At 37.5% G+C, this 121,896-nt stretch overlaps 1 protein-coding gene across 1 annotated transcript; it reads left to right on the forward strand.

Annotated features, from left to right (window-relative positions):
* The first annotated feature begins 58,072 nt into the window (after positions 1 to 58,072).
* LOC150076852 (mitochondrial basic amino acids transporter-like) lies at positions 58,073 to 121,093 on the forward strand. Its single transcript, XM_090386748.1, has 4 exons — positions 58,073 to 58,411; positions 70,541 to 70,584; positions 113,485 to 113,568; positions 119,789 to 121,093. The coding sequence occupies exons 1-4, from the start codon at positions 58,378 to 58,380 to the stop codon at positions 120,575 to 120,577; spliced, it is 951 nt and encodes a 316-aa protein (XP_090242874.1). The 5' UTR covers positions 58,073 to 58,377; the 3' UTR covers positions 120,578 to 121,093.
* Positions 121,094 to 121,896: the final 803 nt, after the last annotated feature.

Below are 121,896 nucleotides of genomic sequence, written 5' to 3' on the forward strand. Positions count from 1 at the left end.
AAAAAAAGAAAAAGAAACAATTTCATTTTGCAAGAAAATTGTTTGATGATGGCGAGTAGAAATGAGCTGGAAGGAAGTTGGAGCACGGAAATGTATCGCTTGCCAAAACACAATTAGGGAAAGGATAAATCAACAAGACGAAAAGTTGTTTGAAGGTTAAGGCATTGAAAAAAAAATGACAATTCTAAAAGAATTGATGATAATGAAATGGCAGAACCAATGAATCAGGCTATGTTTCATGTAATGAGTTATGGGATTATTTCCAAGAAAATAAACACAAAAAGAGAAAATTAAAACAGAAACAACATTTGCAGCCAGAAAAATCTTTTCGTAGAATCTCTTCATAAAATAACTTAAAAAAAGCGCTTATATTGCTTAAAATATAAGCTACTTTAATAATATTTACTTCAATTGAATTTCCGAAAATATATTGCCCTTCCAGATTAAAAGGACATCATTTATCCCTTACCCGGCAGCATCCACCCCTATTTGTAACAATCACAGTCGTGAGGTATCTAATAGGTGCCCAACTTTTTATTTTATTTTATTTTCTTGTTTTTTTGTAATGTTTCTGGAATTTTCTCCATGTAAGTTTCTGAAATTCTGGAATCCCTCCTATCACGCCTTACCTCAACGTGGCACAGGGATGCGGGTCCACGTTACCTCACCTGCTTCCCACTATTGTTGCAAATTGGATGGTCGTGGAATGAACTCCGAAGAGTTCATTCCACATCACCCCACAAGTGTTCAAGTGGATTGAGATCTGATTACCGGAGATGCTGTCCTAGTTGGGCGACTAGCCATGAAGGGATACGTCTAAGCGACATAGCAACTGAGCTGTAACTGCGTCTGTTCTTCGGTTGGTTTGCTGTTTTCTGTAAAGAACCCTTGAATTTTAGGGATAAAAAACCATGTAACCCTTACTTGAGACTGACTAACTCAGCTCATAAAAATTCCTTGCGTCATCTGTGGCATTCAAATCAAGGAGACCAAAACACTCTCACAACACCATTACATCGACACCATCAACCTACACTGTTAACCCTTGGAAGGATGGGACTTGTGCTAATTTCGTTATAAATTGGTCCTCCCATCAGCGTGAAACAGCAGATACACCGGTATTCTTCAGACCAGTCAATGTTTTTCCAGTGTTTTTCTGAAATGCCTCTCTAATTATCACTGTTGTACTGAGTTATTTCGCTGACTAATAGAATTCTTGTTCCAGTAATCTGACTGGTTAAATCAACAAATGCTGACGTAACAGAAAAATTAGAACCATGGCATCACTCGTATACTGGATATAGAATTTAAAAAAGTTAAGTACAGTGTGTACAGGAGGGACATATATCACTGAAGAACGGAAGAAGGAGGGTTTTTTAATTACATCTCTTCTAATCACATCAATTCAAATAGAGCATAGCTAACAGAAAAGACACGTGAAGATGCAATGGATTCGGTCGAATAGAACTGATGTGAAAGCAAAAATGAGATCGAGGTGTGCTTCTGAAAGTGAGTAACAAATATGACAAAATTTACTTAAACAATTCAAGTGAGAAAGGCGATACGTATGTACAGGGTGATTATAAAATAACTTCTGGTGTTTGAAGTACTTGTTGGAGGGTTATTCTGGATTTGCAGTGAGACAACTAAAGTCACGTATACGACGTCTGTAAATAATACTGTATATATTCTATAGTTGATTTGCCTATTTGTTAGATGAAAAACCTGAGTTTCCGTGGGCGGTGGCCGTCAAACGCGAGACCTTGGCCTGAGACCGATTAAAGGTAACGATAATCATAAATTGTACAGTGTCCGTACAGTATCAGTGCCATCTCAGTGCCCTCCGTGCTCGATCAGACATGAGTATTTACACATTGCTGTACAGTGTCCGAACTGTATGAGTATCGACCATGCTCTCCAACATGCGTCAATCAGCTGTGATACGGATGTCTTTTGCGTTTTGATTAAAAATTACGACATTTTCAACAGCATTCTTGTACATACGACATACAAGAAAGCTTGTGTAAGGATGGTGGTGGAAAAATGAATTTTGGAAAAAACAATAATTCTTCCTAAGTTCTATTGTACATTTATAACAAGTAGCACAGTTGTTAGAATCGCTGTCCTCCCACACCGCGCGGACGGTCTTTTCCTTCAGATCGTTTCCACACCGAGTGAAAAAGACCTGAGTTCGAGTCCCGTCGATAAAGTGGGAAATTTTTATAGGCCTTTTTCAAAGCTTCTACCATGAAGTTTACCTGAGTGCTACACTCCTCTATACTGACCCCTACATTCATTTAACATAATTAAGTATGTTACTCGTAAATGTCATGTCTCTCGTTCTCTTTTACTCGAAATTATTCGCATTTTCATAAGTTTTAATTTAAAGTGATTTAAAAATTCGTATTGATAAATACAGTTCAAATGTTGAAAAATATCAAATACGGAAAAAAGGTGAAATGGAGTAAATAATGGACATATTTGATAGTAAAAGATTCGATCTATTCAGATAAATAGCCACTTTTTATGGCGCTTTTCTAATAAAAACGTGTAAAATGTACGCATAACGTATATCAAGTGTTTAGATGTAATCATAACCATATTTAGTTCAAAATCAAATAACTATAATAATTTTTATTTTATTTTGGAAAAGGTTAACCACAATGAAAAACACACTACGAATTACGCTGCTTCGTTTAAGCCAACGGTCCTTGATTGATCGCCTACGTCAAATGTAGGCGATAAATCAAGGAGACAAATTCTAACAAGTTTAAGAATCACGTGTGCTGGCTGTCCAGGAATTGAAATGGCTGATTAAAAACAGAAATTCTAAGGAAAAAAAAACTTAGAATAAATTAGAATTCTACAGGGTTATCTGGATTGCTATTTATTTAAGCTGATTTCATTATAAAGGTCTTGAGTAGCTATCCATTGATATAATATTCTTTCAAGAAATTACCGAAAAGTTCGGAATCGTGGGGTCGAAGTGGTATGTATGTCTCTCCCGAATATCCAAAAACAACCACAAACGAATGATTTCAAGCATATTAATTACAGAATCAGTAATTTCTAGCATAGAATACGCATGGTTTCCATTGTGTCCCAGGCATTCAAATCATTCGTAACATATAATTTTAGGAAAGGAAGTTGCATTAATGTGGTGTATAGTCAAAAATATAGGATTTCTCACTCAATGATGCGAATATGAAACACATGCACTATCTTAAGCATGTGACTATGGTAAACCCAGGATATTGTTCAGACTTCTTCTTAAGCTACATTTGTCGAAACAAAATAATAACTTTTTCAAGATTTGGCTTGAAAAAATCCAGGAGAAAGAGAGAGTCCAAGCAATGGAGCTCGACTTTTACAAATTTTCAATCAACTTGTCCACTAGTTCTTTATAATTTTCACTCTTATTATTGCTATCAATTATATTATCGATTTACCCTCAGAAGTTGAGAGTCAATCGCTAATCTTTTAAATAACTGAATGGAATTAAATGGAAACATGTGATCAAGAGCATTCATGCTTCGCAATTTTGATCTGTTAGAGAGTAGGCTGGTGTGACTTCCGTTGCGTGATAGAAGATTGGAAATGATATTCCAGATATCTGGTGAGAAGATGGTTCTGCACAGCAGTTGAGCTAGGTTGAAAAGGTTCCTGAAAATTATATATTCCATGGTTGTTATAATGTTACCAAGAAAGCCACTCACTACAAGGCGAAACTACCCTGGCATTTTGCTCGGAATCAGCCATTTTTTATTCCAGTTGTTGTGAAACCAACATCTGCTTAACTTATTGATCAATATATATGCCACCTTTCACTTTTTTGTCAGGTAATTTTGGAAACACAGATTGTACATATGCTTGAAGGTCATTGATCACATTGAGGATCTAATGCTTTAACAAATTGTTTCTCCAGTAACAGCTTGATATGGGGTGGTAGAAGCAAGACTGTTCCTTTAAACCAAGGGATTGCTTACTATATTTGGTGCGCTAGATTAAAACTCAATTCTTGTAGACCATTTTCTTCTCCCGTAATGCTGATTCACAGCCCTGCTGCCCCAGGTGTAGAGAAAGCAAGGAAACTTAGAACCACATTGCAAACTCTGAAGGAATCCGCCACTTTGAAATTTCCACATTCATCACATTATACTTATTCTTTTCAAACAGCTGCTTCACATTTCAGTAGTCTTCTTTAATACGAACAAAGATTAGGGAAATGTGGCGCCTACTTCAATAACTTTCTAAAGTGTAATCTCGATAATCCTGTTCACCAAATTCATTATCGAGTTCTGAAGACTCATCTGTAGAAGGTAAACTGAGAATTGACAGGTCTTCTTATGTGTAGCATCGAAGCAATAGAGGATTATATGTGTGAAACACTACAAATTTTCGACCCTCAGACTTCTGAAACTTGGACACAGTATATCTACTATACAAAAGTAGTTGTCATGATTTGGACTCTATCTCTACATTTCAGATATAGCAAAGGCAGACACTTCACCAATCCGAAATCATCCCTCTTATGTTCATCTGCAACTACCCATAACTTGTTTTTTTTTTTTTTTTTTTTTGTTAGTTGTTGGCGCAGCAGCTTCTGTGGCCATAATGCACCTCCCAAGGTTTTCGCACTACTCTGATCCAAACCCGAAGCGGGATTCGAACCCGCGACCTGTGGGTTGTCAGTCAGGCACCATACCCACCCGGCTAGCCCGGTCGGCATAACTTGTCTTGATTACTCATAGGCATTTCAAATCAGGCTTCACATGAACTGCGCCGACACCGGGCTAGCCGGGTGGGTAAAGTGCCTGCCCGGCAGCCCAAAGTCGCGGGTTCGAAATCTGCCTCGGGCTTGAATCAGAGCAAATGCAAAAACTTTGGGACGTGCATCATGGCCACAGAAGCCGATGCGCCAACAACAACAAAAAAAAAAAAAAAACATGAACTGCAGAATTTGGTGTCACCAAAGATGTCATGCTTCACTTGCTTCGGACCTACAAACTGGTTGAGAGTTAATACTTCTACGCAAAGTTAATATTAATACAGTAATGGTATGCACTTATGTAATACATATAAATGTCGTAAAGCACATAACGCCTTCAATTTCTGCCAAAATATTGATACTAGAGAAAAACCAAATTTTGTGTTACTGAAAACACAGGAGAGAACAGAAGGTAGAAGGAATATATGAAGCGAACACTAGTGAGATATGAAGGCTTGTATAACCACGATCGGTCACGGTTCCAGCAAGATAGATATAAAGGCGGCTATGGTTCCGGAATGATGGACAACACTCCTCAATGCTTAAAAATGCCTGAATGAGATTTTTTAAATCTGTGGATTTGGAGAAGTTCATTTGCCTTAAAGTAAAAAAAAAGTAAAGTGCAGCCATTATCAACCCACTGCAGGATGGAAGCCTCCTCAACAATTCATGTTGAGGGAAACGGACCATAATCTGCCACGCTGGTCCAGTGCGGGTTGGCAGATCGACCGTATTCAGCAGTCAGGGGCTTGAATCCCGGTCTACTCAAAGAGCGTGTGCTACTGTACTCCCGCTCCTGACCACTCGGCTACGGAGACCCATCTGCCTTATACAACCACAATATATGATGTCTATAATTTGGGTGAATTCTCTGGTCAGTTTGCTTGTTTGCTGAACAAAAAAAAAAAAAACCATCCTACCTCGCCTGTGACCGACTAACGCAACCAATGCGTTAAAAAAATCCTATTAAAGTTCCTTACGTCATAAACAGAATTCGAATGCAGACCTTGCATACCTTTTTCCATAAGGTATACAAGGACTGTGATTATAACCGCTATGCTACCAACAGGGGCTTTCCACTTGCGACAAATTCAAAAAAGAAATGAAATTATCATTTTAATGGCACCATAGCATATATTCATGTTACGAGTATATACTACAAATATTCGCAGTACAGTATTGCGAACTGCAAATAACGCAAGGGAGGGGGGAGGAATCGACTCCCTCTGCCTGAGAGGAGCCAACTTGCGACTGATTCAAGACCGTCTTCAATATATAGCTCTCAAACGTACCACACGGATTGATCATTTTAAATTTCGCGTCGAGATGGTTATCTGCTTCTAATAATTAATATAATATAATAATTAATTTTCAGTTACTCGTATGGATGTAGTGTTGTTGGTTTTTTTTTTTTTTTTTTTTAAAGTGGGAAATGTAGAAACACAGATAACGTTTATTCTCACATCTCAAACAAATTATTTACAAAGAGCTATTGTGCATAACGTTCACTTTATAAACAATAATACTTTTTGGAATCTGTAAAAATCAGAAAAAAACACGGGAGAAATAGATATAAACTTATAATATAGATAAAATTAATGTTTCTTAAACGATATTACTTATTTATTTTTTTATTTTTTACTTTTCTGATTTGACATACCGCATAACAAGTATTTGGTTGGTTGTTGTAGGGTTTTAGACGCATCAGCAACTTAAGACTACTTTGCGAAGTATATAATATGTCTATAAATTGCATGTTCTATGGTCGATTTACTCTCTGCTTGACGAAAAATCCCAATTTTCTGGATAAGAAAAACATGCTGCCCTCGCCTTAGACCAACTAACTGAACCGTGGCGTGAAAATGGCCCATAAAAATTCCTCGCGTGGTTGATGGGATTCGAAATCAGGTCTTTTCTACGAGCTGTGGGGAGGATGATGATTATAAAGTATGTACGGACAAGAGCCTCAATACTTTATAGTCTATACTACTGTATACCGTCAAGCATTTCTCATATTGTGGAGTTATACTTCATAAATGGGTTGTCACTATTGCAACACCAGGGTACCAGCCCACCCACCGATGAGAGACCAAGAAGCCTGGAAATGGTGCAGTCTGAGTAGTGGTATCCGCCGAGAATAAGCAACATTAATCTTCTCCACTGGTAAAGCGTTACTTATTCGAGGTAGTGCAATACCATGGCAACTCGTTGTGAAGGTATTCACAATATGAGATATAATTAAAACGATGCCGGTTTAACTACTTGTAACTGTACTAACCAATACGTTAGGATGATGACTATACCTACTGTGCTACCCACGAGGACTAGTTGCCGATCGGGCTAGCCGGGTGGGTAAAGTGCATGCCTGGCAACCCAAAGGTTGCGGGCTCGAATCCCGCCTCGGGTTTGGATCAAAGTACTGCAAAAACCTTGGGAGGTGCATTATGGCCACAGAAGCCGATGCGCCAACAACTAACTAACTAAAGAAAAAAAAAAAAAAAAAAAAAAAAAGAGGACAACTAGTTAATATTATGCACCTTTGTTATCCATTATACCACCGTTCTGGTGTTTCTGAGCGTTTATTTATTTTATTTTTAAACGTGTTTTTGTAATAGTTGATTTTTTGAAACACATTTTAATCAAAAACATTAAAAAACGTTAAATTTTTTTCAAAATGCTAGCCAGAAAATTAAAAAACACATCCACTGAAAAAGTTACAATGCCAAACGAGCCAATACTATGTGATCAAGTTAGAATATGGTTGACAATTACTGCGCCCAAGGAGGCGATCTGAAACTTCTATCAGAAGTGTACTAGAGTCACTCCACTCTTCCAAATACCCACTGCTTTTCTCTGTACTAGCCTGAATGACACTTCCTGTGCAGGAACATCACATCCTGAGTGATGAAAGGCACTACAATGCCTTCAAGACATTTGCCCAGGATCTCTTCGAGAGACGAAAAACCTTCCCGCTCAACTAAGACATAATTCTGACGTCGAATGTCCCTCCAGTAGGAACTGAGGTATACTTACGACCAAACCAATCCCGGAAACAAAACTGATAGTACAACATGGACGCGACCTGTGTGCCAGGAACGATGTCTTCACCGGATACAATACTTACGAGATCTTGGCTCTGCACCGACCTTGACAACCTGCAGCTCTGCTGCCAGCGCCATCTGGCGATTTGTATCACGCTCCCTTGCGTGATACCTGTAACCCCTCACCCCTGGCGGGGGGGAGGAGAGGAGATCTGGCTCCTCTCCCCTCCCCTCTCCCCCACCGCTTCTTCTGGTGAGGCATGGGACTGCCTCACTGACTGATTGGGGTCGCCTTCCCTAACGTCCCCATACTTCGGTCTTTTCCCCTCAATCTTCAGTCTAGCTCCCCACTCTATCTATATGCAAGCGAATGCCGCACACGTCTAAATTTAAACATGCCAAATTAACCGCGATATTCAGTTTTTGACTTTTTCAACTTCTGCGTTTTTTTTTTTTTTTTAGGTCCCTGCCGCTGAAATATATTAGGAAATTAGGTGGCAGAACCTGCCAGAGTAAATAACTATAATAATGGTGTACCTGGTCTGCCTCCACGGGGCGGAGTGGGGCAACGTTGGGTCCCATTAGGGGCCCAGCGGCTAAATGACCAGAGGAACAATGGTACACGACACTACACATATACAAAATCCATACATCTTTTAACCTCTGACATTGACAGTGTTCTGTTTCACACCCACAAAGTATACTATGCGGAGATGAGGGAAACCCCTGGTGCCGTTTGACACTAAACACACTCTACACGCTACTACACCTCCCGTGCAAATATTTTGACCGTTGAGTTTCCATTACAACTGGTTCATCAATTTCTTCCATTCCGCCAATCTCGCTAGAGTTTTTCGAGATAATTTCCATATTATTTTTTCATGAAGTGGCATCAGTCCATAACCGCGTCCTTGCTGCCGATAACTGCTTTCATTTATTAGATGTTGAGGTAAATCGTGTGACAAATGCCACATCATGATCACATTGCACTTCAGTGACTGATGGTTCTGTAAAAAAAAAAAAACAAGGGGGGGGGAATCTAATAGAATACTGCGCTTCAAATTACAGTCCCTGGATAACCATCTCTTCTCGTCAATTCCATGAGCAGAGACTAAATGCTGTGGAATTTTAATTAATCACACACGCTTTAATTTTTTATATATTATTACTTTTTTTAAATACCACGGCTTCTAGTAATATCAGTACAACTCAGTATCAATGATCAGCTTTTAGTAAGCTAGTAAACATTTCTGAAAATGGTATTTCTAACCAAATTAATTTCTGTATTAAAATGTATTTTCATAAATCTATAAACTATTCTGTGTTAACTGAATCTTAATTTTCTATCCCATTTTAAAAAAATCGTTAATTAAATTCATTACATAGTTTCACTTTACAACAGTAACATAATATACATAGAAGTACAGTAATCACTTACTGGTGTTGCCAAATGAAATAATGGACATTTAACAACGATATAAAAAATTTCTGTAGTTCTCTAATAAATTTTTACAAATCACATATGACTAGAAAATCCATAATTTAAAACGACAATTACCCGAACATAATATTTACCGTTTCACAACATTATTTTAATCTATGTTTTAACAAACGATTTCACTAATAAGCCTACTTTGTAAACATCGGAAGTACACTAAACCTCCTGGTGGCTGAATTTCATATAAGTTCGAGTAGATTATGTTACTATGATTGTAATATTAATTGTTTATCATAATTAAGTGTAATTATGATAAACCAAATATATTTTATTAAATTGTTTATATATTATTTATATTATCGTTTAATTTTATTTCATTTAAAATACAGTGCCATAAAAATAAAATAAATAAGTACAGAATGCTACTTTAAAATAATGACATGCAAATAAAAATTTAAAAAAATCATACTGATTATTATAACTCAAAAAAGCATGGCTTCTAATGTTTTTTTGAATACTTAGTCTAAAAAAAAAAAAAAACTAATTCATTGTTTGCTAAAATTCCCTCCAGGCTTACAGTTATAAATTTGAATATAAATTAGAAAAGAGCTACCAGTTGTACTGTCTTCTAGCTTTCGACTATTTTCCCAACGGTTAGTAAAGGTGGATCAGAGATGACGCCAACGGGTGATAATTGAAATGCATAAATCAGTAAAAATGGAATGAACTAGTCATGTTTAACCTCGTGCTGTATAGGACAATAAGGAGATGAAAGCTAAAAACGTAAAAAAAAAAAAAAAAAAAAAAATGCAGTGGTGCTGGGTTAAAAAAAATCCTCGAAGCAACTCAGTGTCCACAGATAGACAAGCGATACCTATGAATTATTTTATGTTAATCATTCCAATCAGTGCTGTTTATTTAATTTTCGGCACGTTCTTCAGAGCATTCCTATAAAATATAATAGGGTCTGCTTTCAAAACAGACAACGTTAGATTTTAAAGGAGTACTTTCAAGTCAATAAGATATAAAAAAAATAATAATAAATAAAACTCAAAGCATTATTTAGTACGGTTAGGAAGTTGAAAAGTATGTTGACGAGCAGAGCCGGCTCTATGTTTGTAGGCCCAAGCGCATAATAAGGGCGCGGGGTTATCAGGAATATTTGCCTTATAGGAAAATTTATAGATATTGAGCGGTTAGTCTCGGACAAAAAGGTCAAATGGGTACCATGTAAATCACGTTTATTTCTCGGACAAAGAAGTCAAACTGGTATCATGTAAATCGCGTTTATTATCCTCAACAAAAGTTCTTGAGACATCAAATGGTATATCCAGATTTACACAAATTTCCAAATTTTATGAGTGACATTTATTTTTGTCACTCATAGTAAATTTTGAAAGATACGGGCTCACGATCCAGTGCGCAGAAAATGACGGAAGAATTCAGGCAAAGAAAGACCCATTTCCAACCAAATTATGCGGTGGGAGGAGTTCAAGTAGGAAAAAAAAGTGTAAAGTGTATTCGTGTCTAGCGGCACCGGAGGTTTCCCCCAACTCCGCGTTGCTTTCATTGTAGGTGTAACAGTTCACTGTAAAGGCCAGAGATTTAAAAGTGTATGGCTATTGTATGAGTGTAGTGTTGTTCTTCTGGCCATTTAATAAATAAATATATAAATTTTCTGTTTATACTCCGGCACGACAACCAAGTCAGTAGAGTTCACAATACAATCATCAATACAAATATTTATCGTATTTAGTAGTCACGGGCTTGAACCCCGGTCCATTCAAGGAACGCGTGCTATGCACTCTCGCTCCTGACCACTGGGCTACGTCAGCCGCTAGACCCCTGCTGGGGCCCAACGTTGTCCACACTTAGCCTCGTGGAGGCAGACCAGGTACTCAGTAGTTGATATTTTACTCTGGCAGGCCTTGCCACCCTGTTTCCTGAGATTTCAGTGGCTAGGGCCTTAAAAAAAAAAAAAAATTTTTTTTTTTTTTTTTTTTTCAGGTTATGAAGAAAAACTAATCGCAGCTACAAAACTGATACCACTTTGGCTAATTGTCAAACTATAACGTTTGGCAACCTACCGCTGTCGACCATTCTGTGTCGAAGAGTGGCAATCCCTTGCCAGCAGTCAATCGAATAGAATAAATTTTAAACTTAAACCAAAATTACTTACTTCATTTCAAAAATTCTACTCTGCTATTCTATTAATCATATCAGTTCTATTCCACTTACTCATAAATGAACAATATTAAGGGAAAATTTTAGTTCGTTCAGTAATTATGAGGAAGTACAGAAATAACACTTCCTCGAGCTTTTTTTTTTTTTTAAAGGCCTTTTACCGGGAAAAAGGACTTTTAAATACAAGTTTTCCAGGAAAATAAGAAAGTCAGAAAGACTAAATAGAGAGAAACGCCGCAACATCCTCATCATTCTTGATCTGCTACAGGAAACAGCAAATTATAAGAGAGAACCCCAAACGTTTGACCTCATTTCAATAACCTGACGTCAACACGATCGTAACAAAAGAATATCAATGATCAATTGGCTAATATCAAGTTGCTAATGTTTAAATGAAACTTAAGCCCCTTATGTACAGATGAACATAATTTTCTGCGTTGAATCTTTATGAAGTGTGTTTTTTTTTAGTTTTTTTTTTTCAAGCGCTGAATCCAGCCCTGTCTTTACTATGTGTGCGTGCAAATCTCTCCTATCAAATAAGCCCTGCCCTGTACAGGAATACACATGCCGTCGAATCAACGCCAAAGTAAGCTCCGCTCTGTACCTGTTAGTAAACTATACTGCTCGACAAAATTAACAGAACATATAGAACAGAACAAATAGCAAAACGTGGTGTTACTCGTGCAGCTTGCTATGAAGCGGGACAAAATTTGGTATGGTGGTGTACCATAGACTAAAGATGAAATGAGGAGACAGCGAGAAACTTCGGACAGGTATAAGAGGCATTTATAGGTGTTATATAAGAATTACCAAAAACGTCACATTACAGAAGTCGATACAAGATGCTCGAAAATAAGGTCACATGACATCAGTACGGCGTATGATCCCCTTCAACGGTTAAACAGATCTCACAGCGGTGAACCACGTTCGACATGAAGGTGTCAGATTCTGTGGCAAGAAATCTCATTTTTCCAGTCACCGAGGATTTGGCTGTTGGCATGCAATGCGATGCATAAGGGCGTCTCACACATGTTCGATCGGATTTAAGTCTGCTGATCGTGCTGGCCACAGCAGTCGTTGGATATCTTCAGTTTCAAGATATTTCTTTAACACTTGGACTCTATGTGCAGTGGCGTTGTCATGCATAAAAAGAAAATCTGGGCCAACTGCACCTCTAAAAATTCACATATAGCATTCGAGAATCTGTTCTCAGTACTTCTATCAAAAATATGAAGAGGGGTGCGGCCATTGATCATTATTCCGACCCACACGAGACACCGCCTCCACCGTGTTCCTTTCTCTGATGTTGGAGGGATGATACCGCATTAATCGTTGTCTCCAGATGAAATAAATTAAAATATGTCGCTTTTTTGTTATAATTCTTATGTTATATAACCAAAATCCACATTACATTTAAAATAAGTCAGTTTCCCTTATCCTGGACTTTGAAATATGGAAAATCCTAGTTCTACCGTAAAAAATTAATTCACTACGTTGATCCCTTTCAAACGCCCGTTTATTTGCAGTATACGAAAAATTACCCATAACAAAGAACAAACAAGAAGAAGCAGAACTAGCATATTGTTGCACTGGCAGTGGATGTAATTAAAAACCCTAAAAACAAAGGAAGAGATCTCCTCTTCTCCTTATTCTCTTCAAGCAAGCACACTGTCCCGTGAACTGACTACACGCAACCATCATCATGCTGTGTCTCCGACTGCCTGAAATGTTATTGTCAAGGTCAGCATTTCATTATCATTTTTATTATTATACTGTCAGAATTTCTTCTTTTTATAATGATCAAAACCGTTGCGCAATTCTATTGCTATTACGTGAAGACATTCTAAAGGAATTAACCACTTGAAAAACAAGTAATCAAAACAATTAGATAAAATTTCAAAACGAGAAATTAAAAGAAACAAATTTCTGTGTATAGGTTCGCCGGTTGAACATGCTAACAACAGGACAACTTACTATGTTTAGACTACAGGCGGGTTTGTAGGCTGATTGCTCGGAATCACAAACTTGGGCTAAATACTACAGACGACCTTCATATCAAGATAAGAAGTGTCCACTCCATTGTTCATGATCTTGATTAAAATCGCTGCTAAGTGGATTCCAAGATTAGTTCCTTCGCTCTTCTAAAGGAGCAAAAGAACATGCTATGCAATCTGTATTAATAATGCAATTGTTATTCTTGTTATACAATGTGTATTCAAAGTCCAGAGGATATTGCATTATGCTCAAGAATGTTTTTATAGCCTTCTTTTCTTAAAATTCCTTCAATTCTGACGATATCACCCACTCCAGAAAAACACAAAGAAACTACTATCGTGCTTGGCAGTAGGCACTAAACAATGTAGCACTATTTTTTCTTCAGTTCATCGTATCATCATAAACTCTACGCTTGGATCCAACAATTTCAGATTTGGTTTCATCTGTCCACAGTACGTTTTTCCACTCTTCAATTGTCCAATGCTGATAGCTATTAGCCCAAGCCAACCGTTTCTTTTGATTTTTCGCTTTTAATAAGGTGTTCGGACAGTTATACGACCATGAAGTCCTGCTTGTTTAAGACAAAGTTTAACAGTGGATGTAAACAGGGAGTTTCTCTGTGCCCATTGAACTCAGCTCGGATTTCAGTTGCAGTAAGTCGTGGATTGCATTTAGAAATCAATGTTATGGTCTTTTCTTGAGCTTCCGATGTTACGTGTGGTCGTCCTGATCGTGGTTTGTCCTTTAAACTGCCAGTCTCTTGGAAACGTGGAATGGTAGTTTGTACTCCTTTAAATGAAAGTTTTTTTGCCAATACTTCTCATGGAACAACTTTATTTATAGATTTATAACGGCACTTCTGTTTCAACACTCAGTTCCTTATTTCTTGCCATGTTTATCACAAAACATACAAAACTTACGCCAAACTCTTTCTGAATGACGGGTGTTCGATTTTACTCCTCAATATATATTACTGCAAAACAAACACTCTTGAATCACCTAAAATTTTCTATAATATTGAAACAAAACTGCCACTTTCTAGAATATTCGAGCAATATCTACAACGTGCAGTAATCTTCTACAATGTTCTACCACATTTATGAGTCTTTTACACCTTTCCTGAATATTCTAGAAATTAAATAATATTTATATTATTCAATTTTTATTTTTATTTTTATACATAATATAAAATATTTTAATAAAAAAATTTGAAAATTAGGGAAAATGAAAAGTGATTCCATACTTTTAGGCGGGAGTGTAGTTACAAATATATGCATTATTAAGCAAGGGCCTATTTTTTTTTTTTTTTTTTTTTTTGTTGTTTTATTATCAGAAACCAAAGAATAGTATTAGTACACTGAGTGGACAGAAATCGTAGGATACCCACCTAGTAACGGGTAGACCCACCTTTCGCCCAGATAAGAGCAGTCACACGGCGATGCATTGAGTTCACTAGTTCACGAAAGCGTTCCACAGGTATTTCTACCCATGCTTGCTGCACCACTGTCTATAATTCCGTCGCGTTCCTGAGTGGAAGATCCCAACCTCGAATTGACCGTTCCACAGCATCCCAAAGATGCTCCACAGGCTTCATGTCCGGTAAACGGGTAGGCCATACGATGGTAGTAAATTCTGCGGAATGTTCTTCGAACCATGGCTCTGTGAAGAGGCGCATTGTCCTGCTGGAACTGTCCATTGCCCTGTGGGTGCACGATGACCATCAAGGGATGCAGATGGTCTGCAAGGATGGATACGTAAGACCAGTGGTTTTCAACCGGGGTGCCGCGGCACCTTAGGGTGCCTCAACAATATTCCAGGGGTGCCACGTAATTTGGGTTTAAATTACTTAAACTTATTATTTTTTAAAATTTATATGTTTATTTCATTATAAAAAGGTGTACAGTATCTTTTTAATTTTGTGGTGATCTATAATTGATGTTTACTTAGTACCTCTATATAAAGAATAAAATTATTATATACTGTATATATATAATTTGCATTATGTAAATGTAATTTTTATAATTATATTATTGTAATAACTATCATATAACATATATTTTTAATATTATATATATATACACACACACACACAGAGAATCGGATCTAACAGGCAGAAAATTGAGTATGGGCGCCGCAAAATAAAATAAATTACTTAGGGGTGCCGTTATTAAAAAAAGGTTGAAACCACTGCTCTAGACGTACCAGAGGTCCCAACATGTGCCAGATGAATACGCCCCAGACCATTACCGACCATCCAGCTGTCTGAACAGTTCGTTGTTGACATGACGGGTGCATAGCTTCGTGCGGTTTCCGACAGATACGCACCCTCTCGTCCGCTCGAAATAACTGTAAATGGGACTCATTGAACCAGGAGATATGTTTCCAATCATCCAAGGTCCAGTGCCAATGTTCTTTCGCCCAGTTGAGGCATAGAGTCCCACCATCCAGACACGACTGGATGCCCAAAATTTCTGTGGAAATGTCTCTCTTGATACAATACTTCAAATCCCTTCAAAATGTAAATTATATTTTCCTACTTGTATAGAATGGCCTAGTTGTGTTGTTATACAGTTTTTGGTGCATCATCAACTAACGCCATATTGCGCCGTATGTCATATGTCTGTAAATTGCGTGTGTTCTGTGATCGGTTTCCTATTTGCTGGACGAAAAACTCGAGTTTCCGGAGAAAACTATGCAACCCTAGCTTGAGATTGACTAACTCAGTCACGTTGCGTCATTAACTGGATCGGAACTTGTCGCCATGTATAGTGGGTTGAGCTGTTACTTCAGTCCCTTCCAAAGGGTCGTCAGGGAATGCTTCTCTTTTAAGTGAACATTTAATGGATGCGTGGTGTTCTCTTCTATTATTCCCAAATTGGTTCATCAATTTCTGTACTTCGATCTTTCGAGGCAACTCTATTATAATTTCATTTTTTTTTTTCGAGTTTTCCGCTCGTTACAGCATTCCTTTCTTCTTTCCTTATAATTCTTCCTCCTTGAGCAAGAGATCAGACTATTCGGAATCATAAACTACAATATCCCGAATCAAAAACTACAATATCCCAATACACTACAATGTCCCGAGATTCCATGTTGATTGAATTAAGTCTAGCGACTAACGCTATGATATTTTGTTTCTGGACAATTATTTCCCGGAATTTCCAGTCAATGTTAGTATACAAGATTGCCCCACAAAGTTCTTGGCGAGTTCCTTGGAATCATAGTAAACCATTTCAAAATCCATTATTCCAAATTAAAATATTTCTTAAAGTGGTGCATGGGGCTGACGACCAAATTTTCCAGGTATAAAAGGCTATGAGACAGGTTTTACATTTCGAAATGTATTCTTTCATCAGTTTTTATGAGGGGATTAAAATGCCTGTTACTCATATTATGATATGTGATATTAAATTTGTAATGGGATGTTATTAGTGAAGAATAAATATTTTTTATAAACTTTTCGAATCTGTTTCATTTGAAGTCCTCCGTTTATTTTATTTATTTATGTACTTTATTTATTTGTATTTTTAATTTAAAATATTTGTTGACTTCCACCCTACTGAAATCACGGGCGGACACAAACCGCAACTCTGATTGCAATTTTCAGAAAATTCCAAATTCTAGGGTGTGTAAAGCGGTAAGTTAGCAGAGCATGAAGACTACACAAAATTTACATATAACAAACTTTAATGAGGCTCATAAAATAATTTACATACATACAGATTCCAAATTTGATTTTACATATAAGAACTATAATACAAGAATTATTACCATCCCACACATATGTATCAACCATTCACATGTATATTCCTCATAGATATACACTGAATGATGACTGGATTATGACCACCTACCTAATAATTTGTAGGTCCTCCTTTTGCCCTCAGTACAGCAGCTATTCCACGTGGCATTCATTCAACAAGATGTCGGAAGCGTTCGGGAGGTATGGCCATCCAAGCTGTGTGTAATGCAGCCAGCAATGCAGGTATGGCGGTGATTGGTGTATCCAGATGCCTGATATGCCTTTCCAGTGTTCCACAAGTGCTTCATGGGACTGATATCGGTGGAGTTCGGAGGCCAATCGATATGCTGGAAGTCAAAACTGTGTTCCTCAAACCATTCCTGCACAACAAATGCCCGATGGCTAGGCACATTGTCATCTTGGAAGACACAATCACCATTTGGGAAAAAGTGTAACATAGCGAGGTGTACACAGTCAGCAAACAGTTGACGATAGTGGAGACCACTGATGGGGTCTCAAGGGGTTCAAGTTCCTACCAGTGAAACATGCCCCACACCATACAACCGCCTCCACCGGCCTGCACTTTTGATACCATGCATGATGGATGAAGAGCCTCATGTTGTTGACGCCAAATCCGTATACGACCATCCACGGTGTGGAGTAAATAACGTGACTCATCAGACCAGCACACCTTCTTCCAGTCTTCTAACATCCAACTTGCATGCTCTTTGCACCAGGGGAGTCTTTTACGCCGATGAACCTTGGTTAGAAGAGGATGCCGTAGGGGTCGTCTGCTGGTCTAGCCCATAAGTGCGACGCATGGTCATACCAGATAATGTTCCGGGTTGGCCCATGTTGTATTGGGTAGTCAATTCTTCAACAGTGCATCGCTTGTTCACCTGTACGAGTCGTCGGACCCGGCGCTCACCTCTAACATCAACCTTTCGCTGACCTTTGCAGTTTTGCCATAGGCTCGTTGACCATTTTGGCGCCAGTCTTGGTACACTTTAACAACGGTGGCTCTCGAAAACCCCATCAGTTCAGCCGTTTGGGAAATCGAGGCACCAGCTTGTCGAGCTCCCACAATCTGTCCTTTATTAAAGTCCAATAAATCCTTCCTTTTACCCATCACGCTCGGAATTTTACTACTATTGAACCACTGACACCTTATCTATGCTACGTAGGTCGACTAACTGCGCACTCTCGTACGTCACGTGATCAACGGGTCGCATTCAGTTTTCATAGGGGTGGTCATAATTCAGTGATCACTCAGTATGTGAATACACTTTATATTGGTTAACACATACCTTCCTTCCTTCCTTTTTTTTTTTTTTTTCTTATTGGTAATCTCACACACTGATCAATAATTTCCAGCTATTACTTAGATTGAAATTCTCTTCCTTTACAGATTTTCACACATATCACCTTACATCAGTAGTACTTACTACTAACGCACCCACAAGCATCTTTGTTACTTGCCTTTTCTGATACAGGGCAGGGTTCCCTTTTCTCTCAAGATTTTTCAATAAAATTTTTAAAAATTTCACACTTTAACTCATCAACCTAGAATTTTTCTGTTAACACATTATCTAGAAAAATTATATATGTTACCACTTTCTCCTTCTACTATGCCTATGGATAATGCCATTATTTATGCCCTTATTTTTTCTTCTCCTTAACCCTTTTAAATCCCCCTACATAATTTCATGGTCTTTAAGTTAATCTATATGCCAACTTAATAACACAATTTTACATTACAAAAACTCTTCTTTAAAAGAAACTATCAACCAATTTTTCACAGAGTTCAGCTTATAAGACTATAAGTTCAGTGAATTATAAGTGTGTTCCTCAATTAATTGGAACACACTTATATTCTGAACCGGACTACTTTTTTTTTTTTTTTTGGTTTGGTAGTTGTTGGCGCATCGGCTTCTGTGGCCATAGTGCACCTCCCAAGGTTTTTGCAGTACTTTGATCCAAGCCCGAGGCGGGAATCGAACCCGCGACCTTTGGGTTGCCAGGCAGGCACTTTACCCACCTGGCTAGCCCGGTCGGCACCGGACTACTACTTTCAATTCATTTTTCACTCTTTCTTCTGGGCTCCCAATTATATCAGCTAGGACTCTTCTCCGTGCAGACAGGATTCCCACATCGTTTCCAATCTTTTCTGGCGGTCTATCTCTTCTTCTAGGAATCTTGGACTAGACACTCTTCCAAGTAGATTTCTTGATTCACACCTCTGCATACCTGGCACATTCTCGATGGGCTGGATCTAGACACATGTGCAGCTTCCTCCACAAATTCATCTTCAGAAATGTAGCATGCAATTACGTTGCTAGACACGCTGATCACCCGACAGATGGACAACTCCACTTTTACTTTAAAATTTAAAACACACTCCTAACTCGTCCGCTCTTCCAAAAAAAAAGCACCTTCAATCAGCGCGTTCTCGCCCCTCACTACTTTTTCTTTTTTCTTCTTCATCTCAGATCTCTCACACTTCTCTCTATTTCTGAACTCCAAACTCCAACTCCAACTTGAATCCGAACTCTTAAAAACTCTCCACCTCCTCTTTGCCTCGCTACTTTTTTTTCTTTTCTTCGTCTTACTTCCACAATTTCCGAACTCCGAACTCAAACGTTCGAACTCTAAAACTTCCCTCAAACAAATCCCCAACTCGAACCCAAACTCACTCTCTAATTCTCATCCGAACCCTTTTTCCTCAGAAGTTTTAAACGCCTGCCACAGGACTCTCAACAAATACCAATACTATACTTAGTTTCTCACTCTTTAATATTTGCTAAAAAAAAAAAAAAAAAAAAAAAAAACTGCACAATCGTCTCCCTTGTGCAACAAACAAAACTCTCTCTTGTAATTTTATTATTTTTTTGTTTAATTAGCACACCAGCAGTACAACTCTTTCATGTATGCCGAGCGTCTCCTAAAGTAGCTATTTTCCTGTTTACGCTTTCCTTGCTAAATGTCGCCAACCTACCTAAAAATCGCCACACTGGCGTGGTGTTTTTTGACGAAAAAGCCAGACTGTCCGTCACTTGCGGTATTCGTTCAGCTTTGCGCTACGCATAAAAGGCGCCTAATACCTGTAACTTGCGGTTCCATTGTCTAGTTCTTAGTAAATCCTTTTCTTGCTTGTTCACAAATCGCCCTCCCTAGTATGGGCCACTATTTTTGTTTACTCTCGGTTCACCTTCTTTATCTACTTGTGACTTCTAGTCTCCATTTAACTGCCTTTTAATACACACATTTATAACTTCCCTAATTCTAATCCTTAATATTTACCACATTCAAACCCTAATATTTACCACATTCAAACTTAATATTTAAACCTTAATATTTAGCACAGTCAAACTTAATATCCAAACCTTAATAATTCCCAATTTATTCTACCCTTCCTGAATTTGTTTCAGATAAATAAATAAATAAACTGTTTAAATGATGTAAACTGTTTAAAAAACGGTTTAATTGATAGAATAGTCACACGTTTGTGTGACTATTCCATCAAATCCGTTATTTTATTAACTTTTCTTTCGTTAGTATAAAGGTTTATAGTCGTTAATTTTAATAATTACAAAATACGTTTTATTTTATCTTTCTGCATAACGTGAATTCGCTGTGGCGCCGTTTACCATAAAATTCTGGAAGTCTCTTATTAAAAGTCTACAATAACTGAATGAATTAAAATCGATAGAATAACTTATATCTATCGTTATAAGTGCGAAGTGGCTATAATCGCTGTCTTCCACACACCAGGAACTTTTACGAGCTTTTTTCACTCCGTTGATGAGTTAACTAACTATTACATTAAGGGTCACCTGGAAAGTTACTTTCAACCAGCCACGTATATTGTGTCTGTAAATTTCGTGATTTCTGGTCACTTTTCCTGTTTTGCAGGACGAAAAACCCCGGTATTTCCGAGATAAAAACCTTGCTATCTACGCCTGAAACCGACTAACTCAGCCACATTGTGAAAAAGGCCCATAAAAATTCCTCACCTCATCGACGGTGACTCGAACTCACGTCTTTTCCACCTGGTATGGAACGGGTGACGAGTCTACTAATTGAGCAACCCACGAGGGCAGAACACACCCAATTTATGGACATAATAAACATGGGTATATATGTTAGTTCTTGGGTGGCCCTAATATGACATTTTCTTAATCGTTATAACTATTAAAAACCGATAATAACTTTTATATAGTTTCCACGTAAAAGCACACAGATTAAGCAAACATGTCAAATTGTTTAGTATAATGGATCTTGGCAATGAGTGTTACAGACTGTCTGCAGTCTAAAATATTACTCATTTGAGTCAAACATTATTCAAATTAGTAAGCACACTAATTTGCTCTAATTAACCTATTTGTAAGGTAATCTAAAGGAGTTAACCTACCTACTAGAATATGGGTGAATATTCGGAATAAATCACCTTGTGATACGGTAGAACTGCAGTGTTAAATGATCTGAGACAAAAATTAGATATTTTCCAACTTCGATGTGTTACTTTTCTTCATTTTGTACACTAAATAAGTCGAGGTCATCTTTACTCTTTGCAAAGGATTGTAGTGCATTTCATTGTATGGAGAGAATAAATATAGATAAAAAAAACAGAACACTAGTCCTACTTTTTAAATACATAAACACTTGCTGTAATTTTTTTTTCGTAGCAATTAAATGCTGTGAAGCTGCTGTTGTTAAGTGAGCCTTGTGCAACTTCTCGGTCCATTTAACGTTTTGCTACTATTGAACTAAATATTTTGATTTCTAGGGAACATTAAACATCTACTTGTAAACAAGCATTTTACAAATTTTTCATTATATTTCGAAATCCTGAACAATTACGTTAATTAATAATTACACATATTACATAATATAACCATATTTATGCCATATCAAATAAAACAACTGATGTTTTTTCATAAATAATTAAAGACAATACGAATAATAATTTTGCAAACCTTTCGAACCACACGACAGTTCAGCAGCGCCCTCTGCTTGAAAATACATTTTTCGGTTTAGAATCATCGCTATAAATAATCTTGTTTTATTTAATAATGAGCATTATGAACAAACGGAATCGATCAAAAAAAGAAAGAGAGAAATATTAATAAAATTAATTAAAATACAAATAATAAATAGTGTTGTAATTTGGATATAAATTTGGAATTTATAATTTTTTAGAAAGAGAAGAAATCGTCTAAAATCATTTATAAAATCAAATAAGTGTTCGTTTTGCTATATTCACTGTATATTGGCCAACGGGTCGATGCATTATAAGCTACTACAAGTTGGTTGATCTACCATTTTAATTTAAAAAATAAAAACAAAAATAAAATAATCAGTTAACCAAGACTGAAAATTCAGGTGAAATATTAATGTTATATATTTTTTAAATAAATAAGTATCATATATGAATAACCATACTTTGTATGAATCTCAGTTGCAATTTTCATTTGTATTCAGATTTTCCAATTGACCGTTCGTATTTTTCAGAAAATACTACGCCTATATTAACAAGAAATTAAATACAAATAAAAAAAATCGCTATAGAAATGATATAAAGTTCATACAGAAATGTAGATGTAACGTCTCGGATTTCTTGCTTACTCACCTTACACAAAATGTTACCACTTTGACATGCTATCATCTTACAGATAGATGAGAGAAACTCAAATTACAATATCACTAGCACGGTATTCCCTCGGTATTACTCTAATAAATAGCTCTTTCCCTTTGAGAAGTACTGTATATTCACTTTATTCATAATGCAGTTCAGACACTCTGACAGCCGTTTCAATACTCAGAGTGTCTGAACTGCATTAGACACTCTGACAGCCGTTTCAATACTCATTCCTCTTCTCAGAGTAGGGAGGTATCCGATAAATACATCTCTTCACGATATAGTGAAGATTTAAGTTGTGAAATGATAGTCCAAGTGATGATCAAACATGCATAGACCTTTCGAAACCACACGACACTGCATTGCTGTGCAAAATGATTAATGCTGTTTTCAGGAAATTTTGTCGCTGTTTTAGTATTGCTGGATACAAATGATTCTCCAGAAACTAGAGTTGTACGTGGTATTTAAACTGTTGATTTGTGGACCAGCATAACACAGATCTTGCTTCCTAAAAAGAGCTTAAAGCATTTGTCAAACAGTTATACTTCTCTGTCTAGTGGGACAGAGAAGCGTAACTGTACCTTCCTTTCCCATTGAGGAAAATATGAAACTACTGCTGAACAATTGCCGTGCATCCTTTTACATGTAGCGTATGCCATATGTTTCGTGCTCGTGGGCGCTATCACGCGACAGTGTTGCCACCGCTTTTTGAACAGTCCCCATACATGTCTATACGCTGAGTGATCACTGAATTATGACCATCTACCTAACCTAATAGTTCATAGGTCCTCCTTTTGCCCTCAGTACAGCAGCTATCCGTCGTGGCATTGATTCAATAAGATGTCGGAAGAGTTTTGGAAGTATGGCCAACCAAGCTGTGCATAATGCGGCCAGCAATGCAGGTATGGAGGTGATTGGTGTATCCAGACGCCTGATATGCATTTTCATAGTATCCCACAAGTACTCTATGGGATTGATATCAGGAGGAGTTCGGAGGCCAATCGATATGCTGGAAGTCAGAACTGTGTTCCTCAAACCATTTCAGCACATCAAGTGCCCGATGGCTCGGCGCATTGTCATCTTGGAAAACATCATCGCCATTCGGGAAAAAGTGTAATATAGCGGGGTGTACACACTCAGCAAGCAGTTGACGATAGTAGAGACCTGTGATACGTTGTTCCACATGCACCAGGGATCCAAGTTCCTGCCAGTGAAATATGCCCCACACCATACAACCGCCTCCACCGGCGTGCACTTTTGATACTATTCATGATGGGTGAAGGGCCAAATCCGTATACGATCCACGGTGTGGAGTAAATGATGTGACGCAGCCGACCAGCACACCTTCTTCCAGTCTTCTAACGCCCAACTTGCATGCTCTTTGCACCAGGCGAGTCTTTTACGCCGATGAACCTTGGTTAGGATAGGATGCCGTAGGGGTCGTTTGCTGGTATAGCTCATACGTGAGAGCGTGCGACGCATAGTCATGCCAGATATTGTTCCGGATTGGCCCATGTCGTATTGGGTAGTCAACTCTTTAATAGTGCTGCGCCTGTTCGCCTGTACGACTCGTCAGACCCGGCGCTCATCTCTAACATCAACCTTTCTCTGACCTTTGCAATTTTGCCGTTGGGTCATTGTTTGACCATTTTTACGCCAGTACTGGTACACTTTAACAACGGCGGCTCTCGAACACCCCACCAGTTCAGTCGTTTGGGAAATTGAGGCACTAGCTCGTCAAGCACCCGCAATCTGTCCTTTATCAAATCCGATAAATCCTTTTTACCCATCACGCTCAGAATTTTACTAACTACTGAACCACTGACACTGACACCTTATCTATGCTACGTAGCTCAACTAACTGCGTACTCTCGTACCTCACGTGGTCAACGGGTCGCATTCAGTTTTCATAGAGGTGGTCATAATTCAGTGATCACTCAGTGTATATACACAGCCGTGACGACACTTTTAAGCCTCTCGGTGCAAACGAGAAAATATCACTCTCCCCATACATAAGTCTGCGGGGTAACATGGTGGTTATAACCATCATCCTCTCTATGCCATGTGTAAATGGTCCGGGTCCGATTCCCGTCAATAACGCGAGGAACTTTCATGGGCTTTTTTTCGCTCAGTGGCCACGTTAGCAAGTCTCAGGCGAAGATAGCAAGGTGCCTCCATCCGGAAACTAGGGTTGTTCGTTCAACAAATCAAGAAAATCAATCAGAGAACAAAAACAATTTATAAACATGTTACAGATGGATTTATAAGTTAGGTCTTTGGTAGCCCTAATATAAGTTTTTTTTTTGGTTTTTTTTTTTTTTTTTTTTTTGCCTTCCCAAACATGCGCAGGTGTATTTATTTTTATTTATTTTTTTATTTTTTTGTCACTGTTCCCTAAATACGGAATATCTGTGCATATTGTTCTCTGTTGAGATCTGGCGCCAAGATGTTTCATGTATATTCAGAGAGAAAGAGAGAGAGAGAGAGAGAGAGAGAGAGAGAGAGAGAGAGAGAGAGAGAGAGAGAGAGAGAGAGTTATTTTTGCTTCTTGCTTTCAGAAATCTGATCTCTTCCTATTCATGATTTCAGCAGGTATCAGAGAAGAATATTTTTGCGCAGAAACCATTTATGCAGAATCCACTAAAAATGGGATCGAAGGCAGCTGATTCCCAATTCTCAATACATTTTTCTGTACTACGAGGTGTGGCAATAAAGTTCCCGGACTGAGGCTGTTGCAGTCATATTCGATGAGTTTGAAAATAAACGGAAGCGGTATATTGTAGTTAAAACTCCCTCCAACAGATGATAGTACAGAGACTGTCCTGTAGGCTGACCGGTTGGAAGTAACAACCAGTTTTATTATTATTATTATTATTATCAGTTTATTTATCTAACACCCCTGCATGCAGACATTATCTAGGAGGGTGGCTAATACAGACATCCTACAACAAATTAGATAGCAACAAAGAAAATCAGAAAAAACATAAGAATAGATACATCAACGGTCACTCTTTTGTTAATAGCGTTAACGTTCCGTGTCACGATTTCGCAATGGAGCAACGAATGAATATCAAATTTTGTTTAAACTGGAAACATCTGCAAACGAAACGTATTAAATGCTAAAAATTGTTTATGGTGATGAAACATTAAGACATACCAGTATGTGTGAATGATATCAGCGATTCAAAGACGGACGTGAGGATGTTTGAGATGAATCAAACAGTGGAGGTCATCATTCTCTCGAAACAAGGATTTGTTATTGTTATTTTATTTTTTTTTTTTTTTTTAGGAGCATTAGCTACTAAGGCCATATTGCTCCGGGGATATGCGGTGGTCATTCCCTGACCTTTCCACATCCTCCGTATTTGGTGGTCACAGGCTAGAACCTCGGTCTAATCAAGAAGCGTGTGCTACGCACTGCTGCTCCTGCCCACCTGGCTACGGAGGCGCCTCGAAATGAGGAGAAAATGGCAAAAGTTTGGGAAATTGTGGCAAGCGATCGTCCTTTGACCCTCAGAAAGACGGCTGATGGGTTGGACATGAATAAGGAGACGATTCGTCAAATTCTACATGAAGATTTAGGGAAAAGGAAGGCGTGTACAAACTTGTACCGCACAGGCTCATGAATGAGCAGAAGTAACGAAGATTGTCAATATGCTAAGATTTCATCCAGAGACTTGTCAAGACAATTCTAACTTCCTCGACTGTATTGTCACTGGCGATGAGCGTTGGTTTTTCAGTACGAGCCAGAGCATGCAATGGACTTCAAAATCATTACTAAGGCCCTTTCGTTTACAGAAGTCCAGGATCAAGACGAAGCTGATCATGTTTTTCGACAAAGATGGTGTAATTCACAAGGAATTTGTACCTAAAGCAGAGATAATCAATGCTGCATTCTGCGTATAGGTGCTTGAAAGACTATTGAAGCGCATTTCCCGGGTGAGCGGCAGCAATTTCGAGCGAAAGGCAGCTGGTTCCTGTTGCACGACAATACCCCGCGTATTCCGCACTTATTGTGAGGACCTTTATTACGAAACATGGCATTGTACAGATCAACCATCCACCCTACTATCCTAATATTTCTTCCTCTTTCCCAAGATCAAAACTGCCCTCAAAGGAAAGAGATTTCATAATGTTGAGGATAAATGAAAACGTAAGCCCGGAGTGAACGTCATTTCTTTGAACGCCTTTGCTGACTCTTTTCAGAAACTTCTAGAAAAGTATAATAAGTGCATTCAATTAATTGGTGATTACTTTGAATAAAAATAAAACATTTTTGTGCTCCTTCACTTTATGATCTTTTTATTGCACCAGTCCGGGAACCTTATTTCCACATCTCGTATATCCAAAGGAAGCCTAATAGTTACTTCAAACCAGATTTTACACTTAATTTTACAAATTAGTCACAGTGTTTAGACCACAGAGTTCCCAATTATTTAATAAATGGCTTTATCATTTTTTTTAATGAAAACAAAAACTTTTTCTCTAGTGCACACCAAACATTTAAACGTTTCAGTCTAGTACACACCAAGCATCTAAAAGTTTCAGTCTAATACACACGAGACATCTCTTCTTGAAATAGGATTATAGCAACCGGCAAAGAATGATGCTAAATTAGACACAAATATAAATTTCAGAAATATACTATTAAAAATTATTAGTAAAGACCATATGATGCTAGGAAGCAAACTTTATCTGAATCAGGCACACAAAAAATAATAATAACATAATAAAAAATGAAATAAAAGAAATGAATAAAAAGAAGAAGAACAACAACAACAAAAGGGGCGCGATGGCCAAGTAGTTACGACACTGGACTGCCAGTCTGATTGGCTGGGGTTCGAGTCCTGCTTTGGAGAAACGAACGCATATTCATCACGCTGGTACACCGGCATAATAATGATATAATAACAGTAATAAATTTTAATAATAATAAGCATAATAATAAGAAAACACCGCAAAAGTCACTTCATCGGACCTACCTCCCCAAGGCAGATGTGATGGCTGAGGCAGATAGTGGCACCATGTGGTGTATTCAAGAACTGGCACGGACATTGGATGCAACCAAAGCTAAACAGGTCCACCCCATAGATGGATGATGTCAACGAAAAGTAATGAACGTACTACATCGCGTGACCTTAGTGACCTTAGGCAGAAGGGTCTGGAAAAGAAGGCTACAGCAGAAGATAGAGGAGTGGAGTGAAGATAAGCCAACTGACCTAATACCAACAGGATAACAGAAGTAAGAAGCGGATCAAAAACGTGAAGGCCATCCTCAAGAAAAACAACATCCACAAAAAAATTATTATTTTTATTATTATTATGTTAGGGTCACCCGTAATTCATGACATAAACTTGTATTTGTGCCTGTAAATTGCGTGTGTTCTCTGGTCCATTTACCTGTTTCGCTGTACAAAAAAAACCCCCAGTTTCTGGGAGAAAAACCTTGCTATCTACGCCTGAGACCGACTAATTCAGCCACGGAGTGAAAAAAGCCCATAAACGTTCCTCGCGTCATCGACGGTATTTGAATCCGGGCCTTTTCCATCCGGTATGGGGAAGACGGTGACAATACCAGTGCACTACCGCGCAATATCCACAGCAAACACGAGACTTATAATCAAGAATCGAAGAGTACTTTGATACCCTGAAGCAGAAACTCCTGGCGCTCAGCAAGAGAATTCGCCGTTACAGGGAGAGTGCCCAGAGGAAAACAGACAACAGAATATTTGATGAAAAACAGAGAACAGGAAGTTTTGGAAAATTGGACAAGAGGAGCAGGAAGGCAACGAACCCCAACCAGAAGGCATTCGAGGAATTCTGGGGTAACCTGTAGAGCAGCAAAGTATGCCAAAACGGCCGGGCCCCACTGAATGGAACTAGAAAGGAAGAAAACCAAGAACGTATAAGAGATGACAGAATGGGAGATTAGGGAGGAAGAAGTACAACAGTCGGTTAGGAAGTCCCACAACCTGTGAACCCCAGGAATAGATAATATTCACAACTACTGGTACAAGAAGTTCAGCTGCACGCACACACACACACACACACACACACACACACACACACACACACACACACACACACACACACACACACACACACACACACACACACACACACACACACACACACACACACCGGCACATAATGGAGCAGTCCACCCAAATAATAAAGCAGTGTCTGCGAGGTAGCACAGTGGTATCGTCGCCGTCCTCCCCACATCGGGTGCAAAATTCTCTGGTTCGAATCCCGTCGATGACGCGAGGAACTTTTACGGGCCTTTTTCACTCCGTGGCTGAGCTAGTCGGTCTCAGGCGTAAATAGCAAGGTTCTTCCCCCCGGAAAAACTAGGATATTTCGTCCAGAAAAACAGGCAAAGCGACCAGAGAACACACGCAATTTACAGACTATCTAGGCTAGGCCACCTTAATATAACAGTAGAGGATAAGGCACTCTGGCAAAATTACAGTCTCTTACTCAGGGAATCACCTACCTGAAAGCTAAGGATCAGGATGCAAGAAACCTGGCGAAATACAGGCCGGTCACCTGTCTCCCAACGATGTACAAGATCCTGACCAGCTACATAACTAAGAAGATATCAGACCTTGGGCAAGAACATCATGGCAAGTGGCTGAGTTAGTCGGTCTCAGGCGTATATAGCAAAGTTTTTATCTCAGAAACTGAGGTTTATTCGTCCAGCAAAACAGGGAAATCGACCAGAGAACCCACGCAATTTACAGACATAATACATAAACAGGTATATGTAATCATTTACGGGAGACCCTAATATAATAAAAAAAGAATATCATGGCCGAGTAGCAAAATGGATGTAAGCAGATGAGCAAAGGATGCAAGGAGCAATTGACCATTGACTTTGCAGTTACGGAGGAAGCCTACAAGAAGCACCACAACCTATACACGGCCTACATTGACTACCACAAAGCCTTTCACTCTGTGCCCTATAGCTGGCTGACAGAGACACTGAAGATCTACAAAGTCAGCCAGATCATGACATACTCCCTAGAAGCAACCATGGCACAACGGAAGACCACATCAAAGTTGAAAATATCGCGACCAGACCGATAACCATTAAAAGAGGAACCTTCCAGGGAGGTGCCCTGAGCCGTCCCATCTTTGAGGATATATCCTCAAAGACTGCAGGAAGAACCTGTAAACCCTCTCTCACTTGATATAGATGTATGATATCAAACTCTATGCTGCAATTGAGGATCGCCTCCAAAAGCCACATCGGAGCACTGAAAAGTTCAGCACTGACATCAGGATGCAGTTTGGTCTAGAGAAATGCAAGACCCATGGTTTACATCAAAGACATCTGCTCGGACAAAACTATCAGCTGAAGACCAGTGAAGAAATTTAAGCCATGACAGAAGGAGAGACATACATATATTTGGGGATGATGCAGACCCACCACATAGAACACAAGGAGAACAAGGCCGGCTTGACTGAGAAATACCATCGAAACTAAGAAGTCTGCTGAAATCAAAGCTGAATGGTGGGAACATGGTCACAGCCATAAACACTTATGCAGTCCCAGTATTAACGTACTCCTTCGGGATCGAAGATTGGATCAACATCGAGCTGCAGGAGATTATGAGATCGACCAGGATAATGATGACCAAGAGCTGCCAATACCACTCGAAGTTGGCCATCGAGAGACAGACCTTATCCCGCAAAGAAGGAGGGAGGGGATTGACTGACCTCATTGAACAAGAGAAGCCAGCGATTAACGACCTGCGGGATTACATCCAGGAAAACACAGCACTAATCTACCAAGCCATCCGAAAGACTGAAAAACACCGCCCAACGCTCAACCTCAACAAGGAGACCGCACTTACACAGACAGAAGAAACAAAGACAGGTAGATGGGCAAAGAAGACACTCCATGGCAGACACTAAAATGACCTCCATCAAGACTATATAGACAAATTGGCTTCCAAAGATTGGCTCACGAAAGGAAGGCTATTACCCAAGACAGAAGGATTCATGTTTGCCATTCAAAATCAAGTAATCAACATCTAGAACTATAGGAAATGTATCGCAAATGATCCCGGAGTAACAGACAACACACGTTGTCAATGCTAACTGGCCCCAGAAGCAATCAAGCACATCACTAGAGGATACAGAGTTATCAACCAGATTCAGTACACTCGGAGATACGACCTGGTAGTCAGAATAATACAGAAGCTAGCACAAAAATACCAGCTGATCAAAGAAAATTGACCGTATTACAAGTACGAGTCTCGGCTCACATTAGACACCCCTACTCACATACTATACTGGGACGGTGCCATAATAACGAACAAGATGATCTCGCAGAACAAACCAGAAACAACTCTCATTGACAAGAAGGAAAGGGCTACTTAACTGATCGAATTAGTGGTGCAGAACACCAGCAACCCTCCAGAAAACATATGAGGAAAAGAACAAGAAGTACTTACTCAGACCTATGAAGGAAGTCAAAGATATGTGGCATATAGAACAAGTAATGACCATCCTGATCACTGTGTCAACCACCGGCATAGTGTCAAAGAGCCTCCATAAAACCTAATAGCAATAGTTTTCCCAGAAAACATTTACACGGAACTCCAGAAAGTCGTGATCCTGAACACCTGTAGTACAATCAGAGAGTTCCTCGACCAACAGTAATACAGTAATAATAATAATAGTAACCGGACACAACCAACCACCCCATCCACTTGGTCCCAGTACCCGTCATGGGTGAAAAAAACCCCATAAATGAGAAAAGTTTTTAAAAATAATTTTAATAATAATGCTCGCATTCAAGACCAGGTAATCGACACCAGGAAATACAGAAAATGCACTGCCAGGTACCCAGAGAAAACAGACGACATATCGACGATGCCATCCTGCCCTAGAAGCAATTCAGCACGACACCGCGACTACAGGGTAATTACCCAGACGGACTACACTGATATACATGACCAGGTTGCCAGGATAATGCATCAGAAGCTACCGAAAAAATGTCAGTTGATCACAAAGTATACCTTTTACAAGTACGAAGCTCAGGCCGTACTAAAAACCCCTACCCACATGTTTTACTGAGACTGCGCCATAAGAACGGAAAAGATGATCCCTCAGAACAGACCATATATAACCGACACTGACAAAATGGAAAAGACTACCTGCTTGACCGATATAGCAGTGCTCAGCATCAGCAACCTCCAGAAAACCTACGAGCAAAAGATGAGGAAGTACACAGACTTTAGACTGTAAGTCAGAGAAATATGACATATGGAACAAAAAATTATGACCATCCTGATCACAAAGTGAAAACCGGCATCGTACCAAAACAGCCTACAAAATAAAGTAGCAGAAATAAGCTCCTCAGAGAACACATACAAGAAACCCCCAAAAGCCGCGATCCGGAACACCTGTAGAATAGTCAAAAGAATTTCTGGACTATCAACAACAACAACAATAATAATAACACACGGGAGCACTCCAGCAGGCCATAAAGAAGATAGACAAGCGGTATACCCCAATCAACCTAAGCGAGGAGCCCCCCCCAACCAAGAGGCACACACGAAGCTAGAAAGATGGGCAGAGAAGACACTCCAGGGCAGACACTACAATGATCTCCATCAAGATCACATAGATAAAATTGCTTCTAATGCATGGCTCACGAGCGAGACGCTCTTCCCCGAGATTGAAGGATGCATGCTCGCCATCCAAGACCAGTTAATCAACACCAGAAACTATAGAAAATACATCGCCAAGGAGCCCGGAGTGTTCGATGACACATGTCGACGATGTCACCTGGCCTCAGAAACTATTCAACACATCACTACGGGTTGCAAGGTGATCACCCAGACTGAGTACACTCATAGACACGACCAGGTAGCCAGGATAATACATCAGAAGCTAGCAAGAAAATACCAATTGATCGAAGAAAGTGTACCATTCTACAAGTACGAACCCCAGGCAGTACTAGAGACCCCAACCTGTACTGGGACCGCGCCATAATAACGGATAGGACAATCCCGCACAACAGACCGGACATAATTCTTGTGGACCAGAAGAAAAAGGTTACCTATCTGATTGACATAGCGGTACCCAACACTGGCAACCTACAGAAAACCCATGGGGAAAAAATCAAGAAGTACACGAACCTAAGACAGAAGATCAAAGCGATGTGGCATATGCAACAAGTAACGACCATCCCGATCATCGTGCCAAAGACCCAACATAATAGCCTAGCAACAATAGGTCTCCCAGTGAACACCTAGAAGGAACTCCAGAAAGTCGCAATCCTGAACACCTGTAGGATAGTCAGACAGTTCCTCGACCAACAGTGACGCCAGACATAACAACAACCACCCTGTGTACTTGGTAGCAATACCTCTCATGAAGTGGAACACCCAATCAGGGAGAAACAATATAAGAACAACAGCAATAATAATTAACCCCAGGGGCTCACATCTGGTGAGCATGGGCTTGGCACACCCAGGGTCCTGAGCTGGATATCATCATTCTTCTCTTCTTTGGTGATTTCCTTCTACTTCTTTCTCTCTCTCTCTCTTAGGGTAAATTAAAATTTTTTTTTTTTGGCTGGTGCAGCAAAAGCCTCAGGCTTCCTTGCACCATATGGCTAATGATAATAATAATAATAATAAATAATAATAATAATAATAATAATAATAATAATAATAACCGGATATAACAACCACTTTATGTATCTGATATCAGTACCCATTGCGGAATAGAAAAATATCCCATATGGAGAAAAATGAAGTTAACAATAGTAATAAGTACAGTATATTCATTCCATTCCCATTCCCACATGATACGAGAGGAGTGATCAAAAAGTTTGTAACAAATCCACTGTCTGCGCAGACAGTGAATTTGTTACAAAAAAACCAAACTATGATATTAGGGTCACCCATAAATGATTACATCTACCCATATATTTATTTTGTCTGTAAATTGCGTGTGTTCTCTGGTCGATTTGCCTGTTTTACCGGAGTGGATTTGTTACAGTCGATTAGAGATTCCCTTTAAGTGTTTGTGTAGACATGTATATTATCATATGTATGGCGGCTCCTGAACTTTAGTTCAACTCCGCCATGGAACAGTGTGATAATTGAGAACTCTGTAAACGGCCAGAAGGATATATAATATTGTGTTTGTGCGGTGCAAATGTTATGGTGTTGTTTAGTTTCTTCTGGCCACTTAGTCACCAGGAAGACAATCACCTAGATTGCCTGCCCAGTGTCCGTCTACACCGAGGGGAGGTGGGTCTCAACTAAGTACCTTAGCCAACCTGTATAATCTCATCGTTTCTGAAACAGACAGTACGGTCAATACCCGGCACCCACTGGAGGTAATCAATACCATCAGGTGCCACCCATCTCGCAGTTGATATCTCTAAATTCTTTCCTTGAATAGGTATGTATGTATCTATCTAATTTAAGGCTGCACCAGGAACATCATTTTCACTCTGTTGTGTTTCTCTTTGGAGTTTCAGGCTCTGTAGAAAAGGCCAAATGTGAATGATGTGTTGTTTGTATGTATTATGTATTCAGCTGTTGAAGTGTTGTTTGGCCTCAAACCCACTGAGAAGCAGAAATCACCAGGAAAGTTTCTTCCCGATGCCCGCCCCAAACCACAAGGAGGTGGACCAACATCTACAATCACCTGTCGTCCTAGAGGACAAAATCTCGCATGCACTGGAGAGAATGCAATACCAATGGGTACCAGCAAATCCCGTATACCCTTGTGGGCCCAGACGTAGGACACCAGCAAGAAACAGTTGGAGAAATGGACTGAAACAGAAAACATTTTTGGCCTTTCAATGTTTAGGGTAGTTAATGGTTCCACACAAGCAATTTCAGAGAGGGTGCACGTGTGAATTTGTCCCATGGCTTGAGTTGTTCGTGTGCCATCTTCCTTACCCTGAGAACTATCAGTTTCCCTCGGCCTTTGAGCTTCTTCAACAGTATTAGCAAAAACCCTTCACCTTTCCTGTTTTTAAGTGAATACCGATCCTCTTTACAAAATAAATCCTGCCTACCAAGTCTAGTCATGCTGAGAAAAATTTCTCCCCATAAGCCTAGCAAAATCCCTCAAGTCTAGAATTAGTCGACAAGGCTGTCATCATGAAATCCTTCCTGCCATATCTGAGTAGAAATGCAGATACAAAACCATTTTGTCACATCTCGGGAAACTTTTTCAACATGATATTATATTTAATAATGAATTCATCAGTTCATTTAGTTTTAAATCATTAATGCACACGGGTTGCCATGCTCCACTAGTAGCATTACGAGCTGATAAATTGTTACATCGTCAATTTTTCTACCCGGCAGACATACTCTGATTCTTTGCCATCTGTCTTTTTTCAGAATATGTTCCCTGACTCTCTTAAAAATTAGCTCCAATTAAGACTTTATCTTCTGGGGAACCAAAACATTCTATATCGGTTATTTAGAAAAAATAAATATTTTTTTTTTTAAAAAAAGGGTTTTTATTGAACAATTCTGTTGTTATGGAAGTGTTTGATATAGGTTTGTTTATTATGTAGTAGTAGTAAGGGAGGCACGCGATTCAAGGAAGCAAGCGTATGAGCTTATGAAGCATCTGTCAAAAAAAAAAAAAAAAAAAAAACGATTTCACACAACCATTCCATCTAAACGTTTGTCCAGTTCCTCCTTCAATTTACTTAAGCTATCAACGTCCACAACGACAGATGGAAGTTTGTTCCAGCAATTAACCACCCGCTGGCTAAAGGAAAATTTCCGCACATCTGTTCTACAACTGTCTTTCCTCAATTTGAATTTATGCCTTCTCTGGTTCGTAATCTGAGCAAGCGGAAGAATCCCAACAGAATTCAGCGTGCTTAACCCATTCAAGGCCTTATACACCTCAATCAGATCACCTCGCAGGTGCCTAAGTCTCCAGTCGCTGCAATTTGCAGAACTTAATCCTTTGTTAGTAAGTTGGCCCCTTCGTTCCCCTCACCAATCTTGTTGCCCTTCTCTATACACGCTTAAGCAACTCTACATCCTTCCTAAAATGAGGCCTCCAGACCTATATGCAGTACTCAAGGCGTGGCCTGACCATTGCCTTATAAAAAGGGATAATCACCTCCTTTTCCCTACAAGCAAAATTCCTGCATATCATTAACAATATCCATGACCTGTTCTGGAAGCTTATCTGCATTGCTCAGAAAACTTCATATCTTTCTGCACAATCACTCCTTGATCTTTTTCCAGGAGTAAGTATGTGAGTTGGTGCAGGAAACTACTTTTAAAAGAAATTTAAAAAGACCTTAAAAATAGGTTCTTGCAATCGTGCGTGTTTTCGAAAATGAGTTAACTCTGAAAGGGAAATATAAAATATACAAAATGAGCGCCAACGCTGTCAACCGATTACGTAATTCATTTGACAATAAACATAACGATTTTGTGTAAATGCTTGAATAGTTCTGTTTGGTGACACTTCAGTGAAGAAATTCATCGGATTTGAAGTATTTTATCCATATTTCGAAACGTATTACGACACTATTTGGCTGAAAGTTTCTGCCTCGTCATCATAACAATAATTTCAAGTAAACTCTAAATTTCGAAAAACAAAAAACCCATTAAGTTTTTTCTGTTTGTTTTTATTTTGCCAAATATCTCCAATTAATTTTGTTTGTAGAAACGGCGCCACATATGGACCACATTCACAAAATAAAAAGTGAATAAATTTGTGGGTGTTTTTAAATTTTTGTTTTTTTTTTCGTAATATAATTTTATGTTGTAAGTTAGTACTGGAGTAAGCGTGGCGTAAATAAGTTCAACATCAAATTTTATAAAATAATAATAATTAAACAACTCTGTCATATTAGAATTAGCCGAGAATAAGTTCAACTGCCCATTGTGTACTATGTCCATAAATTGTGTGTGCTCTGGTTGGTTTGTCTCTTTTACTAGATGAAATTCGTTACTTGTATGGGAACCTTTCGAAAGTAGATATCGAGGTGACTTGCAATTATCTGATTTTGAAGTCAATTAAAATACTTTATTTAATTACATAAAATTGCAACATTTTTCCGAGTGACAAACATCACAGATATAGCGAAAAATTCCAGTCGGGGTCAAACATAGAAACAAAAATAAAAAATAATAATATTAACAAAAAAACAACAACACCAAACTGCTGTAGGATATGCCCGAATACATAATTATACTCATTAGCCTTGCTGTAGGTCACAAATCAGTCCAATCATTAGTGCTCTCCAATTTGCAATATTCAAATGGCTGTACCAACTTTCAGCACCTAGACCTGCCCCAAGAATATTTGCTGAAATTACGCAAATATGCAGTACACTGCTGTAAATCATTTCTTTAAAAATCACAAAGGGAATATGTACAGATAACGATAAGTCTTTCAGCGTCTACTGTGTTTTTATTCATTTTTTATTTTTTGTATTATTAGTAATTTTTTATTAGTAACAGACACATCCTATAGAGTTAGTATGATATTCCTAGTTCGTTGTTTCTCCATCAGTTCTTTAGTGGGGCATCGCCTTGTTCCTTACCAATTTCTCATTTCTGAAGACGTCCAAATCATCACTCTATTGGCAAAAATGCATTAAACATTCTTGTTAGTGCTAGTTTTTGGTTATATCATTTTCGACACTTAATGGCGTAGGTTTTTTTTTTTTTTTTAATATGCCGTCTTACAACTCGTTAAGTGCCGTTGTCTGTACCTCAATATCGAGGTAAACATTAGCATTCGTAAAGGTATATAATGCAAGAAAGCAAGCTTATACAGCATCAGCAAAAAAAAAAAAACCCTTTCCCATTTCCTCCATTCATTCGCTCCAAACGTTTATCCAGTTTTTTCTTGAATTTATTTAAGCTATCAACTTCCACAACGACCGATGGAAATGTAAAAGCTGATAAAGGCAAATTTCCGCCCATCGATTCTACAACTGTTTTTCCTCAACTTGAATTTATGCCCCCTCAGGTGCGCAATCTGAGCACAAAGAAGAATTTCATCAGCATTAAGCTTCTTCAAACCATTCAAGGCCTTATACACCTAGATCAGATCACCTCGCAGGCGCGTAGTCTCCAGACGTTGAAATTTGCAGAACTTAAGTCGTTATTGGTAAGGGCAACGCTTTGTTCCCCTCACTATATGCAGTACTTTGCATTTTTCAATGTTAAACTTCAGTTGCCACCTCTCAGCCCACTGCCCAACTTTTCTATATCCTGTTGAAGCAGCGTGCTGTCATTGCTGTCATTAACAACCTAGCCAACCTTCGCATCGTCTGCAAACTTGGACATTAAGCCTAATTTATTTCATCGATATCATTAATAAATACACAAAACAACAATGGACCCAACACTGAGCCCTGGGGGACTCCACTAATAAAATTAGTCCACCAAGCGCGGTGTCCATTGATTACCACTCTCTGTCTTCTCCCACTCAACCATCCCTTTATCCATAGCAGCAACTTGCTCTTAATGCCATACTGCTCCAATTTGTACAGTAGTCTTCCATGTGCGACAGTATCGAAAGTTTTCCTGAAATCCAAGTATATGTTATCAAAATAATTTTTTGCATCCAGTTCCTTTGTAACTACATCGTAGTATCCAATAAAATTGGTCAGACAAGACTTCACCTTAAGAAACCCATGATGTGTCTGAACTATAACTGTAGTCTTGTCTAGATGATTCTGCAATCCTTCTTTAACCAGTGACTTCATAATTTTCCCCGGAACAGAAATTAAACTAACAGGTTTGTAATTAGAATTGGGGACACATTTCAACATCTCTAGTCTGTGGGGACCTCCCATTGACTCCAAGGATGCGCTCATAATTATGGCTAAGGGTTTGCTTACTTCTTTCGCAGCCTCCTTTAATATAACTAGATAGATCTCATCCACTCCAGGTACCTTCCTTATGTTTAACTTCAACAATTTCTCCTAAGCTTTGCCCTCAGTTATAACGAAATCCTTTAGCACCTTGTTACAGTTTGATTAACTTTTGGCGTTCTCCTTCCAAAATAACTCCTCATGTGTGAATGTAGATGCAAAATATTCATGCAGTTTGTCAGCTATCTGAGCAGTCGAACCATAGGTATCAAGGGGACCAATCTGATTCATACCATTCCTCTAGAGTTAACATAAGTAAAGAAGGCTTTGCTGTTTTTCTTTGTATCCTTTGCCAAAGATTCCTCGTAGTCTGCCTTCGCTTGTCTAACCTCCTTTGTGACTTGATTACAGACTGGCTTATATCTGCCATACGCTTCTGTGTCACCTGAGGCTTTATATCCATCCCATGCATTTTTCTTCTCTGCCACGAGTCTTATTAGTTCATCTGACCATAAGCCTTCGCTATAGCCTTTCAATATGAGTTTAATTAATGTAATTTACTTCAGTGTCATATTTCAATAAGCATATGTCTGGAAACCTCAAACGTTAGGGATACTTACTAACCTGTCTCCTCAAATTTTAGGACGTGCCCCTAACAGGTCACTGTCTCTAGCCCAGTACGTCATGGAGAGTTAGCCCCTTGACGCTCTTGATGCTCCTGGGTGTATGAACTATCACTAAAGAGAACGATCAGGGCGCTGCAGAAAACGAGGCAGTTGAGAGGAGCTGATTGGCAATGCTACCATACTGCCAGGTCTTTTTTCCCAGAAACTGGAGTTTTTTCGTCCAGAAAAACAGGCAAATCGACAGGTCACTCATGAACACTTTTACTAGAGGTTTTAACGTATATGTACAGTCTCTTTTCTTCTAATTTTGCCTTACCACCTCATCTTCCTCTTTAAAGTTTAAAAAGTTATAAATGAAATAATACAGTACAGGTGCAGAAAATTTAATTTTGAAAATAACTTGTTTATAGTAACAACCCGTACATTACACCTTAAAAACGAACAGATGAACTAAAAAAAAAAAAGTTCAAAGAAATAAGGACTGAATTGATTGATAAGGCTCTCAACATGTACTCCTTCCTATCGTGTCTGGAAGGAATTGCGAATACCTTAAAATTTAATCCTAACTCGCGTCACTTTCTCACTTCCTCCATCACTTTCTCTCTACACACGCACACGCACACAGTGATCACTCAATTATGACCACACCATCCCTAATGGACTCATGGCTCGCAGTATAAAATACCTTCCTGCACTAGAGCAGTAGTAATTTCTATCTGATCGTGCAAGTCAAAGTGATAAAGTAGCAGTTATGGGACGTCATCACGCAGGTTCAAAAGGGCATGATTGTGGGAGCTCGTGCGTGCGTCGGGTGCTTCCATAAGTTTGCCTTCAGCCACGGGTGGTTAATTGTTGGAACAAGTTTCCATCTGTTGTTATGGAAGTGTTTGAATAAATTCAAGAGAGAACTAAACAAATTCTTGGAGAGTACGAGTATGGACGAGTGAGGTTTTTTTTTTTTTTGGGCTGCTTTTCAGGGTCCGTAGTCCAACGAAGGACCCTTATAATGTTACTCGGTTGTTTATCTGTCTGTCCCAGCATTGTATCTCTGGAACCACTCAACCTATTGACTTGAAATTTTGCATGGGTTTGTACATCATGTGGACCAACATAACGCCATATTGATCGTTGTTGACAAAAATTTGTCTGAGAAATGGGGGTAAATGTGAGGGGACAAAAAATGTCGACAACCTATAGCTTATTATACACCGTTGGAAAGAGCTCAACGAGTAGATTTATAATATAATTTTAAATATTTTTAAAATTAAAAATGGCCGCGCCAGACAGGAAATATGAGTAATTTTCATATCCCCCCCTCTATTCCGATTGAAATCTGTTATTTACTTTTTTTGTGTTAAAATTAAAAAAACAATTTTTTATTGCACTTCGATAGCGCGCTTCTTTGTACTAAGTAATTCTCCTTTTGGTGACAAAATTGCTAAATAGTTAGTTAATAATTCTATAAAGGTCATTTATAAATTATGTGAAGAGAAGAATTTTTTTAACAATTTTCAAAACTGGAGTTGTCACAGAAATTAGGTACTCAGAGAGCCAGTGTTGAGGCGGCAGTAGTGGGGAGGAGCCTGCGCGGAGTCTTGCACGACCCTCACCTGCCAGTCGCTTCTCCCCCAAGACTTTAATCGCTTCTCCCACCATTGTCATTCACAACAACTGGAAAGACTCAAGTAGACAACGTTTTTGTTAGTTCCTCAATTTCAGGCCAAACTAGAAACCTTTTTCAGTTACCATAGAGCTCTCTATTTGAGATATTAACGACCATTCGTGACTACGGACCCTTCATCCTGAGTGCCCGGCACTCAATAGTTGACCGATTTTTCTTGCATATGCTTGCATCATTTGCCATTACTACTGCTAACTACCTCCCGCCGACAGCACCTTTAAGGATTATGCAAGGTGGATGATCGTGATGAGCGAAGGGTGCAGCGCGTTGTACGAGCTCAGTGGCAAGTCACTGTGCGACAGTTGATATAATATAATATGGAGAATTCAACAACAATATCCCAAAATGACGATGCGACGTACACTGAGACGTATGGGGTTCCATAGGAGACGACCCAAGAGATACTTTCTCCTCAAGGCTGATCATCGTTTCGCCTCATGGAGAGTGGAGGACTGGAAGCGAGTGTGCTTGTCAGATGAGTCCAAATACCTGACGCAACACGGCGACGGACGCCTTCGTGAGTTGCGCAAACAACACGAATCCATGGAACCATCTGCACGGTGCCTACTATCCAGGCAGGTGGCGGTGGTTGCTTAATATGGAGCATGTTTTGCTGGCAAGAACTAGGACCCTGGTGCCTATGGGCAAACGTTTCACTGGTGTGGTCTAAAATATAAAATAAATGTCACACTACTGTTACCTAAAATATTAATTCAACTACCCAAGTGTATTATGTTCGTGAATTGTTTGTGTTCTCTGGTCGATTTGTCTGTTTTACTGGACGAAAAACACGAGTTTCCGGGGAAAGAACCTTGTTATCTACGCCTGAGACCGACTAACTCCATAAAAAGTCCATAAAAGTTCCTCGCGTGATTGATGGGATTCAAATCCAGGCCCTTTTCAGCCGGTGTAGAAAGGATGGTGACGATACCACTCTGCTACCTGCGCAGATAACCCTGGTGAGATCTACCGGGAGCTCTTAGGAGACCATGTGCACGACGTCATGTTGCATTTTATCCCAGACAAAAACGAGATCTTCCAAGACAATAATGCGCCTCGTCATCGGACCCACATTGTGTACGAGTGGTTCGAGGAACACATTGAAGATATCACTTATCTTAATTGGTCTACAAATTCTCCTGACCTAAATCCAGTTGAACACCTTGGGGTTGTTTCGGCATGGAAAGTAAGACATATGAACACGCAACCGTCATCTATTCTGACAAAGCCTTGCAGGCAGCATGGCTGCAGATCTCTACGTATTGATATATACATCGATGAACCAAAACATTATGACCACCTACCTAATATGATGTTGGTCCTCCACATGCAGCCAAAACAGCTCGTACCCGGCGAGGCATGGACACTACAAATTTTCTAAATGTTTCTTGTGGTATCTTGTACCAACACGTTACCAGCTGATCCTTTAACTCCTGTAAGGTCGTGGTTGAGACGCCGCAGATCGGAGTTGCTGTTCCAACACAAACGACAGATGCTCGATGGGATTGATGTCTGGGGAATTTGGAGGCCAAGGCAATACTTGGAAGTCTTCCTCATGTTCCGCGAACCAGTCTCGAACAATCCAGGCGGTGGGGCTTGGCGCATTATCCTGCTGAAAGACGGGGAAGGCCGTGAAAGGGAGTACCTGATCAGAAATGATGTTTAGGTATGGATGTATGTGGCCTATTTTTAGCGGCTCCAGGACCTGGATCCATCTCCGCAAATTGTCTCTGTCTTGACTACAGAATCTGTGTAATGGGGGCCTGAAATGTGAGCAGCCAAGACCTGAGCAACTGCTGCCTGTTCCAATCCAGGTGGAGTCAGGCATAATCTACTATCTGCATTTCAGTAGTGCACTAAAATCCCATATCCACTGGAGGTAGTGCAATACCAGTGGATGCCAGCAATCTCATACTCAGGATGCCCAGTCCTGCATACCAGCAGAAAGGAAAAAAAAAAAAATAAATAATAATAATAATAAATAATAATAATAATAATAATAATGAATGAATAAATAAATAAATAATAACAATAAAATAAAATAAAATAAAAAAAAATAATAATAATAATAATAATGAATAAATAAATAATAACAATAAAATAAAATAAAAATCATAAATAAATAAATAATAATAATAAAATAAAATAAAAAACAATAAATAAAGAATAACAATAAAATAAAATAAAAATAATAAATAAATAAATAATTTTTTAAAAATAAAATGAAATAAATAAATTAAAAAAATAATAATTAATGATAAATAAATAAAATAATAATAATAAAAAAAACACCAGTGGTTGACATCTCTGAACAACCTCAGAGATCAAAAGAATTCAAGTCCAGGATGACTGGTAGGTGACACAGGGAACAGCTCAGCAAGAATTTGTTGAATTATCCAGTGTGGTGAAGCATCTGCATTCTTCTGCTGAAGACGTCGTTGGTGAAGATTTGAAGGGCTTGAAAGTTAGTCTCATTTTCAATTAGGCTTTAAGATTGACTTCTGAGATGTTCTGAACCTGATTTTAAAGTGTTGTCCGTTGTTCTTCGTAGTTGGGGCAGGACAATAGGATGTGGTTCCAGGATTCCTCTTCTCCACAGGAGCAATGAGGATTTGTCGCCAGTCCGAATTGGAACAGTTTCGCTTTAAGAGCGCCATGTCCTGTTAGGATGTAAGACGTGCTCATGGATGGGTAGAACCAATTACAATCTGGTGACCTCTCCAGTGGGACTTTCGTCCCATCTTACCTGCTAAAGGGAGAGGAGTTTATTCCATAGGTTTATTTTTTCCTAATTTGATATTTGTAGCAGAATTGCAGTCTATTCTAAGGAGTGAGGTTGGTAGTCCTTTTTTGTGCTTGTAGATGCAGCCCCTATAAGCTATATATAGGTCCAGAGGAAGGGCCCCTGATAGAACCTGCAGTGCATTAGTTGAAGTTGTTCGTGGTACTCGGTGTGTCGCAATCAGCATAGTTCTTTGCATGGAAAGGAGTTTGGCCCGGATTTTACTGTTAGTGACCCTATGGAACCAGACCCCAGCAGCATAGGAGAAAATTGGTGAGTCCCCAGTCCGAACGGGAGATCCTGATGACGGCTGCGGTGAAGGCTTTGGTTTTGTTTGCCAAACTGTTCGCGTGTGGTTGAAAAATAAGCCTGCCGTCCAATATGATGCCAAAGTTTGTGCTACATATGGAATTTGCTTCCCATGAATAAGCACTTTGGGGGATCTGCGGTAATCAAACTTGTTTTTGAAGATCATTAGCTTTGTTTTTGTGTTTGACAAAGTACTTTTTTCATTTCCATTTTCACAGACACTTTAATTTATTTGTGAGGATCCAGCTTACCGGGCTCGGCCCTCAAGGATTCTCCCAGATCTTCCTGCAATGCAAATAACCAAGTCGTCTGCATAGGAGAAATTTACGCAGTTGTCAAAATTTCTGGTGAGCCACTGATAAAGTACGGCGTTCCAAAGGAGTGGTCCAAGCACTGATCCCCGTGGGCAACCTCTGTTTATAAATTTTGAATATCACAGGTGTTGGGCAGTGATTTGAATTGATCTGTTACTGAAGTATGGATCTTATGACTTTGTAAAGATATTGATTGCAGTTTACCAGTCTAAGGGACCTGAGGGAACTCTCCCACCAAAGGGTATCAAAGGCACCCTCAAAATCCACAAAGATGGCCATTTCATAGACTGCTGTGGAATGTGCACAGCGTTTTACATCTTCCGTGGAGGATCCTTTCTTGAAACCATAGTGCAAGTTGAATGAAAGGTTTTGTGAGTTTAGAATAGTTTGGATTCTGGGACCAATAATTCTTTCAAGTAGCTTTCCCAGGTTGGCTAACAGAGAGATTGGGCGGTACGCTCTTGGGTCGGTATTAGGTTTTCCCGGTTTTTGAATAATTTTAAGCAGTGCCTGCTTCCAGAAATTGGGGAATATGCCTTCCAAGAGGAACTTGTTGTAAAGATTTAACAAAATAGAGTAGAGCTCATGAAATTGGTGATCACTGCATTTTCTACCAGGTCAAGGCCTGGACGCTTTTTAGGATTCAACTTGGCCACCACAGCACCAAGTTCAACAGCAGTGAAAAGATCAACGTCCAGGGTACCTTCGTAAGTGGCATTGTCTGCTCTAATTTGAATTTGGTGCATATTGTCAATATTGGGATCATGTTCAGGAAAGATGTGTTCAATGATTTTCTCAACTGTTGAGTGCCAGTCATACGTTTCACTGTTTTGATATTGCACTGTGTTGTACTGTATATATTTGGGCGGATAATTTTGTTCTTACAGATCTTGTGTATGAGCCCCCAGGGATCAGTGTTCCCTGCTTGGGAAACGAATTGTCTCCAAGATCTTAATTTTTTCTCCGCGATGGCTTTATGGTAGATTTTTCGCTTCTCCTTGTACTCCTGCTTGAGAGCATTAACTTCAGGATCAGGCCAGTACCTGTGTCGTTGAAAGGCTCTTCGTGCCACATGCGTTTGTTTTCTGAGATCGGTAAGTTTCTGTGTCCACCAAGAAGTACGAGAGTGTGCATTTTCTTTCATTTGGCAGCATATTCAGTGGGTTTGAAGAGGGATGACTGTACTTAACAAGCATATTCGTCTGCAGAGAGATTGTTAAGGTTTCGAGCTGTCGCTTTAAAGTCAAGGTTCAGAGATGCTCTAAATTTAGCCCGATTTCGGATTGAGAATCTTATAAGGTCCTCCAGATTGCTGCTATTGTTCTTTAGTGCTGCAGCTGTGATAGTGAAGGAGATGATATGGTCACTGTTAGAAATGTCTGTAAGAACGTCCCACACTGCAATGTGATTAGAAACTGGGGGTGAGGTTAAAGTCAGGTCGATGTTGAATTCCCCATGCAGTTTGGGGAGAGTGTAGGGTTTACCACCTTCATTGTGTACCATCCAGTTGTGGGCCAGAATGAAGTCCTCAAGGAGGGCGCCAAGAGAATCAGTTTGGTTACTGTGCCAAAGATGGGATTTGGCATTAGAATCTGTTGTTATGACAAGGTTGTTATGTCCCATTCTGCTGTGGAAGTCCTCAAGTAGGTTTAGGGCTTCTTGAATATCACCTGCTGGTGGGCAGTAGAGGGAAACAAGGTAGAAGGATAGCTCTTGGGTAGCAACATGAATACAGGAGGAGTTCTGGCTACACAGACTGGATATTGATATGGTAACAATCTGATTGTTCAGGACGATAATAGCGGCCTTTGGATAATCTGCGGTAGTGTAGAACATCCTGGATGTAATGGGATATCCCGTGATTTTGAAAGAGTTTCCACCAGCTTTGGAGTTGGAATGTGGCTCCTGCAGACAGATAATGTCGTATTTCCTCTCCAGGGCAGCAACTCCGATCTCATCCGCGACCATTCTTGAGCGATGCCCACTCACCTGAAAGATTTTGATTCTGGGCCCTTGGTTCTGGTTTGTGCTCAATTTGGTGTGTTATTCATGGAGGATTTTCGTATTGGCTAATTCAACTGCACGGAGATACTCAGGGCATATGCAGTCTCGGACAAAGCGGTTGTGATCCTTATTTCTGCGTTTGCAATTTACACATTTGGGCTAATCCGCTTTGTGTAGACAGTCTGCAAAAACGTGCCCACCTTCCGCACAATGTCTGCAAGAAACAACCTTGTGTGTGCAGTATTGATATGAGTGACCATAGGACAAGCACTTGAAGCATTTAGACGCCACTGTGAATCTTCTAAATTTGTGCAAGGATACCCCTAAGAATATTTATCATTACCTAAGATGTACTTTAGGATATCGGGGGAGAGGAAGCCTATGACTCAGTTTGTCAGTTGGTTCTTGGACCCTGGGCTGAATCTAAGTGTTATCTTCTGTCTGATTTCATCCAAAGAAAATCCGAACTCCTGTAGGTTTTTGTACAAGTTGTCTTCCAGTATTTCCTCTTTTGTGTACTCCTTTGGCACGTCGTAGATTAATATAGTAGGATTCGAAAGTTTTGGTTTCTCGTGAGTTAATCCTACTAAGTTAAGAGTTGTCGTATTAATAATCCTGCTCAAATCCTCTCCATTGATGGCCTCAACAAGGACTCATTTATTTCTGACTGTTCTGATGCTCTTTATTTTAAAATCTTTGTGTTCAGTTTGCAAGGTTTCTTTCACTTTTTTCCTGACTTCCTGACTGGATTCAAGCTGTGGTTTTTCAGTGGGACGAAAGATTACGATGTGCTGTGGTTCTTTTTGTGAGCCTGGGGGTTCTGAGGTTGGCTGCAGTAGTTTTGCACAGGGAGCAGTGCCCTAGGCCTGGTCCTTAGTAACCATATTTGGTACTCCATCTGTGGAGTACTTCTTAACAGTGTCTGCATATGTTATGGGCCCTTGCACCGTTCCTGCCATAAGGTTGTCAAAATGATCAGCCCTGATTTGCAGTTCTGCTGTCCTTAACTTTTCATTCCTGATGAGTGCTGTAGTTATGGACTCCAGTTCAGCCCAAAGTCCCTGGATGAAGTTGTTGTCCAGTTTTGTATTTTTTATTTGTTTCAATTGTCGTGTAGTCAAGCAGTGTCATTTTCAGATTAGTCATTTCTGCATAAATTACTGTGGGATCAAGGTTATCATTTTTGTCCGATAGTAGAAGTGAGCCATGAAGGCCATTACAACCCCTACGCCTACTGTGGCCAGAACAACTATTATTTTTAGTGGATTCTTTTAGTGAAAGTGTGGTATCGTCTGCTTTGGATGCGAAGGGATCGTTAATCTCATCAGACTCTTCAGAGGGGGGGGGGGCTCCAGTTTCACATCGTCGCAATCCAGGATTTCAGAACTAGGTGGTGCCAATTTTGCGTTTCTGTTTCTTTTTCTCCTCCGTTTTAATTTGACGGGTTTCTTTTTCCTTAACACAATCTTCCCTTGAGTACCTGGAGAGGATGGGGGAAGGGGGATCGATTCTTTCATTAACAGACATAGTGGTTTTTGAAGGAGCAGCACTACTCTTCAGTGGTGTTTTCTGCGAAAGGGGAGGGAATTCTTCCGATTCATCCTCAGTAGAATCACTACAGGAGGAGGAGGAGGAGCTAGGACTATCACTTGAGCTCATGCTTACCATTTCACCCAGTGCTGTATGTGTGAAAGTGAAAAAGCTACTTAACACATACAAAATAGTCAAAAATTACAATTTGTTATTTTAGTTGGCTAGACTTGCCACTGCTGAATGTAGTTTGTTTGTTATTTGGTTTTTAGGAGCATTAGCAACTAAGGCCATATTGCTCTGGGGATATGCGGTGGTCATTCCCTGACCTTTCCGCATCCTCCGTATTTGGTGGTCACGGGCTCAAACCCCAGTCTAATCAAGAAGCGTGTGCTACGCACTGCTGCTCCTGCCCACCTACCTACGGTGGCGCCACTGAATGTAGTAAATCCGCTTGTACGAGGTGTAGAAGATTGCTAGGAGGCAGTAAAGTAACGCAGTAATGCGTGCCGCAATGTTCACCTGACCTTGTCTGCGCGGGTAGCACAGTGGTATCGTCACCGTCCTCTCCACACAGGGTTTTTTGGCACGGGTTCGAATCCCGTCGATGAGGCGAGGAACTTTAATGGGCTTTGTTTCACTCCATGGCTGAATTAGTCGGTCTCACGCGTAGATAGCAAGATTTTTCCCCCAGAAACTGTTTTTTTTTTTTGTCAAGCAAACAGGCAAATCGACCAGAGAACACACGCAATTTACAGACAAAATAAATATGGGTAGATGTAATCATTTACAGGGGACCCTAATATCATAATTTGTTGGGTAGAACGGCGATTCTACTAACTGTGCTATCGACCAGGGCATAGAGAGAGAGAGAGAGAGAGAGAGAGAGAGAGAGAGAGAGAGAGACCCGTTAATAACGTTCCACATTACTGCCAGTGCAGTGTTCCGGTACAGTCACCTCACAGCAGATTTAAGGTGCAAAATGGCGGCTATCGTGCGCGTGTGGTCAAAACAGGTGTTCGTGAAGTTATTCGCTTTTTGCAAGCAAAAGGGTCTTCACCAAGTGACATTCACCGTGAAGCAATTCTATGCATGGTGAAAAGGTGATAACAAAGAAGCAAGTGTGTTTTTTTTGCAATGAATTTAAAGCGGGCCGTGTTGACATTAAAGATCGACATCATGGCCACAGTGTTCTAGGATCGCCAAGGTGTTCAGTTGGTGGATTTCTTGCCGAAGGGGTAACAATCAATGGACAACTTTACTGTGCAACGTTGAAAAACTGAAAGCCAACATTCGATGCAAACGACCAGAACTCCTGACAAGCAGCGTGATTTTGTGGCAGGACAACGCAACTCCACACACTACCCACACCACTCGTGAGTGGTTGCGCCGTAATCGTTGAGAAACTTTGTCACATCCCCCCTACATCCCAGATTTAGTACCTTCAGACTTCCATTTGTTCGGCACTCTGAAAAAACACCTTTCAGGAAAGCATTCCGCCACGGATGAGGAAGTTCATCAGGCGGTGCGATGTTGGTTACTGTGTGTGGGCGGATTTCTTCAGTACTGGTATTGTTAAACTGATCCTCGTTGGGACAAGTGCATCAATAAAACTAGAGACTTTTGGGAGAAGTAGTGCATGTTCACTTATTTCTTGGTGTGTAATTTCAACTTCGTATTATTAAACATCATCGAGAGAAAAAATGTTACCTTACCATTCGGAAACCCCTCGTATATCCATATACACAGCGGATGTCACGACAGTAAATATAGAACTCAACACCCAAGTACTTCCACTGGGAAACTATCCACAGTCCCACGGAGTTGCTCTAAACCCGGACAAATCTGTGCAATTACTTTTTACCAACACAAGAACCAAAAATGATATAAAGATTTACAGTAGGGGGAACAAGTTAAAGAGTCAGTTCCCATAAAGACTTGGTCTTGAATGGGTCGAATGTCTAACATTCTAGAACCTCGGCATAAAATACAAGATTTTCGCTGTCATGGGGAACATAAAGCAAGAACGCTTAAGCATGAGCAATATGTAAAGGTTCCTAAATTTCCACCTCCAAAATGCAATCAGTTGGCTTTTGCAATAGATTTGTCTCACTATCCAAATTGCAATGTCTAAGAACTGTAATTTTGTGTTGTTCCAAACTATGGTAGAATAAATAGCTCTCGGCTGCTTTTAAGGAAAAACAATCTGACCATTCAAGTTACAAATTGAACCCATCGATGAACACTTTTGGTGAGTTTTAGCATTAGCATTAGTAGAGGCATATGATGCAAGAAAGCAAGCTTATGCAGCATCAGCCAAAAAAAAAAAAAAAAAAACCACTCCCATTTCACCCCTTCGTTCGTTCGAAATACCTGTCCAGCTGAGCCTTAAATTTATTTAGGCTATCAACTTCCACAACAAGGGATGGAAATCTGTTCCACCAACCAACTATCCGCTGGCTAAAGGCAAATTTCCGCACATCTATCCTACATCTGTCTTTCTTCAATTTGAATTAATGCCCTCTCAGTTGATTATTCTGAGCAAGAGGAAGAATCCCATCAGCATTGAGCATGCTCAAACCATTCAAGGCTTTATACACCTCTATCAGATCACCTCGCCGGTGCCTAGATTCCAGACACTGTAATTTGCAAAACTTAAGCCTTTCTTCGTAAGAGCAACCCTTTGTTCCATTCACTAATCTTGTTGCCCTTCTCTGTACTCGTTCCAGCAGCTCTACATTCTTCTTGAAATGAGGATTCCAGACCTGTATACAGTACTCAAGGTCTGGCCTGACCATTGCCTTATACAAGGGAATAATCACTTCCTTATCCCTGCTAGAAAAATTCCTGTATATCATTGACACGACACCACGAGCTACTCTTGCAGCCTGTCTGCACTGCTCAGAAAACTTCATATCTGCCTGCACAATTTCCCCCAGGTCCTTTTCATTCTCTACCACTGTCAGTGTAGTACCACAGAGTTGATATGTTACTCTGGGGTTACTGTTTCCCTATGTAGTACTTTACATTTGTCAATGTTAAACTTCATTTGCCACCTCTCAGCCCACCTGCTCAACCTTTCCAGATCCTGTTGCAGGAGCATACTGTCAGTAGTGTCCTTAACAACCCTGCCAACCTTGTATCGTCTGCAAACTTGGACATTAAGCTTGATATACCATCATCAATATCATTTATAAATACAGAAAACAATAATGGACCCAACACCGAACCCTGAGGGACTCCACTAACAACATTAGTCCACGATGAGCAGTGTCCATTGATTACCACTCTCTGTCTTCTCCCCCTCAATCACCCCTTTATCCATAGTAGCAATTTGCCTCCAATGCCACACTGCTCCAATTTGTGCCGCAGTCTTCCATGCGCAACAGTATCAAAAGCCTTTCTAAGATCCAAGTATATAATATCAAAGTTATTCCCAGCATCCAGTTGTTTTCTGACTGCATCATAGTAATCCACCAAGTTGGTCAGGCAAAACTTTCCCTTAACAAAACCATGCTGTGTCCGAGATATAACTGAAGTCTTGCCTAGATGATCCTGCAGCGCTTCTTTAACCAATGCCTACATTAATTTTCCTGGAACAAAAGTTAAACTCACAGGTCTATAATAACTTGTGTCAGCCTTTGATCCTCCTTTGTGAATTGGGGTCACATTTGCACATTTCCAGTCTATGGGTACCTCCCCTGAGTCCAAAAAAGCTCTCATAATTATGGCTAAGGGTTTGCTTACTTCCTTTGCTGCCTCCTTTAATATAACTGTACAGATCGCATCCACCCCGTCTGCCTTTTTTATATTTATCCTCAACAATTTCTCCTCTACTTTCCTCTCAGTTATTACAAAATCATCTAGCTCACTGCCAAAGTTTACTTTACCTCTGGCATTCCCCTTCCTGAATAACTCCTCATGTGTGAATGTAGATGCAAAATATTGATTTAGTTTGTTAGCCACCTGAGCAGGATCCTCAACTGTTGAACCGTCAATATCCAGTGGACCAATCTGATTCATCCCCCTCCTTCTCGAGTTTACATAGGTAAAGAACTGTTTTATGTTTTCCTTTGCATCCTTTGCCAAGGATTTCTCATAATCTGCCTTTGCTTGCTTAATCTCCTTTGTGAATTGGTTACAGACCAGCTTATATCTATCAGAGGCTTCCATGTCACTCATTGATATATATGTATCCCATGCATTTTCCTTCTCTGCCATATGTCTCATTAGTTTATCTGACATCCGTTTAGGCCTAAACCTTGAACAATATTTCTTAGTTGGTTTGTAAAGCCTAGTAGCTTCCAAGATAAATTCTTTGAATGCTTCCCATTTTGAATTTGCTGTTGATAACATCATCAGTTGGTCCCACTGTATAGAATTTAAATACCGTCTCAGACCATCGTAGTCGCCTTTACGAAAGCAATAACCCTTCCCTTTACCCCTACGGTAGTTACCTCTTTGAGTAAATCCCACTTTAGTACACTGTGATCACTGCTACCTAGTGGTTCCTTTATCTGCAGATTCTTAATGCATGAAGAATCATTACTGATAATCAGATCAAGAGTATTACTCCATCTAGTTGCCTTCGAACATGATGATGTAGAAAACAATCATCCGATAAATCCACAAAAGTCTTGCTAGTGTGTGAGTGACCAACCCACAAATTCCAGTCAATATCTGGGAAGTTAAAATTCCCCCATTATAAGACTCTCTGATTTACTGGCCGAGTCTATTTCCCTGTACAGTTTCTTATTATACTCATCAGAGTCGTTTGGCCTATAGCACACTTCTACTCTGAATTTCGAGCTCCCAATGGTTTTGTCACGCCAAACTGACTCGACACTGCACTGTCCAGCGATGACAACTGGCTTCACTTCCTTGGATTTTATGTGTTTCTTAACTAATAGCATAAATCCCTCCTCCCTTCCTATCCTGTCTATCCTTTCTGTACACATTGTACTCCCCAAATTCCAGTTCTGCATTCCTTATATCTATCAGACTGAAATAATAAATCAGTTACTTAACTGCTCTAGTCTAGGAGCAGAACAGTTTTCGAGTTATGCACTCAACATGAATGTCAATCATATATGTAGAGAGAGAGAGAGAGAGAGAGAGAGAGAGAGAGAGAGAGAGAGAGAGAGAATCTTTAATGCCCTTCACGGCCAAAAAGCCAGGGGTTTACATTTTTACAGCCTCCCGAAACTTCCGGGAAAATAGAACAATTAATTTACAAAAACAGGTAGTTTTACAAATGAAAACATATTTTGATACAAAGGAGAGAACTCCTTACGGGAGTTAGGTCTGATTGAGCTGGCTTAACATCGAGATAAGAGCACCAGCTCAATCAGACAGAAAGAGATGCAAGGTACACATGTCATTGCTGATTAGTCCTACTAGACATAATTTTTTTCCTGTAAGTCCGGTCAACAGCGAATTTGTTCAGGTCGGCGTCAAGCGTCATGTATTCATTACTATCCTACTTCCTATCCTTTAAAAAACATTCTGCTACCGTCCGTGATTTACGTTGTATGTGTTATTTGCAAATATTATTTGGAGGGAAAAAAAAATGCGAGCTATATTCACTGTTCTAATAGTAGTAATAGTAGTAGTGGCATGTGATGCAAGAAAGCAAGTGTATGAGCTTATGCAGCATCAGCCAAAAAAAAAAAAAAAAAAAAATCACACCATTCCCTCCAAATGCCTGTCCAGTTCCTCCTTAAATTTATTCAACCTATCAACTTCCACAACGACAGATGGAAGTTTGTTCCAGCAATTAACCACCCGCTGGCTAAAGGCAAATTTCCGCACATCTATTCTACATCTGACCTTTCTTAATTTGAACTTATGTCCCCTTAGGTTGGTAATCTGAAAAAGTGGAAGGATCCCATCAGAATTCAGCGTGCTCAACCCATTCAAGGCCTTATAGACCTCAATCAGATCACTGCGCAGGTGCCTAGTCTCCAGCCACTGCAATTTGCAGAACTTAAGCCTCTCTTGGTAAGAGGATCCCTTCATTCCCCTCACCAATCTTGTTGCCCTTCTCTTTACACGCTCAAGTAAATCTACAACCTTCCTAAAATGAGGCCTCCAGACCTGTACACAGTACTCAAGGCGTGGCCTGACCATTGCCTTATACAGAGGGACAATCACCTCCTTCTCCCTGCTAGCAAAATTCCTATATATCATTGACAAAACCCCATGACCTGCCCTGGCAGCCTGTCTGCATTGCTCAGAAATCTTCATATCTGACTGCACAATTACTCCCAGGTCTTTTTCATTTTCTACCCGGAAGAAAGGTCGAAGATAAAAAATCTTGAGCTAAATATTTTTGATTAAATTGAGATATTGCAATAGTGTTTATCTTACGCTTTATTGTTATTTTAAATTGAAAAATTACATAAATGTTTATATCAGTTATTAAAAAAGTCTAAACTCTGTGTGGGATTTAACAATATGCTTACTTGTTAGTTAATTACTATATTCTTACTGCACTCCTGCTGCGTTAATTCCTTATGAAATCCCTCCGTTTTTCTGGTTTACCACTTGTTAATCCCTCAATTAATCCTTGCACAGTAGAATAAGTTAGTGTTTTCAAGGGTTTCCAGGAAATCTAGACAACCGTTTGCTTAAGGTCACAAATTGAGCGGACTATGAATTTCAAAAAAGGCAAAATTATTTAAATTCATAGTTTTCCATATATATATATATATATATAATATGAAATATATATATATGGTTCGTACCTATTTTACGGTACTTTTTTTCTTTTGTACAGAACCATTTTTGTAACAGCCTGCTATTTTGTAAAAAAAGAAAAATGATGTGTCGTTCAGTAACAACGTTCAAGTAGTAAAGCAGTGAAATTTTTCATCTGACTTTGCTACACTCAAGTGCAAAATGCTTATTTATATCAATGTGTGTATAGTTACAAAAAATGTTCAAACTACTCGCTTCCACAACACCAGATGGAAGTTTATTTCATCCATCAAACTATCCACTGGCTGAAGGCAAGCTTCCACGCATCTACCCGACAACCATCCTTCCTCAGTTTGAATTTATTCCCCTCTCATATGCATAGTCTGAGCAAGAGGAAGGATTCCATCTGCACAGCATACTCAATCCATTCAGATCCACACCTCAATCAGATATCTTCGCAGGTGTCTAGTTGCAGAACTGAAGCCTTTCCTGGCAAGAGCATTCCCCCCCAACCCCACTAATCTTCTCGTAATATTGTCTAACCATTGACTTCCACAAAGGGATAATTACTTCCTTCTCCTGACTGGTAAAATTCCTTTCTATATAATGATTTTATTCATTGTCAATATAATTAATTGTAAATTCCTGGTGGATTACATCGGACTATAAATAAGAATTATTATTATTGTTTTATTATTATTATTTTTTAAATGCAGTACACTTCTAGAAGGAAAACTGGATATTCAGTATCATATATATTATTACCCTACTGGACATATTAGCAATTAAAATAGTGTAAATATTCACTTTCTACCACACAAATGTAATTTGATAGAAAAAAATATTTCCTTACTATTCGCTGTTCTAATCATCAGCATCGCGATGATAATACATTAAAATAAATGTATAACTTTAATAATATCGCTGATAAATATTCATGTTAAATTAACATTTCTTATTTTAAGCCAACTATTTCATACATTAAATACGTTTGGACATAATTTTATAACCACTTCAACTTTAATAACTGTATATGACAAAAGTATCAAGTACTGCAACGCAAATGTCACAAAATGTTATTTATTTATTTATTTATTATAATTACAATTTTCATTTTATATCTACAGAAGGAGTTATTCTTGAGTGTTTTTGTTTTCTGGTAGTATTTTTTCCGAAAGTATATCATCCTGGGGGCATTTCTTCGGGGGTAATATAGCTGATTTTATATGTTGCAAATACGTAACAATTATGCACAGTCTACTAAATATGTAAAACAAAAAGAAACTGGTATTTGGAAATTATTAATGGAGACATTGCATAAAACCTATAATTTTATTTTCAATTTTGGCCAGCAAATTTCACCACAGAAATTATACGGTCAACTACCCTCGGAGAAATATTCAAACAATTCTATTTTTGAATACCGGATTTATGAGGTTCTACTGCATTCATAAATACATTAATATGTCGGTTATTACTTGGATCCCGTCCAGGTAATCTTATTAGTCTTATTGATAATTAATTTTTTCGCTTTTGAGAACTGCCGCTAGACATGGTCGTTTCCAGCTTTTCATCTTAACATGCCCTGGTTATGACTAATCAGTGTCAAAGAAAGGAATCCTAGCGGCTCGGGAATAGCTTAAAAATACAGCCCCCAAACTGTGATGTGTACCAGAACCTGCTACAGTTGAAAAGCAGTGACGAAGGGCTCTGTACTTTGTATTTTGCGACCCCTTTCGCTTCGGCGAACGGGGCGATCTTTCTCGCCTTGTTTCGCTAATTACCGAAAAAAGGCTGACCGAATATTTGGAGTAGAGTCACTTCTTGTCTTGATCTAACTGTAACTTGTCTTACTGGCAGTTTAAACATAGATAGTTTCGTTGCACAGCATCAGTGTTTTCCTGGAAATCTTGCATATTGCGACCAGTGCTGAGATAGTAAAAAAACAACCAAAATATAATAATAATAATAAAGGAAAACAGAGCTATCCAATGTTTATTGGATGTTTTCGTAAAAACATGTAGATATACTGTACCTTGGTTTATTGGAAGTTTTCTAAGAATAATATGAGAGTAAGCATTTTTTTTTGTTTTTTAATTATCAAATTAAATGCTAATTGTATATATTGATGGTACGTATGTCTTCCATTACGGTCATTAATATCCATATGGTGCAAGGAAGCTTGAGGCTTTTGATGCACCAGCCAAAAAAAAAATTTCTGAGTTACCATGAATGAGAGAACAAGAGTCAGAAATAGAAGGGAATCACCAAGGAAGAGAAGAATAATGATATTCAGCTCAGGATCCTGGGTTTGCCAAGCCATTACTCACCAGATGTCAGCCCTTGGGGTAATGGTCGTGAGACGCCAAGGCCGAATTTATAATAGAACGGGTCAGCGTACTAGTGGTGTGCTCAGAAAATTGGGGTGTAGTTCCTTTCCCCCAGGACACTGAATTATGTCAGGAAGTATTTTCATTTTCTGTTTCAAGTGATGTATGAAAAGTAGCTAACGATTGCAATACATTACAATCAGTGTTACTATCATAACTATATCATCACCACTTGTAAGCGAAGTTATAACATAAAGCAGTGCGATGCAGAGGCGGTTTTAGCGCCGAAACTGAATGGCGCCAGAGCCATGGGAAACCTTTTATATGACGCTATGGGCATTGTCTGTCCTTAATACTACGCTGCTCCAAACCACCATGCGCCCTGTTCCAAGACACGCGCAGTTGTGGGAAACCACCGATGGCGCCTTACCCCAAACGTTATGTACATAACGAAATGATATATATTTAGTTGGTCTCCGTTCAAGAAGCTCAGGCGACCCTGACGAACACCAGCCAGAGATCAATGAGCAGCCTGGCTACCTCCTAGCGGTATGTGCGGGCAACGTGGAATCCCACCAGGAGCCCTGCGGTCAAAACACAACAGCAGAACCCAACAGAACACTTTTCTGGCATTTACAGTTATTTCTTCATAGCGTAAGTATGGCGCAGATGTGAGAAACCACAGGTGGCGCCTAACCCCAACACTATACATACTCACCCTTCACGATCCCTCACGAATTATAATAAATTATTTATTATATAATTCTATCATAATTGTAAATACTGGTTTCCTTATAACGTCAAATATACATTTTGTCTACCCTAATATGGAAATAAATTTAAACACTTATTAAATATTTTTAATTTTAAGTTCACAATCAGAAAAATTAGCCCCTAAATGAGATAAGAGAATGAAAAATAAAACGATTTCATAAACGAAATCGTTTCTTGATGATACATAGTAAAACAGTAAGTACTATAAACTTGCACTCTGAACGTAGCAATATAAATGCAGTGTGAGCACGTGCACTGAGCGAGGTCTATCATTTGCCTCATCCCGATGCTCCGCTTTATTCACGGGATTGGGATGACGTCACTATTTATATGAGTCCTACGGTATATACAGCAGATTGCGGCACCATCCCTCCCAGTGCGCTTGCCCACGGGTAAGCCAAAGTTTTATATACGGGGAGTGGAGGGTACTTGCAGGAAGTGTGCCGTAGAATGTTCTAAAGCACGGAAGCATAGACGTTGTTGCATTACGAAGGATCGGTGCGCGCAGCTCGAATGTCTCCGTGTAGTTTTTTCGTATTTCAGAGGTTAACCCATCAGAGTCAATCGGGATTTTTTAGTAGTAGCCATAGGTAACTAGAGCTACTCTCGGACTACGTCCGATTGTCCATTTCTTCCTGTTCTTCCCCCTCCCCAAAACACTGCACCACCGCTATCATGGCCCTGGACTTTGTCGCCGGCTGTCTCGGAGGTGAGTAGCATACTCAATACTCTACATCGATTAAATTTGTATCTCTATCAAAATTTAATAACTAAAAATACTGGTGGTTATTGATGTTATTCTTCCAGGGATTACATTTGTGATCTGAGAAAAATAAATTTATCAAATTTAGGTGGAGAGCCTAAAGATTTTGTGATAAGTGGTTACCAACAATATGCATGTGATCTTCATTTAATATCTTGGGCTAATTGAAATTGTATTGCAAAATACATGATATATTCCAAATTTCTAGCAGTTTTTACAAAATATTGAAACAATATGGTAACAGTAATTGAGATCTCATTTTAGTAAACTCAATTACTATGTTTAAATCTCAATTTTCCTTGACCTTTATAAATCGGGCCTTTCTTATCGTTTGGTACCGAATTTGGATTTTTTTTTTTGTTTGCACCAATCTAGTTCTATCCCACTGTAGTCTTGTTTCAAAATTAAAATAATAATTAGAATAATAAATTATTACTGAGTGACACTTTTTTTTTAAGTTATTAGCATTAGTAATTCATTCTCTCGCTCCCCACCTTCGATTTATTACAATTTAATTCACTGTGTTGAAATGTCTAAAAATTGTTTTCCTTATTGGTCTGTCTTGTAAATTAAAGATAAACTGCAATTTTCTCTTCAGAAAGCATGCTAATAGCACATAAATGTACATAATATTTTTTACATTATAAAAGTTGAAATTAATGAAATATAGCCCTGAAATGTTGGAGCAAACCTATGAAGATATTTACTGCCATGGGTATTGCCAGAGAAATTAATAGGTTAACACCCTCCACTAAAAGAGTTATCTATTATATAAATAATTACTAATTTTTGCAGTCTTAACTTTATTGACCCTCTCAGAGAAAATTTCTATCAATGCATTCATTTTCCTCTACATGCAGTTAAAATTCATTCAGTGTTATTCAGTTAAAATAATTGTAGACCAGTATGCAGTGTAAAAAATATTTTTTATTAAAAATAAATCCAGAACTTAATTAAAATTGTCACAATTGCATTGGACGTATACATGTAGACAACATTCACCTTTTTATTCTTAAAAAAAAAAAAAAAGAAAAGATGAATATGACACATGACATTCTCATCTGTGAGAATGTCATGTGCTCTGTTGCCATAGTTACCTCAGTATGCACTGAACACTGTGCTGCATGGCAGTTTGTAATAGATTACCAATAGACGTAACTCAGTTGGTCTAAAGATGATGGTGATAAGTTAAGATGTTTGGGAGAACTGGGTTCTGGATTGGGCTATTCTCTTTTCTTTTATTTCTTCTTTTTAAAGAGAGATATAATGCACAGATTGGTCCAGAAGATCATTTCAGTTGATTAAAAAAAAAAAGTGAACTTTAAAGCCACTTTGAGCATTATAGTATTTCAAAGTTCTTTCTAAATGGATGTTGTTCTTTTGAACACCAGTTTTTCTTTTTTTTGTTATGCATTTGGCGTGTTTCTATGTGATGTGCATTAACAAAAAATCAATTCCTTGTGATTTTTAAGACAGCTATTTGGACACAAGTTTGACACGATGTACGTAGATTTCAGCAAATCTTTTGAATACTGTTGCAAATAAAAGACTGTTATACAAATTGGAATGGTATGGCATTAGAGGCACATTACTTCTAAGGATAAAGGGATGGTAGAAGGCAGAGAGTGATTATTAATTAGCACTGCTCTTACTGGATAATGTTATTAGTGGAGTTACTCAAAGTTCAGTGCTGGGCCCTTTATTGTTTTCAGTATTTATTAATGATAATGATGAAGGCCTATCAAGTTTAATGTCAAAGTTTGCAGATGATATGAAGGTTGGCAGGCTGGTTAATGATAGTAATAAAGATATGCTACTGCAATAAAACCTAGAAAAATTAGTCATATGGGCTGAGAATTGGCAATTGAGATTTAACATTGAAAAATGCAAGGTACTGCATGTGCGAAGCAGTAATTCCAGAATAACATACCAGTTGGGTGGTACTACACGTGCCAAAGTAGTGGAGAAGGAAAAAACCTGAGGGTAATTGTACAGTCTGATATGTTCTGTGAGCAGTGTAAACAGGCTGTTAGGACAGTTCATGGTGTTATGTCAATTTTGTCATTAGGGACAAGGAGGTGATTGTCCCATTGTATAAGGCAATCTGCACCTTGAGTATTGCATACAGGTCTGAAAGCCTAATTTTAGGAAGAATGTGGATCTGTTGGAACAGGTTCAGAGAAGAGCAATAATATTGATCTAGGACACAAAACCTGAGTTCTTTGACTCCTATCTTTGCAACTTGACTTTCTCCAGTCCAACTTTTCTAACAGTGAGGTAATTTTCCTTGGTGATCTTAATGTTCGCAACTCCAGCTGGCTTTGGTTTTCTAGTCACACCGACCCAGCTGGTACAAGATGCTGAGGGTTTTGTAATTACTAATGACCATGCACAGATTGTTCATTTACCTACAAGAATCCCGGATAATCCTAACCATACAGCCAATACGCTTGATCTTTTTCTCACAAATAACCCTTCTAAGTACACGGTCGAAGTGAGAGGTCCTTTAGGCACTTCAGATCACAACTTGGTGATTGTCTCTTCTCCAATGGAGCCTTTATCTCATGGCTGTTCCCAACCTCATATTGTTTGGCATTACAAGAATGCAAAATGGGATTACCTGCGAGATTTCTTTTATTCTTTTCTTTGGTCGAATTACTGTTTCAAAACTTCTGATGTCAACATTTGCTCAGATCGTGTCAATGAAATTATTCTTGCAGGAATGGAATCCTTCATCCCACACTCCACTTTAAAATCTCGTCCTATATCTAAACCTTGGTTTTCCAATAAGTGTGTTAAAGCTGTTCAAGAGAAGAACGTTTCATATCGTAATTGGCTTGTTTCTAATTCTTCATTTTCTGCCTACACCAAAGCTTGCAACAATTGTAAAGCAGTTATTAATCAGTCCAAACTAGAGTTTGAACAGGCTAAGAGTAGAAAATTTGCTGCTTGCCCTAATGGTAGCCGAGCATTCTGGTCTCTTGCCAAAGCTATTGGCCACAACTTTTTCCCATCTCTGCTCCCACCTCTATCAAAACCAGATGGTTCTATTTTCACGTCAGCCAAGGATAAAGATGACTTGCTACATCCCATTTTTCTTCCAACTCATGTATTAATGATCTTGGTAACACACCTCCCACCATTCCCAACACGCTCCATTCAATGCCTCCTGTGGTCTTCCGTCAAAAGGATGTCAGAAGGATTTTAACGAATCTTGACGCTAAGAAAGCATCAAGTACCAATGGTATTTTTCCACTTGTTCTCAAAGCCCGTGCTCCTGAACTTACTCCTGTTCTTTGCCGCTTTTTTTCACTTTCTTATTCCAAAGGTGTTTTTCCTTCTGCTTGGAAATTTGCTCATATCCAGCCAATTCCAAAAAAAAGGGTGACAAATCCCTCCCATCCAATTATCGTCCCATTGCAATTACTTCTACTCTTTCTAAAGTAATGGAGAAATAAATTAACTGCCAACTCTTAAACTACCTAGAAACCTTTCGTCTGATTAACAATCACCAGTATAGATTCCGTCAGTGTTGATCCCCTGGGGATAGTCTGGCTTATGTTACCCATTTATGGACTAATTCAATGGAAAGGTTCGGTGAAACACAAGCAGTTGCTCTTGACATCTCAAAGGCTTTCGATCATGTTTGGCATAAAGGTCTACTAAACAAGCTTCCATCTTATGGTTTGCCAACTGTTTTTTGTAATTGATTATCCAGTTTTCTCTCTGATTTCTCACTGAGGGCGATGGTAGATGGCTCTCTGTCTTCTAACTTCTCCACTAATGATGGTGTCCTCCAAGGTTCAGTTCTTTCCCCCCTCTTTTCCTCTTGTATATTAATGACTTTCTTCCATTGGCTGGAAATCCTATCCATAGTTTTGCCGATGATAGCACATTGCAATCCACTTTCCATTTTGAGAAACCTTGCCCCTGCTCAATCAGTGTCAACTTCTCAAATATCTGCTACCAATTCCTTAAATGCCAATCTTTAGGTAATTCTCTGGTGGGGCAAAGACAACTTAGTTCATTTTAATCCTTCTAAAACTCAGTCTTGTCTTATATCTCCCAAAAAGGATTCTTCTGCTGCTATGCTATCTTTGGTGACACTCTGATTTCTAGGCAAAATGATATATCTTTTTTGGGGATTACCCTGACTTCTAATCTCTCTTGGTACAAGCACATTACAAATATTGCTTCCTCTGCATCTAAAAAACTTGGTTTTCTCTTTTGCTCTCGGCGTTACTTTTCTTCCAAACAGCTGTTCACTCTGTACAAATTGCAAATCTGCCCTACCATGGAATATTGTTCCCACATATGGGATGGTGCCCCCAAAACCTCTCTCAGGCTTCTTGATTCTGTTCAGAAGAGAGCAGTTAGGTTAATTAATGATTCATCTCTAACAGAGTCTTCCCACTCACTGTCTCATAGACGTACTGTTTCTGCTGCATACCTCTTCTACAGATATTTACATGGGCACTGTTCTTCTGAATTGGCTTCTATAATTCCCGCTCTCTCTTTCAAAACAGTCCGAACACGTGCCGCCACCAGTCAACATCCATTTACTGTCCAACTTTAAACTCACAGAACCAACTTTTCATCTTCCTCGTTTATTCATTCAACTGCTGTTTTCTGGAACAACCTTCCTTCATACGTATTTCCTGAAAATTACTTAGTCTACAGGAGTTCAAATCCAATGTCAACAAATATCTTCTTTTGTCCTCTCAACCTCCAGCCCAAGCACGCTATTAAGTTATGTTATGTTATTATTTGGTTTTTAGGAGCATTAGCAACTAAGGCCATATTGCTCTGGGAATATGCGGTGGTCATTCCCTGACCTTTCTGCATCCTCTGTATTTGGTGGTGTACAGGCTCGAACCCCGGTCTAATCAAGAAGCGTGTGCTATGCACTGCTGCTTCTTCCCACCTGGCTATGGAGGCGCCTTGGTACTAAGTACTATAGGTTCTAATACCTCTCGTGTTTGGGGTTTACATAAAAAAAAAAAAAAAAAAAAAAAAAATTGAAATTACAGGGGTTGAGGTTTAAACTCACAGAACGAACTTTACCCCTTCCTCGTTTATTCATTCAACTGCTGCTTTCTGGAACAACCTTCCTACATATGTAATTTCCTGAAAATTACTTACAGTCTACAGGAGTTCAAGTCCAATGTCAACAAATATCTTCTTTCGTCTTCTCAACCTCCAACCCAAGCTCGGTACTAAGTAATATAGGTTCTAATACCTTTTGCGTTTGGGGTTTACATAAAAAAAAAAAAAAAAAAAAAAAAAATTGAAATTATAGGGGTTGAGGTTTAGATTAGATTGTAAGTTTTCTTTTAGCCTGCAAGTCATTGATTTCTTCCTGCTGGAACAAGTTGTCTTTGCAGGTAGTTGAGGCCAACAGTGATGAAATTCAAAGGTCAACTGGATAGTTATCTGTATGAAGAGGAAAGCATATAATTTGTATTTTCTTATCTACTTTTTTTTTTTGTTTTTTTTTTGATGGTGCAGCAAAAAGCATGTGGTTTCCTTGCATTAATGGCAAAAATTATTATTACTATTACCAAGTTCAGAATTATATCATTAAATTATCATTTAGACAAATAATCTCTGTTCTACTTAAATAAATAAATTTTAAAAAAATGCACTTTGAATTACAGAGGTTCCAAATTAGTAAGGTTTACTGTTTGTGGAAGTTATAAAATGGTGGAGTACCAAATGTACATAAATTTATTTTGTTTATTTACTTTCAAAACAGAAACCTTTTGTTTTCATGAGAAAAAAAAAAAAAAAAAAAAACTATTCAAATATAATTGCATCACGAGAATTTGATTTTTAGTATAAATCAGAGGTTCCCAAAATTTTTCTGTTCATGGCACCATTAAAGTGTGTCGGTAATTTTTTCACTGCATCCTTAGTGTCGGTAATTTTTTTCATAGCACCCTAGGCCAAAAGAAATACCTAACTGTTCCATTTATTAAGTAGTTAGTTCCAAACAACTTAATAAGTAATGTTGAAACTGTGAACTACCTTGAGCTAGTAGTTCACGCGGTGTCCGACAGATGTAGAGTATCGCTGTGTTTCCCTCAAAAATTTAAATTATCCTGTAGCAGCACCCTGGGTGCCACGACACACAGTTTGGGAATCGCTGCTATAAATACATCAAATATATCTATATACATATGCACTGCCCTACCATTAATATCTGGACACCTGCCTTTAGACAATAAAAAGAGCTTTTATTGTGTAATTTAATATTTTGTGCTGAAACCTTTTTTGCTTTTATGACAGCTTTCAATCTTTGCGGCATGCTCTCAACCAGCTTTTTATAAATGTCGGGTGATATGTTCCTCCACTTGGCCTTTAACGCAGCCACCAGTTCGGCCCTGTTCTTTGGGCAATCTCGACGTGCACGTACTTGACGATCCAATACATTCCAAAGATGCTCGATAGGGTTCAGATCAGGACTATGGGCTGGCCAATCCAAATTTTCTGCACCCATGTCCTCAAACCACTCTGTTACGACCCGAGCAGTATGGCATGGCACGTTGTCTTGCTGATACAGGTATGGGCCTTCCCCAAAGTATTTCCATAATGTTGGAAGTGCATAATTGTCCAGAATGTCCTGGTATTGCACAGCATTCATGGTTTTGTTGATAACGACTAATGGGCCCAAGCCAAACCATGAAAAGCAGCCCCATACCATAACACTGCCTCCACCAAAATTCATTGTTGGGAGGATACAATCAGGAAGGAACTGTTCTTCTGGTATTTGCCACACCCAGGAATGGCCATCAGACTAGTAGAGTGCGAACCTCAACTCGTTTGTCCATATGACTGTTTTCCACTGCTGTACGGTCCAGGATTCACGCTCCCTACACCGTGTTAATCAGCTTCTAGCATTTGTTGAGGTGATCAGTGGCTTGTGAACAGCTGTACGACTATTGTAACCCATATCGTGGAGTGTCCTTCGTATTGCACTAGTGCTGACATTAGTCCCAATACTCCCACAGAGGGTTTGTTTGACTTGAGACAATGGCAAATTACAATTTGGCGCACAGTTCTTCCCAGAATTCTCTTGTCCCGTTCTGTTAGTTTTTGGGGTTTACCAGGCCATTTTTTGCAGATTCAGTCTCATTCCTCTTCCATTTGCATATGACGTCACTAACCGTTGACTTGTGGATCCCCAGAGTGACTGCGATGTCTTGTACAGAACACTTGCTTATGTGGCATCCTACTATCATTCTATGTTGGAAGTCTATTAATTCTGTTGAACATGTCATCTTGCATGCCCACTTTTGCAATTGTCTGTTCGAAGCCCAGTGTGCATATTTATAGCAGGCTCTGTGATGTATTGCATGCATAGGATCTGTTTCCCCATCCATGGAGGGGAGTCCGAATATTAATGGTAGGGTAATGTATATTTGGACTTGGCACATCATGGCCTTAGTTGCCCTTGTGCCATAAAAATCAAAAACATATATATTGGATCCTTTATAATATCCGTTATATACTAATCTGTTCTAGTTTAGTATATATTCAACATTTAAGATTAAGCCTTTTAAATATAGGCATATATGTTGCCACTAACAACAGTAAAATTTGTCAGTCAGCACCATTAAGCTAAAAATGCACAAAATGTACCATACTATACCTACATCTGGTCAACGAAATTGGATCCATAATAAATTATATGGTATTCAATGCATGTGAATAAAGTCAAATCATGTGTATGTTTAATTGTTAACTGTAGAATTAATGCCACATATTAATCTTCTTCTTCTTCAGATTCTGTGTTCAGTTTGAATGTTGAAGACGAACATTTTCTAGCCAACTGTCTCATGTTTTGTGAAATAGTTCTTGTGTCGTAAGACCCCCTGTCCATTCTTTGATGTTATCAAGCCACTTTTTTCTGTCTTCCTTTTGCCTTTAACCTTCCCTTGCAGGATTAGTCTCTGCAGGTCATATTGTGGGCCTCTTATAATATGCCTGAGGTAGGCAGTCTTTCTCTTTGCAATTGTAGTTATTAGTGTCCTTGTGGTCCTTGCCCTCTTAAGGACCCACTCATTGGTAACCCGATCTGTCCAAAGAATTTTGAGTATTCTTCTGAGCGTCCACATCTCAAAGGGTTCCAGTTTCCTGATTTCCACATGATCCACATATCAATAGCATATTTATAACAATACATAATAAACAGGATTATTTCATTGTAATAATAAAAAATATACTGTATTTCCCCATGTATAAGACGCACCTTAATTTTGGAGCCCGAAATTTGAAAAAAAATGTATTACATAAAGTTATTGAACTCAAGTTTTATTCATCATAAAATTCATACAACTCATCACTGTCAAAACTCCCATCCATTAGCTTGTCTTCATCTATGTCTGATGACGAATCACTGTCTTCATATATTTCCTCGTCCTCAGTTTCATCTATGGCATTTGAAATGCCACACTTCTTAAATGACTTGACAACGATCTCAATCTTGATATTATCCCAGGATCTTTTCACCCGGGTACAAACTTCTCCTATAGTTGGTTTCTTCACTCTTCCTGCTGGTGTCAAATTGTCCCCAGAAGACTTCATCCATTGGTTCCATTCGTCTCTCATGGCAGCTTTGAAGGGTTTGTTAATGCTGACATCAAGTGGTTGGAGCTGGGATGTCAAGCCTCCAGGTATGACGGCAAGTTTTGTTTTTTGCTCTGCAGCAATCTTCTTTGTATTTTTTGTTATGTATGCCCTGAACTGATCAAGCACCAATAGGGCAGGTTTGCGTAAGAGCCCACCTAGTCTCCTGCTCCAAACTTGCCCTTTGCTCCTCAATCCATATCTTTAATTCCCTCTCTAAATCAGGCCATTTTGCTGACTTGCCTCTAATGGCCTTCTTCTGCTGTGGAGTTTTCAGTAGTGTTTCTTCTTCCCGTAGCCAGTCTCGGATTGTTTTCTCAGTTGGAGGAGGACCAAACTTACGTTCAGCAGCACGATTTCCATTCACTTTTGCAAACTGGATCAGTTTTAACTTGAATTCAGCACTGTATGAAAATCTTTTCTGAGCCATTTCTGGGCAAAACGTAACCTAATATACCGGTAACAAGTGCGAAACAATGATTGCAAAGACAACAAGCACGAAAAAGCGAGAAATACAAGTAAAAAAAATCTATAACCACTGTATAAGATGCACCCAATTTTTAGACCCCAAATTTTTCGAAAAAAGGTGCATCTTATACATGGGGAAATATGGTATTTATTTATTTATTTTATTTTATTTTATTATTATTTTTTAAAATTTTGTTTTTAAGTGTGTCAAAATATCGAAATGTAGATAATTGCTAATTTTTGGTGGAATATTTCTTGGAACAGTTGTTCAGTGATTCCTGAACACACTATTCTATAGCACTAGTTAAAAACCATTTCCATAGACATTATAGACAACCCAGATCATCAGTTCATATGACAAGCAAAATACTCTTCTGGTTTCTCTTTTGAAGTCTGAGGAATTCAGGGTAAAAACTTTCCAGATCTCTGAATGGAACAGATTGGTCTTATTCATGGCCAGCATGATCGCCAAACCATTGTATTTTTTTCCCCTCCTCTGGGGATGTTAAGGATTGGGTTTATTAGCCACCACCATTGCCAACAAATTTATGTGAATTGAAGAATAGAATGAGAACTGTTACTGATCATTTAAAAACACTTGATACGTTAGGGTAGGTCGACAGGATATTGACTTTTGGTGACATACGATTGATGGTAATCATGCTGAGGTATTATAGTTGCCAATAAAAGCTTAAAGACAACAGTTAGTGCTTGGTGTGTTTCAAAGTTCAAAAGGCACAGCTACCATGTGTATGTTTTTTTCTTTATAGTTAATAATTAGTGATATAAGTTACAGCAGAGCCTCATAAAACTGGCACGTGGCTCAAGTATTTAGGGGTAATTCATTATTATTGTTAGAAGTTCAGCTAGTATGTTTCCCTCTGCCCTTGTACAGATGATTACCCTCAGAAAAATATTTAAAAACTCCAGGATTTTTGAGGTTTTATTATGTGTGTAAAAATTGACTATAAATTAGTTAACCCCAGGCAGAAGATGCAAAAGTAAATCGGTATATACCACACCTTTAGAAATTCCTTCGGGTCTACGATGGAACTCAAACCTAGATCTCCCCAAAAAAGTGATCAGTGGAAAACTAATGTGCCATCCACAGAAGCTATTAATATGTAATAAAGTATATATTTTAACATTTATTAATACAGATTATTTCTTCACCAGGTTGCTAATTATTAATTTATATGTCATTTATGGAATCATAAGTATAACTTAATCTTGGAAATTATGGTCCTCTTAAAAGTAAAGGTGGGTCACTCCTCTTTTTTTCTTTTTTTTTTTGCAGTGGAAGAATGATTGAAATTTAATAAACATAGAAACAGTATCTGATGTGAAAATAAAATAATCAAGTTTCAGTTTTATTGAGTTAAAATAATGTTTATGATTTAAAATGTATTCCCTTCACATTCCAAGTAAAAAAAGAGGGGAAGAGGGTGCCATTCTTCTTTGTCTATGTCACTGTTGGAGAGTTTGCAACTGAAATAAAAAAAGTGTGCTGGTGTGATGTATTTCCTTTTTTGCACCATACTGATTATAAACACCAGGTGTTTTCAAAAATCATAAGCCAGTGAACTTAGTGTGCTTGATTCAGACAGTGCTGGCTGATACCATTGAAAATGTTTATCTTCTCTTACACAAGTATAGTAAAGTCTAACAGCTTTAAATTATTTTAATGTTGCTCCAGATCAAGTATCTGTTTTAATTTTCTATTTGTTTTTCAATAAAATTGGCATTTTCAATAGGAAAATGCACCATGTTGCTGGACCAGATATGTATAGATATGGTTTTCAGAATATCTAGAATAAAACAACTGTCCCATTTGGCCTGCCGGGTCCCAAACCTTCAGTCTTATCAACTATCTGTGGGTTATGGTTGAAGAGACTATATGATGTGTTAATTCACCACTGGCTTCTGCGGTGTAACTGTGAAGTGCCCATCAAGCAGCAACATTGGCCATACCTCTGGACATGTTTTATAACCTCATGACATCTGTGCAACTACATGATAAAGCATAGCACTAGGCTGGTGATTGCATTTCAATGACATCTGAGATGTAAACTTAACTTTGGGTTTAGAATTTAATGCTGTATAAAAATTATACATGTCAAGTTTTTTTTTATTATTTTATTATTTATAGTGTTTATGATTTAAAATGTATTCCCTTCACATTCCAAGTAGAAAAAGAGGGGAAGAGGGTGCCATTCATTTTTTTTTTATTAACTGTACAGTGGCTGTACCTTGAATGAAAACACAGTTGGTTATTTTTATTATTTATTTGTTTTTTAAACTTAGTGTAATTTTTATCGGTTATTAAATGGAAATTGCATTTTATTAATTTTTATTTACAAAATCTGTCCCATTCCTTCTCACTTGGATTTTTTTTTTTTTTCTTTTTTTCCCCCTTTATCCACTTCTTTCTGTTAATATTTTCACTTGTCATTTGTTGGGCTTTAATATTCAGCAGAAATTGTGAGATAAAAAAATTTTACAAAAATATATGCAATGGCTACGGTGTGATCAATTACAGGGGACTGTTGTACAAGAGGATACCCCTTATTCATCCATCTACCCACTTGCCTATCATGAAATAGATGGATGAATATTCCCATTAAGTGACATTCACTTAATATCATCAATACTGTCACAAAAAATATAAGCTGGGCATTCTGCTTCTCAGTTATGAGAATCTTCTTAAATAATTAACTTATTGCAATCAGTAGTAAGTTGAAACAAAAACAGAAAATCCTGCTTTATCATTAAGATTACATATTGGTGGGAAAAAGAAATGAAGAGGATGTGATCCGGTGTCCAAATTCAGAGGAATTAAACAAGAAATAATAATAATAAAAAAGCATTGTGACGTCTGTCAGATGCCACATAGCCACTGTAGATTAAATACAAGAGACTTATTTTTAATTATATTATTGCCTTCATTTTATTTATTTATGTTTTGTTTTGTTTTTTTAGGATGTGCAGGAGTTGTAGTTGGACATCCTTTTGATACAGTCAAAGTAAGCTTGTTTCAGATATGAACTCTTAGCTTAAAATTAAAGTTTAATAGTATTCCATTGAAGAGATGTGTAAGCATAAAATTTCTTAAAGAATATATGGCAAGTTCTTGCTGTTCATTGTGACTACATTCCTAGAATCATGACAAACAACAAAAATGGTGACCAGCAGGGGCCAATCAATTTTTGTATATGTCGACTTTCATATGATATGTATTAATGAAAGATATGTTCCAAAGGCAAAAAAGATATTTTATTTATGTGGATAAGAAACACAGATGTTCTTTAAGTCACATTTATGAATTTTAATAAACTATAAAAATATTACTAAGGACAAAAGCTACCATGTACATCTTGCCCTCTCTCCCACATAATTCATGATCTCAATCACCAGCTGTTAAGCTATAAATGAACAAAAAAAGTCACTACTTTATGCAGATTGGATACTGCAGCCTCATTTTTCTTAAAGAAAAAAATGATTTTTGGTTGATTAAATTGCTTTTCTTTCTTTCTTTTTGTAGTGTTCTTTGTAACAGAAAATTTCCTTGTCAATCTTCTTCACTACAGCATACTATAATTCCTACATATCATTTTCAGAGGCAATTTTCATAGCTTAATTTATTTAAATACTAAATGCACAGAGGCATAATTATATATGGGTTTAAGTAATTAACTATATAATATTGGTGTAGATACACCATAGTTTACCCATAAATTTAAACTACGTATGTAGTGTAAAAGGCATGATTTTAATTGTGGCTGCCTTCACAATGAGATACTAGGTATTGCACTATTTTGAATAAGTAATACGTCTCTAGTAGAGAAGACTATGGCTATTTATTCTCAGTGGATGGCACTGTTTCAAAGCTTTTGGCCTATCATTGGTGGGTGGACAGGTACCCTGGTAATGCAAACATGCCACCAAGCATGCCTTCTCTACTAGAGAAGTGTCACTTATTCAAAGTAGTGCAATACCTGGTATCTTGTTGTGAAGGCAGCCACAATATGAGATACAATTAAAACGATGCCTTTTACACCACCTACGTAGTTTAAATTTATGAGTAAACTATGGTGTATTAGACTCTTCACAAAGTGCATTGATATAAATGTAAGAAAAGAAAGGAAAAACTGACTCGAGTAAATAAAGTGAAGGTCTTTAAGATAACAGAAGAGGAGAAAAAGCAGTATGTACTGGAACTTAAGAACAAGTTTGAGCTTCTGCAGATGGCTCAGGACCAAGATATCAACAAGGAATATTACAACTTTCTGAAAGTGATAAAGCCCAAGAAACCTATAGGTAAAAAGAAATCCAAAGAAGAAAAAATTAGTCAAGTAACACTTGTCAGGATGAACCGAAGACAACAAATGAAGAGCAACAAAAACACTGACAAGGAGAAAATTGAGTATATTGAGTTATGCAAAGCCATTAGAAAGAGACTCAGAGAGGACATAAGAAGATTTAGCACAAGAAAAGTAGAACAAGCATTAAGGGAAAACAAAGGACTTAAATCAGCAGCCATGAGATATACAGAAAGACAAATATACTGAAACTGAAGAATAGTGATGGTGTACTCATAAATAGCAGAGAAGGCATAATTCAAATAGCGGAAGACTACTATAGAGAATTATACAAGGAACAAGGGAATGCAAATTAGTAACACGTGACATACCCGATATCCTTCCTGATGAGGTAGAATATGCGTTGAAGAATCAGAAAGCCCCTGGGAAGATGAAGTTACTGTAGAGTTCTTAAAATTAGAAGGAAGACATGCACAAAAACTGGCAAGACTCTTCACAAAGTGCATTAGAAAAGGTGTGATGCCTAAGGAGTGGAATAATGCAATCATAGTTTTGCTGCATAAAAAAGGAGATAAATCAGAAATTGGAAATTATAGACCAATTAGCTTGTTATCCCACATCTACAAGTTGTTCACAAGGGTCATTACTAACAGATTAGAAAGAATACTTGATGAGAATCAACCAAAAGAGCAAGCTGGCTTTAGGACAGGATTCTCAACTATGGATCACCTTCACGTAATATCACAGCTAATAGAGAAAGCAAATGAATATAAAACACCATTATGCCTGGCATTTGTGGATTATGAAAAGGCATTTGACTCCATACAGCACAAGGCAATGTTTCGGGCACTGGAAAGACAAGGCATAGATACCCCATATATTATGATTTTGAAGAAAATATATGAGAACGCTACCTCCTTTATTAGACTAAACAAAGACAGTAGCAGATTTAAAATTGAGAAAGGAGTTCGACAAGGAGACACAATATCTCCGAAGTTGTGTACTGCTTCCCTTGAGGAAGCTTTCAGAAGATTAGACTGGTCGTAGAAAGGAGTCAATGTGAATGGAGAGTACCTAAACCATTTACGATTTGCAGATGACATTGTGGTCATAAGCCATGATCCCAAAGAATTAGATTAAAATCTTAATCAGTTATGCAGAGTTAGTAAGGATTATGGACTAAAGATGAATATGGCCAAAACAAAAGTAATGATGAACAAGTATGCCATAGAAAGGGATATAATGATTGAAGGAGCAGTAATTGAAAAGGTGGAGTCATGTACTTATCTGGGACAAGTCATCAGCTGTAATAATGATAAATGGCTGGAAGTCAAGAGATGAATAAATTTTGGATGGATAGCATTCAGGAAATATAGTCGCATACGGAGGAGCAATATCCCAATTTGTCTGAAATGTAAAATGATGAACCAATGTATATTACCCACCATGACTTATGCAAGTGAAACTTGGGCACTCACCAAAAGAATGGAAGAGAAGCTGAGAACTACACAGTGAAGAATGGGATGAATTATATTGGGAATCAGACTGCTAGATAAGAAGAGAAACATGGATTAGCCAGCAAACTCAAGTAAAGGACATTCTTATCAAAACTAAAGAACTAAAATGGTCTTGGGCAGGACACATAGTTCGAAGACATGATGACAGATGGACTAAGAGAATAACAGAATGGTACCCAAGAGGAGCTAGAAGAAAACCTGGAAGACAACAACGGAGATGGACAGACGAAATTCATGAGTTTGTGGGTAGTAAATGGATGGCCATTGCACAAAACAGAAGGAACTGGAAAGTTGCTGGAGAGGCCTTCATCCTGCAGTGGATTAAAAATGGCTGATGATGATATGGTGTATCTATGCCAATATTATATAGTTAATAGCTTAATTTATTATGTGAAAGCACTTTTGCAGGTTAGGGCTCTCTCTCTGGTTAAAATAATGTTTAAGATAATATTCTTCACCTCTATCGATTGTTGTTGTTGTTGTTTGGTTTTTAGGAACATTAGCAACTAAGGCCATATTGCTCCAGGGATATGCAGTGGTCATTCCCTGACCTTTCCGCATCCTCCGTATTTGGTGGTCACGGGCTCGAACCCCAGTCTAATCAAGAAGCGTGTGCTGCACACTGCTGCTCCTGCCCACCTGGCTACGGAGGCGCCGTCGATTCACCTCTGTCACTTCTTTTAATTTCATTAACAGTAGTAATAAGAGTATTGAAATACTGAAGATATTTTTAGAATTTTTAAATTATTCTTGAAAATATTTAAGTAAATGAATGTAGCATTAAGATTGCAGTGAAATTTTGTGAAATTTTCAATACATACAGAGTACAACTGATTTAAAGCAATATGACAATGTGAGCTATCACAAGCTGTGGTTTGCACATGATAGTGCATAGTAATAAGTGGTGATAAATTAATAAAATAATGAACAGTAAGGACTTACTATATATTAAAACTTTTGCAAGTTTTGTGTTTCAACAAGTTCTGTAGTCACCAAGTACATTGGAAACTATATTATCTGTCTAGTTCAGACTCAAGTAATTTAGTCCATGTCAGCTTCAGGCTTAATGAATTCATGAATTGTGAAAAACTAGTTTTTTACTTCTTTATATATGTTAGACAAAGTTTGCTTCTAGAAGAGGCAGGCATCTTTTTATGTATGCTGCTAATCACATATCATAAGACAATCACTTGTCCTAGTGTTGCACTATAAATAAACTTCTTCTTCCAATGCTTGAAATATTTATTTAGTGTTCATATTGGCTCTGAGTAATGTTAAATCTTACAGATATATAGCAAAATACTTCTGGTTTTTTTTTTAAGAAGCAGTTTTTATTTATAGTGCAATAAGAGGCAATATAAGTTAGATGTCTGAAGTTCTGTAACTTTTCATAATTATCAGTCTGGTTTATGTTTTTTTTTTATTGCTAATTAAAATTGTGCTTCAAATTTTCCCATAGAGTATAAAAAAAATTCTATGTTTTGTCTGCCTGCAAAATGTGTGTAAAGCCTGTTTCTCTTATGAGCATTAGAAATTATAATTTAAACACTGATAATTGCATGAAATTATAACATTTTTGTTACGTATTGATATAATTATTAAAAATCTTTTTATTAATACTGTTCACAACACAAGAAGAAATTATAGTAGTAAAGTATTTTCAAATAGTAAAACAGTTGGAAATTGATTTTAAAAATGAATTTATATAATTAAAGTACAGTTAAACTTCCTATTATGCAGGGGTTGCAGGATTCTGTTTTGGAGGAATCAATATAAAAATCCCTAGGAAAAAAATGGATTTTTTTCAAACTTGAAATATATATATATATGTTAAAATATCATTTTTTTGTATAAAACAACTTTGTTATGGTATTGGGAAGATGATGCAAAGAAGCAAATTTATACAGCAGTAGCCAAAATAAAAAAATACCACTCATTTGCCCATTCCTTCTAATTTACCCAATCCTTTTGAAATTTATTCCTACTTCCATACTGTAATTATAAAAATGACAATAACAATTCCATACATATTGTAACAATCCTTTTTCATTTTAAATTTATGTCACCTTGTGTGTGTTATCTGAGAAAGATTAACACATTCACTGCCACCTAAATGTGAGAGAAGCTGTTTGATGTGCTATAATTTTTGAAATGTTGAAAAAAATCAACATCTCCAGCATTCCAAAAATTTGTACATAACGGTTGAAAATTAAAAGTTTGGAATTCATTGCTACAATCAAACACCTACTTTTGTGCTGAGCTGTAAATCCGAACAATTCGTAAAATTTTATAAAGAATTTATTTATGTACATAAATTAACATCATCACAAACAAAGAACAAAAAAAACAATAGCCAAGCTTTACTGTGCAAAGCTTTCAGTCGGTGTGCAAATACTGAGTAGTTGTTAATTTCTTGTGCTTTTTAGGTTTACGGCACTTTTTTTTGGTTGTCTGCTTAAGAACAACTGCTCATATGTATTATGGCACAGTGCTTGGGTGCATGTCGAACTCAGATATGCATTGTGGCAAGTCACTCAAAAAGCCTACACGACTGCCTCTTTGATGATGCAGTTTATTTTCCTCAAGTCTGTCTTGGTAAGAATATTCTTGATTGCCTCCAGTTAATTGTTTTTCCCTTCACTGCACACTTTCCAACAGATCACATGTCCTTCCTAAAATGAGATTTACAAACCTGTATGCAGTATTCAAGATGTGACCTACCGTTGTTTTATACAGTGGAATAATAGCAGCCTATCTGTCAACCTTGATGTCAGGTTGTTCAATAATCCCCCCCCCCAATCTTTTTTGTTATCAACTGTCTTGAGTTTGGTGTTACCCAACATGTATGTTATCCTCAAATTGCTTCTCCTTCCAAAGCTTAATACCATCTATTTAGGATCAGTTTTTTGAATCCTTCTACACCATTTCTTTCTGTCCTGGGCCATATCCCTTCTAAATTTATACTCCATGTCTCTCTCTGATTCTCATCAATATCCTCTTAAGTTGTGCCCAGCCTTGTTTACCCTCCATTCACAAATCCAGAATCCTATTTACTGGTTCATCTTGACCCCTTCTCTTTACCATATTCAAACTATCTCAGTCTACCCTCTTTTTATTTTATTCATGATTGCTACATCTGTTACACTTCCTCTCAGGTATTAATTTTTCACCTTATCTCTTCTGGTACCACTCATCTATCTTAGCATTTTTATTTCTGCCATGGCCAGCTTTTGTTCTTGTATGCCCAGCATTCTGAGCCATATAACATAGTTAGCCTCACTACTGATTTATAAAACTTTCAGCACTTCCTAGTTCATTCCACAAATATACAGGAACTTCCTGACTTACGTAAGGGTTGTGTTCCACAGAACACTACATAAGTTGGAATTTCTATGTTTTTGCAGCACTTGCAAGTGTGCTCGCTGAATTGATTGAATCAAAAAAGAAATGTTCGATGAACATGTAAATTATTTATTGTATTGATTCAATTTTTTTATCTCATGCACAGGAAAAATTACAAAGCGTGCAATTTAAAAAAAATTCAGAATTATAAAATTACAAAAAGAGAGAGGAGACAGGCATAACGTCAGTAAGTTTTACCTGTTGCACATCATTTCCAGAATCGACGTCTTCAGCTGATAAGTATGCCACTGCGGAGGTTGAGGGCTGTGGAGATTCAGAAGGGGTCAGCCGGTCAACCTTACAAAAGAACATATTAATGGATGACTGGATGGTGGCGTTTTTCTTTTCATTGTAAATTTCTTTGTAGCAAGCAAGCATATCATTCACCCTCTGTTAACTTTTAAGAATTGTTAGCTGTCAGGATCCATCTTCTCAAACCTTGACATTGCCAGTGCAATTTCACGAAATGCCATTACCATCTTTGTGGTGATGAAGCATCTCGGCTCCTCATTTGGTTCATTTTGAGCTTCGTCAGCATTTTCTTATTTCACAATCGCTGCCTGCAAGTCAATAAGTTGTTCATTAGATAATTCCTTCTCTTCTACCTCTAACTCCTCCACATCTTTGGCAACAACCTCCAACTGAAGTAGCTCTGCAACCTTTACAATATTATCTGTAACCTCATTCATATGATTTGATTCTAACACATCACAAAATTTCTCTGCAGCTGCAGAATCAGCACTGGCGACTTCACCACATACTTCAATGTTGTGAAAGTAGCGTGATGCATAACCTATTAAACCACACGTTTCTTGCCACGAATTTGGGTTGGGGTTCGCCGTACTTATCCTTAATATCTTTATAAATATTTGTTGCTTTTGCTTGAATGGTCATTAGACTCAGGGGCACTTGTGCACTGTCCTTTAAAATAGTATTCATTGTTGAAGCAGCAAGACCTAATTCCCTTGCAATAGATGACAAACTTTGTCCTGCTTCGTACTTTTTAATCATTTTCATTTCTAAATCAATTTTGTTTCGTTTCCTGGCACTTTCAGCACTTGCACTTTCCGTTGGTCACTTTCCCTTCATCATTGTAACACGTAAATAGGAATGAAGAGAAGTTTCTGAAAATTTGTTTTTTATATGATTGAAGATTTCAGTGAAGGGGAACACATTTCACCATAATAGCATAAAAACTGACACAATTGCAGTTATTGGTATTATCACAAATGCAATAAAATCGAATTTACTACCCGTTTATAATTAGATGCACTAACAGAAAAACCCAATAACCTGGAAAGTGCAAATCGTTTTTATTGTTTTTTGGTCATTGCCTCCAGAAATGTGCTTTAGAAAAATATCACAAAAAAGCATTCAAAATTGATTCTTATAATGGGAACAGATGATAATAATGAAAAGGTAGTGCAATTTCCATTATAAATAGGACCTTTTATAGAGATAAATAGCTTAGTAATATAGCGAAATTTTCAACTTCCAAGGACTTAGAACGAATTACAAAAAAAAAAAAACTGTTATTGGGTTCACATTATGATATTTTCAACAATACCTCCGTTTATTCCTACAGGATGCAAAATACGTTTTTACAATTTTTTTTTAAGCTTGCATCGGCCGGCAAAAACTTACGTAAAGTCGAATTTCCGGAAGTCGGAGAGATCCTGTGCGTGGTCTCAGTGATGTCCATTTCCACTTAAGTCTACCAAACCCTATGTACTTTTTCTGACATAGTTATCAGTTGATTCAACCACTGCTCATCTCAGTTGCCAAAATTATTCGCTGTATGATTCCTTTTGCCTCAAAAGCGGTACTTGTGCATATGTCTGTTCCGATATTCCATGTCAGAGACTTGGTAATTTGAAATCTCCTCTTTTCGATCTTCTCTGGCTTAAAATCTCTCTACCTCATTGTGTCAAATTCATCTGTTGTCTCTACCATTCTCCCAACTCCACTAATCACATGGAACTCTTTGACTTCCTCTCTTTGCAACTTGACTTTCTCCAGTCCAGCTTTCCTAACAGTGAGGTAGTTTTCCTTGGTGATTTTAATGTTCACAACTCCAGCTGACTTGCATTTTCTAGTCACACAGACCCAGCTGGTTGAGATGCTAAGGCTTTTGCAATTACTAAGGACCATGCACAGATTGTTCATTAACCTACCAGAATACCAGACAGTCCTAACCATACAACCAACATGCTTCATCTTTTTCTCATAAAAAACTCTTCTAAGTACACAGTCTAAGTGAGTGGTCCATTAGGCACCTCAGATCACAACTTGGTAATTCTCTTCTCAAATGGAGCCTTTATCTCATGGCTATTCCCAACCCCTTGTTGTTTGGCATTACAAGAATGCAGAATGGGATGACCTGCAAGATTTCTTTTCTTCTTTTCCTTGGTCGGATTACTGTTTCAAAACTCCTGATGTCAACTTTTGCTCAGATAATAAATGTGCTAAGGCTGTTCAAGAAAAGAATGTTGCATATTGTAACTGGCTTGTTTCCAATCCAATTCTTCAGTTTCATTTTCTGCCTACACCAGAGCTCGCAACAATTGTAAAGCAGTTATTAATCAGTCCAAACTAGATTTTGAATAGGCTAAGAGTAGAAAACTTGCTTCTTGCCCTAATGGTTTGCTCAGATAATAAATGTGCTACGGCTGTTCAAGAAAAGAATGTTGCATATTGTAATTGGCTTGTTTCCAATTCTTCAGTTTCATTTTCTGCCTACACCAGAGCTCGCAACAATTGTAAAGCAGTTATTAATCAGTCCAAACTAGATTTTGAATAGGCTAAGAGTAGAAAACTTGCTTCTTGCCCTAATGGTAGCTGAGTATTCTGGTCTCTTGCCAAAGCTATTGGCCACAACTTTTTCCCATCTCTGCTCCCACCTCTATCAAAACCAGATGGTTCTATTGTCACTTCAGCCAAGGATAAAGCTGACTTGCTACATCCCATTTTTCTTCCAACTCATGTATTAAGGATCTTGGTAAAATACATCTCACCATTCCCAGCACGCTCCACTCAATGCCTCCTGTGGTCTTCCGTCAAAAGGATGTCAGAAGGATTTTGACGAATCTTGATGCTAAGAAAGCTCCAGGTCCCGATGGTATTTCTCCACTTCTTCTCAAAACCTGCACTCCTGAACTTACTCCTGTTCTTTGCCACCTTTTTTCACTTTCTTATTCCAAAAGTGTTTTTCCTTCTGCTTGGAAATTTGCTCATATCCAGCCAGTTCCAAGAAAAAAGGTGACAAATCCCTCCCATCCAATTATTGTCCCATTGCAATTACTTCTACTCTTTCTAAAGTAATGGAGAAATCAATTAACCGCCAATTCTTAAACTATCTAGAAATCATCCATCTGATCAACGATCGCCTGTATGGATTCCATCATTGTTGATCCACTGGTGATATTCTGGCTTATGTTACCCATTTATGGACAATTTCAGTGGAAAAGTTCAGTCAAACACAAGCATTTGCTCTTGACATCTCCAAGGCTTTCGATCATGTTTGTCATAAAGGTCTTCTAAACAAGCTTCCATCTTATGGTTTGCCAACTGTTTTTTGTAATTGGTTATCCGGATTTCTTGCTGAGGGTGATGGTAGATGGCACTCTGTCTTCTAACTTCTCCACTAATGCTAGTGTCCCCCAAGGTTCAGTTCTTTCCCCCACTCTTTTCCTCTTGTATATTAATGACCTTCTTCCAGTGACCAGAAATCCTATCCATAGTTTTGCTGATGATAGCACATTGCATTCAACTTTCCATTTTGAGAAACCTTGTCCAGCTCAATCAGCTTCAAGTTCTCGAAAATCTGCTGCCAATTCCTTAAATGCCGATCTTCAGGTAATTCTCCAGTGGGGCAAAGACAACTTAGTTGATTTCAACCCTTCTAAAACTCAATCTTGTCTTATATCTCGCAAAAAGGATTCTTCTGCTCCTATGCTTTTCTTTGGTGACACTCAGATTTCTAGGCAAAATGATATATCTCTTTTGGGGATTACCCCGACGTCTAATCTTTCTTGGCACAAGCTCCATTACAAATATTGCTTCCTCTGCATCGAAAAAACTTTGTTTTCTCTTTCGCTCTCGGCGGTACTTTTCTTCTAAACAGCTGTTCACTCTGTACAAATCTCACATCTGCCCTACCATGGAATATTGTTTCCACACCTGGGGCAGTGCCCCCAAAACAACTCTCAGGCTTCTATATTTCATTCACATCTATCTTGCAACCATCCCTTCCCATTTTAATGATGTGATTCCAGACTTTTTTCAGAATGGTTACTATTTATAGAAATTAATCACTATTTTAAAAAAAAAAAACGTACTGTTTACTATTTGTAAAAGAAATAAAACCACTCAGAAGGAAAAATTAAATGACAATAAAACCAACAAGGCATTATTATTGTTAGATGATACACCTGCACATCTTCCAGTGAAATTTTATCAAGCAATGATGTCAATACCATTCAATTTTTCTTACCTTTGAATACCACAGCCTTCCTGCAAACCTAAGGATCAGTAAGTGAGCTGTAAACATTTGTATTGAAGAAAACAGTTGAGGAGAGTTTGGAGTGCAAAGTGACATTGGTCAGTATTAAAAATTTCAACATAAAGATTCTTTTTACAACTAGGCTGCAGTTTGGAGTGAAGTAAAGCAAAAAAACATTCATGAATGCACTGGAAAATGCTATTTAATGATAGTTAATTATCAATTTAGACAGAATTATAGATGAGGGTGTCAAAATGTGTTGCACAACACCATGGTAAAAAGGATATGGATTTAACTAAGATATAAGAATATGGTATGATGAAAATGAGGCTGAATATCATATAGTAAAGAAAGAAAGAAATGGCATCATTTCAAAGGGAAAAATATGTAGCAAAAAGTGAAGAAGAAAGTAGGTAAAAGGTTAAATTTACAAAAAAGCCAGAAGTTGCCTTGATACTCATATTAAATTTGCTAATTATGATGATGAATGAAAAATATTTCCATGTTATAAAAGAAATGAAGAATAATATTTTGAAATAGCAGTACAGTGGTACCAAAATATATATACAGGGTGATTCACTACCAGTGCGACAAACTTGCAGGAGGTGTAGGGGGCACAAAGACGAATCGAAATCACATAGCATTGCAGGGTCCGAAATGCCTTCGTCATGCGGTGGAGGACGTTGAACGGGAAGTCGCGTGAACAGCAATCCCACTAGAAGTGAGCATTTGCAAACTGTTTCTGTTGAAGAAACCAAGTAGCAAAAGTCCTCCGGAATGGATAATCCGCAGGCTCCAATGATTGGACACGTTGCAGATGGTATAATCTCATTTGGTTTGTTGACAGTATCCTCCATACAGTGGATTGGGAAATACCCAATCGTTGGCCTATCGCTCGAGTACTCGTACTCGGATTGCCTTCTGCAAGATGTAGGACATTCTCCTCATTGTCTGGTGTCCTCGTCGTTCGCTCTCGATTCATGGTACCTCTCGTGAAACAACCAGTCTCACGTAACCTTCTGTGCACACGTGCGAAAATCATATGATGAGGAGCACGCCTGTGCGGGAAATGTTCCTGGTACAAGCGCAGAGCGGTGCGCCCATTACAGTTCGCAGCTCCATACGCGAGGTGCATGTCGGCCCGTTCAACGTTTGAATACTTGTCCATCCTATTGCCTCGGGAACCGGTTCACAAATGCTGACTTCCAACGGGATCGCTGTTCACGCGACCTCCTGTTCAACATCCTCTACTGCATGACGAAGGCATTTCGGACCCTGCAATGCTATGTGATTCCGATTCGTCTTTGTGCCCCCTACACCTCCTGCAAGTTTGTCGCACTGGTAGTGAATCACCCTGTATATATATATTTTGGAGGAGCTGTCTACATCTGATTAAACTGATGCTATTAATATCACATTAATTAAAATATATTATTTAAAAATTATTATTAGTTTCTGCTTGATTTGAGCTCTTTGTATTCGATTCTGTTTTGAGTATAAATATTTTTCAAAGTTTTTTTTTTTTTTTTTTTTCTTCATATTTGTGCTCTAATACCATTTAAATTAATGTATTGTTAGATTGTGATAAATTTACTTGTTTTTGTGAACTACAACTTGAAATATTTACATATCATTTATATTCTAGTACATATTTGGACTTTCACTAATTCAAACCACCCTCCCACTTGTCTGAATCACTGAGGTTTTGCTATATCAGTTCTTGTTTCTGTATAGTTTGCATTGTTATTGCCTGTACAATTAAATATTCTTTTGTTCATACATTATATTAAGAGCATATCTAAAAAACTAAATGGAGGAAGGAGTTATAAAAGTCTAATTCAGTTTAGACACTGATTAATTTAGAAAATTAATACACAAAGATCAATGTAAATTGATATGTATTTAAATAAAAACATTAATTTACAAATTAAAATTCTAGCAAAAATTGAAGTTGATAATTCTCAAAACATTATATTAATGACGAGCATTATTTTTTAGTTGATTATGTCCAGTATTAAAAAATGAATTACACTATTGGGATAAACACCTCTGTTTATAACAGAGGTGAAGCAAATTAAAAATATTATGATAAATTATATGCATGAATGCAGCAGTAAAAATTTAATTACATATTCCAAATAACAAGCTTTTAGTTTTAACTTTAAATAAATTCAGTTTAATTTTAAATGTAACCTGAATTAGATTTCTTTTTTTCTGAAACAGATGCAGAGAAGGGTAATGAGATTGGTGAAGGGAACAAAAGAGTGGTCTTACCAAAAAAAGGTAAGACCACCCTTTTGTTAGTTCTGCAATTTGCAGTGTCCAGAGACTGCGCACTGCGTGGTGATCTGATTGAGGTGTTTAAGGCTTTGAATGGATTAAGCAAGCTCATTGCTGATGGTATTCTTTCTCTTGCTCAGCCTGCACACATGAGGGGGACATAAATTCAAATTGAGGAAAGATGGTTGAGAAAGTATGGTTTGCCTTCAGCTAGTGGGTGGCTGATTGTTGGAACAAACTTACATGTATTGTTGTGGAAGCAGGTAGTTTGAATAAATTCAGGGAAGAACCAGACACATAATTAGAGGGGATGGACAGGTGACGTGGGAAGTTGTTTTTTTGCTGGTGCCTTATCTTGCTTTCTTGCATCATATGCCACTACTAATTTATTAACATTATTATAAAAATAATTACTAATAAATCTACAGAATGCCATTCATCTGTGAGAAATTCCTGTTGGAAATTAAGCTAAATTAATATAGAAGCCTTCTCTAACTTGATGCACTTAGCAAAAAATATCTATTATCCAATTATTTTGGATTTTTAACTTATGACAACACAAATCGAAGAATCTTGACCAAGACTACTGCTCGAAGTTTAACTGTGAGTGGAATAAACATTTTTTTTTTTAAATATTTGTCATCTGTAATACTTTAAAGCAAAATTATAATTATTGCACATCTATAATAATAACAACTTAAATATTTTGCTCTGTTTCCCATGTTTTTCTAGGCATAGTTTTTCTAAGACCATAAGCTGTTTATATGAAGCTGAAACTTTCTGAAATGATTACCTCATAGATCATAAAAATAAGTGAAACTGAAGACAGAAAAACAGTATCTGCTATCAGTGTGTTGAAAGCAGTATCTAAAATTTTCCAGTTTTGTCCTAGTTAATGTAGTGGTATTGATTTTTAAAAAATATTAATCTCTCTCTCTCCTCAAATATCAGACACACACATTAAATTATTATATGCAGTGCTAAAACTACTATGTTGCAAAACTTGGTCATCCTATGCATCTTCTGATAAGTAGAGATATGCGAAGTTCAAGGTCATTGACACCATTAACCCACCATATCTTGGCTACAGTAAATCTCTTTTGCACTTATCACATGATCTTATTTCCATTACTTAGCTGCGTCTTAAAAATTAAGGTTAACGACCAATGTCAAGTGATACATACCATTGCTAATCATAAATTATCAGAATTAATTTTCTTTGGGTTATATTTAAGGTAGCCTTAGAAAAATCCTCTGAATTTCATTTCACTTTGCAGTATTTCATACTAATTTTCAAATTGATTTGGAGAACATGAACTTCCAAGGTTGGCAGAATTTTTAAAAGCTAATATGCATAATTTCAATATTACAGTTTTGTAATATTGAAATTATATATATTTATTATTATTTTTTTTTTTTCAAATTATAAAAAAAAAAAAAAAATTGATGACCACACAGTCAGAGGAGTTCACAAGGTAGAGAGAATACAAGAAGCAGCACCGTATTCAGCAGTCACAGGCTTGAACCCGGGTCACTCAAGGCACGTGTACTTATACACTTGACCACTTGGCTACGGCATTGTACTCAGATATTTTGCATATTTTTTCCAGCTGATCAAACTTGTAATTATTACAGTTAAAGACTGCAAATTTAAATTAAAACTTTCTGTGACACTTTTAAGCATCATTCATTTGTTGATTGGCGCCTCCGTAGCCAGGTGGGAGGGAGCAGCGGTGCGTAGCACACGCTTCTTGATTAGACCGGGGTTCGAGCCCGTCACCACCAAACACGGAGGATGCGGAAAGGTCATTCAGGGAATGACCACCGCATATCCCGGAGCAATATGGCCTTAGTTGCTAATGCTCCTAAAAACCAAATAATAACAACATCATTTGTTGACAGAGATTACCATTTGTGAAGCACAGCTTTTAGTTTTAGTTTTTCATTAGTTTTAAATTTTTTTTCAAGTGCTTGGATCCACCTCATAGTCTTGATGATGAAGAAAGTCTTGTTGGATATCTTCATTGTTCAATCTTTTGATATGTGAATGTTGAGGATATACAAGAAAAGAAAGTTGCAAAAAATATATCTTAACTAATTCAGGATTAGAATAAGCATCATAATCTAGCAAGAGTTCTGCTTTATAATTGAAATCTTGATGATTTCAAATTAGCATTAGCAGTTGTATATGATGCCACAAATTCCTATATATCATTGACAAAACTCCATGATCTGCTCTGGCAGCCCGTCTCCACTGCTCAGAGAACTTCATATCCGACTGCACAATTACCCCCCAGGTCTTTTTCATTCTCCACCTCCCTGAGTGTAGTACCACACAGTTGGTACGTTCCTCTTGGGTTACTGCTACCAATGTGCAGTACTTTGCATTTGTCAATATTCAGTTGCCACTTCTTAGCCTAACTTTTCTAGATCCTGTTACAGTAGCATACTGTCTTTACTATCATTAACAACCCTGCCAACCTTTGTATCTGCAAACTTGGACATTAAGCCTGATATACCTTCATCAATATCATTAATAAATACACAAAACAACAATGGGCCCAGCACCGAACCCTGGGGGACTCCACTAATAACATTAGGCCACCTAGAGTAATGTCCATTTATTACCACTCTCTGTCTTCTCCCACTCAACCATCCCTTTATCCATTGCAGCAACTTGCCCTTAATGCCATACTGCTCCAATTTGTACAACAGTCTTCCATGTGCAACAGTATCAAAAGCTTTCCTGAAATCCAAGTATATGATATCAAAATTATTTTTTGCATCCAGTTCCTTTGTGACCACATTGTAGTATCTAATCAGATTGGTCAGACAAGACTTCCCCTTAACAAACCCATGCTGTGTCTGAACTATTACTGCAGTCTTGTCTAGGTGATCCTGCATCACTTCTTTAACCAGTAACTCAATTATTTTCCCCCAGAACAGAAGTTAAACTAACAGGTCTATAATTATTTGCATCACCCTTTGAACCTCCTTTGTGAATTGGGGATACATTTGCACAACTCCAGTGCATGGGGACCTCCCCTGAATCTAGGGATGCTCTCATAATTATGGCTAAGTGTTTGCTTACTTCCCTCGCTGCCTCCTTCAATACAACTGGATAGATTCCATCTGCCCCAGGTACTTTTTTTTATGTTTAATTTCAACAATTTCTCCTCCACTTTGCTCTCTGTTATTACAAAATCATTTAGCTTCCTGTTAAGAGTTTAGTAAACTTCTGTCCTCCCCTTCCTAAAGAATTCCTCATGTGTGAATGTAGATGCAAAATGCTCATCCAGTTTGTCAGCTATCTGAGCAGGATCATCAATAATCGAACCACCAACATCAAGTGGACCAATCTGATTCATCCCCTTCCTTCTAGAGTTTACATAAGTAAAGAAGTCTTTTGTTTTGTGACTTTGTGACTTGATTACAGACTAGCTTATATCTGCCGTAGGCTTCTGTGTCACCTGATAATTTATATGCATTCCATGCATTTTCTTCTGTGCCACAAGCCTCACCAAATATTGAACAGTATTTCTTAGTTGGTATGAAAAGCCTAGTAGCTTTCAAGATCCCTGAAGGCCTCCCATTAAAATCTACTGTTTTTTAATATCATCAGTTGATTCCACTGTATAGAATTCAAAAACTGCCTGAGCCTACATGGCCTTTCCATTGTACTTGCTGAATCTCAATCCTTATATTTTCTGTAGGATTTCTGAAGGAAAAAATGTCCACCAGGTGTAATTAAGTTATCATTGATGAATTAATGGTGAAATCACAGTTGCTGGGTGTCACTGAAGAAACATTGGCTAAAACTATGGTAAACTTCAATCAACATCTGTGAATGAATGGTCTTGTTATACAGTGGTCATGTGTTGATTGTGTTTTAGATTTGCATCCTCCATATATTGATAACTGAATTGACTGTAAAAAAATTCATGAATACTTACATTAGGGTATTCTCAGAGAGCAGGTTGCTCATTTCTAGCCAGTTCATTTTCTGTGGTCTTCTCAGCAATTTTATTCTAATTATAATATGTCCATTCTCCAAGAAATTAAATTTCATGCATGAATTAATATTAGAAATTACAAAACCAAATGCACTACAACATCAGCCAGAATAAGATCCTCCTTGGTTTTGTTGAGAATAGACAAACATTCTGAATTCTTCAGCTCTAGTAGTTTTATATTTGTTGATGTGACCATTGAAATTGAAATAAGATTTATGAAGATTGATGTTATGGCACTTCAGTTTTCATCAAAGATATTTACCATTTTTTTTTGACCATACAAAAAAATGCTCCCATGGTTCATATATTATATGGAAGCAACAGAAAACCCAATTCAAGAAAAAAAAAATGTTGTTTATACTCCAGCACGACCACCAGGTCAGTGGAGCTTACAATAAATCATCAATACAAATGTTAATCGTATGAGCATGTGCTACTGCACTCATTCTCATGACCACTCGGCATGAGTGTAGTCAAGTGGTTGGCTACAGTCATGCCTCTTTGTTCAAATCCACAGAATACTATAATGTTCATGTAGTCCTTATATATCATGTAAACTTGTGATTCCATGTAGCTGTCTGTCTTTTTTGGAGTATAAAAAGAAAATTTATTATTTTATTTCCTTGTATTTATTAAAATATTTCTATCTGCTGACAGCTTGTGGATTGTTAGGTTTATCCTCTGCAGCACTTATTGCTACAATTGTTTCTACTATTTTAATTTTGGATGCTGACTACAGACAGCAGGCCCGTAGTGGTAAGTGCTCAGGTAGTCCTGGGACTCAGTGTTCACACGTCATATGCAAATGGTCATGGAGAATACCATGCATGCTTCTTACTGATATTCTCAACATCTCTGCCAGTTGCCTTACTGTTATATGACGATCTTCTCTCCAGATTACAGAAGTAGTTTATAGTTTCTGTAGTGACAGTAGTGGCTGAAGCTCCAGGACTGTTGAATTTTTTGTGTGAATCACATCCATCTTTAAACATTCTAAACCACCTGCGAGCTATGCTATATGGAAGCATAGATTCACCCATAACCTCTTAACATTTCATGTGCTTTGGCTGATGTTTTCTTGAGATGGAAGCAAAATTTGAGAACAGCATGTTCCTCATGTCACATCCATTGTTACTTAGGTGAAACTGAACAGACATAAACTTGACTGACTGCCAAGGTCACACTGTGAGCATGAGTCAACTTTGCAGTTGCTATGATGCCACTTGGTTTGGACTTAAATTCTGCAGCTCAGCAAGAAATAGCAAGCAGTATGGTTGTTCATGAAAAATTATGATCATTCTTTATTGAACAGCCTTTGTACTTAATATTATTGTGTGGCTTAATAGTACTTCAGCTTTATTCATTCTTAATAAATATCCATGTAGTGTGACCTTCTTTAAACAAATAAGAACTTTTTCTTCATGTGCACTTCTTAGGCTGCATTACTGTGTGCACAGTAGTGCAGCCTGAGAAATGCTGTTGTTGCTTGTAAATCCTTATGAGTAAGACCCATTGATACACATCCCTTAACATAAATCTAGTTCTTTGAGACTGTTTTTGCAACCTCCATGACAGGTCAGTGGATATTTCCACTGCATCCATTTGTCAAAGGTCTGAGGCTCAATTTAAGTCATGGCCTAGAGAAATTCTCTATAGAGATTTTGCCTTCCGACACCCTAAGGAATGCAGTCCACTGGCAAAAGTATAGATATTTAATTCCTTCTTCTTCAAGAGGAGTGTTTCCATTTACAATGGGTTTCCTCAGCCTACAAGTTATTTCTCGTTAGGAATTTTTTCCGCCATAAAGTGCGGTTCAGGGTGTCTTGGTCGGTTAAGCCTTGGGCTGTCATGCACTCCCATACTCCATCCATCCATATCCTCCTAGGTCTTCCTCTTCTCCTTCTTCCAGGAGGTATCCATTTAACATGCTGATAGCCTTTCTGCCGTCTGCAATTCTCTTATTGATCTCTGCTCTGGATGATCCATCACTTTGTAAGATTGATCCCAAATATTTGAATTTATCGACTTGTTTGATTTTAAAACCTGCAATATTTAGAACATGTCCTGGTCCTGAAGACAACATTTCAGTCTTGCTAAAATCGAATTCTAGACCCCATTGTTTATATTCCTCAAACAATTGACGACATGCATACTTTGCATCTTCTAAGTCTTGTGCTATCACCACCTGATCGTCTGCAAAAAATAAATTGTGATATTTAAGAAAGATATTTAATTCCACATGCATGAAATTCAACCTAATATACCTACAGTTTGTAAAAATTATATACTGTCATTTTCAAATTTACTTTAAAAATAACTGATTGTCTTTTAAATTCATTTCAGATTTCACACTTGTTTTAATTAGCATAACATACCACCTACCAAAAGTATTCAGATATTGTAACATTTTGTAAAATAAATAGCCGACCGGGCTAGCCAGGTAGGTAAAGTGCCTGCCTCGCAACCCAAAGGTCGCGGGTTCGATTCCCGCCTCGGGCTTGGATCAAAGTACCTTGGGAGGTGCATTATGGCCACAGAAGCCTATGCGCCAACAACTACCAAAAAAAAAAAAAAAAAAAAAATTGTAAATATGAGTTTTAACAAATAAATTAGTAAGGTGTGTAGCTCACATTTTTTGCTCTAGTGACATTATAAATTTGTTATGGGACACATTCAATTAGTTTCTCTTTAGGGAGAAGGAATTTGTGCCCATTACTCCTTTACTGGAGTCTCCAATTTAGCTATAAAAGAGAGGCATTTTTGGCAGAACCTTGATCCAGTGTTCATCTTAAGATGTTTGATTGGATTTGAAATTGGCCAAGCGAGTTGGTATTAGTGTTAATCAGGCCAAAAGATGCAAGGAAGCAAACTTATTTTTATATCAAAATATGCTCATTGCAAAAAAGTAACTGCCCAGTTGCATCTTGCACTGTCAGACTCTACCTCATCTATCTTGGGAAGCAACTCATTCCATTGATTAATGTTTCCTGAAAGTTAACTTTATGAGATCTAATTTGTTGCTTCCCATTTTTTTTTTTTTTTTTTTTTTTATTTGTTACCCCTTGTTCTGGTTTCATTTACCAGAGCAAGTATACTTCCCTCAATCATTCTGCTTATTTAAGAGCCTTAAACACCTATCAGGCCATCCCTGAGGTGTTCAGTCTCCAGACTCTGTAGTCCACATCTCAGACGTTTCACATGGAACAACTCTTAGCACTTCCAACCAATCTAGTTGCCCTTCTTTACCCCTCCCCCCTCTAGAAGTCCTGTGTCATTCTTTAAGGTGGTCTTGCCATTGTTTTATAAAGAAGAATAAAATATATTTGGTGATCTTAGAACCTTTGCTGACAGACAGTTCTGTAGGTCATTAATTCTTTCTGGCTGTTCTTTACACTGCAAGGAAAACTGCAGTGCTGCTTGTATCATCCTGAACCACTTTTAAGTGTGTCATTTAGTTTGTAAATCATCCCCCAGGGATTTATTTTCTCCCAAATGCAAATGCTTACATTTAGCAGGATTAAACTTCAGTTGCTATCTTTCAGACCATATGTGCAACTGATCTGAGTCATTCTGCAGTAGCATAGCCTGGTCCTGCTTATTTACCATCTGCCTACCTTTGAGTCATCAGCAAACTTTGATAGCTTCTCTGTATATCCTTATTAGTGTCATTAAGGAAAATCAGAAGCAAGTGAGGAACCACGAGGGACCCCATCAAATCTTAGTTTTTATTTTGCCTGCTGTATGGGCTAAGGTATTATTGTGCTGGATTATTGAAGGCACATTTCCATAGAACTGCCAGACTGTGAGCACCATGGAATTGTCCAAGATATTATTAGACTTGGCATTGATGGATTTTGGCACAACTATCAGAGTCCAAACCAACAGAAACAGCTCCACATCATTACCTTTCCTCCTCTAAACTTCACTGTGGGCACAATGCATTTTACGACATGAAATTCCCAAGGTGTTCTCTTCACCCATAATGAATTATTCGGTCTATAGACTGTAATATGGCTCAGTGCTCATAGGACTTCTTTCCGCTGTCTCATGTTCAAGAACAATGGGCTAGGCACCACTGCAAATGATAATTGTTGGTGTGATGTGCAGGGAATTGAGCTAGCATGAGCTTTGAGGCAAATGGCCTCACCAGGCCATCCCATTTTTTCCTGGCACTAGCTTTCCCATGAAAGCTAAATGTCATTCAACTCAGTGTGGCCTGCAGAAGTATGTGTGGACATGTGATGTCTGAATATAACGTCCTTAAAGGATGTTGCTGGGTTCACTTTTTCCACTTTCTTCAGGAATGAGTAATTCCTACCCATCAGTATTTTTTGGCCTTCCTGACTGTTTTGCACTACATGCCTTGCTTCCTTCTCTTCATTTCATTGTTTACAGTTGGCTGCATAATTGAAATGTCAGGCTGTCGCATGCAGTGACGAATTTGCTGGTATGGCATTCGATGATTAAATCTCTTTGAATCACAGCCCATAAGCAGCCATGTCTTCTACATATATTATTTTTGCCATTTCTTCTACATATACATGTATTATTTTTGCCATTTCTTCTACATACACATGTATTATTTTTGCCATTTCCTGCACACTTTTACCTCCTCCTGCTTTGCATACATCACCATACTTGAAGGGATGTCACAATACTTTATTTAGGGTAGTGTATATATTCATTTCGTTTATGCATGATGACCATTTAAAGTTCTTAAAGGTAGGTTTACACGGGGAGTGAACACGGTCGTGGTTCACGAATTCGGGAATGAATCGAATTGCGAAATCATTTACACGTGACCTTCGAAAGTCAGTCAGGACACTTTACACACGGAGGGTGTGTATAATTCACGATAGCATTTAAGGCTATGTACAGTGCAATTTTTTTTTTTTTTTTTTTCATAATTTGAATTAGGAATATTTATTGTAATTTTGTGCCGTATCTTCTATAAAATAGAATTTTGGAGGAAAAAAAAAAAAAATACCCAGAGAAAACAAAAACACTCTGGAATAACTCTCCTAAAACAAATAATAAATGAAACTGAATAGGCAACCAATCATTTTGTTCATTACAGGTTTAAACTACAAATGTGTAAGAGTTCCAATTAGCCCTTAATTCACATTTCTATAGACCTTATATTGCAACTTTACGGCTTAAAAAAAAAAAAAAAAAAAAACCATTTCGATATTCACGCGGGGTTTTTAATCGTAGAACGCCAGCTTTCTGAAAATAATATAAAATTTCAGTTTAACATTTTTAAACTCTCAGTAATAAATTACAATGGATGCTGTCAAATGCAATCTTTATATACATGCCCTCAATGCTTAAATAATTTAGATAGCGGGAGCGTTAGGAAATTTTTCGGCTTTGTGGTCCCACGTAGTCGCATAGTCAAATGATTCATCGAACTTAAAACTGCACGAGAGAATTGGCTAAACAACATACACCTTCTGAAGATGTCTGTACTGTTTTTTTTAGTGGATACTATCTGCTTTTCTTCACCTCTAGTACATATTTTGTAGCCATGATTTCTTTGTGATTAATTATGTGGTTATGATCTACTCCTAAAACGGGGTTGGCTTCTTCCTGTCTCCCACATTTAGTGGAAACATCTTTGTAATTTAAATTTGCACTGACTAAAATAACTGATTTGTCTATTCAGTTTCATTTATTATATATTTGGGTGGTTATTCCCCTGGGTGTTTTTTTTTTTTTTTCTGTGGGAGGGATGTTATTTCTCTTCTGTTCGCATAACCCTTGTCTTTTCATTGTATATTCTCATTGAAAAAATGTCAACTTTCCTTTAGCCTATTAGCCAATTTATAAACTTCTTCCTCAGAAGCCTCTGCCAATCTAACTCTCCAACTTTCCTGACCCGTCTTCACCTCATACAATTCTCTCTCATCTATATTTCCTTTATCAAAATGCTTCCTCAACCATTTCTTCTACATATATTAAATGAAGTCGGAGACGGGAACTTTTCCCAACTTATTGTTTTTGCTCCTAATATAAGCTACTGATCATTCTTCTGTCCTTCCAACCCGCTCCCATTTCCAGTATATTCAATAATTTAACCCAGTGTATCAAAGCCCTCGCAAAATCTATAAATCATAGATTTGGAGAAGGCTTTGTTAGATTTGTTCGCCTCCAGAATGTTTTTATGTCAACACTCTCATCATGCATATTGCATTTCTTATTCCTCTCTCCCACCTAAATCGAACTGTCCTTTCCCAGCGTTTTCTTCCATCCTTCTATTTAATATTCTTACTATTATCTCATTGTTCTAAAATCTTAACATTTCACTGCATGGCTTTCTTTTGTATTGATAGAATTACTGTAATTTTAAAATCTTCTAGCCCTTACCCTTGTTCGTACGTTTACCTACATAATTCTGTTAATTCTCTTAAGGTCACATCCCCTACTAACCTTATAAACTCCACAAATAACTTATAACCTTATTTCCTTTAACGCTTGGTTACCTCTTGCTCCATTATGACCGGCCCCAAGCTATCCTTATCCATTATTAATTTATTTTTTTCTGCATTATTAAAATCGCTCTTTTGACCCATATATATTCCCTTGTATATTCCGTCCATCTCCCCTTGTTTTTTTCCGGTGTCCTCAGCATCTTTCCATTTCATGATCTCTTCCCTTTTTCTCTACGCTCGTGTTTCTTACTCCGTACAGAATTCTTCTTATCATTCCTCTTGCTCTATCTACTGCCATTATGAATACCGAGAACTGCGTATTAATGTACAGTTTTTGTTAGTATTTCAGTTAGAAGGTGAATGTGTATTACTATACTGATTGATTAAAGACTAAGGCAGAATATTAGTATGCACGTTTGACTTTACCGTGGTTCAAGTTTCGTGACTGCTAAATACAATGATGCATTCTTTCCATCTTTGAACTTCGATTCTGTGTGGATGCCCCAGATTTTAAACAGAAAATTTATTTTATTTTTGCACTCTCTCTGTTATCTGTAATATAAACAAATAAACGAATTAGGTCATCGAGTAAAGGTCAGCCACTGGTCAGTTGAAAGTACCACTTTATTAAGAAAACCATTCTAACTGTATGTATACCACGGTAAATATTTTAAGAAGTGAGCATCACGTTACACACCCTATACCAAGTACACGTTCAGCGCAGAATTGTCATGTGAACAGGATGGATATCACTTGCGAAGAAAACGTCTGATTTAAAGACATGATTAATTACCAATGAGAGCTTTACTCAATGAGGTATATTTGTTTGTCAAATATACTTCATTTGGTAAAGCTCTCACTGGTTTTCTGTTATGTCGTCAGGATTGAAATTAGAGAGAAAATGTAATTTTACGTGCAAATCCAAATGTCCAATCAAAATAGATCCACATACATTGCAACAAGCAAATTATTAAGCATTTTAAAAAAGATGCTGGCTACCAACCCACATCTATCACTTGGTTTTACGTCATCGGTGAGGAGTGTAGAGAGACTTAAATGATAACAGTTGTAGGCCGCGCTGACTGAATCTGTTGAGAAAGGTGATGTTGATATCTTGGAAATAATTTTAAGTGACAAAGCAATTCCCAAGATGCCGTGTATCATACTTTTACACTTTGAGAATATCGTGTCTGTATATTCAGACATGATATTTTCAAGACAAGCTTATATATAAGTTTGCAAATTGGACAATGCCGCGGTTTGAGAGGATTGAGATTCGTAGTTTCTTTTTAAGTTATTTTGTTGCACATTGATGGCATTTATTTATCTGTTATTCGTATTTTATTTCTTTGAAGTTAAATGTATTGAAATATATATATTAATTTATAAAAGTATGTATATTCGTAGCTAAATTTTAGGTCAGATCTGTTTATATGCACTTGTTCTGGAACTTGGAAGGCTCGTGAAATTTAAGAAAAATGTTAAGGGGACTCAAGGTATAAAGGTTTGGGAACCTCTGGGCTAGCCTAATCATCATCATCATACCAAACATGGGCAAACGAATTAGTGGAGGACCAAGAAGAAAATGGAAAGGTGATTTATTAAACCCAGCGAGTTAACGTTAAGTGTACGATAGATCATCTGCTTCTTGTTCTTTTCCTTCTACTTTCGTTAGTACTAGCTTCATCTTCACCCTTCTCCAGACATTAGCTTTGCTTGCCTTTTTTATTATATTTCTGTTTTCCGTATGCTTCCTTGTATGTTCGTTTTTTTAACTAATTCTGTTTCTGATATGCATTTTTTTAACCATACTGATGGTTCTGCCCCCAGGTTCTGCTGCCTTATTTCGAAGTGTTTTCGCTCTTAGCACCAGATGCATAAAGTGAATAGTCTGTGCGAATGTATGCCCACATCGGCTGGCATCTTTCTGTCATACAGTTTCTGCGGTCTATCCGAGCTGTGTTGTTTGCTACTACATTTATCCCTTCCGTACAGTGACAGCTGACTGTTATTAGAGTTCACATACGAGGAACCGTTTTGAAGGTCGTGTCTCACCTCTACAGGCATTAGACTGCTCCATTTCTAATGTTCTGCTCAAAATAGTCTTCATGCCCATGTATGTCTATGATGATCGTAATTAAACCAGTAATTCTCATTTTTGAGAGTATTTCCTGTAACTACCCATAGATGGCTGTACTATCTCAAATTAAAACTGCATTGGAATGAATTTTCTGAAACCATTCTTTTAAGCATATTTTTGCTCGCGAGCTAATAAAACAGGCAGTGGATCAATTGAAAATTTTAAATGAAAATAAAAGCTTGAAGTTCCACCTAGTTAGCATTTCGTGCACTCCAGATCCAGTGCTTTACGTCTAAGTCAGCCATTCCTTATATATATATACATTTGTTGTATATATAGTACGGTATATAAAAGACGAAGGATAAAATTGGAACGCATGTTCATTCAGTTTAAGTTTTTTCTAGCATTAGAGTTAAATGGCTAGTAAGCGATAAAGCATTTACAGTTTTATATGTATGACTTACACTACATGCTATTTCCCAATGCAGCTGAGACAAAAGCTACAAGTCTTGGGGGAAGGGGGGGGCTATTGGAAAGATCGTAGACTCACTAGAAAACATGGGACATACATTGTTGTGTTTTTCTTCTTATTATTTTTTTAAATATATAGTCTGTTTGGAGCTGTGTACACTTGCTTCATCGACGCTGTAGAATGGTTTAGGGGGTGGGAAATGCTTTCGGGATGATGTAACCTCTTCATTTCAATCCTTGCGATTGCTCATGTATGAGCGGGAACATTTGTTTTGGTGAAGCAAGACACTTTTTGTCAACTTTATTATTATTATTATTATTAGCCATATGGTGCAAGGAAGCCTGAGGCTTATGCTGCACCGGCCAAAAAAAAAAAAAAATTGAGTTATCCTGAGAGAGAGAGAGAGAGAGAGAGAGAGATCACCAAGAAAGGGAAGAATGATGATATCCAGCTCAGGACCCTGGGTGTGCCAAGCCCATACTCACCAGATGTGAGCCCTTTTTTTTTAGATTTGGTAGTATCTCATAATATACTTCCGTTACACTTTCACCTGTTGCAACATATGCCACCATTATTATTTATTTGGAATCCCAAATTACCTGCACACTTACAGCCGATGGATCGGTTTTTGTCTTCTTTGATGTCAGTGTATTCTGATGTTTCCATTTTTTTGGACTGCTGCGACTCGGGCTGATAGTGGTAGATCTTTCATGGTTGTAAATTTTGTCGAGAAATTTCTGCATGAGCTTCATAATGTGCAAACAACTCTGAGAAAGTCTTGTGCCCACCACGTTTTTTAATGAGGTGGAAAAAGCTGTGGGATATGCCTTACAGAAATCTTTGATAAATCCAATTTGGACTTCTTTCTGTTAAATACTTTTTCTGCAAGTATGCTATGATGGCACGATGTTCAAATTTTGCCTATTATATGGGGGGGGGGGGGCGAAGACAGAAAACAATAAGTTCTCAAGGAAAAATGTTAACAACCTATATTTTTGTATTTATATATTCATATAAAGGACGAAATAATCAAACAAGATTATATTTAAACTTTGCTGTCATATTTCTATATTTATTAGCTACGAGCTTTTCAGTACTCTTCGTATCTGCTTTTCATAAGGGGTCATCAGTCTCGCTATTGGCAAGGAATACCGTACGGTCAGAGAAGTAATCATAGAAGCTATTTGGCTTTTCATACCACCGAAGCCTTGAATTCATTTAGGTTTAAGCTTTGAATAGGCTTAGACAGTGGTGAGCTGTGAATGTTTGTACAATGGTATCGCTTTCTGATCGGTCACGGAAGTGATGTCATCCGCGGTTTCCACCAGAGGCTCTTCCCACGCTCCCACTACTAGTAGTGTAATTAGTGCGTGTGACGCATTTTTCGTGACTGACCGGTATGATATCTGGAGTCAGGAGCAGTTTGGGGGAGGGTGGACAGATGGGCCTGTTACCCCATTAACCATGCAAATAAGTGTATGTTTAATAAGTGTCTACTAAAAAAAAAAACGTAAAAACCTCGTCGTCATGCCCCCCCTTTACATTGATACCTCAATACCATAGTGTCTGGAGTTCTTTTTAGAAATTTTGAATAGTATGACGTCACAAACATACTTCTTAAGGTTACTACTGCAGTAAGTTTGATTGCAACAATAAAAGTATTTGTTATATGACTGCGAGAATACAACAGTTTATCATAATATTTGTCATATGACAGTAACAATACAAATATTTGTCAACAATTTCTTTTTTCGTCTCCTATTTTCGTTACATTGTATTGTTAGGTTCCCCTAACAGCTGCGTATGTCACTTCAACTACAAGAGCGGTACTTCAATCGACATGTTTTCCAGAGATATTTAGATATGTTGCAATCGCAAGTATACATCTCTTACAATGGATTTATGATAACTCAAGTATCTTGTCTTCCAGAAATTATGAAAATTTCCGAATGTTCAATAAAATATTTACATTACAAAAGCTCTTTTATTTCGTAATCAATATACCTAAAAGAAATGCGAAGGATGTTTCACATAAACCATCTACCGCGCCTGCTTGGCACATGCGCAACTTTTTTATTCTCCTTTTTTTTTAACAACTCGGAAAATATAATGGATACATTTTTTATGATAGAATTTTAATATTGTGAATAAAAAATAACACGAAATATTTCCCATATCACAAATAATATAAAAACTATTACAAAACATTTCACAATATTTTTTCACAAATATTACATAAAAATTATTACACAAATATTCAAGAAAAAAATTATTCTAAAAATTACCATATACAATTTACTTCTTTATTAATATTTGTTGTCGATCTGCTTTCTCAATAGCTGAGCGATGATTACAGAGGAATGATTTGACGTAACGATCCGGATCAAATTGAAGCAATGGTTTTCCATTTAGATGTATGGTCATCATAATCTGCAACGTGTTTAATTGTCAACATTATTTATTCATTCATTCACTCAATATTATTCATTACGCTGAAAGCTCACTCAGCTTCAGCACTGCTAATCGCATTGGTTTCAAAGATATTTCTGGCTTTTTTAACTGAAAATTAAATTTCGCTCGATTTTAAAGATAAACTGTCTTCGACAAAATCTTTAAAATCATCCTGTTGCATTAATAACTATCCTTTAAGGATAATTTTTTTTTACTTTCGATTTTGATTCCTTCAAATTCGTTCAACTTCAACGTGCTCTCAATTTTAGCTTCATAATTTCCTTCAGAATTTTTCAAATTAGCAATAGCATTGATAGTTCGAATAATTAACTTATCTGCTTTTAGCATAGTGATTCTGTAAAGCTTCTGAAAGGTAAGAGAGCCCCTGCAGGATGTCGATCATTAGTGTTAAATGGTTAAGAAATTCAAAATTTAAAAGTCCATTTAATAATCCTGGATTATTTAACTTCTGATTCAAAATGTTTGCACAAAGCGGGATAATTCCTCCAACCCACAATTGCCGTCCGCAAGCTACAAGCCTCTCATTCCACCATCAAGTTCTTTAGCAATCATCCTTAATTCGCGCTAGTTTTTTGAAGATTGGTGATAGTTTTTTTTTTAATTAATACCTGTATGCCATTATATTTTAGAACATTTTTTAAATGTTCTAAAATATAATGTTTCAAAGTTTCAAAATCTTTCGTATATTTCATCTTCGTGAAGTTTATATAATATCTTAGTTGCCTCAATCCCCCACTCTACGTTGCTACTGTCACTAGTTCTTTGAATACAGTGCAAAATGTCGGACCACACGGATATTGAGTTACTGTGACCATGTAAACACAGACAAGAGAAATTTACTGGAAGGCGTGGATCACTCACTTCTCCGAAAAACATATGTCCGTTTTGTCGGAGTAAAGGAGAACCACAACACAGGTTGACCAGAGGCTATAATCCGTGTCGAGAATCTTCTTAATCCTCTGACTGGCTATGGAAAGCATATTGACTAGAGCAACTTCTCGTTATGTGACTGCATAGGTTTTACGGACGCCACTAAAATTGTGAAATGGTAATCCCTTTCACCTTTAACTCGCGCTTTCTAATTACCTAAATTGCCTAAAGGCCAGAGGTGAGAACAATTCATACACAATTGTCTCTTCTAATCCGTTCGTTACATAGAAATTTTCTTCGTTCAACGGAAACTATTTAAATGTAATTACCAAGGGGTATAAAAAAAATTCGCTATAAAGAAGTTCGTTAAACAGAGGTCCGACTGTAATTACTCATGTCACCCTTTGACTCAACATTTGTCAAACCATCCCAAATCATTAAAATTGGAACAATAGAAATGTGGTACACAGACTCCTCGTATTGCAAATTCAGTTTACAGATTGTTAGCCAGAGATGCGTTCAGTTAAATAAATAAAATTACAACCGATATCAACGTCTCATACTTTGGTATTCCATTCCAAAACAAGTTGCTATACCGTAGAGACAACTGAATCCTTCTGAGACGGACCTGCTTCAGAAGGGTCCAGCCAAAAGTTCTTAGAGACCTTTTGTACCAAATGATTGGCATTCATACTTTTTTTTTTTTTTTCGTCTAGGGGCAAAAACTGATAAAATGGTTAGTCGCGGGCCACAAGAACAGTACCTTAACACTAACTATGCATTTTTTTGAAATAATTTAATATTTGTTATGAATATTTATATGTATAGTTCGTTTTATTATATATATATTTTTTTTTTCCAAGAGCGATTTAAAGTACGTTAAAAACCTATTATTTTCATATAACAGGGGTGGGCAACCTCCGGCTCGCGGTCGTTTAAAAAAAAAAAAATAATAATATATATATTATTTTTTATTATTTTTTTTCTGACGTAAATTTCGAAAATGCTCTTATCATTACTACAATAAATATCGATTCAAGCTCATCGAATATTAATTCTCATTCAATATTATAAAAATAATATTACAATAAATAATATAACTATTTGACAATTTTTTCATTATACACCATTTTAATAATCCTAAAAATCCTGGAAATCTAAAAAAAAAAAAAAAAATTGGCCCGCTAAATTAAATTTGGCTCAGGGACATTTTCATTGGCCGGCCATTCATAAAGTTTGCCCACCCCTGGGTTAGAACATGCTAAAACGTCAAACAGCGGGCTGGCTCATAGAATTTCTAACCGAAGTTAGTTATGGGTTGTTCAAAGCAGTCCAACCCTAGAATCATTCTCAGCTAAATTTTCTCAATCGATGTTGTTTACAAAAACAACAATCTGTGAACAGTGTCGCCGAAGGCGAATATTTGATATAATAGCAATCCTGGCATACAAATTCCGAGTCTCCAATAGAAATCGATTTTCTACCTTACACCAAATCTATCACCAGACTTAAATCCGATCGAACATGTGTAGGACGGACGCCCTTGGGCTTCGCATTGCATGCCGACAGCCAACTCCTCGGTCACTTGGCGAGCTGAGGTCTACGGTGGTGGAAGAATGGGATTTGTTGTCGCAGAATGTTATAGACATCCTTATGTCCAGCATGGTTCACAGCTGTCAGGCCTGTTTAGCCGTTGTAGAGGATCGTACGCCGTACTGATGTCATGTGATCATTTTTTCGAGCATGTTGTATCGACTTCTGTAACGTGACCTTTTTTTTTGGTAATTCTTATACAACCCTTATAAATGGCCCTTATACCTGTTCGAAGTTTCTTGCTATCTCCTCATTTCATCGTTATTCTGTAGTACACCACGATGCCGAATTTTGTCCCTCTTCATCGCAGGCTCCACGCTTTTTACGTGTTTTGTTAATTTTGTCGAGCATTGTATTTTAGACAAGAGTGGCTACTTTTTTTCTTCTCCCCCCCCTCTTTTCTTGAGCATTGCAATTTTATGACATCGATAATGCACATCAGTTTATTATTTTCCCCCTCAAAGCAACTGAGGCCATGAGCATCAATGTATTGTCTAAATTGTATGTACTGCATTCTGTTTTCTGAAACCTGCTCAATGACAGTATTCAGGGTAAGCTACTTGCAACCAGATCTAGAAAAAATTAGGCAGATGGGTTAAGAAATGAAGTTTAACATTGAAAAATTCAAGGTACTGCATATGGGTATCAGTAATCCCAGATTAACGTACCAACTGTGTGGTACTACACTCAGAGTAGTGGAAAATGACCTGGGGTCATTGTACAGTCAGATATGAAGTTCTCTGAGCAGCAGGAGCGGATTAAGGTCGGTTGAGGCCCCGGGCGCGGAAGAAAATATTGGGCCCCTTAAAAAAAAGAGAGACAGGGAAAATAAAAATACATGTTAACCATTTTTTTTAAATAAGTAAAAAATATTATGTACTATTAATGTTTTATTTCCAATAAAATTTGAATATAATATATGTATAATATAATTAATAATAGCATAATAATCACAAAGTTTTCAACTAATTTGTTGGGGTTTTGCGTGGGCCCTTCAGAAGTCGGGGTCCAGGGCGGACGCCCGGTGCGCCCGCCGTTAAATCCGCCTCTGCTGAACAGTATAGACAGGCGCTGCCAGAACAGCTCATGTAGGTTTTTGTCAATGATATACAGAAATTTACTAGCAGGGACAGGGAGGTGATTATCCCATTGTATAAAGCATTGGCCGCGTTTTGAGTATTGCATACAGGTCTGGAGGATTCATTTTACGAAGGATGTAGACCTGCTGGAATGGGTGCAGAGAAGGGCAAGGAGATTGGGAATAGTAATAAAGGCTTCAGTACTGCAAATTGCAGCGTTTGGAGACTAGGCACCTGCGAAGTGATATATGATTGAGGTGGTTAAGATTTTGAATGGATTGAGCAAGCTCAATGCTGATGGCATTTTTGCTCAGACTTGCACACGTGAGGGGGTATCAATTCAAATAGAGAAAGGATGGTTGCAGGACAGATGTGCCGAAGTTTACCTTCAACCAGCGGGTGGTAGATTATTGGAACAAACTTCCATCTGTTGTTTGTGGGTGGATAGTTTGAATGTGTTTAAGGAAAAACTGGGAAGTATGGTTTTTTTTTTTTTTTTTTTTTTTTTTTGATGCAATATAAGCTTCCTTTCTTGCATCATTTGTCACTACTAATAGCAACCTCGAACGAGACCGTTTACCTCGTCCAAGGTTTGAAAAAAATTCCCATTAATGCCTTTCGTCTTCATGGATTTCAAACAAGGGCCTTTCCCACGCTTTGTGGCGCCTCCGTAGCCAGGTGGGCAGGAGCAGAAGTGCGTAGCACATGCTTCTTGATTGGACCGGGGTTCGAGCCCGTGAGCCACGAAATATGGAGGATGCGGAAAGGTCAGGGAATGGCCACCGCATATCCCCGGAGCAATATGGCCTTAGTTGCTAATGCTCCTAAAAACCAAATAACAACAACAACCCACGCTTTGCGTGAGGACAACGATTGTAACTACTGTGTGTTGGCTAAAGCCATATATGCTTAAATAAATAGTCAAAAGCCAAATTTTGTTGACAGAATCGTGGGGCAACCAGCCATACACGCTGAAACAATACAGGACACGCACGTGTGAGTAAGCAATATAAGGACACGCACGTGCGAGTAAGCTGTAGTGTTCGGTTGATTTTTGGGCTAGGGGCCAAAACAGACAAACTGCTGGAGTTCGCAGGCCGCATGGGTTCTCGCGGCAAGCGGTTGCGGACTGCAATACCAGTTCCTTACCACTAATTGTGCTACAGTAATATATATATATATATATATTAATTTTTTTTTTACGTTTAATAATTAAAATGAAAATCCTCTAATTATTACATAACATCAATAATATTCCTATTATGTGGTTATAAGATCTTGCTAAATTCTGAAGAAGCTGCAAAAAACATGAAAAGCAATATAAAAAATCGAATATTATTAAAAACGGGTATTTTCAAAAAAGTCAGTGTGAAACTGTATTTGTGATACGCTAGTTTTAAACTCTGGGAACGCATAACACTTGAAAGTTGCCTACATGGACCCCTCTGTTGTAGTGTATGGTGCCACTTATGTTGAAGTTTTCGTGGAATCGATATTTTTCAGCTGCGGCAGAAATTTTCACATCTCGATTATGGTCAAATCACATCTCGATTATGGTCAAATTTTATTACTTATTCTCAAAGTATGGTCAGTGATGTTATCTACATTTTTTGATAATCGCTTCCACCGCCCACGCCACCATATGGTTGCCTCTGGGTTCCCACCGGGTTTGAAGATATCAAGAATTCTTGGGAGGAGGAATGACAAAAAATAAAATAATATAATAATAAATCGATATTAGTCATATATCGCAACCACTATATCGATATTAAATTTATTTATTATGTTGTCTCAGTTGTTCTATCAGTACTGAACCTACCCCTGGTTGCACCCCTGTTTTTTTTTTTTTTTTTTCCCCTCTAAAGTCACTTAATTGCTTGAATGCGGATGTGCCCCAACTGGCGTGAATGTATTTAATTACCAAATTTGACTTTATCTGACTGTAGACGAGTTGGCTTAAGATATCTCAGATTAAGTTCACAGACATACCTATATAGAGTACAACCATGCCGAATTTAGATATCTTCCGTGCATTATTTTTAGGTTGGGTTTCAATTTCGCTATTAGGATCGGAACTGATCTAGCCACTAATAACAGAAGTTCATTTCGACGTCGCTTCCCTTGTATATCGTTTAGAAACTATTTATTATTGAGATTCTGAAAATCAGACGTTTCGCAGTGTTTTCTCCGAGGTTTTATTCTTTAGACGTACATTTTACTTAATTTATTCAATTAATTTTTTTTTTTTCACGCAACAGTTGCTTGATAAAATATTCAAAAATTTCATAAAATCGCGGAGTCTAAAAATCGTATGTTTCGCATTGTGGTGGAACGTGATTTTAGAATTTTTCAGTATCTTTTAGAATTTAATTATTCTTTTAGAATCTAATATAAAGATTTTAAACGCCACACGGGTGAAATGAACTTTGTTATTAAGGGCGGAATTGGGCTAAATCCAGCAGAGGCCGCAAAAGAAGGTTACGGTGACTCTGAACAAGCAGTAATCTTATTAGTCTGTGACCAAAAAAGCCAAATGTAAATTTTTTTTTTTTTTATGAAAATTCATCCTGTAGAAATCAAGTTATTACATGCGAACCGCTTATTTTATTTTATTTTTTTTTTAATACCCAGAGCAAATTTAAACCTAAATGATAAATTCATTTAAAAAGTCTGTCTGTTCGCATGTAGTAACCTGATTCCGTAGGATGAATTTTCATAAAACTTTACATTTGCCTTTTATTGAAAAACAAGGGGGCCTTTGTTTACCACCTTGGGTCTTGGAGCGACTGTACTTCCTTAAATCCAGCCTGTCGATGGCAGTCTAACCACACTGGGCTAACCATTGAGTCGCCAGCAAAGACCAGCGGTCGAATCACTAATTATATTATCATTAGCCATATGGTGCAAGGAAGCCTGAGACTTTTGCTGCACCAACCAAAAAAAAAAATAATTCTGAGTTACCCTGAGAGAGAATCACCAAGGAAGAGAAGAATTATGATATATTTACCCCCGGGGGCTCACACTGGTGAGTATGGGCTTGGCACACCCAGGGTCCTGAGCTGGATATCATCATTCTTCTCTTTCTTGGTGATTCCCTTCTACTTTTGACTCCTCTCTCTCTCTCTCTCTCTCTCTCTCTCGCACTCACTGTCATTCAGGGTTACTCGGCAACTTTTTTTTTTTTTCCTGGTGCAGCATAAGCCTCAGTCTTCCTTGCATCATATGGATATTAATAATAATAATAATAATAATAATCTAGCTTAGAACACTTGTTGTGCCAAGCCCATACTCACCAGATGGAAGCCCCTGGGATTGATATACAGGGTGTTTCAGTTAAACGTTTCAGAACTTCTAAGAGGGGTAGGGTACATCCTGACAACTCGAAATCATACAGCAATGTGCGGTCGGAAATGCTTTCCTGAAGCGGTGTTGTACACAGAAGCACCATAAAAAGAAAAGAGACCGTAAGTGAGAAATCGTTTTAATAATACATGAAAAGAAGCAAAAGGTACATGGATTAAAGTAAGTGTTCGAAGTTTCTTCAACCTCGTATTGCTTTCGCACAGTGGTACCTTGGAAAATGTGCTACAAATCCCATTTTTCCTGCTGAAGTGTTGTTTTCCGATGAGGCATCCTTCACAAGGGAAGGAATTTTCAACACGCATAACGACCATATCTGGGCGGTCGAGAACCCGCATGCAATACGACGTCGTGCAGCACAGATTCGATTTTCGGTCAATGTATGGGCCGGTATTATGGGAGATCACCTCATCGGACCTTACCTGTTACCGTGTCGTCTAACCGGACCTATCTACTTGATCTTTCTGCAGAAAGTATTGCCACAACTTTTGAGAGATGAACAGATTTCTGCATCGACGCAACAGACAATATGGTTCCAACACGATGGAGCCCCTGCCCATTATAGCGGAGATGTTCATAACTACCTGGATGTCACATTTGGTCAATAGTGGATCGGACGGGGTGGTCCCGTGCGTTGGCCTGCTCGGTCACCCGACCTATCATGTCTTGATTTTTATTTCTGGGGTCATATGAAATCGCTAGTTTATGACACCCCTGTTGACAATGCTGGGGAGCTGGTTGCAAGAATCGCAGTAGCTGCCGAAGAAATTCGAAATTCGCCTGGAGTATTCCAGAATGTTCGGATGTCCATGCGTCGGAGATGTGAGGCGTGCATTGTAGCCCGTGGAAGAAACTTCGAACACTTACTTTAATCCATGTACCTTTTGCTTCTTTTCATGTATTATTAAAACGATTTCTCACTTACGGTCTCTTTTCTTTTTATGGTGCTTCTGTGTACAACACCGCTTCAGGAAAGCATTTCCGACCCCACATTGCTATATGATTTCGAGTTGTCAGGATGTACCCTACCCCTCTTAGAAGTTCTGAAACACCCTGTATATATATATTTTTATTTATTTATTTATTATTTTTTTATTATTAGCCATACAATACAAGGAAGCTTGAGGCTTATGCTGCACCAGCCAAAAAAAACTCCGAGTTATCCAGAGAGAGAGAGGAATGATATCCAGCTCGGGACCCTGGGTGTGCCAAGCCCATACTCACCAGATGGGAGCCCCTGGGATTGATATATATATTTTTTTATTTATTTATTTATTTATTTTTTTATTATTAGCCATACAATACAAGGAAGCTGCACCAGCCAAAAAAAATTCCGAGTTACCCAGAGAGAGAGAGAGAGAGAGAGAGAGAGAGAGAGAGGAATGATATCCAGCTCGGGACCCTGGGTGTGCCAAGCCCATACTCACAAGACGTGAGCCTCTGGGGTATATAGTAATGTTACTTGTTTAACATTTGTTCTAATTAATGTATGCACTTGTGAATAAATATTCTGTATTAGGTGGGATATGGTTTCAGTTGTTAATGTGCCAATAAAAATCAGACGAACAGCTGTGAATTAATACTGACATATTTATCCCAGGGGTTCACATCTGGTAAGTATGGGCTTTGCACACCCAGAGTCCTGAGCTGGATATCACCATTCTTCTTTTTCTTGGTGATTCCCTTCTACTTTTTTCTCTCTCGCTCTCCGAGTAACTAGTGAATTTTTTTTTTTTTTTGGCTGGTCCAGACGAACAGCTGTGAATTAATGCTAACATATTTACTCCAGGGGCTCACATCTGGTGAGTATCGGCATGGCACATCCAGGGTCCTGAGCTGGATATCATCATTCTTCTTCATAAGCCTCAGACTTCCTTGCACAATGTAGCTAATAATAATAATAATTTAGGTCTAATAAATTGTTACTTGTTTATTTGTGGGCCGAACGACGGGGTAGCGTCTCACTTGGATCCGTTACTGGAGGCAGCCAATAGGTATATACCGTTAACTCTTAAGGGTTAACGCTCTGAAGGATTAACACCCTTAATCCCACCTCTGGTGGCGCCACCAAGATGGCTTTAAGGGTTAAAAGTGGATAATAATCGTACATATATACAGGTCGTTCCCGAATTTACGAGTTAATTCGTTCCTAGCGCGCGCTCGTAAAGCGGGAATTTCTTTCCCATAGACATAATGTTAAAACCATGGGTTACGTTCTCAACAATGAAATTAGTTAGCTAATTAGTTTGGTTAATCAGTGATTGATTTATCCAAATAAATGAAAACATAGCCTGTAAAATCAAGCAAATTATAATTTAAAGAAATTATTTATGACTTACAAATGTTAAAGAATGTTTAAATGTCATCATCGACTAAATGCACACTCGTTGTTGGTTTGTTGCACAAGGAGTCGTCGTCTTCTGAAATGCTTCAAGAGGGGTTTGTTTCCAAGATAATCTCTTCTCTTTTCTTTATAAATTTCATGATAGCATGCATAAGCATTTTTTAATGGCACGCACAAAATTCAACTAACTATAGAGCCTCTGTAGCCAGGTGGGAGCAGCAGTGCATACCACACGCTTCTTGATTAGACCGGGGTTCGAGCCCGTGACCACCAAATACGGAGGATGCGGAAAGGTCAGGGAATGACCACTGCATATCTTCGGAGCAATATGACCTTAGTTGCTAATGCCCCTAAAACCAAGTGAGATTGCAACTAACACGACTCGAGCGGAGTAACAAGTTTACGAAGAAGAGAGAAAAAAAGAAAATGAAGAGAAGATTCTGAAAATTTATTTGTTTGTTATATGATTGAAGATTTCAGTGAAGAGGAACTGATTTCACCATAATACCGTAAAAATCCACAGAATTCCAGTTATCGGGATTATCGCAGCAAATGCAGTAAGATCGAGTTTACTACTCGTTTATAATAGATTGCGCTAACAGAAAAGCCCAATAAACCCGAAAGTGCAAATTGTTTTCTGGTAGTGAACTCCAGAAATGTGTTTTAGAAAAATATCACAAAGGCGTTCAAAACGATGAAAGTGTAGTGTGTTTTAATGATCTGAATTGGTAACTAATACCATTTCCATTATAAAAATGACCTTTTAGAGAGATAAATAGCTTAGTTATATAGCGAAAATTTCAACTTCCGAGGTCTTGGACGAATTACCAAAAAAAAAAAAAAGCGAATGTGTTATTGGGTTCACATGACGATAGGCCGCCGTAGCCGTAGTAGGTCAGGCGCGCGGGTGCCTAAGTACATGTGCCTTGAGTGACCGGGGTTCAAGCCCGTGACTACTGAATACGGTGCTGTTTCTTATATTCAATCTATCATGCGAACTCCTCTGACCGTTTGATCGTCCCGGAGTATAAACAGAAAATTTTTATATTTTCACGATATGATGGTGTCTCTGGAGCGGATTAATATCGTAAAGCGGGGTGCACTGTGTTATATAGCTACACGCGTGGTTTGAAATGTGGTGCAGTATTAATGAATAAATAAATAAATAAATTTTCTGTTTATACTCCGGCACGACAACCAAGTCAGTAGAGTTTACAGTAAATCGTCAATACAAATATTTATCGTATTTAGTAGTCACGGGCTTGAACCCCTGTCCACTCAAGGAACGCGTGCTATGCACTCTCGCTCCTGACCACAGGGCTACATCAGGATGTTTAACATTATTATTTTTTTTTTTTTTTGCAATTAATGTTCATATTTTCAATTGTGTTGATACTTGGGGGGAAGAAAAAAAAAAACTCGTAAAGCGGGAACTGCCTGTATACTATATTGTACCAGCAACTGCAATACAGCGTAGCTTGTTTTTTTTTTTTTTTTGTAGCTGCGTACGGAATGTTTGATAATCGTCATAATAAAACATAAATAATGTTTATTTTTTTAATTTCAATATAAGAATTAAAATAAATCGTTATAATGATTTGATTATTTTTAACCAAACGATTGCGCTTTTATCGGATGCTAGTGTTTTTGCGTTCGTTCATTTTTCAGGTCTATGGATTTACTGACTTATAATGCAAGCAGAATTTTCCTGCTTTAATTTTATGACCTTAATTATTTTCTCTTTCTGTCGTGTTTGTGTTAAAGAATGCACATGATTAAAGGTGACAAGGTTTATATGACAAAATAATTACTACTAATGAATGAATGTAGATCACCAAAATAGCAGACCTATGTCTGCTCCTAATATTCAATTGATTTTTCTTTGACCTTCCAGTAGTAGACTTGCCCATAATGTCACCTCTATGACGCCAGTTCCTTCATTAACTTAATAAAAGCGAAGGTAACAAAAAAAATAAATGTTAAATATCTTTATCGCCGATATCGGAATGTAAGAATACAGTAAGGGAAATCGAGAAAATAGACTGGGGCGTACTTGCTGATAAACAACAGGGAAAAGATACACGCTTTCATCATGCTTACGTGCCACATATAAGCGCCGACTGGTAATTTTTAGTAGGGGGGGAGGGGACATATTTTCGCCCCACTGTCGGACTGCCAGAAGGGGCTGGTACTCTAATGAGCCAGCTATAGTGGACAACACAGACTGATATTAAACCTAAGAATATTTCTAAATCATGACTTCTCTTTATAAAATATTAAATTATCCCTGCGCATATATTAATTTTGCGGGCTAACCATAATTTTTAGGTGAGTTAGCATTTATGCGTAAAGCATCCATTGCCTCTTCACATTATATCGGTTTTTATTTTATTTTACCCCTAAGGTAAAATTAAAAAAAAAAAATCTAAATGAATGAAAATGTTATTTAAAGTCATAAGTTGCACTTAAAAAAATTGACACAAAGGCTACAATAAGGGCATAAAAACACCTATTGTTTTCACCTTATATTGTGTGTGTGATATATATATATATATATTTTTTTTTTTCTTACCCAGAGAAAAATTTTAAATGCAGACAGACTTTTTAAATGATAAATTCATTTAAAAGGTCTGTCTGTCTACATGTAATAACTTGATTCCAACAGGACGAATTTTTATAAAATTTTACATTTGGCTTTTTTTAGAAAGATTTGTCGAACCATCCCAGCCCAGTAGAAATCCAGTAATTATTTGTTTCACTATGCGTCTTTACAATTGCTCAACTAGATGGGGTTTCATGAAATTATATATTTGACTCTTTTAGAAAGATTTGTTGAGCCATCCAAAATGGATTAAAATCCAACCAAATCTGGCAATTATTTCTTTGTCCATCAGTACGCAGGTAATACTCTAAATAATAACTCAGGGAATGGATTTTCATGAATTTTAAACTTGGCTCTTTTAGAATGATTTTGCCAATCCTTACCAAATTTCATTAAAAGCTGACCAATAGAAATGTGGCAGTGATTTTTCCCCTCCATATATAGATATAAGTATATGATGTCACGTATGCATATACCATATATTGTAATCGAAACACTGGAATATTGATGTTTATTGCCATGTGCTGATTGGAGGAATGAATGAGCAGTAGGATGGATGTGCAGAAATTAAATGCTCTCTGTTCACACACAAAAGTTGTTGCTGTTGTTTTAAATAAATTGTGAATTCATTTAATAACCTGCCTGAAGTATAATACGCTGTGTACATTAATTTGTTTTTACTTTAATTTTTGTTACTTTACAATTTACCAATGACTTTCTACCTCATTCTGTCAGATTCACCTGTTGCCTCTATCATGGCGCCTCCGTAGCCAGGTGGGAAGGAGCAACAGTGTGTAGCACACGCTTCTTGATTAGACCGGGGTTCGAGCCCGTCACCACCAAATACGGAGGACTACCGCATATTCCCAGAGCAATATGGCCTTAGTTGCTAATGCTCCTAAAAAAAAAAAAAAAACCAAACAACAGCCTCTATCATTCTCCCAACTCTGCTAATCACTTGGAATTCTTTGAATTCCTTTTTTGGAAACTTGACTTTCTCCAGTCCAACTTCCTAACAGTGAGGTAATTTTCATTGGTGATTTTAAAGTTCACACAATTCCAGCTGGTTTTAGTTTTCTTCATATGGACACAACTGATCGAGATTCTTTGGCTTTTGCAATACTAATGACCACAGACAGATTGTTCATTTACCTACCAGAATACCAGATAATAAATTTCAGTAATCAAAAAAGTATCAAAAAAAATTATTTTCGCCAAAGTTACATATGTGTTAGTACATAATTTCAATGAATTCTTTGCAGTTTGAAAGTAGTACAATACCAGGACAACTCATGGAGAAAGAGTTATTTTGTTTTTAAGATGCATTAGCAACTTTCTCTAGTACCATAATGCAGGCTGTGAACCCGAAACAACTCATGGGGAAAAACCCTAACCTCTCTGGCTGAAACGAACTGACTGTAGCCTTAGTTGACAAGGCCTTTAGAAATTGCTGTAGTCCATGATGCAATTTGATCCCAGACCTTTGAAGTGAATGACAAGTAGCAAAATCAGTACAGTATACTTTCATGGAAGACATTGAGTAGTGATTTTATACTAATGCCTACTGCAAGTTCAACAAATACATATTATTATGCTTTGTGGTTGTTGTGAAAGCAAAGTTTGTTGGTTCTCAATGGTTTAATGTGCTTGAGGAGGTTTAGTTTATGATCAAGTATGTCCTAAAAAAAAAAAGAACTCTGAAAAGAAAAACTTCTGTTGCCCATGTATGGTTACATTTGGGATCTGGCTACCGTGAGCCACAAAAACAGTTTAAGTCCTGCTGTCTGACAACACACAAGGAGCAACACAATCCTCCCAACTTCATAAAAAAGGCCAAATAACATTAGCTATTTTATAATTTTGAAGCTCTAACCTTGATTAGATAATTTGTTGCATAGAAATACGTTGGTTACATTCCAGCATGTTAGATGCTGTGTAGCTTAATTTTGGATTAAAAAAAAAAAACTGCTGTTGTATACTGAAAAAAATTTTTATAGGGTGTTTGGGGCCCTTGATTTTGCCTGCTTCATGACCACAAAATTCAGGTAGTCACAGATATTTTTTATTTATATATATAACAAGACTAATGATTTTTGAACTTAGTATGTGCTATAGTATTAGAATTCACATCAGATTAGATTAGAAACTTCTAAAGTTTCTCATTTTTAATTATTTTTTGCCATTCATCCCAGAAAATCTAATTGAACTTTGTACATTAGTGCACCCTATAGGGAAATCTATTCCCTAATAATTTTTTTGCAGAGGGAAAGTGATTTTTCTACATTCTTAATTATTTCTTGCCATTTATCACAGAAAATCTGATTGAACTTTGTACATTAGCCCACCCCTAATAATTTTTGCAGACAAAAAGCGATTTTTATACAATGTCAGCAAGCATTTTCCAACTGAGCTGCTGATCCTTTAGGTAAGGATATCATACTGAGCCAGCCATAATAATGCCACAGCTTGATTATATTATAATATTGCTATATAAAAAAAGTTTGAAAATTTGAAAGTGTGAAACTGAAGTGTATAAGAAACTTTTAAAGTCTTATATGATTAATTTGAACTGTCACTTTCTTTATCAGGTTAGACTGCAGACACAGGATATTAGCAAACCAATGTATAAGGGGACATGGAATTGCATGGCTTCCATCATCAAAAAAGAATCTGTAAGTATATTATGTATTGTGTGCATGGATGTGTACATTTGTACTTCTGTTTTTGCACCTGTGGCTTTGTAAAACTTGTAATGAATGGGTCAGAAAAAAATTATTTAGTAGTGCCAGGTTGACATGTTGTGTAGTTTTTTTTTTTTTTTGCAGTATTATTCTAAAGATTTTTTTCACATGTGAAACATTTAAAATTGGTAACTTGTCTGATTACAGTTACCTGCAGGCCATTACAGATAATTTTTTGTTATTGGAAGCACTTACAGTCTGAATCTTATTGGTTGAAGGAGTTGTTGTTTAATGCATAGTAACACCTTAGCATGATATAAGATAGAAACCAAATAGATTAAGCTTTTATTATGGTGATATGAAATGGTTATCTAAAGAGATTTTGCTTTTATTATACAGCATACTTAGTAAATGATATTACGAGTGCATAATTGGGTCTTTCCCTAGCTGCATGAAAAATATAGGTGGTCATAAAGTAACAGCGTAAAAATATGTAAATGTTTATATGACTAACAGTTTCTAGATTGCATGGTCTCACTTTTATCTTCACTGACTTATGTATAACTGTGTTGAAAACCCACATATACTTATTAAATTTGAAAAGGTAAAAGACAAGACTTTTATCCAGTAGTATTATCTTTTATGCCTCTGAGTAATAATAATAAAACTATTTAATTGGCATTACAAATATATGAAGTATTTTTATTAAATTTTCAAATTTAATTATTAATTTCCACTAATGGCTTTCACCGAACATATGCACATACAATAATTGATCAGTTACATGATAAGGCAACAGTATGGTGTGGAACCATGTGTGTGTGTGTTTATGTAAATGAACTATTTTTTGAAGAAATTGTTAATGGACACTTCATTATTATATTCATGAATTGAAAGAGATATGCGAATATGTTGGAAAATGCTGTCATTCTGGATTTGAGATAGAAGAAATAGTCATTGGCTGTGATTGTCTGTGACAAGGTACAGAGAGTTGTGCTGTTGTACTGGGTTGTTATTTGACTGACTGTATGCTTTCTGTTAAGTGCACAATTCTTGTAAGCCTCTTGATATGAGACTTATTTATTTTTTTAAAACCAAACTAAGGAGTCTTCCCGGTAGTAGTATAAATCTTTTTGCCAAATGTTTGGGATTTAAGAGCATCTTTTATATGTGATTATGAATATTACATAATTAGAGTTAAGAGATCAGTTAAATGTAATGATGCAGACTTTACATATCACTTTTTTGAACCAGGGAAAAACATGCACAAGGAGCTTTGACCATTTACTGTACACTTGATCCCATTGAATGATAGTGGGTCTTTGCCTGTGTTGGCTATTTTGCCGACCAGGCTAGCTGGGTGGGCAAAGTGCCTGCCTAGCAACCCAAAGGTCGCGGGTTCAAATCCCACCTCAGGCTTGGATCAAAGTACTGCAAAAAAAAACCTTGGGAGGTGCATTATGGCCACAGAAGCTGATGTGCCAACAACTACCAAAAAAAAAAAAAAAAAAAAAAGAAAAAAAAAGTTGGCTATTTCCTCTTTAAAGATCATTCTGTATTGTACTTTGTTTTCATGACAGATCCAATAGTGATTATCCAACAAAGATAGTTCTAGATTAAAGGCTCACACATAATGGTTATACGTATATACAGTTTTATTTCTGTAAACAGCTAGGCTGTTTACTATTGTTCCCAGCTGATTAAAAAAAAAAGTTCCAAAGATGGCAGAATCACCTCTTCAGATGATGCAACAAAATTTAAGACATTAGCAACTGTGGCAAAAACCGTTGATAATGGTACTTGTCTTTTAGCTGAACATAAGTTCAATCCTTAATGCCAAGTACTCACTTTCACTCTTCAGGAACAGCTGAATGATTCCATATTTTCACTAATATTCCCACTGATTCTTGTTATAAAGAAATGTCATTAAGCAAGGTATACCTGTATTTTTTACTTTATTTATCTTGGATTTTATACATTCAATGAATAAAAGATATGATATAAAATTGCGTTTCTTCAATAACTTTTCTAAAAGCTACTACTTAAACTATCGCTTCTATTGTCACCCAGCGTATTCTGTCAAGATACAAAGTGTTAAATATTAGATAGATAATGTATATTTCAGAGGACCAGTTTTGAAAAGTTAAGTATGAAATTTGCAGATGTACACAATAGATAGTATGAACCAGAGCTCTAATGCTCAATATGTTCTACATTGATATCATTATTTGTAAAAGAATAAGAGAAGTTTACATCAATATGATACGTACAACACTTCCATATGGTACGCTCCAGAAATTAAAACTAAAACAATTTAAAAAATTGAAAAATTTAAATTACAGTCAAAAATAATTAAAAATCAAGTAAAAAATTGCAAAATGATTTTCCTTCCTGAAGCTTCCAACGCTTTTCGACCATATGTTATGATCACAGGAATGAAAATTACCGAATAGGAGTGAGCATGAAACTTAAATAGGGATTATTTGTCTTCGTGCATTCACATAAAACACCACGAATCGGAGATTAGATATGGCTGGCAAACATTAACAAAATTCTCATGTAATTTAATTTCGATGGTTTCTGCAATTAATAGTCTCGTATAATTACGTTGGACACTTAAGTATTTTGGCCTCGTTAAATAAAAAAGTATGTTTTTCGTTAATGGCACAAAAGGCTAATTCTGACGAGAAGCATGAACTGAGGCCGCATGTTGATTAACACGAAAATTGAGAGGAAACTGCATAGAACCTTGATAAGATGAGTTGCAATCGCTGCAAGAAATGCTGTATACTAGGTCATTTATTTGTTTTGCAAATGAGGAAAGGACTGTGATTTTTTAGTGTAGTGTGTAATTTCCGTATTAGCCTGGCCACAACTTTAAATTCGGTATCTTTAAAGAATCTGTTAAGCTGTTTGTGCCACTGATCAACATATGGGACAGAAATAAAGTATTTTTTGATATTACTGTTGTTGGTTGGTGTAGTTTTTTTGTATCGTGTCCTTAGTTTGTACCCTAATTTGGTTTATTGTAGCAAGGGGATAACCACTGTTTAAGAATCGGCTGGTTAATATTTGTATTTCTGTGCCCAAAGCCTATTCTGTCATTGAATATTTATAGGCATTGAGAAATTAAATAAAGATAATCTTTTGTAGGTGAACAGGTGGTAGCTGTTATAATGCAGAAGCATACAGGTGTTTGTAGGTTTGCAGTAAATGTTAAATTGGATTTTATCCGAATCCCGAGTAAGCGTGAAATTTAGAAAATTTAATGACTTTGTATCTGTATTCTCCCTTTCCAATGTAAATTTGAGAATGAATATTATTAAACAAATGTAAAATGTCTTGGATAGTGCTACTATCAGTAATAATTAGAACGTCATCTAAATACCTCCCATAGTATGTGATATGGGTAGAAAAGGCGTCAAATGTATACGCTCAATTGTTAAGAGATAGATCTCCGATATTAAGTCGCTTAGGCTTAATCCCATTAGCAACCCAAAAATTTGTTTGTATACTTTGTCTGAAAAAGGTGATATAGTTGGACTAGAATTAGACTTTCAACTAAGAGTTTAATTAAATGAAAAATTTCCTTAATAGGAAGCTTCATATAATTAATCAGTATCGAGTTATTATTTAACATATTCCAAAGAATGTCTAATGTATATTCAACGTTCACCGGTGAAATACCACCACTTTGCTTATTGGAGGCTTGAAGTGGTGAAACCCATGTTTAGTCTCTAGAGCAAAGTTTCCGGCATCCCCCCCCCCCCATACTTCTTCTTCAACCCATGCATGGTACTAAGTACTATAGGTTTTGATACCTTTAGTGTTTGGGGTTTTCATAAAAAAAAAAAAAAAAAAAAAAAAACAACATTCATATATAACGAGGTAACATCTAGTAGAATAAATTATCATTATCGCCAAGTTCACAGGCCTTAAGCTTATTAAATAATGTATCATAGTTCTTAATCCCAAATTGTATCACCTGTCTAAAGGGTTTTATAATGCTATATATACATGTGGCCAAGGATGAAAATGCAGAGTTTCTGTAGTAAACAATAGGCTGAATACGAAATCCGGTCTTATGTTTTATCGTTGAGAGAGAGAGAGATCTTCGATATTAAGCTGCTTAGGCTTAATCTCATTGGCAATCTCTCAACGATTGAGCGTATACATTTGACACCTTTTCTACCCCGTATCGCATACTATGGGAGGTATTTAGACGATGTTCTAGTTATTACTGATAGTAGCACTATCCAAGACATTTTACATTTGTTTAATGATATTCATTCTAGATACAAAGTCATTAAATTTTCTAAATTTCACGTTTACTCAGGACTCGAATAAAATCCAATTTAACATTTATCGTAAACCTACAAACACTGGTATGCTTCTGCATTATAACAGCTACCACCTGTTCACCTTCAAAAGATCGATTATCTTTAATCAATTTCTCAATGCCTATAAATATTCAATGATGGAATCGGCTTTGGGCACAGAAATTCAAATATTAACCATTTTTTTTTTTAAACAGGGATGCTACAATAAACGAAATTAGGGTACAAACTAAGGATAGGATACAAAACACTACACCAACCAACAGTAGTAATATCAAAAAATACTTTATTTTTGTCCCATATGTTGAACAGTGCACAAACAGCTTAACAGATTCTTTAAAGATGCTGAATTTAAAATTGTGGCCAGGCCAATACGGAAATTACACACTATACTAAAAAATCACTGTCCTTTCCTCATTTGCAATACAAATAAATGACCTGGTATACACCATTTCTTGTGGCAATTGCAACTCGTCTTATCAAGGTTCCACGTGGTTTCCTCTCAATTTTCATGTTAAACAACATGCGGCCTCAGTTCGTGCTTCTCGTTCAACAGTGTCAGAATTAGACTTTCATGCCATTAACGAAAAACACTTTTTATTTAACAAGGCCAAAATACTTAAGTGTCCAACGTAATTATACAAGACTATTCAATTGCGTCAAAATTAAATTACATGAGAATTCTGTTAATGTTTGCCGGCCATATCTAATCTCTGATTCATGGTCTTTTACGTGCATGTGCAAAGACAAATAATCACTATAAGTTTCATGCTCACTCCTATTCAGTCATTCTCATTCCTGCGATCACGACATGCAGTCAAAAAGCATTGTCAGCTTCAGGAAGGAAAATCGTTTTGCAATTTTTTTTATTAAATTTAAATTAATTAAAATTAACATTAAATTAATTTTTTACTTGATTTTTAATTGTGTTCAAGTGATTTTCAATTATTTTTGACTGTAATGTATCATATGGAAGTGTTCTATGTATCATATTGAGGTAAACCTCTCTGATTCTTTTACAAAAAAAATGTACACAATGTAAAAAAAAAAAAAAAAAAAAAAAAATAATATTAGTACTATAAGCTGCTAAAAAAATTTCACAATAAAAATTCTTATCTGTGACTCTGGTACAGTTTCAGGTCTTTATTTTATTAGATACTTTAAATTCCTAATCTGCTGGCAGTGATAAGAGAGGTTTACATTATCATTACTATACAGACAGATTTCGTTCTGTGATCAAAAATTTAATACAGTAAAGCATATGAATTGTTTGATTTCAATTATTACATTGAAATACCTCCCCCATCCAGTCCTTTAATACTGTACTCTGTAGGACAAATGCAGCTCAGTTATAGGGGTTAAAGAGACACAATGATCATTGTGTTTAAATGGAAGTTTTACTTCTCTACACTTCTTGGCTGTTCCCTTAATACAAAATATGTTACTCATAGTTCTGCCTGTGTTTGCTAATAGAGGCCAACTGTTAGCTGATGAAAAGCCAGTATGCTTTGAAAGAGCTGTCCTGGCAGCGTCTGATGTAAATGTATAATGGATTCACCTTTTCAGGTGATGCTATACAGTTTAAAAAGTACTGAGCATCACAGCTCTGGTTCGTACTACCACAATCTAAAAAAGATATCAGTAACTTAGGAATAACTGTAGATAGCTATTTTTTTTTTTTAAGAATAAAACCCAAGCCTTAATTCTGATTTCCTGGTCTCAGCTTTCAGTGCAAGCAGAATGATCCTGATGATCAGAAATTGAATGTAGTAAAGTGTATGAATTTTATCTGATTCTCATTTTATGATCCTTGTGCTATTATTTGTAAAATTATTGTTCAAATCTATTAAAGCTTTTTCTTTTCTTTTATAAAGGTATCTGGACTGTATAAAGGTATGTCTTCACCAATGGCAGGCTTGGCAGCAATAAATGCTATAGTCTTTGGCACATATGGTAACCTGCAGCGTAACTTTTCATCTCCTGATTCTTTCACAAGTCACTTCATCTCGGGTAGTGTGGCAGGCACAGTTCAGAGCATCATTACCAGTCCTATGGAACTAGCAAAGACAAGACTACAACTTCAAGGGGAAGGCAGGCCAAGAATACATCCACCATATTGGAAAAAAACCGTGTATCCTCACTACAGCAATCCACTAGACTGCTTAAATAAGGTATTTAAAGCAGAAGGAATAAGAGGACTTTGCCGAGGACTTGGTTGTACTGTCCTTAGAGATTCTCCTGGTTTTGGCACTTATTTTGCTGGATATGAGTTTCTCATCCAAAAGGTTTTTTCTGATGTTAATGGAAATGTAAGTACAAGTGGACTGATGATAGCTGGTGGCCTAGCAGGGGTAATATCATGGATCGTGGTATATCCATTTGATGTCATGAAATCCAGACTTCAAGTAGATGGCACTAGAGGGCCAAAGCAATATAGTGGCCTCTGGGACTGCATGATAAAAAGCTACCAAAAAGAAGGTCTACGTGCATTTACAAGGGGTATTTCATCAACCATTGTTCGGGCATTTCCTACTAATGCTGCTACTTTCACAGTATTCACTTGGGTGTTCATGTTATTTGATAGTGAACGAGAAAGTTCTCCTAGCATGATAATGGAAAAAGAATTTAATAGGGTAGCTGCATGTGTAGATACTTGTATTTAAAGTGATAAGTCAAGCAATTTAGAAATGTTCCAAAATCCATATCGCACCAATATTGAACTCTTCAATTGTGATGACCTTGCTTTTAGAAGTTTAAAATCAGTTTAGTTTTACTGGTATAATGCCAGATTTTAATGCTGACCTCATGTTGAGGAACTACATTTTTATCAGTCTCATTTATGTAATGTGGTGAATTTACAGAAGTTGCATTTTCCTTATGAATGCTGTAGATGAATATTTTGAAACCTGCCTTCAGCCCAAGAAAGTCATTCTACTAAGCACAGTCCTAATCCACCTTTCTCCATGAGATACCAAGAGATAGCTGACTGGTGAAGTGATTACGATAACTGACAGATACTTGTATTTCTAAACACACTTCAATTATTTTAGAGATTTTTTTTTCAGCTGTTATCATATCTCAGCCTTTATATTTTCAATGAATAAAAGATCTAAAAATTTTACTTCTGCAAGAATCAGATATGTTCCTAAAAGCTACTTAAACTGTCACTTCTGTTATCACCCAACATATTCTCTTAAAAATTGTTAAATATTGCATAGATAATATATATTTCACAGGGGGCCAATTTCAGAAAGTTTATGTATGAAGTTTGCAGATGTACATAATGTAAAAAAAAAAATTTTAATACCTTAGGTATTGTAAGGACTAAGACTGTGATAAAAACTTCCCAATAAAAATCCTTATCTGTGGCTATAGTACAGTTTCATGTCTTTATTTTATTAGATACTTTAATTATTAGTTAAGTCTCTAAATTGCTGGCAGTGATAAGAGAGGCCGAAACCTTTATTTACTACAATAAAACTAATATACATATGAAACAAATACATGAGACACTTGTGTCCCAAAATGTTGGAGTTATTACAACTAAATACTGCAGGGTCTCAAAATATTCTGCCCCTTTCCACCTCAAGTTCTTTAAAGCAGTAGCCAAACTTTTCCAACCCAAGTTCTAAATTCAGATTAAAAAAAAAAAAAAAAATCACCATGTAAAGCTCCAAAGGTCCACTTTAGAATAATGAAGTTGTGCAGGAAAATTGTAATAAATAAGTAGCATGAATAAAGAATAGTGGGGAATGGATCAGTTATGGTATACATCGATTCCATATATATGACTGTATATAAGAAAGTTCTTGTAGCATGATAAATGGAGTAAGAATCTAATACAATAGCTGCATATGTAGATACAGTTGAAGCTCTTTATAGTGACCCTCTTTTTAACATTCCGCACGTTATAATATCCTATGTGGTTGGTCCCGGCCAATTCCACATTAACCTAATGCTATTTTACAAACAATTGATATAA

Source organism: Mastigoproctus giganteus, chromosome 12 (assembly GCF_048544385.1).
Source record: "Mastigoproctus giganteus isolate SK-2022 chromosome 12, ASM4854438v1, whole genome shotgun sequence".
NCBI lineage: Eukaryota > Metazoa > Arthropoda > Arachnida > Uropygi > Thelyphonidae > Mastigoproctus > Mastigoproctus giganteus.

Excerpts from the sequence above, each read along its gene's own strand:
- LOC150076852 (XM_090386748.1), top strand. The coding sequence starts at position 58,378 with ATGGCCCTGGACTTTGTCGCCGGCTGTCTCGGAG. Across the intron at positions 58,412-70,540 it reads TGTCGCCGGCTGTCTCGGAG|GATGTGCAGGAGTTGTAGTT; the intron begins GTGAGTAGCATA and ends TTGTTTTTTTAG. Across the intron at positions 113,569-119,788 it reads CCATCATCAAAAAAGAATCT|GTATCTGGACTGTATAAAGG; the intron begins GTAAGTATATTA and ends TCTTTTATAAAG.